We start from the raw sequence: 124,783 nt of genomic DNA on the forward strand, positions 1-124,783 counted from the left end.
GTCCCAGTCCTAAAATCTCTACTCTAGAAAATTGCTATTGACTTCATTGAGAGTGTTCCTAAGGACAGAGTGAAAACTGAGTAGAGATCTTGGAATTTAGCTGCTCTCAGGTCCTAAACCCTTGCTCATACATTGTTCAGACATACATCAGTGATGATAGCTGCACATCATTCTGCCCATCGTTGGCCACATGTATCTCTGGGCAGCCTGAAGCTGATTACATTTCTTCACAGCCCACGGCAGCAAGAACCCTTTGTGACGGCTGGATCACAGAAACCCCCTTGGGAGCTGCCAACCAGTGTGCCAAGACTACTTCTATCCTTGTTTTCTCTGCCAGCTCAGGACTCCAGCACCCTGTCTTGCTGAGCCAGACACTCCAGTCTGCTCCAACAAAAACTCAGGGTCTGAATTACTTGCCCCAAAGCTGCAGGTTTACCTGAAAACAGCTCACAGCAGTGTGTTTGTCTTTAGCACTAAGATGCCCAACTCCCAATGGGGTCTAAACCCAAATAAATCTGTTTTACCCTGTATAAAGCTTATGCAGAGTAAACTCATAAATTGTTGGCCCTCTATAACACTGATAGAGAGATATGCACAGTTGTTCGCTCCCCCAGGTATTAATACATACTCTGAGTTAATTAATAAGTAAAAAGTGATTTTATTAAATACAGAAAGTAGGATTTAAGTGGTTCCAAGTAGTAACAGACAGAACAAAGTAAGTCACCAAGCAAAATAAAATAAAACACGTAAATCTATGTCTAATCAAACTGAATACAGATAATCTCACCCTCAGAGATGCTTCAGTAAGTTTTTTCCTCAGACTGGACACCTTCTAGGCCTGGGTACAATTCTTTCCCCTGGTACAGCTCTTGTTCCAGCTCAGGTGGTAGCTAGGGGATTCTTCATGATGGCTCTTCTCCCTCCTTTGTTCTCTTCCACCCCTTTATATATCTTTTGCATAAGGCGGGAATCCTTTTGTCCCTCTCTGAGTTCCCACTCCCTCCTTCTCAATGGAAAGACACCAGGTTAAAGATGGATTCCAGTTCAGGTGACATGATCACATGTCACTGCAAGACTTCATTACCCACTTGCCAGCACACACGTATACAGGAAGACTTACAGGTAAAACACACCCATCTGCAGACAATGGTCCTAGTTAATGGAAGTCATCAAGATTCCAAAGCACCATTAATGGCCCACACTTTACATAATTACAATAGGCCCTCAGAGTGATACTTCATATTTCTAGTCCCAGATACAAGAGTGGTATATTTATACAAGTAGGATGATTACACTCAGTAGATTACAAGCTTTGTAATGATACCTTACAAGATACCTTTTGTATGAAGCATATCTCAGTTACATATATTCACTTATTTTTTTATAAAACCATATAGACTGCACAATGTCACACCCTTCTTCAAGGGGGCTTCTTGGGACAGCCACTGTTTGCCGATGTGGGGAGGAGGACAGGAATTCAGAGACGCTGATCAGAGGTGCATTTGTAAAAATTTTAAAACAAAAAATATTGAAAAAATGTTAATGAAATTTTTGAGATTTTTTTTCTAAATGTTAAGTACAAAGGAAAAAAGTTTCGAGAAAATATTTGTAACTTTTTTTCTATTCTTCCTAATCATCTCAAGTTGTTGCTCTAAAAACACAAGAGAACTTAACTGAAGCCATGGCTACACTGGCGCTTTACAGCGCTGCAACTTTCACGCTCAGGGGTGTGAAAAAAACACCCCCCCTGAGCGCTGCAAGATACAGCGCTGTAAAGCCTCAGTGTAAACAGTGCTCCAGCGCTGGTGCAAGCTACACCCGTAGAGGATATGGAGTACGTGCAGTGCTGGGAGAGCTCTCTCCCAGCGCTGGCGCTGCGACCACACTCGAAACTTCAAAGCGCTGCTGCGGCAGTGCTTTGAAGTGCAAGTGTAGCCATACCCTGACTCATGTGAAGGGCAACATTTGTTATAAGTTTACAACAAAAGCAGCTGCACGGTTATAGCTTAGGGTATGGCTACACTTGCAGCTGTGCAGCGCTGGGAGTTAAACCTGTCTTCATACAGCTGAGTAGGGAAAGCGCTGCAATCTGGCCACACGGACAGCTGCTAGCGCACTGTCATGGCCACATTTGCAGCAACTGCAGCGGCATTGAGAGCGGTGCATTATGGGCGGCTATCCCAGCGTTCAAGTGGCTGCAACGTGCTTTTCAAAAGGAGGGGGTGGGGTGGTGTGTGACAGGGAGCGTGCGGGGGAGAGAGAGTGGATTTTTGGAGCCGACACTCCGTCAGCAGCTGCAAGTTCCGACCCTCTCTCCTACCCCTCTCTCACTCACTGAAAGCAAACAACAGCTGATTGTTTTTTTCCTCACAGACCAGACTGGCAGCCTCCCTGAAACGGATCCCCCCCACCCTCCCTCCTGCCGTGCTGCTTTTCTCCTCAAGCCCCCTCTCATCAAGCAAACACTAGCTGTGGGCGTTCCAAAGGGAGCTCATTCTCAGCAAACAGTAGCTGTGTTTGTTTTTTCGATAAGCAGCTTCGGGAGCCCGGAGTTCACAACAAAACAAAAAGCGTAATCTTTACTTTAAAGCATTATGGGAAGCTTCCGGAAGTCAGTCACAGCGTAGTAAGATTATTCCCTGTTTACACTGGCACCCCAGCGCTGCAGCAGCAGCTATACTCTTTATTCCTCTCGTGGAGGTGGAGTACAAGCACTGCTGTAGCCAGGGAGATACAGCGCTGTATGTGCCTTGCCAGTGTGGACAGGGAGTTAGTTACAGCGCTGTAAAGCCACCACCAGCACTATAACTCTCAAGTGTAGCCAAGGCCTGAATCTCTGAGACATCCTCTGTTCGGAGGCCATATCCAGGTTCGATAGGATGACGAACCAGTCTTTTTTCAGCTCAGATCTCTATGAAGCTCCTGTGCTGATGGGTTAAATGATTGCAAAAGAGACATTCCATATTTTTTCCTCTGTATTTTGCTGCCAAGTGAATGGCTGGGTTCTAAAACGAGTTTTGGTATAATTCTGCAGTTAGTTATGGAATCATGAAAGTTACAGACAACAGAGGTTGTTGCTTTTCTACTAAAAATAAAATTACGCTCCTGCTTTGTATTTTTCTTTTACTAGCATCTGTGTTTATTTTTCAAGTCTGTTTATTAGGAAAGAGCTGTAGTAGAGGATTTATAGTGCTGTCTGGGTTATGTGGCTGCAGTTTATCCTCCTGAAAGGACAGATGCCCTCTGAGAGTTTCCTTTCCTCCCCTCCCCCCTTCTTCTTTTTTTTTAAGCACTGGTTCTCCAATACAGAAAACAAATGGATGCACTTTATCTTAATGTCCAAGATAGTGCGTGTGGCAGAGAGATGGAGAGAACTGGAGAAGAAGGAGGATGGGTGTAACAAGATAAGAAGCATCTCTACCACTGCTTAACATTCCTTTCCTCAGGCAGCAGGGGGGAGTCTCATAACCCATTCTTAGGGCCAGATTCTACACAGGTGTAAATCAGTGTAACCCCAGATTTCAACAGAGCTGCTCTGCTTTACACCAGCCTGTTAAACAACATGGGCCTTGGGGTCCCATTTTTTAAATAAGTGCTAATACAGTACTCCCAAATTCTGCAGGTGAGGTGCAACTCAGAGTAAATCATACAGCTCTTCATAATATAATTGTCCCCCTTGTTTTGCGTGCTTTGATCTTTAGGAAAATAGTTAACAATGGTTATCATTAAATCACCACTGTCTGACCTAACTCTGAGATGCACAGGAACACCCACTGTTTCTGTCTGGCAGCTGCAGGCACAGGCAGACATCACTACCTTGGTTTACATTTGATTCACTCTTTGAATGTTATAGTCACAATCATGCAGGCTGGGCTGCTGCAGTTTATGCCAGGGACCAGGCTGATTATACAAGCTGGCTCCAGAATCCAGGGCCATCCATGTTGCATTAAGCCCCCACAGCCATAATAGGATTGATACTTCTCTGGAGAAGGGTGTTCAGAAGTGCTGAGTTACTATCATCATCAGACGATCACACAAATATATACAATCATGAAGCATTATAGCCATTGTTCTATATTATGGATGAAGGCAACTGAAGCCACCAGATTCAGAGAGAGGCCTATAAAATGTGTACCTTGAATATCACAAACTGATTGATCTAGGTCAGGGGTTCTCAAACTGGGGGTCGGGATCCCTCCAGGGGTCACAAGGTTATTACATGGGGGGTCACGAGCTGTCAGCTTCCACCCTAAACCCCACATTGCCTCCAGCATTTATAATAGTCTGAAATATATTAAAAAGTGTTTTTAATTTATAAGGAGGGGCTCGCACTCAGAGGCTTGCTATTTGAAATGAGGCCACCAGTACAAAAGTTTGAGAACGACTGATCTAGGTCATGCATGACGAATCAGCATTGTTTTCCTGCTAGTGCATCTTTGATCAAAATAATTCAACTGAATACGCTTCCCCAGACTCTGATTTTGTTCTCTTTGGCCTTGTATTTTGTGGGTATTTTAGAACACAATTCTTTATCAGGGCCTGTTCCTCTTCTTCAGCTCTATCCAAAAAAGCATGTAAGACCCAAAATCTAATGCAAATAACCTACCTGATCAACAGGGCCAGCCCACAACATTTTGGCACCTGAGGAGGGGAGCTCAAATGACACCCTCATGCCCCCTCACTTGGGCCAAAACTTTGAAAGGTCCCAATTCTGCCTTCTTTCTGTTCTACTCCTCTCATGATACTGCTCTGCTACCTACCCCAATAGAGGAGAACTCACAACTTCAAATGACTTGTTCAAAAATTTTAAGTAACACTTAACTTTCAAATGCCTGAACAGCAAATGTAACTTGTCTTGTCTGCATAGTAAACACTGGCATTTTTATCTGTTTGAATAATCAAAGTGGTGTTTTCCGTGCCTTCTTGGCTGCAAAGATTTGAACTGCTTCCTGAAGGTCCACAGTCTGGGCCAGCTCATGCTCTGTTGAGATGGTTACAAGGCCGACCAGCCTCTCCTGTATCATTGTGGAGCATAGATGTGTTTTTATTAACTTCAGCTTGGAGGAGCTGTATTCTCCACTGGCAACTGTTACAGGAAGTGTTAGAAGTATGTGCAGAGCAACGAAAGCATTTGGAAAGGGAGTGGTCATCTTATTTGTGCACATATATTCCAGAACCACCTTTGGAGTTGATCCTGAAATGTATCTTGAAAGGGCTTTCAGTTCATCACCTAAATAACTTGCATCAATATTGTGCAAGTCATCATGTGTCAACACTGTCTCTAGTGCCCTGCATTGCTGGTGTATGTCTTCCTCAAGTATAGTGAGGAGTTCTGGAATATCAAACATCCCAAATATACTGCTGTGTTCCTTGAGCTGCATGAAATATTCTTCAACTGACTGTATTGCACAATCTAGCACCTGGTTAAAGAATTCAACTTTGAGTTGTTGTTTGAGGTATCTTATGGGATTATCCTGTGTCTCGTAATCAAAATGTCTTCTTCTTTGGTGACTCTTGTATTCTTTAATGGGTAGGAAAATAGCTTCAGTGTGAAGTTCCTCTGCCAACTTCTGTGCACTCTTCAGAACATTTTGAAATCTCGCATCTGACCGGTAAGACTGTAGGTATGACTTTGCTTTGTCCAGTTGTTCCATTGCTCCAGATATATCAAGGTCAACACCTTGGAGTCTCATGCTGACAACATTTATTTCAAACAGTGTGTCATGCCACAACTCTAAGCCACACAGAAATTTGAAGTTATGTATGTTTCTGGTGATTCCATTTCCCTCTGCTACTGTTCTCCCACGAACAGTTCCTGTCACAGCATTATCCTCCATAATGGCAACTATGGCATCATCTATCTTCCCAATTTGGTGTTTGATAAGCTTTATCCCCTCCACTAGACTTTCCCATTGTGTGGCACTCAGTGGTTTCAGTGTCAGAGAGGATGTTCCCAGATGTTGCTTCAAAATTTGCCATCGATGAGTTGATGCAGAGAAAAATATATAGATGCTTTGAATTACATTAAAAAATTCAGCAGCCTCACTAGAAACTGATACTGCATCACTGGCCACCAAGTTCAATGAATGAGAACTGCATGGGACAAAAAAAGCTCGAGGGTTTAACTCTCGGATCCATGTCTGCACTCCTCTGTTCTTTCCTCTCATGTTGGCACCATTGTCATAGCCCTGACCTCTCATGTCAGCTATCACAATTCTCGTATCTTCCAGTTTTTAAAGCACATTTGTCACACCAGCTATTGTAGTATCATCAATGTCAATAAATTCTAGAAAATGCTCTCTGACAGTCACTATTGCAGGGATATTTTCACTAGGTTCTGTTATTGTTATAAAACTCACCATTAATGTATGGCTGATGTCAGGTGTGCAATCCAGAAAAACAGAGTAATAACTTGCTGACTTCAGATCTGCCACAATCTTCTGTTTGACTTTTGTTGCCAGTAAGGGTATGATCTCATTTTGAATTGTTTTTCCAAGGTAATGGTGTGTGTACATTTCTTGGGTGGTGACTCTTCTTAGATGCTCCTGCAGTACAGCATCAAACTCAGCCATCAGCTCCACAATTTTAAGGAAGTTTCCATTGTTTGGCACATACAGCTGATCTGAAGTGCCACACAGTACTAGGTTTTGGGTAGCAAGCACAATGGCAATGAGCCTTTTCAGAATATTTTGCCAGTAAAGAGACTCTGATGCAATCTTCTCTTGATGCTGATCCTCTGTGGTGGCCTTTAACCTTAGACTCATCTCAAGCTCTTGCCACCTATGAAATGGTCTCTGGCGATTTGTTACCTTCTCATGGCATGCCAGATTTCTAGTCAGATTTTTCCAGTCCTTTCTTCCTGTAGAACCCAATGTGGCTTCAACATTAGGCTGGAAGAGTTTGCAACAAAAACAGTATGCAGCATTCTGGGTTTTTGAGTACATAAGTCATGGCCTCTCCACTTTTCACCATTGGGGATTTCACGCCAGTAATGTGTTGGATGGAAACTTCTATTTTCATTGTCTTTGGGGAACCTGAGGTTTTTCACTTGCTGTGGCCCATGCAGTACAAGAAAGTCCCTCAGGCTACTGCTCAAGTGGGTCCACAGTCCTGGATCATCTAGACTTAAGGAACTAAACTCAACAGCAGCTGTTTCTTGCGCCTCCACCACACTCTTCTCTGATCTACACTTTTCTTCAGGAATGTGCATGGTTACATCCATTTGAGATGGAGATATGGATGCTGCAGTAGCTGCCAGGTCACCTGCACTCTGACTAACTGGAAGATCAGGCATCTCCTCACCACTCACGTCCTCACTAGGGTCGGAAGGCTCACCGTGAACATTTGTGTCTATGTATCTCAGGAGAGCTCCTTCCTGCTTAGAAAGAAAAGCTTCCTTTGCTTGCTTTCTTTTTCTGAATGCTGCCCCAGAGGGGCGTTTTCTTCTTTCACTGGCTGCTGTTCTCTGCCAGCTATAGTGGCTCTCAACACTGAATTGAAGGGGACAAATAAGCAGGCTGGTAGCTGGGCCTGAGTGAGGGAAGATATCAGGGTCTTAAGAGCATAACTGGCTCCTACTACTTCAGTTGACTGCCTGTTCTCCTCGAGCGGGTTCAGGGAAGCAGCAGGAACAGGAAGCTCCCTGAGACGCTCCTGTTAATCAGTCCAGGCTCCTTGGGGTGATGAGATACGTAAGAGGCTCCTCCTCCTCTCTCTCTCTGCAGCTCCTGCTGCTTTCTGTTATTCCCTCTCACCTTTTCTCCTGCCTGCCTGTTATGTCTCTTGTGCCCTCCTTCCTCCAGCACAGCACTCCACCAGCTCTGTGCATCTAGAGCAGAAAGAATAAATATGCACCAGCAGCAGACATAATTTTCTACATTCTCGGTCCTGGTGGTGCCCTCCCACCCCCCACAGAGTCTGGCACCTGAGGCGACTGCCTCAGTTTGCCTCATGGGAAGGCCAGCCCTGCTTACCAATACACATTGTCAAACTGGTGTTGCAAATAAAAAGCAACAAAAAAACCTTGTGGCTTTGCCCATTCAAAAAAATTAAAATGTCACTTATTATCTAAGCCTTTACTTGCAGATACCAATCCCATGTCTATTAACATTCACATAGATTAAAATCTGCCACTTCCCCCTGCTTTGATCCCTTTCATTTCACAAGAGTGTGTCAATCTCATCCATACTGGTATATACTGTATCCCCTATTCCTGCTCTGTAACTACCAGAGGCCCTCATAATGTCAATGTTGGCCCTGTCTGAATCTGTTTATTTGGGAATTTTAAAACACAACTCAAAAAGGAAGCAGTTAGCAATAACAAATGGAAAACTCTAAACCAGACAGCCAAACTCTGTGTTTAATCACCAAGGCGACCAGGCAGCCTTTGGAGCAAGGGGTACACCATGTGGCCAGACCGGGGAAGTGCAATCTCTTTATTTATTCTCTTTTTCTTTAGCTCATTCTTGTCCTCTCCCTTCAGCTGAGGAGTTGAATGGTGAAAAACTGGAGTTTTCCTGCCACTAATTTTTGGTTCTTTTTATTGGGCTTCTGGTTTCTGTGCTTCTAGGGTGCACTTTGGATAAAAAGCTTGAAAACATTACCACCAGGAAGGCTAGAATTTTTTTTTTAAAGGCCAAAAAACAACAAAAAAAGCTGAGATTCCTGCCAATCACTTGACTGTAGGAGCTGGGGGTTTAAGAAAGACACCAAATTGCCATGAGACTCATGATAATCACAAGAACTGGCAACCTTGTCAGTGGGCTAATGCCCACCTGCTTGATGTTTACATCCAGTCCATGCAACATATTGGGATTATGCAGAATTTAAGATTTCATTTGTAAATTCCATTTCTAGATCCTGTGGTTGCAAAGATAGACTTATGAATGTGAACTGATGTAGTACTGTGTTTTTGAAGCTGCTGACAGATGAACTAAAACAATGGCTCTGAGGGATGTGTGAACTGCTCCCTTTTGTCCACATGGGACTGTTAACTCTGAGGCCTATCAATGATAATTCCAATGGTAAATTATTTCCTGATCAGTTCAGCAGAAGTATCAGGCTGTTAGCGTTAGTGATGATATGGTGATGGAGAAGCTCTCTCTCTCTCTCTCAGATATTTCTTCTAGGGCTCCCATTACTGATGGATGGTGGTAGATCTTGGGGTCATGATGGTCACCCATCATATCCATTTATAAATGTAAGCCATTATAGGTGTTGGAAGCCTGAAGTTCTCTTTTCTCTGACCCCTCAGTGCCTAAGCCAACCTGCTGACTAGAACTGTCAGTGAGAGCCGCGATCGGCCAGACCTGTGGACAGGGCAGGTAAACAAACCGGCCTGGCCCACCAGGGGCTTTCCCTACACAAGCGGCGACCCTAGTTTGAGAAACACTGAGGTAGAGAAAAGACTGGCTAGTGGAGGAGAAGTAGAGCTCAGGAACAAGTTTGCTGAGCTGGAAAATGAAGAAGGGTCACAGCAGGCAGTAACTGAATGTGGGAGGGCAAGGAAGAAGAGAAGAGCAGCTAGTCCTGTATGAAGAGGAGAAGAGCCAATGGAGATACCCAGAGTTCAGAACCCCAGGATGATACAGGATGACACTCAAAAGACTGGAAGAGAGAATAAAAGCCAAAAGGACTTGCAGCCAGAAAGAACAGGAGGAAGGCCAGGAAATCACACTATCATCAGGAAAAGGCAGGTCTATGTGCTTTGTGACTCCCTACTCAGAAGAACAGACAGGCCTGTCACCAGAGCTGATCCGGAAAACAGAGGGCGTGCTGGGACAGGGACAGGTCGCCTCTTCCAGGGAGCTCCCCAAGGTGAGTGCCGCCTGGATGTGGCACCCCAAAACCACTCCTACACCCCAACCCCCTGCCTGAGCCCCCTCCTGCATCCAAACTCCCTCCCAGACCCCGCACCCTGCACCCCCTCGTGCACTCCAACCCCCCCCCCCCACTCCAAACTCTTTATGGCCGTTCTTCCACCTACGAGCAGCAGGGATATGTCGCCACTTCCAGGGAGCCACGTGGAGCCAGGTAGGGAGCCTGCCGGCCTTGCACCAACTGGACTTTCTATGAAGATTAGAAATGCCGGTTGGTAGAGCTTTCTGTTGGTACAGGGCTGGATAATACAACTTTTACTGTACAAATAATGAAGAATAAAAGTCAGAAATGGTCACAGGAAAAATAAATATAAAGAGCAACTAATGCCTAACTTAACAAACTATGTTAGATTCAAAGCCAAGTTTCTCCCACCAGGGCCGGCTTTAGGAAGTGCGGGGCCCAATTCAAACATTTTCGGCGGGGCCCTGGCAGGGATGACTAAAAAAAAAAAAAAAGTGTAAAAAAAAGCCTTTCATTTCTTCCATGTATTATTTACTTTCCATAACTATATAAATAATACAATTATATATTATGTACATTGCATCATATATGCTGTTGATTGCTTATTAATGACCGCCATTTCACATGTGTGGGTCCCTGCCACTCCCTGCGGGTGTGCACATGTGTGGGTCCCAGCTGCTCCCTGCCCCCCTCATTGAAGCAGGTGTGCAGGGTTCCTGCCCTGGGAACTGCAGGGCAGCAGTGGACATGGGGCTGGTTGGAGGCAGGGCAGGGGCTGACTGGAGGTAGGGACTAGCTGCAGGCAGGGAAAGGGGTGCAGGGCTGGTTGGAGACAGGGGGGTGTGGGTGGGCTGGCTTCAGGCAGGGCTGCAGGGGGATGCAGCAGGGGTTGAGAGGGCTGGAGACAGAGGAGTGCAGAACTGGCTGGCTTCACACAGGGGAGTGCAGCGGGGTTTGCTGGAGACAGGGCAGGGGGTTTGGGGCTGGTGTGGGCAGGGTGTGCAGGGCTGGTGTGGGCAGCGGTGTGTGGGGGCTGGCTGGCTTTGGGCAGGGCCACGGGTGTGTGGCAGGGAGTGGCTGGAGACAGGGCAGGGGGTTTGGCAGGGGCTGGCTGTGGACACGGAGTGCAGAGCTGGCTGGGGGCAGAGCTGGCTGGAGGCACGGCAGGGGGTGCAGCAAAGGCAGTTGGAGCCCCGGCCCTTTAAATAGCCCCCAAGCCTCCCGCTATCCCAGGGCTCTGGGGGTTATTTAAAGGGCCCGGGGCTCCTTTGCTTCTACCCCACCCCAGACCTTTTAAATAGCGGCGAGAGCTCTGGAGAATACATGGGGGCGGCGGGGCTCCGGCAGCTATTTAAAGGACGGGGTGGCAGAGGCAGCTGGAACCCCGGCCCTTTAAATAGCCCCCGGAGCCCCCCGCTATCCCAGGGTATGGGGGCTATTTAAAGGGCCCGGAGCTCCAGCAGGGAGAGTGGGGCTGCGGGGCAGCTTGCCCCGCTCCGGCCACGGCTCCAGCCGGGAGAGCGGGGCTGCAGGGCGGCTTGCTGCGCTCCGGCCGGGGCTCCAGCTGGGAGAGCGGGGCTGCAGGGCGGCTTGCCGCTCTCAGGCCGGGGCTCCAGCCGGGAGAGCGGGGCTGCAGGGTGGTTTGCCGCGCTCCGGCTGGGGTTCCGGCTCTCAGCGCGGGGCCCTCCTAGGCATGGGGCCCGATTCCTGGGAATCGGCTGAATCGGCCTAAAGCCTGCCCTGTCTCCCACCATATGCTCACAACAGTCTTACTGGCCAAACTTCTTAGGCCTGGATCCCGGCTTCTGTTTAATGGCTGCTTGCTTTGTCCCTTCTCATGCAGTGAATCAATGGCGAGAGACAGGGAGGAGGAGGGGTGCCTTGGGGTGTGTGCCCCTTCTTTTTATAGTCCTGTGCCCCCTTTGAGAAGCATTTCCAGCTGGGAAGGGAATTCCATGCTGCTTCTTTGCTAAGATGTAGGTTGTTTTGCCCCTGCTCCTTTTCCTGCCAAAAAATGGCCCAGCAGCCTTGTTTACACCTGGCTGAGGCATCTGCTTGCCCTTTGTCTGCAAGGAACTGGTTTGGCCACTCCCCAGACTTCTCTGGAAAACATGCTTTTAGTCATGATCTCAGCTTATGTTTATAACTTCATGTATGTGCTTTTTGTCATGATATTATTAATCAGCAAATGATGAGTTTTGAAATGCTCTCTCACAAGGTGTACTTTACAATACAACAGTATGTAGGGTGAGGACATGGTACATTCTGTCACAATTACCCTTTGCCAATCCTTGGAGACCTTACATTCAGGCAGGGCTTGAAGGTGCACCTGCGCTCACTATATCAGAATCCTAAGTGTTAGGACAGTGATTCTCAACCAGGGGTATGGGTACCCTTGGGAGTACACAGAGGTCTTCAAGGGGGTACAGCAACTCATCTAGATATTTGCCTAGTTTTACAATAGGCTACCTAAGAAAGCACTAGCAAAGTCAGTACAAACTTTAAAATTTCAGAGAGACAATGCCTCATTTATACTGCTCTATATACTATATACTGAAATGCAAGTACAATATTTATATTCCAATTGATTTATTTTATAAATCTATGGTAAAAATGAGAAAGGAAGCAATTTTTCAGTAATAGTCTGGCTGTAACACTTTGATATTTTTGTGTCTGATTCTGTAAGCAGGTAGTTTTTAAGTGAGGTGAAACTTGGGGGTACACAAGACAAGTCAGACTCCTGGACGGGGTACAATAGTCTGGGAAGGTTGAGAAACTCTGTTTTAGGGCAACATATTGGGCAGCTGAACTCTCTGAAGAGGCAATTTAAACAATTTAAAATTTTCAGCAGCACTTTTGGCAAATAAAAAGGGTCAGTTCTAGCTGGTGTAAGTCCACTGAAGTCAATATACCAGCTGAAGATCTGGCCCAGCTTATTTTGCCTACCATTGGGTTCCTCTCAGCACAAGATCAATTCTGATGCAAGGCTGATGAGATATGAAAGAGTTAACAGAGTTAGAACAATCCTTGAGGACAGCCTAGCGTTTGGTTGACCAGAGGAGGATCAGGATGCAAACCTTCCTGATAGAGGTCACATGACAAAGGAACACGAGAACTCAGCTCAGAAAACTAGGACTGGCAATCCCACAAATAGCTTTCAACAGTTTTAGATACGTTTCGGTATGATTAATTACATGACCACGTTTGCACCAACCTTTGAACTTGTCGGAAATCAACACAGTTGCCAAAGCAAGACAATGGATTTCCTGGAGGATAAGCAACAAACTATTGATTTCCAGAATTTCAAGGATTTGTTCACAATGGAAACAGCTCCAGGATTTGCCAGCTTTGATCCTGATATAAAACTGATTCTAAAAGCACGCATCAGAGATTAGACATGGTGCTGTGCAGCTCCAGTAAGACTAACCACTATATCTTGCATCAAACGAAATCATAGCAACATAAGAATATTATAAAAAATAGAAGAGGAACAACGTGCAATTTTGTTTGACTGTAAATTCTTCCAAGAGCGTGTGTCTGGCTGCAGTGTAACAGCTGACCCACTTGAAGCACTCCTGAAGACCTGCTCACACTATGGAGGGTAATTGTCTAGTTACTGAGATGTAGTGTCAGATCTTCAATGGATGTAAACTGATCTGGTCCATTGAGGTCAATGAAACAATACCAGTTTACACCGGCTGAGAATCTGGCATACAATATCCCCATTGACATTATGCCAGAAGAGATGTAGCAGGTACTGATAACACTGGTGAAGAAATGGACACACATTGCACGCTAGTATCTTCCAGCGAGCAATCACAAAACAACAGAAATTAGAGACAACCAAAAAGGATGAACTAAAGAAAGTCTTAAATGAGTTATAGTGCCTGGATGGCCAGACATTAGAAAGACATGTCATTGCAGGACATTGGAATCCTACTAACCAACTCCCACTCTTGGAAATAGTTATTTCACAGGAAGACAGACATGCTATGGTACCAGACATGTATAAACACATCGTGTTATCCACAAAGCAATGCTCCTGCTAAGAAGATACCCCAAAGGAGCTGCTAGCTGAAGCTGTTGGCAAAGCCCTCTATTTCATTTGGTTGGAATATTGGAACCTATTTGCTGTTACACAATTTACTCTCCACAATGGACAGGGGGAGAGGTAACTTTAATTTTTCAGTGTAATTCATCTTGTATGTGTTGTAATCTGGAAGGCACTCACATACCACAGCATTAGGTGTGGGCTAAGAGCCTAGAAAAGAATCTCCTCAGAAACTAGGCAGGTTGAGCATATGGATGGGTTAAGGAGGAGGTTGAAGACAGATGGAAGAATGTGGCAGCTAGGAAAAATAAATATGAAAAAGCAGAAAGGAAATACCTTAATGCTAGAACAAACTAAGGCAAGGAATACAAGGCTACGTAATTGCTGATTCTCTGGACCTCTTCCCGTGACTATCCAAAGGAGAGAGAGACAGTTTAGTGTCTGCTAATTACAAAGGAGGAGGAATTGTCACATCTTTAAGATATATGCATGTCAAACATTTGGTCCAATAAATTGCTCCCTGCTGTGTTTGACTGAATTCTGGTTATTGTTATTTGTTAAACATTCCTCAACCCAGAAAGCCAGCAGCCATGTGGCTAAAGGGCTACCCTGAGCCTAACCCTAGAGAGCTGTGGTGCTGCAAACTTTTTAGTACGAGCCCAAGGACTCTCGAGTGTCTCTTGCCTTACTCAGGGAAAGGATGTTAAGAGTGGCTGCTTGGGAGAATTCCCTTGGAAAGGTAGGGAGTGCCACGCCCACATGTCGTAAGGCTGGCATGATCCTCAGGGCTTGTCTACACTTTAAATGCTCCAGTGGCACAGCGGTAGCGCTTCAGTATAGACACTACCCACACTGACAGGAGGGGTTCCCCTGTCAATATAGGTAACCCACCTTCCCAAGAGACCTAGTGCTGTTTACACTGGGGATTAGATTGGTTTAACTATGTCACTCAGTGCAGTATGGATTTTTCACAGGTCTGAGTGACATAGCTGAGTCAACCTAATTTTTTAGCGTAGACCAGGCCTCAGACTGGAGAGTTACTCTGTTTAACTTATTCTACTTTCTTGTAATAAACACAATGCCTTGAGAAGACGACTTTGCTGACTGTAAAAGATTTATTTTTCCTTGCTGGTTCATTCCTCTAACTTCTAAAGTTTTGTGTAGAGGCTGGGCTGGGGGGTCAGGGGTATGTCAGAGATGGCGTTAGTCCAACAAAATTTGTCAGATAAAATACAGGGAGTCCCTGTATACATTGGGTTTGCATTCTTGAAAAGGGTGATGGATACTGAAACGACATATACCAGGGAATTTTTCCCCATAAGAAATAATGGAATAAGGGGGCGGGGGGAGGAGGGGAATGCATTTACTATTTCACCACACTCACCTATGACAATGTTCTTTTCAGCTAAAACTGTGTACCTTTTTACAATGACAGGTCATACAGTACACATTTTACACATAAAACATTGAATAAAATAATGTAGACCCCTACTAACACCATTCCAACACATAGAACATTTTGATGCAGTAAATACAGTACAATACTACAGTATAAAACAGTGTTACGCTAAACTTAGGTAAAGGTGGCGGCTGGATTTTCTTGGGCTGGCTTTTCCGTGGCTGGCTTTTTGGTTGCAGAAGTCTTTTAAAAAGGATTTTATCAACATCTGCTCTCCGGCATGAATCTTTGAATGACAGATCTCCCTGTAGCAAGCTACTGCATCATTGAGAGTCCTGGAGACTTTGGCAGACTGTTCACAGAAAGAATCACCGCTCTGTATGATTTCCACCATCTCATCCAACAATCCAAAGAAAGGGGAGAGATTCTTTGTCATCAGACTCCTGGCTTCCTGCTCAACCTCATCGTTATCGTCGTCCTTGATTTCTTCAGATATCTGTGGTTGGTCCAGCTCAATTAGTTCCTCATTTGTTAGTAGCTCAACGTGAGACTCCAACAACTTCTGTTCATCCTCCTCCTCCACCTCCTCGAAGCCGACATCCTTTGCCAACTTGACAATTTCTTGCTCGAGAGCAGGAACAGCATCAAATCTCACGAATCTGTGGAAAGCATCTGGCCATGCACGGTGACAAATGCCGTTCATACATTGCAAAGTGACTTCTTCCCACAACGCGTCAGTGTTTTCCATGTTATTCAAGATATTGTAGGACTCCCAAAACTCCTTTACACTGGGCTTTCCTTCACCTGCTATCTGCTCAATCAGCATGGAGAATATCCTCCATAGGTAATAAGCCTTGAACATGGCCGACAGATGCAAGCATAGCACAGTACTGTACAATAGGGGAATGTGTTACAATTCACGTCGGTCCCGATCCATGCAAACAATGGCTATTCGGATTAGGACTAATATAAATTGGAACACGTTCCCCTAATGATGAGCGACAGATATCTGAAACAATGGATAAGGGGGAGATGAATACCGGGGACCCCCTATAGCAAAACTGTAGGCAATTACAATGTTTTACCTTGTGGATTGGATGAATGGCCCAGTCCCATTACAGAGGAGGTTAAATATCACCAAGTCATGAAGGTCTATTACAGGAAAACAAGCTTTTAATTTTTGGACTTGGCAGTTGACTATTTCACATGGTATGTGCTGCTCAAACTGAGATGTCTAAAAAAAATTCACTCCTCAGCTAAGTGACCTTGCAGGCTAGATTTCAGTCCTCAGAGAAACATATGCCCACTGGCTAAGATATAAAAATCCATGCCAAAAATACAGCTGCTAGAATTTTAATTTCCTGGGAAGAAAATCTTATTTCTTCATCAGATATTAACACATGGCTAGTTGTCCATATTTAATGGCAACCAGAATCTTCTAATCTGTCACGCAGTATCATTAGTGGTATCCCAGATTTAGTCCCACAATTACCATTTTCCCATGCACACAGTGAATCATCTGTATCAGAAATACTGAACCATGAGGCTATAGAAAATATTTATGCTAAGCACAATTCTGTGAGCTCTCAATGAAGTTGAATCAGTGAGATTTGTTAAGCCTGGACTTAATTGGGTTCACAGCTCTGTGGTCCGTGTACATCTTTCCTCCCACACCCTAGACCAGAGGTGGGAAAACTATAGCCTGTGGGCCGGATGTGGCCCACAGGACCCTCCTGCCCAGCCCCTGAACTCCGGGCCCAGGAGGCTAGCCCCTGGTCCCCGCTGTTCCCCCACCCCCCCAGCAGGCTCAGCTCATTGAGCCACCAGAGCAATGCTCTGAGGTGGGGCTGTGAGCTCTTGGGGCAGAACAGCTGCAGAGCCGCAGCCTGACCCACTGCTCTGTGCTGCCTGGTGGCGTGGCTTGCTCCATCCGGGCAGCGCAGCTGCCTGTCCTGGTGCTCTGGGCAGCACTGCTGTAGTGCTGCCGGCCACTGGTGCTCCAGGCAGTGCAGTAAGGGGGCAGGGAGCAGGGGAGGAGGGTTGGATAGAGGGCAAGGGATTTCGGGGTGGTGATCAGGGGGTGGGGGTGTGGATAGGGGTCAGGGCGGTCAGAGGGCAGGGAACATGGGGGCAGGGACCTGTGGGGCAGTAAGGAAGGAGAGGAGGGGTTGGATAGGGCGGTAGGGGGCAGTCAGGGAGAAGGGGTGGTTGGGTGGGGCAGAGGTCCTGGGGGGCAGTCAGGAATGAGAGGAGGGGCTGGATGGTGCAGCAGGGGGTAGTCAGGGGTGGAGGGTCTGGAGGTGGTCAGGGGACAGGGAGTGGGGGGTGGTGGATGGGGCAGGAGTCCTGAGGGGCCATCAGGGGGCAAGAAGCAAGGGGGAGGGGGGTCAGATAGGGGGCGGGGCCTGGGCCAGGCCTGGCTGTTGAGGGAGGCACAGCCTCCCCTAACCCGCCCTCCATACAATTTTGGAAGCCTGATGTGGCCCTCAGGCCAAAAAGTTAGCCCTAGACATTTCACAAACTAATCAATTAAAAAAGTTAATCAGCAAGGCATTTACATGTACAAGTAACTGCTCATTTGTGGTATGCAAATGTGTGTTTTTCATGTGCAATTAGTCATCTGCTTGCACGTGCACCTGCCCATTTTGCTGGCACAGCTCAAGAACAGCCCTTGGGAAATGTAAAACTTCTACAGCCGGGAAATTTCCGAGCACCCCGTAGTTTGGGAACGGATGGGTGTGGGAGGGAGGGAGGGAGTTAGATGAGCCACCTCACACATGCCAATTTCAACAGTAATAAGAAGGAGGAGTTCTTGTGGCACCTTAATGACTAACAAATTTCTTTAAGCAGAAGCTGTGGGGTTTAGCCTATTAAAGCTTATGCTCAAATACATTTGTTAATCTCTAAAGTGCCACAAGGCCTCCTGGTTCTTTTTGCAGCTCCAGACTAACAGGGCTACCCCCCTGAAATGTCAACAGTGTAAATTCACCCTGCAACGCGGAGGCCGCAGTAACCCTGAGAAAAGGCCCCTGATCTGCCCCTTCCCAGAGTCCAGGCGTGTTCGGCTCGGGATGGGGCTAGGCCAGCACGTTACAGGGCTGCCCCGATCAGACCCAGCTCTGAACAGCGTCCGCGGCTTTCGCAGCTGCGCTTTGTGCTTCAGGCTCGTCTCTGGTTACAACTTCTCCGTGCGGCTGCGGCCAGCAAAGAACTCCCCGCCCAGCAACCCCACGCACCCGCGGCGTCGCTGCCATACGGCGAACCCAAGGGGGGCGCTCCCGCCCCTGGGCCCTGCGCAGCCAGTCACTCCGCCCGCTCCCATTGCGAGGGGCTGCGCGGGGCAGGGCGGCTCCCATTGGCCGGAGCGGGCGGGGGGCGGATTGGCAGCGGCGAAGGGAGGTTTCTTTGTAGGGGCGGGGGAAGCGTAGCCGCGGCGGCGGCTGATGGAGCCGGGGGGAGCCCGTGGCCGTGGCCGTGGCCGCTGTCCCTCCGCCTGGCAGGTAGGAGCCAGTCTCCCCGGTGCGGTGTGTAAGGGGAGCTCTCCGAGAGAGCCCTGGGTGTGGGCTGGATCCTGCTCTGCATTCCAACAGGCGCCAATCCGGAGTGACTCCAGTGGAGTCACACCAGCCTGAAACTGGCCTGCTGCGAGGGAGCGCAGAATCAATGCCAGCCTCTCTGGGTGTGGGTTGAGCTTCAGGCTCTACTGAGGCTAGGATTGGGGGGGGGATAAATCAGTGGTTTCAGTGGCAAGCCCTAGGAGCTTGCAAAAATGGTATCCAGCCTTGGCGCTCTTTTTTTGTGATAAAAGTTAAGCACCAGAACTGTTGCCTTTGCTGGCTGAGCAGCGATCCATTCTCCTCCATTGCCAAATGGCAAAAGTATTTTGGGATTGACCAGATGTTTAGACGAGGGGGAGGATCATAATCTTTCTGTGGTTATTAAATCTGCTGCTGCCTGTTACCAATGTGGTGTTTAGCAGTACTATTATTATTGACCTCACCAGTCACTCACCGCATGCGAGGCACTTAGAGAATATTAAATGCAAATGTGCATTGGCTTCTCATTTTGGTTGGTTATTCTTAAGGCAGCCTTGTTGCTATATATGGTGCTCTATAGTGGATTCAGCTCAGTGACTGAGAAGTTAAATCCTTGCCTGGTGGAGCTCACGGCCTGATTTTTAATGTTAATTTTAAAGTTGTTTAGAGTCTTTATTGGGTGTCAGGACGTGCCAGTGCCCAGTAACGGTGTTTAAAGTCTAGAGTGAGCCAATTGCACTTAGTTGAAGCTAGGACACAGTTTGTTTAGATAAAGTCGTTTTTCTCTAATTCTATCCAGATGTAAGTCAAAAAGAAACTGCTTGTCAAATAGGGTTTTTTAACACCATTCAGTGGCAAATGTTGAGTGTGGGGGCCACTTCCTGAGAGATGCTGAGGTCCCACAACTTCCATTGGACCTGCCCCTGCTCCCAAGTGGTGGGGAAATTTCCATTGTTTCTGCTAGCCTTTTCCTAAATCCACTTCAGCTCTACCACTGGGAGCAATGTCAGGGGTGCCCTATCAGATTTTTTGGGGAGGGGGAGGACAGGGCTTTAACCATGATTCCTGGGGCTACTTAGGCACTTGAAAACTCTTATTTTTTTTTTTTTTTTGGCAGATACTTTAGCAATTTAGTTGACAGGAGCCCTATATCTAATTCTTTTATAGAAGAAAGAAAATTAAATAAATATTAGACCCACTCAGCTCTAATAACAAGATGTTATGATATCTTGTGGCAAGTCACTTAAGGGACACTGGTTAGGTTTAAAATTTTAATGTATATTCTTACTCTGTTACTAACTCTGTGGAAAGAGAGACCCTGTCAAGACTCCTGGGTTCTATCCCAGCTCTGGGAGGAGAGCGGGGTCTAGTGGGTTACAGCAGGGAGCAGATACATCTGGATTCTATATAAGAACGTCAGAACAGCCATACTGGGTCAGACCAATGGTCCATCTAGCCCAGTATCCTGTCTTCCAACAGTGCCCAATGCCAAGTGCTTCTGAGGGAATGAACAGAACAGGTAATTATCAGGTTGCCCTGTTGCCCACTCCGAGCTTCTGGCAAACAGAGGCAAGGGACATGCAGAACATGATGTTGCATCCCTGTCCACCTGGGCTAATAGCCTTTGCTGGTCCTATCCTCCATGAACTTATCTAGTTCTTATAGTTTTGGCCTTCACAACATACCCCGGCAGAGTTTGACATGTTGACTGGCAAGAAATACTTTTTTTTTTGTTTTGTTTTAAATCTGCTGCCTATTAATTTCATTTGGTGACCCCTAATTCTTGTGTTATGTGAAGGAGTAAATAACATTTCCTTATTCAAGTTTTCCACGCCATTTATGATTTTATAGACCTTTATCATATCCCCCCTTAGTCTTCCCTTTTCCAAGCTGAAGAGTCCATCTTTTTAATGTCTCCTCATACATTTCTGTTGCCCTTCTCTGTACCTTTTCCAAATCCAGTATATCTTTTTTGAGATGGGGTGACCAAATCTGGATGTACTAGTCAATATGTTGACGTACCATGGATTTATATAGAGGCAATATGATATTTTTCTCTTATTATCTATCCCGTTCCTAATGATTCCCGGTATTCTGTTAGCTTTTTTAATTGCCACTGCATATTGAGCAGATGTTTTCAGAGAACTATCCACATATGACTCCAAGATCTCTTTGGGTTCAGCTAATTTAGATTTCATAATTTTGTATGTATAGTTGGGATTATATTTTGCCAAGTGGGTTACTTTGCATTTATCAACACTGAATTTCTTCTGCCATTGTATTGCCCAGTCACCCAGTTTTGCAACTCCTCGCAGTCTGTTTTGGATTTAACAATCTTGAGTAATTTTGCATCATCTGCAAATGTTATCACCTCACTGCTACCCCTTTTTCCAGATCATTTATGAATATGTTGAATAGGACTGGTCCCAGTACAGACCCCTGGGGGACACCACTATTTACCTCTCTCATTGTCACCTTTTATTCCTACCCTTTGTTTCCTATCTTTTAACTGAAGTGCCTGGCAGTGCTTTCAGGATCATCTAATGATCCTTAATTTACTTTAACGATAAGCCTTTTGTTATCTTAATCACCCTGCCTCTGTTTATAAACAAACTCGCTGCTGCAAAGGCTGTGCTGCTCCCAGCTTCCGAACACTCAGGGCTTGTCTACATCACAAAGTTGCAGCGCTGGTGAGGGGGTTACAGCGCTGCAACTTAGGAGGTGTACACATCTGCAGGGCATCACCAGCGCTGCAACTCCCTGTTTGCAGCGCTGGCCGTACTCCCGTTTTGTCTCGGGTGTAGAGGATCCAGCGCTGGTGATCCAGCGCTGGTAATCAAGTGTAGACACTTACCAGCGCTTTTCTTGACCTCCGTGGAATAAGCAGGTATCCCAGCATACCTGAGGAAGCCTCTGGTAATCAAGCAGGTCTCCTTCCCCGGTTTGCTCTCGCGTTCCCCGAGCAAGCAGGTCTCCTTCCCTGCGGTTTGCAGGGGGGTTCGGGGAACGCGAGAGCAAACCGCGGCTAAGCTGGTCTCCTTCCCCGGTTTGCTCTTGCGTTCCCCGAATCCCCGAGCAAGCAGGTCTCCTTCCCTGCGGTTTGCAGGGGGGTTCGGGGAACGCGAGAGCAAACCGCGGCGAAGCTGGTCTCCTTCCCCGGTTTGCTCTCGCGTTCCCCGAACCCCCCTTGAAGCCGCCCAACAGCGCTGCAGTGTGGCCACATCTTACACCACTTGCAGCGCTGGTTGCTGTAAGTGTGGCCACTCTGCAGCGCTGGCCCTATACAGCTGTACTAATACAGCTGTAACAACCAGCGCTGCAAAATTGTAGATGTAGACATGCCCTCAGTTAATAGCTCCGGCTGGGGCTGGGTGAGTAGACCTCCCTTATAAAACTCGGGGAGAGGGGACTAAAGTCCTGCCCTGCCCCCCACCAATGGCACCCCATGCAATATTAAGAACACTAGTGTAGACAAAACTCCTGAGCCCACTGACTTTTTATGGAATTATCCAGTGCTAATAGAAGATCTAGACAACAGTGGCTGAAGTGCCAGTTGATACTAGTGTTCCTGCTGTAGGTACCTCTGGTGGATGCAACAGTGGGAAATTTTGGAGAACAAAAATTGTATGTAAACAAGGATAAAGGGCTTAAATTGTTGATTTTAATCATGAGTTAAATCAGCAAGCAGGAAACCTGGATTTAAATCATTGATTTTAATCTTAAAAACAAGGAGTCTGGTGCTGGTGGCTCCTTAAAGACTAACAGATTTATTTGGGCATAAGCTTTCGTGGGTAAAAAACCTCACTTTTTCAAATGCATGGAGTGGAAGTTACAGAAAGTTGCCTGCATCTGTAACTTTCATTAAATGCATCTGAAGAAGTGAGGTTTTTTTACTCATGAAAGCTTATGCCCAAATAAATCTGTTAGGCCTTGGCTACACTGGCACTTTACAGCTCTGCAACTTTCGTGCTCAGGGGTGTGAAAAAACATCCCCCTGAGCGCAGCAAGTTACAGTGCTGTAAAGCGCTAGTGTAAACAGTGCCCCAGCGCTGGGAACGGGGCTCCCAGTGCTGTAAGCTAATCCCTACGGGGAGGTGGAGTACCTGCAGAGCTGGGAGAGCTCTCTCCCAGCGCTGGCGCCGCGACCACGCTCACACTTCAAAGCGCTGGTGCAGGAGTGCTCCGGTGGCAGCACTGTACAGCTGCAAGTGTAGCCATACCCTTAGGCCTTGGCTACACTGGTGCTTTACAGCGCTGCAACTTTCTTGCTCAGGGGTGTGAAAAAAACACCTCCCTGAGCGCAGCAAGTTACAGCGCTGTAAAGCGCCAGTGTAAACAGTACTGCAGCGCTGGGAGCGCGGCTCCCAGCGCTGCAAGCTAATCCCCATGGGGAGGTGGAGTACGTACCGTGCTGGGAGAGCTCTCTTCTAGCACTGGCGCTGCGACAGCAGTGCTCCCGTGGCAGCGCTTTGAAGTTTCGAGTGTAGCCAAGCCCATAGTCTTTAAGGTGCCACTGAACTCCTTGTTGTTTTTGTGGATACAGACTGTTAGGGGGCTTATTCCTTCACCCTCTTACTTCCCTGGTCCTTCTCGCATGAACAGAGAGCAACAATACCCGAAGTCCAAAGGCGCAAACAATTCAATGTTTATTGGGGTGAACTTCCAGCAAGCATGATTCCAGTTTCTTTCCTTAGTGTCCCCCTTCCCATCTCTGACACCACAGAGCCTTGCTTGTGTCCCTTTTCCTGTTCCCATCCCCTGTTCCCATTCCCCCTTTAGCAAAACATGATCCCAATTCCCCCATCCCCAGTCCCTGTTCCCATTTCCCCCCCCCTTTCTGATTGACTGCAGACTATATAGTAAAATCTGCGTTTTGCTTAGCTATTTCTTAACCAATCATTTTACTGAAATTTAACTAACGAATCCTAACATAACTGTAACACGGTTATTTAACCAGTTATATTCCACCACCTTCATTGGTTTACACCTAACAAAATTAATTATACAGCATACAGAAACAATCACAAAACCAGACAGAGACTATGCAAATAAACATACAAAACAATACAGAAGTGAGTATTTTACAACTACATCTATACAGACAAAAGCGTTTTCCAGCTGTGTCTGGCTACGTCTTCACTACCCGCCGTATCGGCGGGTAGCAATCGATTTCTCGGGGATCGATATATCGCGTCTCATCTAGACACGGTATATTGATCCCTGAACGTGCTCCTGTTGACTCCGGAACTCCACTGGAGCGAGCGGCGGTAGCGGAGTCGACAGGGGGAGCCGCGGACGTCAATCCCGCGCCGTGAGGACGGTAGGTAATTCGATATAAGATACTTCAACTTCAGCTAGGTTATTCACGTAGCTGAAGTTGCGTATCTTAGATTGATGCCCCCCCTAGTGTAGACCAGCCCTCTATTGATAAGTGAGTTCTTGCCAGACAGGATGCTATTAAACTAAGTTTCCTTTTACATCTTCTAGGCTCTTCCCTTTCTCTGGAGGTAATAGGAATATCAGGACAGGATTGTATTCCTAATAGCACCTTATTTCAATGTGACTAGTTTGGAATGTGAGGATGTGACCATACACTTCCCAGCTTATGGCTGCCTAACTACATCTTAGCTGAAGGCCTTAGCCTGTCACAGAAAGAGAAGGCCATTACACAGAGAGGCCATGTCTACATCTAAAATTTTACAGCGCTGGTTGTTACAGCTGTATTAGTACAGCTGTATAGGGCCAGCGCTGCAGAGTGGCCACACTTACAGCAACCAGCGCTGCAAGTGGTGTTAGATGTGGCCACACTGCAGCGCTGTTGGGCGGCTTCAAGGGAGGTTCGGGGAACGCGAGAGCAAACCGCGGCGAAGCTGGTCTCCTTCTCCGGTTTGCTCTCTCGTTCCCCGAACCCCCGAGCAAGCAGGTCTCCTTCCCCGCGGTTTGCAGGGTGGTTCGGGGAACGCGAGAGCAAACCGCGGCGAAGCTGGTCTCCTTTCCCGGTTTGCTCTCGCGTTCCGGAACCACCCTGCAAACCGCAGGGAAGGAGACCTGCTTGCTCGGGGTTCGGGGAACGCGAGAGCAAACCGGGAAAGGAGACCCGCTTCGCCGCGGTTTGCTCTCTCGTTCCCGGAGCCACCCAGCAAACCGCAGGGAAGGAGACCTGCTTGCTCTGGGCTCCGGGAACGAGAGAGCAAACCGGGAAAGGAGACCCGCTTCGCCGCGGTTTGCTCTCGCGTTCCCGGAGCCACCCAGCAAACCGCAGGGAAGGAGATCTGCTTGCTCTGGGCTCCGGGAACGAGAGAGCAAACCGGGAAAGGAGACCCGCTTCGCCGCGGTTTGCTCTCGCGTTCCCGGAGCCACCCAGCAAACCGCAGGGAAGGAGATCTGCTTGCTCTGGGCTCCGGGAACGAGAGAGCAAACCGGGAAAGGAGACCCGCTTCGCCGCGGTTTGCTCTCGCGTTCCCGGAGCCACCCAGCAAACCGCAGGGAAGGAGATCTGCTTGCTCTGGGCTCTGGGAACGCGAGAGCAAACCGGGAAAGGAGACCCGCTTCGCCGCGGTTTGCTCTCTCGTTCCCGGAGCCACCCAGCAAACCGCAGGGAAGGAGACCAGCTTGATTACCAGAGGCTTCCTCCTTCCACGGAGGTCAAGAAAAGCGCTGGTAAGTGTCTACATTGGATTACCAGCGCTGGATCACCAGCGCTGGATCCTCTACACCCGAGACAAAACGGGAGTACGGCCAGCGCTGCAAACAGGGAGTTGCAGCGCTGGTGGTGCCCTGCAGATGTGTACACCTTCAAAGTTGCAGCGCTGTAACTCCCTCACCAGCGCTGCAACTTTCTGATGTAGACAAGCCCAGAGTGATTTAGGGCTGGTCCACACTACGGGGGGGAAATCGATCTTAGATACGCAACTTCAGCTACGTGAATAACATAGCTGAAGTCGAATATCTAAGATCGGATTACTCACCCGTCCACACCGCGCGGGATCAATGTTTGCGGCTCTCCCTGTTGATTCCGGAACTCCGTTGGGGTTGATGGAGTTCTGGAATCGATATAAGCGCGCTCGGGGATCGATATATCGCGTCTAGATTAGACGCGATATATCGATCCCCGAGCAATCGATTTTAACCCGCCGATACGGCGGGTAGTCTGGATGTAGGCTAAGATTCTTTCTTTTATACCTCTATAACTAGCTAAGTGATAAGAATACACCTAAAGTCTTAAAGTATAGGCCTTTGCAGACAGGCCTGAATATCTATAGACTAACACGGCTACCCCCTGATACTTGACTTTAATCTTGTTTTGCATTTGTACTTTAGTTGTTTCCCTAAAGAAACCTTCTCTCTGGTTAGTATAAGCATTCAGACATGCTGATTATCAAAATGTAAAGACTATATTTGGTTGTAACTTTTTGTTACCAGGAGAATACGCTGTATCTATACACACTTATTTACACAGTTATACAGCTAAACATACATTTAATCAGATTCTTCATTTTTCTGTTTTTTATGTTAAGAAATACAACACTCACCATTTTTGGCTTAGATTATTTCTACTTGTGATTTCTGTCAAGCTGCATTTGGATGGAAATTGGAATTCAATTAAAAATGTGTCAAAAGAGCCTTCGAAAGTTGTTTATCTGTTAACTAAAATGACCTTAAAATGTGTTGTATACAAAAGAAAAGTTTATCAAACACGTTTTAATTTAAAACTAACTGATATATTAAACAAAGGAAGTATTAAATATAGTTAGTGAACTGACGATCTGGTCATCATGGATCAGATTTTTAGTGATATTTAGACTTCTGAAAGTCTCACTAGGCACCTATCTGCATCTTGAAGTGCCTTGAAAATCTGGCCCCATGACCTTCCAAGTTTTCAGAAACTGATCTCATCAGGAAAACAAGCTTTCCTGTTTTTTCAGCTTCCAATTGTTTTCTCAGCTTTGAATGAAGTGGTCCAAAGAATATTCTCTTCATTTCCCTCTTCGCCTTGTAGCTAAACTGAAACTATATACGTTAAGACCAAAACTTCTCTGAACAGCAGAAACTGAGAAGTACTTACATTACAATGGCGTGACTGCTGGTATTTGCACTTCTAAAGACTGAAACTAATATAGATATTTACCCAGTGTAATACTTGCTTGTGACATGTTTGTAAGTATGAGTCAACCTCAGAAGTTAAAGATGTTTCCCCTGCAATACCGTATATAATTAAAAAGCATCACCTTTTAACTTGCTAATATGGAGAGGGCTCACTGATGCACTATATTTTTATTTATTGGTTTTTAAAAGATGAGTCAGTTTGGGCCTTTATAGGGGTCATCGTGATTTTAAAGTTAATTATAAACAGGTTTATCTTTTAAAAAGTGAATTAAAAAAATCTGATTTAAATTTAAAAATGTTTAAAAATAATTGCTTTTTCTTCATTCTGATGGGACCTGGATCAGGCCCATTGAGTTCAGTGGGAGTTGTGGAGGGGATCATCATCTCTTAGGATTTGCACAGTGACAGCCCCCCTCACCCTCCCCCAAAAAGAAGCTTATATTGAAGTTAGTGGTGATAATGTTTTAAATTGAAGAGTTCAAAGCCTGTGGTTAAAGAAATGCAAGAACTATCCAACAGCAAAAATAGTCATAGACAGTTATTCTGTATCCTGAACTACAGCATCCAGAAGTGTCAGTGCTTGTGGAATAGACAGTAATAGTAACTTGTTCATACACTAGAATGAAAGGATAAAGTGTGTGTGTTTCAGGCATGCTAAGACTCAAGGAAGGAGCTGGCTTAAATTTCAAGCACTGGAGATTCAAGCTGTTCCTTGCATAGATTACAGCTAAATGGATACCTTCCCCTTAGTTCTCCTACTATTAACAGCCCCCTTTTCTGTTTAGCTTTGACATGGGGCTGCCTGTGCAATGAGATCATGTTATGGACCAGGGAGATAACACACAGCTGGAATAATGCACATTCAATGTTAGGGCACCTTAGTATCAGAAAGATGTTGACAAATCAGAAGGAATTCAAGAAAGCATGATAAAAATTATTAAGGAGGCTAGACAGATACTAGCAGGTGCAACTAGTGGAGTTGCATTGTTTACAGCAGGTCTGAATCAGACCTTCTGTATACACCTTTATATAAGCGACAGTCAAGGGAAGGGGCTATAGTACTGGAAGTGTGAAAACAACAAGAGAGAGAATGGAATTGTCTAGTAGATGCCAGTTTAGTATCTTTGTTATATTTTGGGATCCGTCGTTAAATCCTGAAGGATTTTGTCACTGAAGGAGTTAACAAAATATATGGATGAACTGCACAATTCAGGGAGAGGTGTGTGCACAGAGATGGCTTAAAGCCCACATTTGACACCCTGATTTTGCTGCATCTGCGTGCAGCACTGCTCCCCCTTGCACTGAATTAAAGCAGCCCGGAGGTTGCTGTAACTTACAATGGTGCCAACCAGCAATTGGCATGGAATAGAGATATCCCAGTCATTCTGCTTGTGGCTTCACCTCTTTTCTTTTGTTAGTCAGTAGCTGGGAAGAAGAGTTACAGGAGAGCCTCCCTGTTAGCTCTCCTCTTGGATGGGGTGATCCTCCTAATGCAACAATAGTATTTATTTTGGTCAGAGTTAAGGTTATGAATTAAAGGAAAAATAAAGCAATCAGTCTGACCTTAAGCAAAAACATCTTGATTGGGTAGAGTGAAGAGAATATGTGGGATATAGAATTGCTTTGCCCATGATCTCACTTACATGTATTCACTAACGTGGGATCTTTGTCTGGAAAAGGCTGAGAATTGCTGCTGTGACATCACTGCAATCATAGTATGGCCAAGGCCCTAGGATATCTTGTATTTAGGGAGCACGGATGCCAGGATTCTGTATGCAGCACTGTGGAGTGTGTGTTTGGGGAAGGACTCTGCACTTTTGCCCACGACGCACTTGCCATTAGAACAGAGGCAGAGCCAGACCCAGAATCTGACTCTTGAAAAAACACACACGTACGTACGTACGTACGTGCTGGCAGGAGGTGCATAGTTAGAAGATAAATAGTTAAAACTTGGATGTCCAGCAAAGGGAGGGTGACCATAGCTGGGACGGAGTTTTCCAAGGAAAAATTGTTCCTGAGGAAAGTCAGTTGCAACTAATCCTCCCAATTTTGGGGGTGAAGTTTGAAATTTGTTAGTTTATAGTAAAACTTAAAAAGGTCAAAATTTAAAATAAAATGTTTTGATTTACCAGATCTTACTTTTAAAAATATATTATTTATTATTATTAGTTTGTGAAAAATTTCAAGATTGATGATTCATCCCATCCCTGCAACTCCTTATGAACTTACAGAGCAAAGCGATCAGATACCAGTTGACTTTTTTAAGGATGTTTGGTAAATTTATGAAATGTTGCAAAGAATTTCTCTCATCTGATGAATGTTCCATGGCTGAATGTTGATTTGGTCATGCCCGATTTGTCCCACAGGGACAGGTCATAATTGTGGTTGCTGCAGACAGAACCAGCTAGGACAGGGTTTCTCAAACTTCATTGTATCGAGACTCCCTTCTGACAACAACTATTACTACACGGCCCCGGGCAGGGGAACTGAAGCCTGAGCCCTGCCACCCCGGGCAGGGGGGCCAAACCCAAAGTCTGAGACCCGCCGCCCAGGGCTGAAGCCTTCAGGTTTCGGCTTCAGATGTGAGTGGTGGGGCTCTGACTTCGGCTTTAGCCCCGGGCCCCACCAAGTCTAATGCTAGCCCTGGTGACCCTATTAAAACAGGCTCGCGACCCACTTTGGGGTCCCTACCCACAGTTTGAGAACCGCTGAGCTAGGAGGTTGTTAATTAAAAAGTTTCAAAAGGCTCTTAATTTTGTTCCACCTTTTGAATTTGCTATTGATTTGCCTCGGATGGTCTCCTTTCATGCATTACTATTTTAGCTTGAGCTAACTGACTAGCAAAAAAGCCATTCCACTAATATTTAGCTAATGCTGGGGCATCATATCAATTTGACCTAGCTGAAGTGGTTTCATGTTCGTGAAGCTTTGAGACTGGTGAGCACTTGTATTTGTCACAGTAAGATGTGCACTATTCACCAGAATACTGGCAACCTCAGTTTGTTAGCTCAAATACCAACATTTGGTATTTCAAAAACTCCAAAAAAAAAATGCCATTTGCAATATTCTATAAATATTTTTAACTACCTAATAAATTAGCAAATAACAGCACTGGTTTGTGAATGGTTGGTAGAGCCAACATTAGCCAGATTTTAATTTGGTGAACATTATTTGACCCATTCTAATTATAACAGGCTTCTCTCGGAAACCAGGTGCAATAACCTGAGCACAACATTGTTGATTTCCTGATCTCATGTATATAAAAATAATTATTTCCATGTGTTCTTTTAAAAAAAAGTAAAAAAATCCTTCAGTTATTGGTTGAAAAATTCTACGAGTGTTTGTTCCCCACAGTGGTGATCTTCCTGGATCAGCTCAGATCCAGCTAAACTAATTAGTAGCTGTTTAAAACCTTCCACATACTCGTTAACTTAAATTAGCCGTGTCATCTGCAAGCCTTTGTTATGACTTTCTATTTGGGGGATTATAGAGAATTGCTGCCATGGATGCCCAAGGATCTATTTAGTAACATACTTGTGGACAAGATAGATAATGTGATCTTTTTATTGGATTTTCAAGTACACAGGATCTTGAGCGAAAATGTTTGTCACCAGGTGTGTTCTTTGACATGTTAAATGAAACAGAATGACAGTAATGGCTGACATTATTTTACCACGCTGGTTGTTACTGGATTAGTGTTTGCGCAGTTGGGGTGCACCTATACAGACTATGTTGTCATTGAACAGTGTTTTTCTGAGAGATCAGAAGTTCAGTTTAAAGCTCTATGTAAACATTTTTGCTAACAGGGATCTGTAATTTGTTTGCAAGACTTTTTGGGCTATCACAAAGTGACACTTTCTATAACTGTCTGAAATGTATCCAAATCACGTAGCTGCTTTTGGGTCCGAACCTTCGAGTGGAATAGGATAAAACAGGGATCAGCAACTTTTGACACGTGGCCTGCTAGGGTAAGCACCCTGGCACGCCGGGCCTGTTTGTTTACCTGCTACATCTGCAGGTTTGGCCAATCACAACTCCCACTGGCTGTGGTTCGCTGCTCCAGGCCAATGGGGGCTGCGGGAAGCGGTGGCCCGCATCCCTCGGCCCACGCCGCTTCCTGCAGCCCCCATTGGCCTGGAGCGGTGAACCGTGGCCAGTGGGAGCTGCGATTGGCCGAACCTGCAGATGCAGCAGGTAAACAAACCGTCTCGGCCCGCCAGGGGCCATATGCCAAAGGTTGCCGATCCCTGGTGTAAAAATAACTGGCATTGCGAATTGTACTGTCAGGTTGTATTGGTACAGTCTTTTCTTTCTAAGAATGATTGAATTTAATGGTGCATGCATAGGATTTTGTGGCAAGACCCTATAGACGTATAAAAGGCAACTTGGGTAGAGCAGGGAAGATCCTTAACTGTGTCCCACTGGTGTGAAGGAGGAGCATCTCCTCAAGAGTGAGTGGAATCTTACTCAGGGACTGCGCAAACTTATTCCCTTTGGGCTCAAATCATGGAGTTTCCACAAGCCCTGAGTAACAGGCAGCATGTAGGTGCAATGCCTCAGGAGCAAATCAGGAAGTGAATTATCAGGCTATGTCTATGCTACAATGGCTCAGGTACGGCGCTGCAGCTGTTCCACTGTAGCACTATAGCATAGATGCTTCCTGGAGCGACGAAAGGGTTTTTTCCATCACTGTAATGAATAGATTTCTCAAAGGTGGTAACTGGGTCAACTGAAGAATGCTTCCATCAACCTTGCGGCATCTGCACTGGAGGTTGGGTTGGCTTAATTGTTCAGGGGTGGTGGATTTTCTACATCCATGAGTGGTGTACCTAGGCTGACCTAAAATGTTAAGTTAGATCAGTCTTCAATCACAATTCACTCCTTGCCCAGGGTGGAAGTAATCTATGCCACCCTGTCACTGCAACTGATCTTTGTTTCTAAACTAGCAAAGCTGGGATGACTGGCGCACCCACTGCCTGACCCTCCTATCAATGAGCAATTAGTCATGAGTAATCAATCACTCATCAAGGTAGAATTTGCACAATCAGGCCTTGAGATGATTGTTTTATATCTGTTTCTTAACGTCTCCGTTTCAGAGAAGTCGACCTGCAGAGAGACCCTCATGTATCCCTATAAAGAAATTACCTGTCCCAGAAGTTCTTTAGGGCTTGATTCTCTAGCCACTCTAGATACACAGCTGCTGTTGAAATGAGTGGCTGTTCATTTGGGCCCAGTAACTTTATTCATGTGCAAAAGTGCTCTCAGGATCATGGTCCTTAGTTAGCAACCACAGAGCTGTCAGAGCAGGTACAAAACCTGCATTTGGTCCCAATGTACCACTAGAGTAAAAGTGACTCTCCAAAGAGCAAAACTATGATTTTAGCATACTAACTTGTAATGTGAAGTCAGAAAAGTGCTGGCAAAGAATGAAAGCAAACGTGCCATTATTTTGTGTGGTTGAAGATGCACAAAGATGATGTGATCTAATGATTTTTGCTCAGGACAGCCTAAAGTGTTTTTCCTTACTTAGACGCAGGGTAAAGCAAATCCATGTTGTTTTAGTTGTGTGGAAATGGGGAAAGAGGGTCACTTTGTTGTTTCTTTCAGAGAGTTCAAGACTACGAGCACATGGTCTGTGAAGGGAAGGAGTTCTGCATGAATGGCCTTGGATGTGGGAAAATCAGGTTCTGAAGCCTCACTGAATGTTAAGTCCTATGGTAGGTGGAACTACGCAGAACTAGAGACCGACAGCCCTGAGCTAGTTAGCAGTGTGCATCGGCTTTTAGAAGCAAAGCAAGTGAAGTCATCCCCAAAAGGAACTGAGGATGTGGCAATGGATGGAACAGGCCACAGAGTAACTGGTGTCTCCCAGAGAAAGCCCAGCTGTTATAAAGTGTCTTTAACACCTTCTTCCAGGTTTTCCAGAGCAAAAGCAAAAACAACGTACGTGGAGAGGCAGCCATTAACTAATTGCTACCATGAATGGTTCTATTTACCCCGTCGCTTTAGCAGAACTCTTTCCCATCCCGGAGGGCAGCAGGTGAGAAGATTTCACTTATTATTTTATTTATTACATTTTCAGCAAAAGACCCCCCAGATGAGATTGGAGATCTGTTATGCTAGGCTTGATTTTTCACTTGTGCCAAGCCCCATCTCGCTTATTTAGGAGCCTGACTTTGGGCCCCCAAGTTTGTAAATGTTGGCCTTTGAGGTAGACTTGTTGGTTATGAAGTTCAGTGCAGACATCCTCCTCTGTTAGCCCTCAGCCTGGCTGTTGGAAAGATTTTAACAAAGCATTTCAGAGTAATTTGTTTTTTGGTAAATCCTTCTGTGCCTGGTAAGCGTCTCGGCGCATGATTCTGGAGCCTTCCTCCAGATCATTGCAAGTAGTCTCTTTCACTTGACCTGGCCAGTGATGTGCATCTAAACGCTGTATTAGATAAGTGTTCGAATGGACTCATCACTTGCCCTCTTGGGGCTGGGCCGGGGATAGCAGGTTCTTCTCCTCTAGCACCCCCTGTAAGTAGCTCCTCCAGCCTTGTGATGGTTTGCCTCTTCTCGTGGATCAGCCCCGCAGCCAGATCACATTTAGTCCTACCTCTTCTGGAGTAAATGGAGTCCAAAAAATTAAACTCAGATAAACGTAACTCATTGCCTCTACCCAGGCTCACTCCTCCACGGATTCTTCATCCCTTCCCAGGTTTTGTGAGGTTGGCCTCTCACTCTTGGACAGGTGGATGCCTCCCCAGGGTTTTCTCCCTAGAGGCCCATTTCCAAACTCCATTGTCCTTTTTCCCTTTGCGTTAAGGTGTGTCTGCATCATCTTTTCCAGTGGCTGGTCAGGAAACCCAGGTCCTCCCTCTCCTTGCATTCCAGTCCTGGCACCCCGTGGCAAGCAGCTAGAGTCTTCTCCGTCAGACTTCTCTCTGCCTGCCTGGACTCTTCTTCCTTCCTTCATGTTCTTTTCCACAGCCACTTCCGGGACTTACCGTATGTTTGCTTCTCTCAAATCTTTTCCTCCAGTTTCTAGCAGCCAACAAGGGACTGCAGTGTCCTTCCCCACTCTCCCTGCAGCCATCTTCTCAAGGGCTTCCTCCCTCTATGCTCTCCACCCAGCACCTCCCCTAGCTGGGTTTCATCATCAGTTAGGTCTGGCCCAGCCTCCAGGTGCAACGCTGTGTACTAGTTGTTCTCTGTTTCCAGTTAACTCCTTTGTCAACTGTGTGGGGCACATACTCTATCACAAGCCGATGCAGCCTAGTGTGCTGCACATTGGGAGCACATCTGACCAGTGCTTGGTGATCTGTGCTGGCTTCCCATAAGCTTCTGGGTGGAATTCAAAATGTTGGCTTTAACCTGTGAAAGCCACAAACAGTGAGAGACTTGGTTACCTGCGAGATTACCTCTCCCTGCCACACACTGCCGCTGTTCAGATCGGCAGAGATGCTTGAGCTCCCTCAATAAAAACGAGAGGGAGCAGCTGGTGGTATGTTCTGAGGGACCTTCAGTTGTGGACTCCTTTTGTCCACAAAAACCCAAACTTGGTAACATTGTGGGCATGCTGCAAAGCCCATCCTTTCTCCTCCTTGTTAAAGCAGGTGAGGATTGGCTACTCTCTGCGCGGGCCTTTGTTTTTGTTGTGATGACGGTAAGTTTATAGGAGAGAGGCTCAGAGCACTGGATGGGCGTGTGTTGTATTTAAACACTCTAAATAAATAAATGTAGTGTGATGACACTTCACATCCCTTTCCCCCACAACACATCCTTTATAATGATGTCTCTGGCTGACTTTATAATGGTGTCTCGTGTCATACAGCCTTTAAGTACCTAGCCTGCCTCGCCGCAGATACGGCGACATTACCAGCTCATTTCAGTCCTGGTGTAAATGGGTACAACTCCCCTGAAGGCAATGGATTTGACATGTGAGCACTTGATTACACTAGGCCTGGATTAGGCCCCGAATCTCATATTCCTGCCCTGCTGACAACACAATGGGGCTTTTATCTGCACTTCTCCTATTTGTTTTGCTCAAAGAATTCCTTACGAGTTAGACCTCTGTTTTCTTGTTTCTGTTTGCAGGGATTCTCCCCATTGGCGAAACGCATTTTTAATGTTGTCAAAGCCATACACGAACTACGCAGGCCTTTAATGTGTGAACTACGATTGCTTCATTCTCTGTTTTTTTTCCGCCCCCCCCTCCAGTGTTTTGAGCAGATGAAAATGGTGGAATGTCCTGGCTGTAAGGAGCACCTTCCGAATGCTCCTGAGCATCAACCAACGCTTCAGAGCTCAGCAATGGACGCCAACGTTTACATCTCCAGTTCTGAGTCCCTTCCTGTCCTAAATGCTGACCGTGGGAGCCAGGCCTCACTTTCCCTTTCTTCAACCACTTCGAAGGCTTTGCCTAACAGAACACTCCCCAGTTTTGATACTGTAATCCCAACGTTTTCCAGATCGAGCCTTTCCACGCCACCTTCAGAAGACGATGAGTTTGAACAGCAGGAGATAAGATCAAGAAGCTTACCAGCTCGAAGGGTTTTTCCTTCATCTGAAGTCTTCCCCTCCCGGTATCTGCCCAGTCGCTCTACTCCAGTAGGAGATCCCATGCACAGCACACGCAGGCCGTTAAATCCTCTCTTTGATGACTGCGTAGCTGTGGAACAAGGAAAAAAGGGGTCGTCCTTTCAGGCTGATTACTGGGCATGCGCAATACCTGATTCTTTACCCCCGTCTCCGGACCGGCAGTCTCCACACTGGAACCCTCATAAAGAATACGAGGACTTGCTTGATTACACTTACCCTTTGAAGCCAAAATACAAGCTTGCGAAGAACATCAAGTCTGTGATGCCTGATCCCTTCTTCCATGACTCTGGTATAGACCTTGACAGCTTTTCTGTTTCACCTGAGAGCACTTTGAAGGGTATCAGTGCACCTGGTCAAAATCAACATGTTTCAGGGAGCAACGTAAGCCAGAGTAAGGAGTGTGGAATCTCGGCAGAAAGATTTTCAACTCCCTTCTCTAAGAAGCCAGGGTATTTAGGAGCAGTTCCTTATTATGGATCTTCACCTATCACAAAAGTGTCCTTTGCAGAATGTGTTGCTACTGCCACCAAAGCAGATCCCGTTAGAGGGTTTGCAAACAGTTTCCTTTCTTCTAAGTGTTCTGGACTAAGTTCATGTGATCCAACTCACGTAGATGGAGGAGGCTGGGGGAGTAGAGGAGATGAAGACTTTTCAAAGTGTCAGGTAAAGAAAAACGGTGCCAGTCATTTTGTACCCACTACGCAAATACTGCCACCGAAAAAAGCATGGGAGAATGATGAAGAATTTCTTTCCCTGCCTCCCAGAATCAAGGAGTTAGACGGTTTGGCTCGATATTTGTCTGATCTTTCGCTGACTAAAGGGAGACCTGGGCATGACCAGGTGCAACAAGACCTTCCATGCTACATTGGCAGCAGAAGTCACCTTTTATCTGACTTGGTTGAAGATCAAGGCAGCATAAAGAACAAATATGGAATTCAGGGCAGTGAGGATTGTGTTCTGTGCCATGCATGCAGCTCTCAGAAGCCCTCTACAGAAAATATTAACCTAAGTAGCCAGGACCACAGGGAATCTGTAAGCAGATTGGGAATGCCCTCCATCAGGGACATGCTAGATGGGAGATACCTAGGTGCACTGGAGAGTGAAGGGCAGGATCTAACAAAAGGGAAGGACCAACAGAAAGAGTCACTTGCGCAGTGTATTAAGGTGGGTTGAAACCAGAAATTAATGGAAGATGTCTGTGTATTTTTGTTTTCCTCCCAATTCCTTTTGCATGATGTTTAAATTTCCTGCAGCTGCTACTAATTTATACGTTCCGTTTCACTGGAGCAGACTGGTTCTGATTGCGGGAGGGTATCTCTGCCAGGTTGAGGTTCCAGAATGCCACACAACTCTTGCTGTCTGTGGCACCCAGGCTAAAGTGCAGAGCCTAGCCTGCAACAGAAGTTTTTTCCTGCAGTTTCGTGAAGCACTATGGTTTCGTGTCTGCTGAGTTCACATTGAATTTCAGGTTTGAACATACTGAAAAGCTCAAAAGCTGTGTCTGCACTGGACTTTCACCTACAAAATTTCCCACTAGTGCAGCTCCATCAGTAGGAGCTCTAGTATAGACAAGGCACTGGCATTTTTAACACCATTTTTCATAGGCCTTCTCTGAGCAGGGTTAGATATGGATGGTGGAAACACTGGTGGTTCTGGTGACTTGTCTACACAAGCGCTCTTGCCTGTGTTGCCACTAAAGTGAAGCTGCCCTAGTGGGAAATCTTAAGGGAAACAGTCTAGGGTAGACACAGCAAGAGTGACACTGTGAAATTGTCTGCTTTTCTTCCCCCAAACTACAATGGGGCTTTAAGCTCAACCCCAGTTTGCTGGAAAGTTAGTGAGCCTGTCAATGAGTTGTTTCCTGTTTAAGTGCGTAATGAAATCAGGTAGATATTTGTCAGAAAAGTTTAGGGAGTCTCTTTTTTTCTTAATATGCTGTAAATCAGAATTTTCATTGTAACTCCTAGGACTGATCAACATTTTATCCAGCTTTGAAATGTGATGGTGGGAAGGGGAAAGGAAAAACACTTTTGGTACTTTCCCACCCCTCACACAGTTTTTTGACTTGCCGTTGAGCTGGTTGCATTTCTCTGCATTTTGATGACATTTCAGAAAGGGGGGCAGGGGTTAGGGGTTGTTGTTTTTTTTTCTTTTTTTTTCTGTTGGACTTTTGCTCCCTTTATTTTCAGCTGGGTCTAGATCTTCCTAAGTAGTGCCTTTGTCCCCAGCGTCACACTGCGTTGGTTTGGTCATACGGTTGTCAGTATTCCAAATAAGTGACTGTGTTGCTAATGGCTAATGCCAGTTACAGAGACAGGTAGGGAGGAATTGCTGTTCTTAGGCGCAGGACTAACTCACTGCTCTACGGGAGATCAGAATTAGGCCCACAGATCCCAGCCTCAGCATTTCGAACAGGGAGTTTCATCTCTGTGTGTGTTTGGTTGTACTTTGCACCACATAAGTTCTTATTAGGCCTGGTCTAAACCTGAAAGTGGTAACAGTATAAGTGTTTCAGGCAGGGGAGTGGGTTTGGTTTTTTTATTGACATAGTTATACCAGTACAAGCCATAGTGTGGATGCAGATATTGGTACAAAGGTGCCTTTTACCAGAATAGCTTATTCCCCTTCCTGTACAAGGCTAGTTATACCAGTATAAAGCTCCTTTATACCAATATAACTGCATCCTTTTGGTGGGGAGGAGGGGGTGGTTGTACTGCTTTAACATTACTGGTATGGTTAAAGTGCTACAACTTTCTAGTGTAGACAAGGGTTAGGTGAATTAGGGGCAGATCTTTATCTTCAAAGCAGTGGAAGATGCTTAGCTCGTACAGAGGGTCCTCAGCACCCTGCAGAAATACGGCCTTATTGTGGCTTTGAAAATGCCCCCCCCACACACACACACACTAAGGCCTAGGCTACACTAGCGGGGGGAGGAGGGGTGTTTCTAAGATACTTCGACTTAACTGGCCGTCCTCATGGTGGTGAGTTGACTGCCGCGGCTCCCCCACCAACTCTGCTTACTCCTCCTGCCGAGGTGGAATACAGGTGTTGATTAGCGGATCGATTTATCGTGTCCAGACGAGGCGCGATAAATCGATTCCCGATACATTGAACACTACCCGCCGATCCGGCGGGTAGTATATAGACGTACCCTTTATTTAAAAATAGACCTTTAGGAAGATTCATGGCAAAACCATTCAATAACTCTGGTGCTCTAAAAAGTGGGGCCCCGCTCCTGCAGAGAGACACGAGCAAGCAAACCCTCATGCCTGTGCAGAACTCTGTGTTGACTAAAAGGCCTTTTGTAATAGCCATTTGAAAGTCAAGTCAATAACACTAGTAACATGTTAGCCATGTTGAATACATTTTGGGGCATGCTGGTAATTTTTCATCTTTCTCTGCCTTCCCTCCTCATTTGTGCCCTGAGATGCATCCTATGCTCTTGCAAGCTAACTCGCAATATTAATTTTGTTCAGTGGGCTTTTAGACACTAATTTTCATTTCAAGAGTGTTAAACCCAAATAAATTAATAGCTTTCTTGGGTTATTTTGTGTGGTGGAAGGGAGCGGGAGAGAAGAGAAGGAAGAGATCAGCATTCAAACAAGGATCTTCAAGGGCAGTGATTCTAAGCCAGCATGGAATAAACATTCTATGAAGCATCCTTTGGCCACATATTAATGTCATTATATCTTTGTTACAGAAAAATAGATACGTAATGCCTTTTATTGTGATTCATCTAAGTAGATATTTTGCTGTCAGCTAGAAGAGCTAATTCATTGGCTGTATAAAGTAGCAGAAGTTACAGACAACTGGATTCCACCCGAACCAGATGTTGGAAGTGTGAAGACCTCCTTACATCGTTACCTGGTAACTATATTTGCTGATCTTTTTCTTTTCACCGCAGACATGTATATTTAGTAGGAAATATTGCATAAAACTCTTTTTTTATACTTAAGGAGGGTGGTTTTGTTTTGTTTTTTTTCCCTCAAAAAGACTCAGTGTTGGCCTTGGGTCAGTTGTTGGGTGTTAGTCTGGGAGACCTGTATCCAATTTGTGCTCTGTCACAGACTTCCTGGGTGACCTTGAGCAAGTCACTCAGCCTTTTTGTACCTCAGTTCCTCATCTATCAGGTAAGGATACTACCACTGCCCCACCTCACAGGGCCGTTCTGAGGATAAATAGATAAAAGTTTGTGAGATGCTCAGGTACTACAATAATGGAGGCTAGGTAAGTACCTAAGATAGATGGCTGTTCCTATTGAGTTCAGTAGGAGAAGAGTCAGGCCAGTGCTGGGAGCGTTTTTGAAAATCTTTCTCCGCATACTTCAGTAGAGCGTGTTCTGAACAAGGGCGGGAGGTTATCTTGGTCAGCGTGATAGTGTCATGTAGTTCTAATTGTTTTTATTTAGACTTTCTCTATGTGGTTGGGGGAAGGAACCTTATATTCCGTTGTTGTATTTTATTAACATCCTCTAGTACTTCTCCTTGATATGTTCTTTAGTTACCTGCTGTATCTTCCTGCACAAAGGGGTGGGCCCTGCCCATTTGAGGACAGTATCTGCACTACCATTCTGTTTTCCTCTCAGAGATGTGCTGGACTCAGAGCCCTGGAATATCCACCCCGGGTGTGGGGTCAGCCCCACAGCTCACCTAGAGTCCATGTGAAGGTGTTAAGTGATGCGTAGGCCATTTTATCCCTTCTGAATAAGACAAGTGTCAGATTAGACTCGGCACTGGCGAGCTCCCCCATGGCTGGGTGTGGCATCTCAGGCTCGTCTCTTCTAGCACCTCCTGATGACAGCTGAGCCCCTCCAGCGCCCAAGTGCTCTGCCTCTCCTCAGGATATGCCCCTCCAGCCCGGTCATGTTTAGTTCCCTCCCCGCCCCTTCCAGGGTAAACAAAGCCTCCAATAAACTCAGCTCAAATAAACATAACTCTCCGTATTCCGCTGCAGGCGCTTCACCCCTTTCTGGGCTCTGCAGGATTGTTGTCCTCCTAACATGCAGAGTGATGCCTCCCAGGGCTTTCTCCCGGTTCCACACTCAGTAGTCGTCCTCCCCCTTGTGTGAGGGTGTTTCAATCCCACCCATCCCTGTGGCTGGTCAGGGAACAAGGCATCTCTCTTGGTTCCTCTGCTGCCTCAGACTGTTCACTGCCTTCCTGGACTTCTGCCTTCCCGCAGCCCCGCCCTGGGCTTATTGTACCTCTGCTTCTCAAGGCTTTTCCTCCACTCTCTAACAACCAGACAGGCACTGCGGCGTTCTCTTCCTGCAGCCACCTTCTCAGCAGAGGCTTCCTCCCTTTGTGCTCTCCGCTCAGCTCTTCCCCAGCTGGGCTTCATCCTCTGCTTGGCCTGGCCCACTAACTGCCCTCTGTCTCCAGGTGTCTCTTTCCTTACCTGTGTGGGGCACAGGTGATCAAGGTATTCGACGAGTTAGACGTTAGTATAACTTTTCTTTGTATCTCTTTAGGGCAGTGAGCAATATTCCACTTGTGTTGGCATGTGATGAGAAATCAGAGCGTTAGAATGAATGGACCGTTACTAGTTGTAATCTTTTTAGTTACCTTTGGTTACCTGTGGAGGGACTGGTTCATTTTCTCCTCCCCAGGGAAGGTGCCCAGGACTCTGTGAGGCTGTGTGCTCCCAGGTTTAGCGCGTAGCTCTCAGGGTGGTGGCAGAACTCGAGTCTAGTTCTGTTCTGCAAGAGTCGCTGCATGGCCTAGGGGCACATCACCTGAGCTCCGTCTATTCTTCCCTCTGTAAAGTGGGGAGGATAATACTTACCCATCTACCTCCCAAGGGTGACTGTGAAGATTACGGTGGGGCCTAAAGTGCTTGGAACGTGTAAGGTACCCTGTAGCTCAGCAAGAGTGATGTACGTGTACCCTTTGCAATGGAAACTGTGAGAGCAGATTTCCTGGGATGAGTAGGTCCAAGTCAGAGCCTTCTGTGAGGCTACTTTATCTGATCCGGAGTCAGACCATAGGATCCAAGCACCCTCAAAACTAAGGGAAAATTCATATCCAGGGGACACCTTTGGGCCCACCTCTACCCAAAATACCAAGCATATCACACCTTCAAAATGGCTGCTTCCCATAGGCCAGGGGATCAGGAATGTTGAGGTCCTTTCAATCGTAGGTCTCCCTCTAGGCAGCATGATGCAAGCAGCTAGTGGTACATTTCTATCCTGGTATAAGGTCCCCAAAACACTTGTAAAATCAAAACCTGTTTTCTTCACAGCAATTCAAGAAGGATGTAGCTGATCACCAGACTCTGACAGAGAGCGTGTTACGAAGGGGCGAAACCCTCCTGAAATGCATGGCATCGAATTCACCAGGTAAGGGGACTTTCTTTTGGACAGGATGTGGAGAACGTCTCTTTCTGTGAGACAACAAAACCTGCAAGAGGTCAACATCCAGCTGCAGCCAGACTCTGAGATTCATGTCCTGAGCTGCGCTTTGTGTGAGGGAGAGATTCGGCAACCTTGTCAAAATTAGTGGGAGCTTTAAAGGGAAGTGGCTGATGATAACTTGAAACAAGGCTGTTTATCAGCAAGCTCTAGGGGGAGGGTAATAGCTTTTTACTTATAGCCTGCCCTTGAAGATGCAGGTGTAAGGTGAAGGTGTGAGTCTTGTGAAATCCATGGCAAGTCAGTCTGAGAGCAGCGTTTGGCCCCTCAACTGAAGTTCAAACTCCAATTGATGGAAGACTATTCTAGTTATTTGTCTCCATTTAAGCCATCACTTACAGGCTAGCTTAGAGCTGACAGTTTTTTAAACTAGTGTCAAAACCTCCCCAAGCCACCTCTGCTCCACCTCAAATCAGAAGGCTTTTGTCAGGTACTTCTCAGATGTTTAATGGGAGAGCCACATATTTATGCTTCTCTCCTGTACCTCTGTATAGTTGTCTCTCAAACATGCTACTTGCCAACTTTGCCTCCAGCCGTTACTCAGCTGGAGATGTTACCGCACAGCAACGCCCCTTCCTGTCATGTAACAGACCGTAGCAGAGCTTGATTTCTTCTGTAATGATAAGGTCACAGGGTTGGTCGCTCTCTTTTCCCTTTTCTAGACTGCTCCTGCATCTTCCTCTCCTCTAACAGCACTGGCAGGTAGTGCAGCCGAGCTGCTCCAGGCATGGAGTGGTCTTTGCCCTTCCCCAATACATGGTAGCAGCAGCAGGAGACATCATAGTTTTGGTTCTGCCTCCGTTTCCATGTCAATGCTTCGGTTTTTGTATTAAGGATTTGATAACCCTGACGTGGCAAACTCCCTGTGGACTGGAGTGTAAATCTTGTGCCGGGAAGGGGCCATTTAACAGGAGCAGGAGGAGCAGAGATGGCTTTAAGCCTCCATTGCACCCTTCGAATTCTAGACGTGGCCCCTGGTGCACCTTAGAGCTGCAGCACCCGAGCCTGTGCTACATAAGGACTTGTTTAAATAGACACCTGTGGGCCACTCCAGCAGCTCAGAATAGCTGGAGCGCGCCCCTAGGGGCTGCGCACGAGGACAGCCTAGTGCCTGTGCGGGCGGGAGAACACCCCTGTGTCAGGTATATTTCCCTGGTGGAGCTGTCAGGGGCCAGATCAGGACCCTGGTTTTTTGATTGCACATTGATTAGATATACAGAGAGAGAGACTAGTTGGTTTTTAAAGTCAGCTTGTGTTGGAGCTATCTTGGCTCCAGACAAAGGCTTGGGGTGGGTGTGGGGGAGAAGGGGGCTACTTGGTTGCTATAAGGAGGATCTAGTAGCTGCTGCATCATCCACTTTCCTGTGGAATAGAAGTCAGGGCATGTAAGCCTTCAGGAGCTTTGGTTTTGGATTCTATTTTCTATTGGTTTGTTTTTGTAAAACTTTGCACTTTTAAAATTTTAATATGTTTGGGGAGTGAAATGAGTAGAGAGCTAACAGCTATGCCCACAGACATGTATGTGAATAGATCTTTGAAAAATCCTCCACTGTCAGGGGGAATGAAATCTAGCTGGAACTTTTGTTTAAAGAGATTTAAGTTTTTAAAATGATCTGACTGCATGCAGTTAGTGTGTGTGTGTGTGTGTGTGTGTGTGTGTGTGTGTGTGTGTGTGTGTGTGTGTGTGTGTGTGTGTGTGTGTGTGTGTGTGTGTGTGTGTGTGTGTGTGTGTGTGAGAGAGAGAGTGTCTCAACTTGGGGGTCCCCAAACTTTTTTCTATCATAACATTGCATTGTGGCATTGAAAAGGCGGCCACTGCACCTGGAGGCAGGATTTCTAGAGATGCATGCTTAGATTTGTATTACAAATAAATCTGATAAAATGTAGATGGAACACTCCCATCTGCTTTCTGTGCTGGCTTCACTATGTAGAAGTTCCATGGTAATAAAAATGATACTTTTGTTAGTTTTAAAGGACGCCCTTGGATTGATTGCAAAACAATCAGAAGAACTTGAAAGCCATGCAGAACGTTTGTACGAATCGGTTTTGGCAGCTACGGATACCATTGGGGGTGACAGCCTGATAAAGGACAGTGACACACAGCAAACGATTGCCCAGGCAAAAGAAGCCAAGTGGGTAAGCAAAGAACTAAAATGTGAAAGAATATCCCTTCTTGCATTGGTTCTTGTGACATGGTAATACTCAGGATAAACATTTGAACTAGCCCATTCTGGAAATTAGACTTATCAGTATGATTAAAGACCACATTATTTTGGAAATTCCAAAACCTTAGACCCAGCCCCAAAGGGGATTCTGAAGTGTGAAATCACAAAGGGTCCTGCACCCTTTTGCTGAAGGGAATGCAGCAAATGAGAGGGGAATGGTGGAAAAACTTGCCAATGACACAAGATCGAGATTTAACAAGTAGGTGAGTGGGCAGCAGAATGCCGCAGATGAAGTTCACTGCTGACAAATGAAAGGTGATGCATGCTAGAAGGAGTAATGTCAGCTATCTGTATGCTGCAGGCTAAGCTAATGAAACCACTTAGGAAAAACACTTGGACATCATCTCAATGAAACCTCTGCTTGATGTGTAATGACAGTTAAAAAAGTAAACAGTGGCAGTATGTGTAACGTATGGTATAGAAAATATTATTATCATGCCATTCTATAAATTAGTGGTCCACCCTAAACCAGAATACTGTGTTTCTCAAACAACATACTGGCAGCAGACATAGAAGTAGTTCAGAGGCAAATGACAATATTGATTACAAGCATCGAGAGACTTCTATGGGAGAAGAGATGGAAAAGATTTGGGATTATTTTTGTTTAGAGAAGGGACCAGTAAAAGTGGATATGTTAGAGAGGCACAAAAATGAGGATTGGCTTAGAGAAATAAATCAGACGCTCTTGTGTGCCCTTCCTCATAAGACAATTAAATGTTCTCTTGTTCTTAACTTGAAAAACGACAGGTTTCAAACTGATAAAAGCAAATAGTGTTCCACACAACACATTACCAACCTGTGGAACCCATTGCCACAAGAATATCATAGAGGCCAATTATAGTCTTCAGAAAATCATTAGACATTTGTGTGGGTAAAGAGAATATCGATACTTACATTAGATCAGACACCCAACATTTTAAGGCATAATTCCAAAACTAACAGATTGGAGCTAGGAACCTGTGGGTAGGTTGCCCTATGATTGTCGGCTGCAAGGTTTCTTGCACCTTTCTCTGAAGCACCAGATAGTGGTCGTTGCCAGAGGCATGACATAGGACAGAATGGGTTGCTGGTCTGAGCAGGAAGGGCAATTTCTATGTTTCTACATGTGGCCTTCATGAGTGGGGGCCACATGGCATCGTCCCTGGGGCTACCATGTGTTTAGTTTTGGGTGGTGAGGGAAAGCCACTGCTAGGTACAGCATGCTCCTTCCCAAGCCTGGCCAAAAATCTGCTGGGAAAGGCAGCAGAAGTTAATGCTATTCACAGGATCATTATCTCTCCCTTCCCAACATCTACACCCCTTGGAGTTTGGGGAGGGAAGGCTCAGACACGACAGGGGTAGACATTCGGGGCACAGCCCATAGTAAGTTGTGTTCCTTGTGGGGAAGGTGCAGAGGGGCCTGTGAGCTGCTTTGTCCTTGCGAATTACCCAACTTCTACAGGCTTAAAGCCTGACTTCACCATGGGTTTTGGACTGTGCCGAGTTAGAGCAGCTGCTACAGCCCTCATCGGTGGAGGGGAGAATGTGTTGGATTCTCAAGGGATTTCAAACTACTGTTTCCTATTGGGATGGCAAAGTAAAGCTTCACCAGCAGCAAGCAGCTTATGCTCTGAAACATTGAGGGCTTTTGCTGTGGGTGGTATTGCCAAAAGATCAGCGCTGGACAATCAAGAAGTATTTTGTTTAGTTTACAGGGATTTGGATTCATTCATATATACACTTTTCTCTCTGTAAGACTTGTGAGCTATCCTTGTTCTGTAGGACTTGGTGTTTAAACAAGCACTATCCGTGACAATTGTGGGTAGAACGCTGAAATTTAAACTCATGAGACTTTTACCTAACAAACATTAAAAACGTGTGAGACGACTTATAGGCATTGACCTTCAGAGTCTCCACAAAGGCTTTAGCGTGCAGATACGCTCTGGAACAGCTAGAGAACGTGGTCTCTTCTCCCAGTCATCTCCCTGGTAGTTATGAAATTCTTTGCCTCTTCCAGTATAGAGTCCAACAGATCGTTTTCTTTATAGAATTAACCCTGTCAAGGGTGCAGGGAGGTTGAGGTCTTAGCAGCGTGCGAGAGATGCTGGTCAGTGGCTCCTTGTCCTGGGAAGTATCCTGTTTTTCCCTCTGGAAGATGCATTTTTTTCATGAGTCAGGCAGGATGGGTCAGTTTATAGGCTGCTGGCCCAGGATTCAGGAAAGCTTGGTTCCATTCCCAGCTCTGATGACGACGTGCTGTGTGACCTTGGGCAAATCACTGTGCCTGAGTTAGCTCTTTGGAATAAGGACTGGCTTCACGAGGTGTTTGTACGTTGCCTAGCACAACATGCCCTGATCTTGACTTGTACAATGTGTTACTGTAATACAGCATGACAAGAGTGTCCAAGATTTCAGAGAACTATTTATTAAGCTGGTCCAATCTTGCAGCCAAGAGTTGCACAGAGCTGTGCCTGAGTCAGGCTGCAGGATTTGATCCAGAGTGAATGAGAGGATTAAGCCACTTCACTGTTACAATAACGCGGGCTGCCAAAGGTGTGAACCAGAGGGAGCTGCCCATCGCTTCTGCCTAGGAGGCTGTAACCCAAAGCCAGCATAAATGACATGCCTTTTAAAAATGAAGCATTAGCGGCTAGCATAGGGGGATTTGAAGAATAGATAATAGGCTCTCCAGCTTGGCAGCAGTACACAACTTTCTCTAGGGGACTCTTCCTTTCCCTACATCCTTTGTGTTTTCTTCTCCATCACCACTTTATGCTAACAGAATGGGATAAACATTCACAGCAGCATATGGGATGTAGCTTTGTGACTCCTGATGTTGTGTGGCCAGAACTGTGTTAAACACCCCATCCCAAGAGCCATTCAGTTCATTTGTTTAACAACATCCACGCAGCCTGGTGGGATTGTCTCCTCATTATTGGTCCTGGTTGTTAACAGGACTAGTGGGTCTGAGCAGAATTCCTGCTATTTTTTGTGGCCTTCTACTGTTCTTGTGTGAGGATGTGCCATCTCCTCAGGAATAAGAAGGGAGGAGCATAAAAGGAGTGGAGAATATTTACCGGCTGGGAGAAAGGGAGATGCAGCAATTTAAAGGGTCGCACTAGGAGAAAAGTTACTGTGGCCTTGATTCAGGAGACCATTCCTCTTGACTTCATTGGCACTTAAATGCTGTCCTGAATCAGCCTGTAAGAGGGTAACCCTGCAGTGGGTGGAGCTGGTAGGAATCAAGCATTCCCCAAAACAGTGTGGTGTCTCCCACCACTACATCACACCATGCTAATTTCTGCTTTAGTTCATGTGATATTTCCACAAACTAAGTTCTATGGCTACGAGAGAGTTTAACCCTATTTTGCCCCCTCTGTGGTGTTTGGGAAAATGTATGTGTGTGAGGGTGGTAATTATTGTACCCTTCCCTAAAACTTGACACGTGTCCTTTTTAACAGCCTTGAAACATTAGAAGAGAGGCTTGCTGCATGTTGCGTAACAAACACTTTGTGTGCTGGTGGAGTTATTGCCTGCAGTGCTCACACTAGAAGTCCTAAAATTATATATTATTCAATCGACTAGGGATTTAATATTAAATCCTTCCCTGGTGACTTTCAGTAAATGCTTGGAATCCAGCATTTCAGTGTCTGTTGGTGCTAGGACTCTGAGGTAAAAAGTGATGACAGCAAACACAGCTCTTCTCCGAGGATACATGGACAATTGAATTTTCAGTCAGGTTTTAAGAGGTGTTCACGAACACAGTTGTCCATTCTAGAGCTGGAAGGACACACACATATTTGTTGCTAGTCCAGTTTAACCATGCTGCAGCGTAGGGGAACAAACCTTTGTGTCTTATCTAATCTAGAATTTACATTGTTTAAGCATGACTGAGGATTGAGATGCGGGTTTTCTCTTGGGGCAGTGTTTACTTTGTGAGGTGAACAGCAGCCCTGTGCTGGAAGCAAAGGGCTGGCAGAAGTGAGGTGTCGGGAAGAAACTTTCCTCCACTTGGTTTTCTGATCCTGAGCACGCTTCCTTGTTCGGTGTTTTTCAGCAGCCTGCTCCCTCCTGCCCTGGGAGGATGATGGCAGTCCTGGGTCAGAGGGCTCGGGTGAGGAGGGCTTGCTCTCCAGTACTCACACTTCCCCAGGTGTCTGGACTGCCTTGGCCCTGGTGCATCCCATGTGGAACAGGCCTCCTAGCTGGGCGGAGAGGAGCCTGTCGTCTGGGTGCACAAGGTAGCAGAAGACAAGCTGAGCGAAGGCGGCTTGGAAAGAGCTCTGGTGGATGCCAGAAGCCTAGCCCAGCCAGCTGTATGCACCAGTGTGGATAACCGGACTCTGTTTTGGGATATACCCTGATGTTCTGGAAACTCTCCAGCTCCTGGAAAACTTGGTTCTTTAGATAGTTCTTGTAGCCAGACAGCTGATATTGCTTAGGCCATGTCTGCACTAGGAGCTCTTTGCCAATATAGCTGCATTTACCCTTCGGGTCCTTTGCTAGCACAGTTATCAATCAGGGATCCCTTCTTCACACCCCTGACTGACACATCTATACCAGCAGATGTTTGTAGGGTAGACATGGATGTAGGTGGAAGAACAGGTTGCCTCTAGAAGCATGACGCATGGACTTGGCTGATCTAGCAGCTAAAGAGTGAGTAATGTTTTGGTGAAGAGGGACCTCAGACCAACATGAAAAGATTTGGTCTAACTTTTCTAGAAATCTTTGATAACTCCATAGTGGGCAGAAACTGAGATGTTGCTCTCCTTTCGCCTCGCTGCTCCTTTTCTCTCCTTTGTTTTCCTATCCTCCTGCCACACACTTTTTTTTTTTTTTTAACCTTTACTTCATTAGCTCTCTTGGTGCTTTTATGTCTATCGAAACATTTGACCTGTGGATATGCCACTGACCTAAAATTACGATCAGTTTTTTGAACAAGAGGATTGAATCTACACAGCGAACTGAAGGAAATAAGTTTCATAGACCTACTGAGCGACTCTGTGACGCAGAAGTGGCGATGCTGAAATACACTGTAGGCGTATATGCTTATAATGCAAATTGATTACTGGACTGGGGATGTTTTGGCAATCTGTCAATACTGTTCTCTTTTTCTTCTTTGCTGTTCTTCCTTTAATAGGGAGCAGCATCTCAGATTCCTGAGCAGGGGGGTCAGGAGGTCTTCTTGCAAAAGGCACAGAAATGAGACTGAGATGAATGGATGTTGAGGCTGCTCTTATTGGCAGAACGCTGTTGTTCCAAATGACTCAGAATAAATTTGGCTCCAATTCTGAGGCTCCAAACGTGGTAGGTTCTTTTTGTGGGTGTAGGTACCTGTGTAAAACAATCTTAGCCTCTTCAGTACATCGACATCTCAGCCTTAAACTGTAGAGGATAGAGTCAGCTTGATCTTGGGGTTAAGGCACTAGCCTGAGACTTCTTGTAGGATCTTGGGCAAGTCACACTTGCCCTGTGCCACAGTTCCCCATCTGTAAAGGAGGGTTCTCTATTTGCCTACTCTTTGGGGCAGAGACTGTTCCATGCCATGTGTTTTTGCAGCGCCTAGCACAGCGGAGCCTCAGCTTCAGTTGGGACTACTTGGGGTATCTCTATGCTGCACACTAAGCCTGATCTCCAACTCCAGTTTGAGACCAAGCCCCCTTCCATCTACACACACATCAGTCTGACTCGGGTCAGCAAGAACTCAGGAGCTGGGTCCTAGGACCCTACTAAGGGAGGGTATGTCACGGCCTGAGTCCCACGGAGATTTGGGTCCAAGCCCTTTCACTTAAGCGTTTCGCATAGCTCAAGCTGCAGACCCGAGTCAGAAGGTTGGTGTGGACAGTATGGACTTGTTAGCGCAATTGTAAAACCTAGGTTTACAATGCAGTGTGGATGCTCAAGTGCTGGCTTGGGAACCACAAGCCCAGGTCCCGGATCTGGGCTGACAATGTATTTTAGACCTACGCTCGGTGCTGCTCTGATGCACATACTACTACTGTAGTGTTCAGTTGATGCCTGAATTTCACACACACGGCTCTGAATCATTTGCCTTCAGTGACATGCTTCAAGCTGTTTTTTTTGCAGCACAGTATGGTGACATTCATGCTAAGAGATGCATTTCTTTAGCTAGTGACAACTCAGCTTTTAATCTATAAGAAGATAGCTAGCTAACCTAACCTACTTTTGCTGTTTCCTTTTCAACTTTAGTTGCAAACAGGAACTTGCTTCCTTGAAAGCTGTTAGGGAATGAGAACCACACCCGTGACTTAGCAAGGAAGAAGTGATAAAAGTTATACCATTTTACTCCTCAAAGCTGTACTCGAGATTACTAAGCAATACAAACATGGCTTTTCTTTATCTGGACTGCAGCCAGCTAGTGGTAACTAGCTCTCTTTATATTTCAGGTAATACCTCTAGCAGAGCTGGAATTTGTCAGCCAATCTTTGGAGGCATGAAGGATGAGATGCAGCAAGGCACTCTAAGCAATAACATTTTCAACTTTTATAGAAATGTCGAAGTGAAACTGATCACTGAGTACACTGCGACTTGGCAATACTGGGATGCCTTTCATCAGTTTGTGAAGAAAGAGCTGTTACTGTGTTTTTATTTAAACTAGTCCTGCAGTTCAAGTTGTTGTTGTAGCAGGTATACAGATCAGTGCTTGGTTGAAGAGCATATTTTCAGTTGCTTTTCCCTTTTAGAAGTTGCTTGTTCCATGTAACAGTGTGTAATTGTCAGGAACCACCACCTTTTGAAATGAGTATTCCAAACACAGAACCCACATAACTTGTGATACTTAATTTCAAGTAAAGCTGTGTGGTTTATTTTATTATTGCATTTTTTTTTTACTTTAATATTTGGCACTGGGATCTAGTGGTAGTAGGACCCTCTTCAACTCTCCTGTTTCTCATGATCATACTAAAATACTCTAGTTCCTATTTCTCTCATCAACCACTGAAGCAAATGTAGTTTAAGTGCGTTATGTCTAAAGTCAAAAGCCCTTTGCTAAGTGACACATAGTTAAATATGCCAAAAGTTTTGAGTAGTTCTTCTGGATCTGCTAATCTTAATGCAAATTGATGTTTATAAAACACCATGACAGTGAGGGCTAGTGTCACAGCTGTTAATTAATTAACCAACCATTGCACTAATTTCCATTCAGCAATTTGATACTTCTCTCCTTTTCTTTGAACATGGCAATGGTTGATGGTAGTTAATTGAAGTAAATAAAGTTGACTCCACTGTAACTGGCTGCTGAGAACCAAGCTACCTGTGAATGTATATTCAAAAACAATGTTTTTCTAAGGCTGCTTAGGTGCACTGTACCATGAAAGAATCTGTTTATCAACTTTACTGAGCTAACATGGAATTGACAAGAAGCAGGTGCAGCTATCAAGACTGAGTAATCCTTATGCTACTCTTGACAGTGGCATGAAGTAAAGAGGATGGCATGAAGTGACCACCTTGAATGATATTACAGATCTTTTCACTTACCCTATAAGAGGAGAATGGTTTTCTTTCATATTTTTAAAGTAATGTAATGAAGAGATCACTAAACATCAAAGGGTAGATTTTGTACTATGCCCCCTAAGCAGCAAGGAGGGTGGATACTGGTGAATTTAAGATGCTTTTGCTTTACCTGGATTCTAGGCTAGGGTACCTCAGCACCAGTTAAAGCATCCTTAGGGTCTGTTCAAACTCTGTCTCCCTATAGCTGCCCCTGATAAACAGCCAGTACAGTATGTAGCGGTAGGTATAGAAGCACCCCACAAGAATGCATTGATTTTGTGAAGGTTTCATAATCTCAGTTGGAAAACTTCATGCTATGAATGGTAAAAAGGGCAAGGTAAAGTTAGTCCCACAAGCTGAAGGTCTGTAACTCCAGCTCAGAAAGAAAAGGCTTTTATAGCCCTGAAGCCCAAAAAAGATGTAATCTTGTATAACAATCTTCAGTGCCTTAATGATCTGCAAAATTAGCAAAGGTACCCAAAGAGCTTCATCACAAAGCATCTTGGACCTTTTGTGAAGAGCACATTAATTCCCTTAGCTTGATCAAGTACTTTGATGAGCTCTATTTTGAGACAAAGGTGAGCAGCAAAGAACACAATGTTATGAAAAAGGGTGTAAAACTAACAGGTAAATTAGTCCTGAAAGGGACTCTCCCTTCTTTCCCCACAAAGGTGGTGGCTTTTTTCCTTCTTGTAGTCTTGGAAATATCAATTTTTTTCTTTTGCACAAACCTTTTGTTAACAGGTGCAGCAAGATGTCCAGAAGGATTTCAACTATTGATACTGTTCCAAAACAGGTTTTTTAAGTCAGTGGTTCTAAGCAGGCTGCAACCACTTACACACTGACATTGTTATTCAACTGCCTTTAAAACAAATGGCCTGCTGTTATATAACCATCCTCAGAACTACTCTGCTTTAGTTCCCCATCCTCCATTCTTGTGAAGATACTATGCAGAATGGAAGTTTTTTTTATGTGGCTCATACATTAGTAGTAGGGAAAACTACTCTGTGTACTTGAAAACATCTAAGAATTTCTTGTTTCCTAAACAGCAGCACTGTGTTTAAATAGTGAAAATGTTAAGGCAGAGGATGTTTGTACAATCTGTGCTTACCCTGGGCCAGGCAAATACAGCATTTAGTGAATATTAAATAAATGGGTTCATATATATTTATGCTCCAGAGGTTACAGTAAGCTCTTCCAAACTAAGAACTGGGGCAGAGCTCCTGATTAGAGCACCCTCAGGAAAAAACTTTTTAGTAAAAAGTTGGCTGGTAACTGGCCTGGCTTTGAAGGAAGAAGAAAAGTCACATGTTGTTCAGTTTAATCTTTATTAAGCCATGAATATGTTCCTCATCAAGCAAATATCTAGAGAGTAAGAATTTCATAAATAGATGAAATTGAGGCAGTGCAATGGACAAGAGGACTGTTGACCAACAGATATATTGTTTATGGTCTCTGAAGCAGCCTAAGGAGGTGGCTACCACACAACTGGAATAGCAGTTTAATCAGTAGAGTTGCTTTTTCCTCAATTTATGCTGAGGAAGGAGTGTGGCTGTTGAGGTGTAGGGGTAATCACTCAGAGGATGATAGAGAAACAAGCTATACAAGTAGCACCAAAGCTCAGAATGGAAATGGAACAAGAAAAGGATACTTACAACTGCTGAACATTTAAACTTAGTCACTTGCAGGCCAATTTCTACAGTTAAAGTGCAGAAGGTGGGGCATCAAGATGCAGAGCAGCTTCTAGTAGGAAGAGGGAAACTTCTCTGCAAAAGAGACAGGCACAAGGGGGCAAATCCTCTACCTACAAATATAGACACCACCAAATTGTCTCACCATGGGCCTCTAATGTATGATTTGGAAAGACTTTTTGAATTAGTTCCTGTTCAAAGTTATCTACAGCCTTAAAAAAAAAAAAAATCTGCCTGCCCTTTGAAAAGCACTTGGTTGCTGACAAGGCCAGTCTATTTTATTTTCAGATTTGCTATGACAGTAGCTACAGGCCTGAAGAGAGTCCCAGTGTATGGGACAGCTTAACTCTCCAAGGAGCAAGGAAGAACCTGTGTCAGATGTCTGCTAGACAGGAGCAGAAAAGAAGGGCTGCCTATGACACATTAAGGGTGGGGAAACTAGAAGGAATTTGATCTCTGCAACCTCAGCTCTTGTTCCTATCTCAAATCATTTCCCAGAAAGTCAGTGGAACAATTGTTGCAATGTTTGCTAAGACTTGGGCCTAATCATTTCCTCCCACAATGTGGAGAGTGGTCAAACTCATTTGGAATGTTCCATCCCCAAACACCTCACAAAAGCAGTGTGAACATGAGGAGGGCCTTAGCCAGCATGGTGTGGAGCCAACACTTAGCCAGTGTCCCTCATTTCCTGTCAATCCTCCATGGTACACGAGTTTCCCTGTTCCTTGTGGATCATTGCAGTGAGACTACCTGCCTCCAAAACTTCAATTTAGGAGTCAGGTGGTCAGAAGACAGCAGATACATTATACCTCCTGCTAAAAGCCTACAAAAATAATCAAATTCAACAGTCCAACAGCTAGGAATCTCTGTTTATCCTTAGGCAGCTTCTCCTACCAAAACTATATCCCATATTAATAAGGACTTTCAAGTTTCTTGTGCTATTTGTCTAGCTAGGAAACCAATTCAGCTGGATCTGGTAGTGGTGGGATTAGAATTCCATCCCTTCCAGCATTTGAAGAGGGAAGCAGTACAAGATCATAAAATTTACATGCTGTTAGAATCATGTTAACCACACATTTCAGAAAACAGATCAGTGGGGCAGGCCTGGGATGTACTGGTAGTTTTAACTTTGGTTTTGAGGAAGCTTGCTGTCAAGCAATGGCTGACTCCTACAATTTGAACTGATTGAGTGAAGAACAGTAGACTCACTGTTCTCCCTGCCCCAGACAGCTCCACAGTCAGACCTTTCCTTAAACTGTAGCATGCACAGATGCACCACCCCATGAAGACAAAGTTCACTGCAGCATGATTTAGCAAAACACCAAAAGACAACTTAATGGTGTAGCCCAAGTTGGTTTTGCAAGAGACTTTATTACTATATATGAACAGTTGGGTTTTGGATTGCATTTAGCAGGCAGCTTGACATTTAGAAATAAATGAATTCACTTGTGTGGCAAACTCATTTGAAAGTCCCCCCTCCTTCAGTGAGCACCCTCTTTCAGAATATACTGCCCATTTTCTGATTTCATTAGCAGTTATCAATACCCAAATACCACCACTCCTGCTTATAAAAGAGCAGGTCACCTTACATTAGCCTAAATTGATCCAACAAGCATGTATCTATAATACAAGGTATACCACTTTGACAGTTTCTCAGATGGAAAGTTCAACTCATTTCAGTGATATGACAGTACTATTAACACTTGTTTTAGTACCATGTATTATGATTGCCTGTTAAATGGACACAAATAAAAAAGTTTGTAATAAGTTTTTTGTAAAGAGCTGTCGCCCCAGAATTTGTTTCCCATATTCAAAAAGCAGATCTGCACCAATTTGTTTTATAGTTTGCATCTCACAACATACCCAAGTTACACATGTGATTGCAAAATGTATTTTTACCCAGAAGGGAATGAATGTCTGGATGGTCATTTTAAACATGAGATATTTACAAAGTAAACTGAAAATTGCAGTTCTAGATAAACCTGAACAATTTTACCTTTACAGGAAGCACTACAGGCTAGCTTCCTGCCTCAGGCACTAATTTGATTAATTCTTCTGTACAAAGATCAGATCACATGGGCATTTGGTTTTAATTGACTCAGCTACTTTGCTGCTACTGCATTTTGAAGTCTTTTTAATCAGTTCCTTTAATTTTAAGGTACAATTTTTTGGTGGATTCTTACTGACCTTTCAACTGTTTTAGTATCACTTCACAGTCTCATCCTACTGATGCCTTGTGCAGAATTGAATAATAACTACGTTGTTGCACTAAGTTTATTAAATAAGTCAAAACAGTATTTGATTAAAAGAATATGGAAGTAACAGTATATAGAAAGACATGACATACTGGCAGAGTTACATCACCTTGAGTTGTTAGTTTTAAGTCATTCACATGTTAGGAAAAATGTTTTCCACCTCTAATACAGAGCAAAGTAGACAAGAATTTCTAAAGGAAGTCCTTCAGAAATAAATTAAAGTTCATAGACTACGATGGGGAAAAAATACTGTACATTCAGAATGCATTATGCTTCTATGAACATGTCTCTTAAATTGTCTTTCAAGTACAGTATATGTGCCTGAAGGACTATGACAACTTAGTCTTCTAGGCCATACTTCCTAGTTACATGTTTTGGGAAGGGTGTTTGGTCTACTAGAGGGTCTAGAGTGCCATTACTGCACATGATACATTTTGGGCACAATGCAAGCCTAATTTCCCCCTTAGCCATAAGAATTAAGACAATATTTATCACCATACAGTTTGATATTACTTCCAATAAGTACAATATTTATTAAACATTTCTTCGGTTGTTAGTTACATATTGTGCAACAAATTACAATATTCTGCAGCCACAAATTATATGCAGAGTATGAAGAAACTATTAATCAGATAGTGTAATCTTTCCATTTATAACTACAAGAAAGAACTAGCAAATCAGATCTTACATATAACATCTTACTAAACTTTATGCATGGAAAGTGACAGACACTGTTGTGCTGTTTGATACAAAATGGCTGAACTTCATCTTCAGAAGACTAAACCCAACATCAACACATGCCAATATAAACATCAAAACAAAAAATATATTCTAACCAACCACGGGAAACAGTCTGGTATCAGGAAAAGCAACAAGGATTACACACATTTATAAACCAGCGCACACAGGTTTAAAATAGTTCTGAAAATGAAGTCAGCTGTCTTGAGTCAAGGGAATAAAAAAAGTCAGTATTGACCATTTACAATCTCTGACCTTTGTGGAGACGGTAAGAATCTGTTGTAGTGCAGCTACATACAGTACAATTCAGGCAATTTTTTTCACTTGGGTTCAGATTGCAAAATTCATTGTTGTGAGACAAAAGGGGGAGGCAAATTTTAGCAGCAACCTCCACTAGACTGCTTGACTGGAGTGCTCTGAATTTTAACATTGGACTTTTCTGCACCACCAGCTGTAGCTCCAGGACCCATTCGTTTTTTAATCTCTGCAGCCATGGTCATGAAAGACTGTTCTACATTTGTTGCATTCTTTGCACTGGTTTCCAAAAATGGAATTCCAAGGGAATCTGCAAATTCCTGTGAATTGAGAAATAGCAAAGAGTAATAAGCCTTAATACTTGCTACTAGAAAGTTCAGGATTCACCTGAGTTACTTTAAATTAAAAATAGATTTATGAGTGTTCAAGAAAACTACTACTGGCTCAAACCACCATCCCTCCCTCCCCAGCACAACCCCTAAATTTGATCATGTGCACTTCATAAGACATATGGGGACACACCAGGATTTGCATTTTCTAGCACCAGCACATTTGAGGACTAATAGAAGTGAGTTGTTTACTTAAGTAGGATGCATTCAAGTGGGTTCAGGTTTTAGTAACACATTTATGTGATTGGACCATTAATAAGCCAGTTGACATACCTTTGCTGTTGTATAGTCTACTACTTTCTTTGTGGTCAGGTCACATTTATTCCCTACCAACAACTTGTTAACATTTTCACTGGCATAACGGTCTATTTCTTGCAGCCACTGTTTTACATTATTGAAGGACTCCTAGAAGATAAGAGATTACTTTAAGTATTCCTCTCCAAGACACCAGTGCCATTCATTGTTTTCAGAAACTGAGACAGCCTTAGCAAGTGCACTATTATAAAATGCATCATCTGCATATCCGGTGATAGTTTGTATTTCAGATGCTTTTCAGGTATCTTGCTCCTTGATGTTAAGCAAAAATGAGGGTGTTTCTGAGGCAGGTCTGGCCTTTGCACTGCCAGGGTTGGGTGCAGCCTCACTGCTGAATAAGTGTCCCTGGGGTGGGGGGGAGGCTGCAGGGTGATCTCCCATCTGTGCAGCCAGTGGCCTGTGTTCCCCACTGCCATGCTGGAGCCTCCACATTTATTGAAAAATAAAGTTCACAGAATTTAATTTTTTGGTGCAAAATTTCCTCACGACTATCCTTGTTCTCCCAAGCCCGCACTAGTGTATGCTGGTTCCTCTGGCCTGGCCCTCGTGCTTCCCTCAGCCCTAAAACGACCTGGGGATTCCGACCTTCTATCCCAAGCATTATGGAAGCCTCTAGTACACCCATCCGCAAATGTTTCCTCCAGGTTATGTATTGGACCAATGAGAGCTTCCTGCCCCAGGTCCTCCACTGGCTCTGCAGAGGAGCCTGGACTCCAAGTAGCATGTTTGAGCTGTCAAAGCAGTACACAAAAGTGAAACTGGCCATATGCCAAGTACCATCTGATACAAGTGGAAGCTAAAGGAAAGGATGCTTTTTCACCTTTGTAAAACAGGCAGACACTGGACTACTAAAGAGTCAAACACTGACAAGTGAGTTTTGAGTTGTTCCTTTAGGGCAAGCTTCAGAGAATGCTGGTTTGTACTTGGTACTTAAGAGTGGTTAGCCAATCGTACGCTGTTCAGTTAACAGGGCCCCAGGGGCCCCATCATCTTCAGCTGCCTTCCCAGCAAAAAGCCATGCCACTGGAACCACCCATTCTGCAAAAACCAGCCGTGAGCAGTAACTTGAATTCAAAGGAGAGTTAAGTGAATAGGAGGGCAACAAGCACATTACAGAAGTTTGTTTTCATAGTGTTAGATGCCCTCATTAAATCTACAAGACAAGCAGCCTACAGGAAAGCCTATTATAAGAGTTTGCCAAGATAATACATGCATGTGTGATGGAAGTAAATTTGCTGACGTTAAGATGTTTCCTATTCATTTAGGAGATGGAAATAAATCCCATGTCACTGATGATTTTCAACTAGCTTTTATTTCCAAAGGAACATAAAACAGTATGACAGCTCTCACCCTGGGAGTATCAGATAGTAGTAAATCCTACTACAGCAATTCTGACTCTAACCACACAAAGCTCGAGTACATATGGAAGAAAGCAGAAGCATTTGCCCTTGGAAAGCAGGAGTTTTCCTTCAGTTAACTTAAAGTATAAGTAGTTTTAACCCTTTCATGCTGGTGTTTGTTCCTGCTGCCAATACCAATACATTTTGATGCATTCGTGTCTCAGATGCCTGTCAAGTTTTGTTGAAAGTTTTCCCCATTTTCACCTGGTGCCATTCCCCCAACTTGAAGCCCAGAGGAATCAGCCATAAGACTAAGTCTGGCAGAACTAAGACGTTTGAAGCTGTGTCTAACTTCAGTTTTCTTCAGACTTGCACCAGTATTACACAAACTTATCAGTTAAAGATATTCAGCAAGTGTGACCAGATTATTTTTAGCATTTAGAAATGCCAATTCATAGCTTAAGGTGTCTGAGCATAATTCGAGAGCCAAATAAATCTACAACATCTGAAAGAACTGACTTGGTATTTATATTGGCCTAAGTTGTTTCTCAAGGTGTAAAACACTACACGAGTATCTAATTTAGACCTTACCTGGTCTGTAACATCATACACAACTATGATGCCATGGGCTCCTCTGTAGTAACTGGAGGTGATCGTTCGAAATCTCTCTTGGCCTGCTGTGTCCCACTGCAAAGTGTGAGAATTAAGATGTTAGAGGTCTAAACAAAAAGGTGCAACTGTACCAGAGAGACTAAAGTTGGATTTTAATAATCCAGTTAAGACTATCTAATGGCCATAACATCTGACGCTCCCCAATTATACACAATCAGTTGAGAGTATAAACATCTCTTAACACCCTTAGATAAGACAAGTCAGTCATCTGACCACCGCTTTACAATAACTGTTCAGTGAACACTAGTCTAGTCACATGTTTTAGAACTTCAGTGCGATGAAGCAGCCTCCCCAATACAAGAAAGATTACTGCAGCGGAACAAGACTCTAAAACGATCCTTGCAAGTCCATGAGAAGTACTACTGCAAGTAGACAGAAAAAAACTTGCACCTTCCTACAGTTTGATGATGCTAACCAGGCATCCTCTTTCCTCCTAAGAAACCGAATGAAAGTAGGATAGCCAAAGAAACTCACCACCCACAGCCAACACAATGTTGTTAAGACTACTGAGGCAATCACCTTCAACTGGTATCCAGTGTTTAGGTCACAGATCAGTTGCAGCAGTAATGACACCTATCCTAGCCCACTCAAAAAATAGCTGTCAAGCCTTTTGCTTCCCAGATGTAAGATACAAGTGTTAAAACTGATTGCCTTTGAGGCACAGGCAAGGCTGGAAAGCAGGTGGAAACTAGTTTAAAGCCAAATTTCTATCATAATAGGTCAAGGGCATACCACTGAAGGCAGCTGAAGTCATGTTAAGCTACTTCACTAAATCCTTGTCTACATTAGCAAAGAACCATTGTCAACTGTTTCAGCAGAAGTGCAGCTGAACTGCAGATGTACCCCCCCAAAAAAGCTATGTTTAGCATCATTTTGGAAGCAGTTGTCAAAATGTATGATTCAAACTCTCTCAACTGTTACTGACACCCCTTGGGCTAGATTTACTGTTCTGCTACAATGCTCAAGTGTCAGCTAGGCTGGTAAAGAGCAGCCCCCCCTAGACAGCCATAACTTCCCTGGTAATAGCCTTGATTCAGGAGGCTCACCCACCTAGGGCAGACCCAGCGCCACCACCACTCCTGGGAAGGGGGGAGGAGACTCAGGCCAGGAGAAGGAGGGACAGGACCAAGACAATCCTGCATCTCAATAAGGCAAGACCTGACCTAAACTGCACAGAAGGATGCATCAGCCTGCAAGAAAGGGAAGTGTAAACCCTCACACCCCTCAGTGCAGGGATAAGAACAGTTCCTTTTCAGCAACAGTTTTACTAGTATAGATGAGGCCTTAACAATTGTACCTTTTGGTTTTCAAGGGTTTTCATAGAAGCAAATCCATTTGTCTAAGTGTATTAGTCATTAACTTTAGCAAACCATCTACAAATACCTTTGTACATTTAGCATGGGAAAATTAAATTATGAAACCACCACCTACAATAGTTCTATTTCCAACTATGCCTGAAGTGTTCTAGACAACTTCTGACTGTAAGTGGCTAGAGTGAGTTTCCAAAAGGCTCCTGTTCTCACTGGAAGAGCTGCTTCCAGATTTAAGCCTTTTCCTCAATTTTTTCAGTACTAATGGAATACTTCAGTTCAAAGATTAAGATCAATATTAGGAGTGCCCATGTCATGGTAGTACTATCTCCGTTACTGCAGAGTAGCATAGCTCAATGCACTTACTTCCCAATCTGAATTGATGTCACTGTCCCCTGTCTACTGGCACTCTAAGAGCAGAGACTGTAGTGCAAGGAAGGTATGCTGTAGATAGTCCAGAGCGTGAAATGCATGGACTATTGCTAATGCTTGCTTTAGGCCTACTCCAAACTCAACTGTTTTAGTTTAACTATTTTTGGCTCCTATCCCCACAGAATCTGGGCACTTTACATTACACAGAATACTTAAGTTATCCCAAATAAATTAGTTACCACCATTTATTAGCCCTACCTATGCATGCCATGTTATGGTAGCCATTAAATACCTTGCTAGACAGGCCATCCTTGACCTGTCCTAAAGTGGACAAGAGAACAAATTTTGTAGGCAAGAGCTTCCTATTGAAAACTGGGTCTATTCCAGAAACCAAAGGAGCTTGTAAGTGTCGCAAAAAACACAAGAGAAAGTCATGTTTCCTGGTAAGCAGCTGAAGGCTATTCAGGGATTTAAAGATGATGTTCTATATGCCAATAGGGGGAAAATGCAATTGAGACAGGCTGCTGCATCTGCACCCAGATGTCCTTGAGGAACATCCAGAACCTTCAGTTCTAAGCAGAGTAATATGGTTTCACCTTAGCTAGATTACTGTAACTATGGCAAAGTCCAAGTCAGAGTGGAGAAGCTGCAGTTTGGTAGAAACAAGTGTAATTTACACACATTGCTTGATATAAAGGCAGGGTTTTAAGAGTGTTTAATACCTCCTCACACACAGACTAAGCCTATGAGTCCAGGTTTAAAAAAAAAATACCTGTACCCCTTTGTATATACAATTCACACTGTTACACCTTCTCTTCTACACTCTGCCAAAACTTCTGTTCCCACCCCTTCTTTATGCAGCTCATATACAGAGGATGCCCTCAGGCACCCAGCAAATGCTGGTCCTTGAGCTGCCAACTCCTCCCTCTGCATCTGTCTTTCTACAGAGCTACAGCTCGCAGGCCACTTTGCTTTCCTTCCCCTCTTCTCCTGCAGGATCAGTAATATCTGAGCCATTCTTCTCCTTGCCTTTCCCACTCGGAGAGGTGGATAGCTGTTCCCTCAATCTACTCTGCAGTTTCTACTCTTCCTAAACAAGTTGTTTTTTCAAAGAGAGGCCATTTTTGCTCTTAGTGCCAAGTAAAGAATGCTTCCCCCCCCCCCCCCCCACAAAGTGTGTTTGGTCTGCTACTGCTATAGCAGTGATCATTGTATTTTGGTAGACATCCATTGGCAACAGAAGGTACTGAGGTCTACCTACTTATTACTTGACTTTGGCAAATTAAACATTAACTCTACTATACCAACATGGGTAACCTGTGTTGGTTTTCCAGTGCTTTGAGATCGAAAGGTAAAGCCTGTAAAGGCTAAGTGTTAATACTACATCCCCAAGTCTGTGTTTCAGCAAACCCAAGGTGTAAGGTTAATCTGAACATTCTTGCTAGCAGAAAAAATTTAGTATGAAGAATTTTAGCAATACAGGTTAAGAGTGTTTACCTTCCTCAAGTGTTCAGGTTGAACCTTCCAGTTCACATCTTGCAGTATGAGGCCTAGTTGTACACTAGAGACCAATGATCAGTTTCCCAAACACCAACCAAGTTGAGGTTGCTGCATTTAAGAGTACCAGCAAAGAATGTATGTATTGGGCAATTTATATTCAATAGTTTCAAGTTACTGCCATTTGCACAGAGAGCAAAGATACTTACTATAAAGCAGTCCCTTACAACGTAAGGTAGATTTTCAGGCTATTTGTGTCTTAAAAGATCTGTACCTGAACCTGCATTTGTTAAATGACATGTCCTCCACTATTCTTTAACCATCTTGATATTAGATTTAGCTCAAGTGTTTTCCTTATGCTTCATTTTTGTTCATAATCTAAGCAATTTGCAACTCTGAGATGCTGTTTAACCTTTCAACTTAGACAAAGGCACCTCTGTGCATCCTATAAAATTGTCTACAAGCTATTGTAATAAGTGCAGGTGTACAATCCTACCTAGAGCTAAGCAAGATATTCGCGTGAGAAATCTTAAGATTTAGAGTCAAAAGCATGCGCTTGCTTACAACGTACCAATAACTATGCAACTTGGTTTTCAAAAAAAATATAGTTCATACTTGCTTATTGAAACATTTGTCAAATCTTCCCAATATTTTATTAAACATACAGAAATGTGTAACTTTATTGATCTGGCACAGTACACATTAATCAGAATTTACATGATTACTATTAATAGCCTCTGAATATTATCCAAGAGTTAAGACATACTTACTATTTGAAGTTTGATTGTTTTCCCATCTAACTCTATAGTCCTGATTTTAAAATCCACACCAATTGTGCTGATGTAACTTTCTGTGTACGTGTCATCCTAGAACCAGAGAAGAGAATTAATTTAATGATAAGCCAATGAAATCTTAACTCTCTCCTGTAGGAATCTCAGATACCTATGGTGAAGAAACAATCAAGCCCTTATTTCGCTTCATAAAATGCCCCCATTCTACTACTCCATTATGTTAATGGAGTCTTTGTACAATGGGGTCCATGAACAAGGCCCCTTCAACACTACCAGCATATAAACAGGAGCTTTTGAAAATTTTCCATACAGGTACTCAATTCCATTTTTGGAACTGACTTAAGTCCCACTGACATATTTGGGAGCCTAGATGTCATTAAAAGTCAAAAGGACTTGGGTACCCAAGTCACTTTTGAAAGTTTTCCCTGGTCTCATTAAGAAATGGGGAATTCTAAAAACAGTTTAACGCCATTCTATTAGGATCCCTGTCTGAATAGTGAAGTTTGTTTTTAACATCTCCTGTTTAGGAGTCACTTCTTCCGGTTACTCAGAAGAAAGACTCATTTTCTAAACATGTTTAGATGAAGGGCCAGGATAGGATGTCTCTGGCCTGGCTGGTGCTGCAGCGTGCCAGCCCCAGAGCTGGGCTGCTTCAGAGGCTGGGGGAAGAGCACCATGGCCAGATGCAGAGAGACTCTGGCCCCGCCTTTTCCCTTCTGGGTGTGTTCTGTTGGGGGGAGGGGCTGTGTCCCATCTCTCCCTCTCTATACCCGTTCATAAGCCGACCCCCTTCTCTGGTGCTTCCTTTTTTTTTCAAAACTAAAAAAATTCAGCTTATGAACAAGTATATATGGTATAGTATTCCATTGTGAAGTTAATATACATTGAATAGAAGTTAAGAATCCAAGATAAATATCATGTGGAAACTTACAGTAAGAGAAGCTAGACAGATTACTCCAAGAGGAATTTGTTGCACCTTAGCTTCATTTGCTGCTGTGGCTCAGTATTTCATTATGTATTTTGCCTGAATAGGCCTCCTTACCCTGAACTCTAGCTTTATGCACATAAATTGACTTAAGCTATGCAACTCTGGAGAATTACTAATTTGTCAGTGACTTGGAACCCTTACAGATAGGCTTTTGCACACTTCAATTAGACAGTGACAGGCTCTAAATGTCAAATGTTTTGGCATGAACACTAGTACAAATGAAGTGGGTCTGGGCTTAAGGCAAGAATATGGTGAAGAAACACAGCCCCTGTCTTTAGTGGTCTGTGACTATTCTACTTCTTTGACATTGTGGCAGTTGCCACATTCTTCCAGAGAGCAAAGACGACTTCTTGCATCAGGAAGTCCCTCAGCTTTCCCAATGCTAACCAAATACATCTCATACTGTGACTTTGAGCTATCATCCCAAGGCAGAGCTTCTGTGTGGTGGTTTTAACCTTGTGTGTGTGTGTGTGTACCGAAACACCAAAAAGAGATTTCAGTTTTCACTAACAGCGTGGAGGAGCAATGCAGTTAGTGTCCTTTCCTTAAGGAAATGGAGTGCTGTAGAGTGAGCACCAGAAGATCACAATTATGTGTTTTAGGTTCAATGAACACTGAACCTAGCTCAATATTCAATGAATATTGGCTAAATGGCTTAACCAACTCTTATAAGACACCAAGTCAGTCAACACCCAGAAGATTTACCCAACTGTGGTAGTGCTTGAAGTGCCCTGCTATAGCTTGTAGCTAGAATGATAGTTTGTCTTGTCTATCGTAAGCCAGATTCCCAGCAGGTTCAAGGCCACCTTTTGCCAAGGGTGTGTACAAGCCCAGTTACATAGTAACTGCAAAGATGGGTATCCAGTCTTTTTTGGCCTGTGGATAGTTCAATATTCCACAGCTCTGCTATATATCCAACAGGTTCTAAAGCAGTAGTTCTCAAACTTTTGTACTGGTGACCCCTTTCACAAAGCAAGCCTCTGAGTGCAACTTGCTTTATACATTAAATTAAAAGCACTTTAATATAGTTATTATAAATGCTGGAGGCTGACAGCTCACAACGCCCCTGTAATAACCTTGTGACCCCAAGAGGGGATTAGACAAAGCAGAAAGCTTACAGGGAGTGGAAGAAAGGCAGGATCAGTAAGGAAAGCTACCTTGGTGAGGTCAGAACATGTAGGGATAAAGTGAGGAAGGCTAAAAGCCGCATTGAACTGGACCTTGCAAAGGGAATCAAAACCAATAGTAAAAGGTTCTACAGCCACATAAATAAGAAGAAAACAAAGAAAGAAGAAGTGGGGCCACTATACACTGAGGATGGAATGGAGGTTAAGGACAACCTAGGCATGGCCCAACATCTAAACAAGTACTTTGCTTCAGTTTTTAATAAGACTAGTGAGGACCCTTGCGATGGAGGGATGATAAACGGGAATGTGGATATGGAAGTGGATATTACCGCAACTGAGGTAGAGGCCGTACTTGAACAGCTCGATGGGACGAAGTCGGAGGGCCCGGATAATCTCCATCCGAGGATATTAAAGGAACTGGCGCGTGAAATTGCGAGCCCGTTAGCGAGAATTTTTAAGCAATCGATAAACTCGGGGGTTGTGCCGTATGACTGGAGGATTGCTAATGTAGTTCCTATTTTTAAGAAAGGGAATAAAAGTGATCGGGGTAATTATAGGCCTGTTAGCTTGACGTCTGTAGTATGCAAGGTCTTGGAAAAAATTTTAAGGGAGAAAGTAGTTAAGGACATAGAGGTCAATGGTAATTGGGACGAATTGCAACACGGATTTACTAAAGGTAGATCGTGTCAAACCAATCTGATCTCCTTCTTTGAGAAGGTGACGGATTACTTCGATAAAGGAAATGCGGTAGATATAATTTACCTAGATTTCAGTAAGGCGTTCGACACGGTTCCGCACGGGGAACTGTTAGTCAAATTGGAAAAGATGGGAATGAATATGAAAGTTGTAAGGTGGATAAGGAACTGGTTAAAGGGGAGCCTCCAGAGGGTCGTATTGAAAGGTGAACTGTCAGGCTGAAAGGAGGTCACTAGTGGAGTCCCTCAAGGATCGGTTTTGGGACCGATCTTATTTAACCTTTTTATTACTGACCTTGGCACAAAGAGCGGGAATGTGCTAATAAAGTTTGCGGATGACACGAAGCTGGGGGGTATTGCTAACACGGAGAAGGACAGGGATACTATTCAGGAAGATCTGAACCACCTTGTAAACTGGAGTAATAGAAATAGGATGAAATACAATAGTGAAAAGTGCAAGGTTATGCATTTAGGAATTAATAATAAGAGTTTTGGATATACGTTGGGGCGCATCAGTTGGAAGCGACGGAGGAGGAGAAGGACCTTGGGGTACTGGTTGATAGCAGGATGACTATGAGTCGCCAATGTGATACGGCTGTTAAAAAAGCAAATGCGATTTTGGGATGCATCAGGCGGGGTATTTCCTGCAAGGATAAGGAGGTGTTAGTACCGTTATATAAGGCGTTGGTGAGACCCCATCTGGAATACTGTGTGCAGTTCTGGTGTCCCATGTTCAAGAAGGATGAATTCAAACTGGAACAGGTTCAGAGACGGGCTACAAGGATGATCCGAGGAATGGAAAAACTGCCTTATGAAAGGAGACTCAAAGAGCTTGGCTTGTTTAACCTGGCCAAAAGAAGGCTGCGGGGCGATATGCTTGCTCTATATAAATATATCAGAGGGGTTAACGTTAGGGAGGGAGAGGAATTATTTAAGTTTAGTACTAATGTAAGCACGAGGACGAATGGGTATAAACTGGATATTAGGAAGTTTAGACTTGAAATTAGACGAAGGTTTCTAACCATTAGGGGAGTGAAGTTCTGGAACAGCCTTCCGAGGGAAGTAGTAGGGGCAAAAGACTTTCCTGGCTTTAAGACAAAGCTTGATAAGTATATGGAGGGGATGTTATGATAGGATCATTAATTTGGGCAATTGATCTTGGATTACCACCAGATAGGTCTGCTCAATGGTCTGCGGGGAGATGTTGGATGGGATGGGAACTGAGTTACTGCAGAGAATTCCTTCTTGGGTGCTGGCTGGTGACTCTTGCCCACATGCTCAGGGTTTAGCTGATCGCCATATTTGGGGTCGGGAAGGAATTTTCCTCCAGAGCGGATTGGCAGGGGCCCTGGAGGTTTTTCGCCTTCCCCTGTAGCGTGGGGCACGGGTCGCTTGCTGGTGGTTTCTCTGCAGCTTGAGGTCTTCAAACCAATTTTGAGGATTTCAATAACTCGGTCCTGGGATAGGGGTTGTTATAAAATTGGATGGGAGGGGTTCTGTGGCCTGCCTTGTGCAGGAGGTCAGACTAGATGATCAGATTGGTCCCTTCTGACCTATGAGTCTATGAGGTCCCCAACCCTCAGTTTGAGAACCTCTGTTCTAAAGTCTGCTAGCACTTTCTTCTGGGGACAAAGATACAACTATGTTGAGTTTTAAAGGTATTAGTAACAGACTTGAAAGAACATTTTGCAACACAGTCTTCCCAAAGCATACAGTTTAGATTAATTGGATGTGTTTGTAGGTGGCTATACGTTGGACATGAAAAGTAATCTAACAGGTAAGTGTTCAAATGTATTTGTACTACCATACAAATACTAAGATGTGACCTTAGATTGCTGTGATACTATTGCCTTTACTGGCATGTTCCTTGATTTCTAATAATTGTTGATTTCCTTTGTGAATGCAACCTTAACATAAGAACTGTGTCTGACAGACCAAATACCTTGTTTTCTAAAGTGAAAAGTAGACTAGATCAAGCAGTTATTTCCATAACTTATAGTTGCCATTTTGATTTATTCAGTTCTTACCCATTCATAAGTCATTGTGACAGAACAATCCAATTAGCTGTTATCAGTAAAATATGGGAAGAAAAGAATAAGCCAAGTACCCTCTTGGACCCACCCATCTTCCCTTGGCACACCAACTCCCAGAAAGTCAAGTATCAGTCTCGTCAAATGGAAACATCTCCTCACTTACAAGCTGCATTCAAGCAATTGTATCATTGACAAAATAGCTTTGAAAGCATAACTGAACTTACTGCAAACCTAAGTAGAAGGCAAGACTTCCCAACACCAGAGTCTCCAATCAGAAGTAGCTTGAATAAATAGTCACTGCAAAGAGAAATATATGTTAGTATTTATATACCACTGAAATTTAATCTGATATTTCAAGAACTTGAATTACACCAAACTACATGGTTTGAGTAATACAATTTCAAAGAAATAGCCATTTGCTACTGTGACTATCAGGAAATTTGAGTACTTTTTCCTCCCTCACGAGGATTACTATTCTTTACAGTTTTGTACAGTATACTTTATTTAAATAGAAATAAAAACTGACATGTTAGAATGGAAGATTCAGTGTCTGAAGTATGTTCTTCATACATGCAGTACTCATGTAAAGTTGTCATGCACCAGAAACACGATTTGTTTTAAACTAGACCTTATTCTCTTTTGTGTACTCAAGTCAAATACATTAGTCACAATTGTCAGTCAGTATACTCATGTTTCTAAATAGCATAAATTCTCAGATGGAAGGATTTATTATCCTACTACCAACTATACTAAGGATGAGTCAACTAGCAAAAAGATTATTAACACCTGCTGCTAAGATCTAAGAACCAACTCAAGCCTGTACACCAAAATACCTGGTCACAGAAGAATGAAAAGCTGGGAACTGACAGTTTTTTAAAATTTAGACAGGGTAAAGTTTGATTCCACCTCCTTTTCTGGAATCAGTAAAATGTACCTACTCAGTACCAAAACTGGATTTATGCCTTCTGAATTACAGCCTTGTTGCTAAAAAATTGAACATTGTCAGATATCTTAATGGATTTTTTTTAAACTGGCTGAAGTTTGTCTTTAAGCCTCAGAAGGAAGGCTAACAGTGTAGGGTGCAACTCAAAAAATTTGCTATAGCCATCACTGAAATGTAAGTGATCGTATTATCAGTGTCTTAATGAATACAAGAGTATTTGATAGTCTTGACTGAGTAAGAGCTAGAGAGGACAGAAAATTATCCATTTCATTCCACTCACGTTGCCTTCTAGTTTAGACAGAAAAAACATTTGCTACTGGCAAACCAGAACAGAGATTTTCATGCTTCACAAAGGTGTCCCATGTGACATTAGTTCTAGGCAGCTCCACAGAGTAATCAAATATTAACTCTTTACTCTGCCCCTTGTTAGCGAAGTGTATTAGGTCAGAACTGACTATTAGCTAAAGACCCCAGCCACCAAAATGACAAATATGGAATGTGGAATTAATACTGCTCTATGGTATTTGTACTTTTGAAACCAGCAATGTTAAGGCTTCAAACCTGAGAAATGAAGTTAACTACAACTTGTACATTTTTCAAAAAAAAAAAAAAAAAAAAAGTATTGATGCCAATATTACTATACTGAAGATTGGTTGTAAGTGGCAGCTGTCTGGTATTCAACTAAAAGTTAAAGCCTTGAGTTCTGAGATTCCTCCCTTTGGCAAAGAATGTAAGATACCATTATTTGTTTAAATAAGCTTCAACTTAAAGAGAAATGAAGATTCTGTTTCATTAGAACTATCAGCCTAAGTCTGTTGAACCAAATATAAGTCAGTCATAACTCAAGACAAATAGGACAGCGTAATGCTAAGATTAAAGCTTCTTTAGGAGACATGCATTGTACTGAAGAGTAGCATTTTGTTCTCTCCTGAACAGTCTAGACCAGAGGTCAACAACCTTTCAGAAGTGATGTGCCAAGTCGTTATTTATTCACTCTGATTTAAGGTTTTGCATGCCAGTAATACATTTTAACCTTTTTAGAAGGTCTTTCTATAAGTCTATAATACATAACTAAACTATTGTTGTATGTAAAGTAAATAAGGTTTTTTAAATGCAGCTTCTTAAACATTTTAAATTAAACTAAAATGCAGGGACCCCTGGACCGGTGGCCAGGACCCAGGCAGTGTGAGTACCACTGAAAAATCAGCTCGTGTGCCACCTTCAGCACCTGTGCCATAGGTTGCCTACCCCTGGTCTACACTGATAATGCCCTATTTTAAGCCTACAGTCACGAAAATTATAGGGCAGTGGCATTAAGCCACCCCTGAAGTATAGAACTATATTTTGGGACACAGTTGTCAGTGATTTTCAAATATCTATTTATGTGATGAAATGTTTGATAGCATAGGAGGACATCCTGCTCGTCTCTGGTACATCTGGAGCTGTATATTGGTCATTCCTATACTCTGGCAGGGAGAGACTTTAAAATACTCTTTTTAAAGGATGGAGGTGCCATTTGAGACTTTTTGCAAGTCATTTGACTACTTTTAAATGAGACTAAGTGTAGGGAAATATAATTATGTGAGACCTTATGACAATTATACTCTAACATCTTTATCATCTGCTAACATTAAAATTTCTCAGCTATACAGATCTGATGCTGGTGTAAGGAAATGTGTACTAAAGTTAATCACTACAGCAAACATAATTTGAAGTTAAAATCTGGAACACCTACTTATGAGAACTGTTCAACATCAAGATATTAAACTTAAGTGATACATGGTTTGCTTGATATTGCCATGATGTATTATAGCAGCCTAAACTAATGGCTCTCAACCTTTCCAGACTACTGTACCCCTTTCAGGAGACTGATTTCTCTTGTGGATGGCCAAGTTATGACTCATTTAAAAACGACTTGCTTTACAAAGTCAGACAAAAATACAGAAGTGTCACAACACATTACTGAAAAATTGCTTACTTTCATTTACCATATAATTATAAAATCATTTAGAATATTGTCCCTGCATTTCAGTGTGTAGTATATAGAGCAGTTAACATCATTGTGTGTATGAAATGTTAATTTGTACTGACTTCACTAGTGCTTTTTATGTAGCTTGTTGTAAAAGTAGACAAGTCTTCCTGAGTTGATGTACCCCATGGAAGACCTCTATACTGCCAGAGGTACCCTGGTTGAGAACCACTAGCCTAAACTACAGTTAATAACTTGCAACGAACCAGGCAGTATTTATACTGCAATACTTTAAGCTGAATGGACATTTAGCTTAGTCATACTCTTCACACCACTGTTTGAACAATCCGCTTGCCCAGAAGATATTCCGGACCACTGAGGGTGAAATGACATCAATTTCAGTAGAATCTAAGCATTCATTTAAAAAGGTTACAGCCTTCCAAATATCAGTTATGCTTAAACAGATGCACCACTTTCTGCCGGCTTCTCTCATCTGTCTACCTTCCCTCTGCATTTCTTTCCTTGCAGTATCCCCAGATCCTCCATCTTTATGGGCTGTATTGCCACCTCACCTCCATTTCATCTGCTGAATGGATAAGCAGGAAGAAAATGCTTAATGTTTAAAATGTCATTATACTTTGAAGTTAGTATTCCAGCCTGATCAGTGGGAGACAAAAATAAAATAAAATCAGACCCCCTTGCGAAACACAAAAAGGTATTCTCTTACCACCTCCACCACGGTTTAGTGGATAGGGCATGGATGGATACTCAGGAGACCTGGGTTCTATTCCAAGATCAGATACTTGACCTCCCACCGATTAGATAGTAATCAATCATCTTTTCCCAAAAAGCTTACAAGTCTGTAAAGCTTCGAACACAATGGGACCCTAATCTCAGGGCTGAGCAACAAGTAAAGAATCACATGAGATGAATTCCTTCAGTATTTACAAGTGAATCAAATAGCCCTCTAACTGAAACTGCCTATTAGATTACCAACAAATGACGGTAGACTAACTACTCTAGAATGATCCTGCAGTATAGAGTAAGCCTGTTCTAGACAAAAAAGTGAGTACTGAGTTATGTTCACCACAGCCTAGTAAGGTTAGACAGAGCTCTTACCTTTAGAGCCATCAACTTGAGAGGACACATTACTCTAGCATAGCCTCTTGTACATAGCTAAGTTGTAAGTTAAGCTGCTGGAGACAGGAAGACAGACTTGAAGTTGACCACTCATTTACTTAGCCACAGGAGTTTCACAATATAGAAATGACATCTGAAATCTTCTCAAGTGGACAAGTCAAGGACAGTCTTAACTTTATTAGCTTGACTGCTACTACCTATATGAATTTTTAGTACTGCTCATCAGCTGGACACCAGCTAGCTGGAGGAAGTTTAAACATTCCCTCCATCTCCACAACATCTGGAAAAAGCTGTAGGTAAAATCCAGATATTAAGATCTCCAGCACTTTGCTGTCCCTGTGTGTTGCTTAGGACAGTGGTCTCCAAACTTTTTTGATCACACCCCATCAGTAAATTTGATCACACACCTCCTGCCACGCCAGCTCTACCATTTCTGCCAAAGCAAAGTCGCTTGGACTCCCACCTGAACAGCTGATGTGAAAAAACCCCTTCCTCCTCCTGTGCACTGCCAAGGACCCTCTTGTGCACCCCACTTTGGAGACCACTGGCTTAGGAAACTCCACTTTGGCCCTAGCAGGGATTAGCAAGTGTATGATAGCTAGGTGAAGGCTTCATATCTCTTTTTTTTTATGAACTAAATATGAAAAGGCTAGTCATTCCAAAGCCAAGTTAGAAGTACAAGGTGGTGTAGTTTTCCCTTTTAAGGCTTAGCACATATATAAATTTGGGAGAATCTAGGGATTTGTTTTTAAAATCAAGATTACAAATATGGAAATTTAAGATTTTTAATAAAAGTTTCTAGGTCAGGAAAGAGAAGCAGGAGTTTACAGTTCAAGGGTTCTCAGCATTTTCTATGTCATCCACCAAGTCACGTGTTCATAGTAGCTAGAGATAAGTAAGTACCTGCTTACAGAAGTGTTGCCCCAAATTTTTTTTTTTTTTTTTTTTTTTTTTAATAAAAATCCCTACCAATTTGGAAGTGGAGACAAGTAAACCAAGCAGACGCCATAATTAAGGTTTTACAGACTGAAACTTGTAACAAGTTCTAAATCTGACTTCTCTAAAGACTGGATTACTGGAAATGTGACTATTAGCTACAGTATCCTGCTTAGGGCTAGCATGCTGACCATAAAATGGTCAGAGTAGCTTTAAATTCTGTTCCTTGACCAGGACTTAGATCAAGGGTTCTCAAACTGGGGGTTGGGACCCCTTAAGGGGTTACAAGTTTATTACATGGGGGGGGTCATGAGTTGTCAGCCTCTGCCCAAAATCCTGCTTCGCATCCAGCATTTATAACGGTGTTATCAATTAAAAACACTTAATATATTTAAGGGGGGGAGGGTCACACTCAGAGGCTTGCTATGTGAAAGGGATTACCAGCACAAAAGTTTGAGAACTACTGACAGACATTTTAAAGAGAAAGTCATACTGGTTCAGGAGTTTGTTTCAATGTTTACTTATATCAATCCTGTTCTGAGCCTCTGCCTCTCCCTCCAGCCTTCCTAACAATTCTGCCTCATGCTCCATCAAAACAAGAGGAACATGCAAAAAGATTAGGCAGGCAGGCAGCCACCTGAAGGCAGCTGTTCTGAGAGAAGTACTGCTACTAGCAATAGGTTTGGAGCAGCAGAAAGGCAGGCAGTTTCAGTGAGGAGTGGAGGACAAAGTACATGACAAGTGGCCCACTATTTGTCCTCTGACCATGAGGGTCAGGCCTTCAGGCCCTTAAGGTCAAAGAGCCTTGCTGTAAGCCAAGAGAAACAGCAACTATAAATGAAATTTGAGACTGACTCAACAGCTCTACTGAGAAACTTTGGAATAATTCTGCTCATTTCTAATTTAGACTGAACAGTAAAGTGAGCCATGCAGTAGTTCGAGTGATTGCTCATATCCATTCCAGTTAGGTGTGCGCGCGCCACGTGCACGTTCGTCGGAAGACTTTTTACCCCAGCAACACTCGGTGGGTTGGCTGGGTGCCCTCTGGAGTGGCACCGCTATGGCACTGGATATATACCCCAGCTGACCCAGCCACCCTTCAGTTCCTTCTTACTGCCCGTGTCTGTCATTGGAACAGTGCAGTGAGGCTTAGCTGACCTCCACTTCCCTAGCTAACGAACGAGAACTACGAGTATTGTGTATATAGTTATAATCCTTTATATTATATAGTTATGTTTCTTTACTAGTATAGTTAGTTTTGTAATAGTTAGTGGGGTTCAGGGACTAGCTCCTTCCCTGCACCTGGTGCCGGAGCCCATGCCCGGCTCACCGGGTTTCAAACCGTGCTTAGCCTGCCACAAGCTGATGCCGACAGGAGATCCGCACGACTCCTGTTTGAAGTGCCACGGGGAAATCGCACTTGACAGCTAAGTGCCCCATTTGCAAGGCTTTCAAGCCGAGAACAAAAAAGGAGCGGGACATCATGCTTAAGCAGCTCCTCATGGAGGTGGCCCTCACTCCTCCACTTTCGGCACTGAGCGCTGGTCAGTCGGTGAGCAGAAGCGCCTCCGCGGCACCAGTACACCCAAGGACTCACGGCACTCAAGTCGGCTCAACGACACTCCCTCTACCCGAGGTTGAGAAAGGCCAAGACTCCTGTTGCTTTGGCACCAACTGCACAGTAGCCAGAGAGTACGCCTAAGTCGGACTGCCCGACACCGACACCCGCCGCAGCACTGACTAAAATTGGCACCGTCGATTCCGGTCCCACAAGGGCTGTTGAGTCCGGTGCCTGTTAGCTCCCCAGCGTGTGCCGCGGTAGAGCTCACTATGCCGTCCACGCCGGAGGCGTTCTCAGTGGCGAGGGACCTGATTGCCCTGACAGACTCGGCACTGCCTCTACCCCTGGCGAGGGTAATCCAATCCATAGGCAAGCCAACCTTGATTAGGCCACCCTCTGTCGGTGCAGCTGACCGGCACCACTCACGATCGCGGTCCTGCAGATGCTCCAGGTCCAGATGGGCTCTTAGGTCTACTGGAGGTGGCCCCGAGGAGGAAGTCCCTGCCACTGCCTCATCTGGAGAGGAAGAAGATGAAACGCCGGAGACAAGCGGGTCTTGTATGGCCTCTTGCCATACAAGACCCGCTTGTCTCCGGCGTTTCATCTTCTTCCTCTCCAGATGAGGCAGTGGCAGGGACTTCCTCCTCGGGGCCACCTCCAGTAGACCTAAGAGCCCATCTGGACCTCCTCAGGAGAGAGTGGCGCTCAACATGAGCCTCCAGGTGGAGGAGGTCCTGGAGGTCGAGGACCCTGTAGTGAGCATCCTGTCGGCAGATGCCCCCACTAGGGTGGCTTTGCCCTTTATCAGGACCATCCAGGCTAATGCAGACACCTTATAGCAGTCCCCAGCCTCCATCCCCCCTACAGCAAAGGGGGTCGAGCACAAATACGTGGTACCCTCTCGGGGGTACGAGTATCTATATGTCCACCCTCCTCCCTGGTTGTCCAATCGGTCAACGAGAGGGAGCGCCATGGCCAACAGGCGCCAGCCCCAAAGTCAAAGGAGGCTAGGCAAATGGACCTACTTGGCCGCAAGGTGTATTTGGCAGGTACCCAACAGCTCCAAGTGGCAAATCAGCAGGCTCTACTGAGCCGTTATAGCTACAACACCTGGGCAGAAGTGGGTAGCTATACAGAGCTACTCCCCCCCAGATTCCCGACAGGAATTCGCTGCATTCCAACTGCCTCTCCTACTTCCTCCCGTTGTGGTCCCAATTGACCTCAGACCTATGGGTCCTACACACTGTGAAACAAGCGTACCACCTCCAATTTGTTTCATCCCCACCTTCCCACCCGGTCCCTCTTCAGGGACCCCTCTCACGAGCAGTTCCTCCTACAAGAGGTGCAGACGCTCCTTGCCATAGGAGCAATAGAAGAGGTGCCGCAAAACGAGAAGGGCAAAGGGTTTTACTCCCAGTACTTTCTGATCCCCAAGTCGAAAGGAGGCCTCAGGCCCATCCTAGACGTGCGAGGCCTCAAGAAGTTCATGATAAAGTTGAAGTTCTGCATGGTCTCCCTAGGGACCATTATCCCATCCTTGGATCCTGGAGACTGGTATGCTGCCCTCAATATGAAGGACGCATACTTTCACGTCGCCATTTTTCCTCCACACAGGAGGTACCTTCACTTTGTAACCAACCACCAGCACGTCCAGTTCACGGTCCACCCCTTTGACCTCTCCATGGCCCCAAGGGTGTTTACAAAGTGCATGGCCGTAGTCACCACACACCTCCGCTGACGTCGGATAACAAGTATTCCCGTATCTGGACAACTGGCTCAGAGGGACCTCCGAGACACAGGTCAGACAGCATATAGACATTGTCAGGGACCTATTCACACGCTTAGGCCTGATGCTCAATGTGGAGAAATCCACACTGGTCCCCACACAAAGGCTAGACTTCATAGGAGCTACCCTGGACTCCAATCTAGCCGAGGCCTACCTACCCCAGCCACGATTCCAGGCAATGGCAACGATCATTCAAGGTCTGCAGAACTTCCCAATGACCTCGGCTCGCACCTGTCTCGGTCTCCTAGGTCACATGGCTGCCTGTACTTGTGACCATATGCCAGGCTCTGCCTACGATCCCTCCAAACATGGCTCAACTCAGTCTACTGTCCAGGCAGGGACCCGATAGACACAATAGTCACCATTCCCCCAAGCACCCTATGCTCCCTCGACAGGTGGCTAACACCCTCCCTGGTATGTGCAAGGCTACCGTTCCATCCGCCACAACCCTCACTGTCCCTGATGACGGACGAGTCATCTCTCGGATGGGGGGGCTCACCTTGGACACTTTTGTACCCAGGGCCTTTGGTCACCACAGGAGCTGACACTTCACATAAATGTCCGAGAGCTGAGAGCGGTCCACCTGGCGTGCCAGACATTCCAGCAGCATCTACACGGCCGTTGTGTTGTCTGTAAACACTGAGACACAACAGCCATGTACGTCAACAAACAGAAAGGGACTCGATCTTCCCCCCTCTGTCAGGAGACCATCTGACTCTGGGACTTCTGCATAGCCCATTCGATAGACCTGATAGCCTCCTTTCTCCCAGAGGTTCAGAACACTCTAGTGGATCAGCTGAGCAGATCCTTCCTCTGCCACGAATGGTTGATAAGACCAGATGTTATTCATTCAGTCTTCCAGAATTGGGGCTTTCCCAACGTAGACCTGTTCCGAACAGGAAATGCCAAGCGTTCTGCTCCTTCCAGGGTCTTTCACCGGGATCAATCTCAGACGCATTCTCATGTCGTGGACGCACCGGCTGCTCTATGCCTTCCCTCCGTTCCCGCTGGTTCACAAGGTCCTGATAAAACTCCGCAGGGACAGAGCGCACCTAATCATGATTGCGCCAGCGTGTCCCAGACAGCGCTGGTGCATCACACTGCTCAACCTGTCCATAGCCAGCCCAATTACCCTGCCTCTCCACCCGGACCTCATAACACAGGACTGCGGCAATCTTCGCCACCTGGACCTGCAGGCCCTCCACCTCACGGCGTGGCTCCTGTGTGGCTAAACAGGTCAGAGTTACGCTGCTCCGGTCCGGTACAACATATACTCCTGAGTAGCAGAAAGCCTTCCACTCGGTCAACATATCTGGCCAAGTGGAAATGTTTCTCCTGCTGGTGTGAAATGCAGAATACTACTCCCTCTCAGGTCTCGATCCCCACTATCTCAGACTACCTCTGGTCCCTTAAGCAGCAGGGCCTGGCGATATCATCTCTGAGGGTGCACTTGGCGGCCATCTCCACATTCCATCCAGGGGAGAGTGGACACTCTGTTTTCCCATCCTTTAGTTACTAGATTTCTCAAGGGCCTGGAGCGCCTCTACCCCAGGTAGACTGCCGTGCCCCTACCTGGGACCTCAATCTAGTCCTAAGCAGGCTTATGCTTTCATCATTCAAGCCGTTGGCAACTTGCTCGCTGCTATACCTGTCCTGGAAGACAGTTTTCTTAGTAGCCATTACATCGGCCAGACGAGTCTGAGCGCTAATGGTGGACCCACCGTATACTGTCTTTCACAAGGACAAGGTACAGTTGCGACCACATCCGGCGTTCCTCCCTAAGGTGGTGTCGGCCTTCCATACCAATCAGGACATCTTCCTTCCGGTCTTCTTCCCAAAGCCTCACTCATCTCAGTGGGAACAGCAGTTACACTCCTTAGATGTCCACAGGGCGCTCGCTTTTTATATCGATCGGACGAAGCCCTTCCAGAAATCACCCCAACTCTTCGTTGCTGTGGCTGACCGGATGAAAGGCCTACCTGTCTCCTCCCAGAGGATCTCCTCTTGGGTGACAGCGTGCATCTGCATGTGCTATGACCTGGCTCATGTTCCCTCGGGCCATCTCACTGCACATTCTACCAGAGCTCAGGCTTCATCAGCTGCCTTCCTGGCCCATGTACCAATCCAGGAGATTGGTCGTGCAGCTCCCTGGTCCTCGGTCCACACCTTTGCTTTGCACTATGCTCTGGTCTAACAATCTAGAGATGATGCAGCCTTTAGCTCAGTGGTTTTGCACTTTGCCACATCTCACTCCAACCCCACCACCTAGGTAAGGCTTGGGAATCACCTAACTGGAATGGATATGAGCAATCACTCGAAGAAGAAAAGACTGTTACTCACCTTTGTAACTGTTGTTCTTCGAGATGTGTTGCTCATATCCATTCCAAACCCACCCTCCTTCCCCACTATCAGAGTAGCCGGCAAGAAGGAACTGAAGAGTTGCTGGGGTATATATCCGGTGCCATAGCAGCGCCACTCCAGGGGGCGCCCAGCTGACCCACCAAATGTTGCTAGGGTAAAAAGTCTTCCGACGAACGTGCACACGGTACGCGCACACTTAACTGGAATGGATATAAGCAACACATCTCGAAGAACAACAGTTACAAAGGTGAGTAACTGTCTTCTCTCCTCTATAAAGCCAGCAAGGTACTTCTAGCAATACACAAGCTAACTGTTAGCTAACAAGTTAAAAGCCAAGACACAACAAGACAGCTGTAAAATTAATGTGTTAGCAGGCATAGGTAAATTAAGCTCTAGTGTATACCTCAACCTGCTAGCTGCCTGGTCATCACTAGGATCGTTCCTCATGTTAGTCACCATACATTAAGATGGCCAGAATAGGCTGCACACAGTACCAAAAGCTCCTTTAAAAGTGCCTCCGTTTCATATGCTGGCATTCATGATCAGCCATGGAGCCCTATAATTTTTTTTTAGGTAATAGTAGCATTGTGATCAGCAAAAAGCTATCAAATTTGACCTGGCAACCACTCCTCCCCCGTAATGGGGTGGGCCACGCCAAACCTGAGTGGTGCTGTGACCCTGCATGTGAGGTCTCAACTTCCAGGGTAGGGTGCCAAGCTGCAGGTGAGTTTATCATGTTTTCTAAGTTGTGTTTTATTTTGTATTTGGGAACAACATAGGGCTGTAATCATCAGGAATTGGAAAGATTTAAGGTTCTTTGGGAAACTTTCGCTGTGCATTTCCATGTTTTGTAGTGCCTGGAAGCTGACCTTTCCTTTTGTCAGGCCAGCTTCTATTTTAGGTGTTTTCCCTCTTTAGTTTATATTAACTGAGTCAGGGCTGGTGTTGGTTTTTGCCTAGTAGAGAAAGAAGTCTTAAGGGAAGCACACTGAGGCCTTAAGGCATTACTTCAATTAAAAAAAAAAGAAAGTGAAAGTGTGTATTCCATCCCCACCCCCCCACTACACTTTGAAGGAATTAATGTCACTGTGAAAGAGTGACAATGTTACTAACACCAAGAGTTTCCTTAGGGATAAGTTGTCCAGGTTTGGATATTTACATCAAACTATCAAAAGAAAGATGCATTTTGATGCAACTCATATGGAAGGAATTTGGTGTGATATAAACTTGAGGTCTGCCCCTGTGCTCTAAAGGGGAGCATCAGGGCACCTGAAGAGCCGCCTCTTTGTATGCAAGGAAGTGCACAGATATCCTCAAGTGACTTCTGTATCTATAGCTATGATGGACACACAGCCATAAACAGAATTGAAGCCTGTTTCTCTATATGAATGAATCTGGATTAAAAGTAAGAGCCTAACATGATTGTTATGACAAATACATGGCTAACGGGAGAGTTTCCATTAACACTTAGAGCACCTGGGTGTAAAAATACAGCCCCGGAAGAACAGCTGGAGTTTATCATTTTCAATCCACTTTTTCTGAATTCTGGAGGAAGATCAGCAACAAAATCCTAGCAAGCTACAGTAAAATACTTGGTTGCCAGATCTGTTTGATTTTTGGCTAACACATCAGGCTGGAGTATCTTTAACATCATTACAGGTGAATTTCTGTCTTTAGATGGGTTATGTGGGACTCCATAGCTTAACCTGTGCATAATGCTTTCATGTAGCTACAGACAGCCCTATGACTGCCCCATATGCAATTGCTGGATAATTGTGTTCTGTAATGGAAGCTTTTTTTGAAAGTTAAGTCTAGCCCTTATGGTTGAAAAGAACCTTCATGAAGTGTACCAAATGTAAGTGGATGAAATGATGTCAGCAGACATTCTGAAGCAGCTGGGAAGCGTGAACTTCTCCCAGTCATCATGATGGGGAGTTAATGCTAAATCCAAGTTCACTGTTAACTATTTCAGTGCTGGACCTTAAATAAACAAACTAGTGTAACTGTCCATTGTGGGAAATAGCAAGTTGTAGGGGGAGGTGTAGCACGGCAGCTCCAAGCCATAAAGCAGTTCTTAAACTTTTTAGACTACTGTACCCTTTGAGGAGTTTGATTTGTTTTGCATACCCCCAATTTACACCGGACTTAAGCTACATGCTTACAAAATCAGGAATAAAAAATTTAAAACAAAGTGTCACACAATTATGAAATTGCTTTCTCTCTCATTTTTACCATGTAATTATACAATAAATCAGTTGGAATATAAATACACTGAAATGTAAGTACATAACAGTATAAACAAGTCATTGTCCATATGAAATTTTAGTTTGTACTTACTTTGCTTGTGCTTTTTATGTAGCCTGTTGTAAAACTAGGCAAATATTTTCCTGAGTTGATGTACCCCCAGGAGACCTCTGCATACCCCCAACAGTACAGGTACCCCTGCCAAAGGATTACTAGGCTGAAGGGAACAAAGGCTTTTGAATCCACCTTACTTTAAAGGTAAGTTTATGGCCAATCTCCTCCTGCCACGAAGTTGAGGGGAAGGAGATGCTTACCCTCTCCGTGTCCAAAAACCTCAGTTTCCTCCTCAGTAGCAAAGGTATCAAGGCTGCCTCTCAAAAAGCATCCCTATCCAATTTCTGACCCTACTTTCAATGTCATTATATATTTACATTACAAAAACCCAACACAAAAAGTTTGGGTATGTAACTGCATCTAAAAAATACAATACTATGCTGACATTATGCATTTTCATATTTGATTCATTAAAAGCCTGCCACCAGATTTCTAGTTTGCCATAGTGTTGTAGAAATCAGAGAGTTTAGCCAGACATAAGGAACACAGCACCCTACTCAGATGCCCTTCAGGAGCTAATTCAAGAGTTTTATGCACTTCAATAGCAACAAATGGAGTAAAAGAGTGGACCACAGACTTCCAATCAGCCAGCATCTGTTTTCATCCAGCATACGCGCATCAAAAATGCGTGTAAGTAGGATTCTTTGGTCCTTCCATGCTTAAACTGACAGACCAAGGCAGTTGGGAAGGAGGGCTTGGGGTTACTGATGCATAAGACATGGTTTGTCTAGATCAGTTTTGCAACACAACAAGAGTATTCCTGACCACACAAGTTAAAGGCACACTGGTTATATAACAATTAATGCAGACAGAACATGGGACTACGTGATCCCTTATGTTAAGACCAAAATTGATAACTTAGTGGAAATCTGTGTCCTGATTTAAAGTGTTCTTTAGGATTTTTGTTATAAAAAGAATAGATGTGTTCTTGGTGATATACACCTACTGCAATCCCAAAACTCTTTATTCTGCTATCAGCCTTTGGCTAGGAGAGGATCTTGGTTGGTTTTCTTTTACAGTATCATTAAGCTCTGATTTTACTTATCAGATAATGTGAAAGTTACTCTGAAAGATGAGGTACCTATTAGTTCTACCATGGCAGCAAGAGAAGAGTTGCACTGTTTAGAAGTACAATAAAGTAAAAAGATGAAAATCTCATTTCAAGGAAGATTAAAAACAGAGCTAAATCAACTTATGATTGATTACAGTTATTTATTGCACTCCAACAGTAAGTGGAAAAACCCACAATATTTACACTTTAAACAGGAACTTGCCCTACACTGGAGAAAGCAGCATTTTTCTAACTTGCAAGAATACCTGCTTATGCAGACCTGAAATTCAGTAACAGAAAGAACTTGTTTAAGGACTAAGAAATTTTAGGATGGACCATTTTAATAAGCTTATAAAAGAAAATAAAGGCAGTTTAAGTTTTAAAAGTATCAGAAGTTTCATAGGAGAAAAGTAATGAGTAAGCAATTTCTAAGCCACGGATTAGTGAAGTCTCCAGAATATACTCTTTGGTAGAAGTCCAGAAAGGAACTTAACACTCATGATTCAAGTTGTATTTCCTGTAAGGGATGTGTTTTACTCTTCCTCTTTAATCTTTTCCATTCAGAGATGGTTACTTTCTAATTTAAGAGTGGCATGGTTTGGTCACTTTGGAAGTCAATGAAAATCCTTTATTCGCCAAAGAGTAGTATACAGCAACCTCCAACCCTGCCACAGAGTGAAGAGTGCTATATCTGGTTAACTAATTTCTATGATAAAATAAAACTACGGATTGCTGTTAATGGACTCTTGCATCTGTCTTCATTTTAGACAAGCTTTGAATAGTACAAAGAGAGCCAGTTTATCTAATCTAAACTGTCCATTTGTACAAGTTTTTTCCATATTGAAGCTAGCTAATTCTAATATTAAATGCCAGTTTCTCAAACTGAAGTATGCAAGATCTCATTTTGGGTATGTCTACACTACCCACCAGATTGCTGGATAGTGATTGATCTATCGGGGAATCGATGTATCGCCTCTAGATGAGACACAATACATTGATCCCTGAACGCGCTTCCTATCGATGCTGGAACTCCACCAGTACAAGAAGCAGAAGCGGAGTCGACGGGGGAGCGATGGCCGTTGATTCCGCACCACGAGGATGTGAAGTACAGGAGAGTCATCTTACGTGGTGGTTCCATTCTGCAGTTAGCGCGTAAAGCAAAAACCGTGTATAGTAAAAATTACATTGAGTTGAATGGCAGGCGGAATCGCCTGCACTACAGGTACAGTATTAAAATTGTCTCTTTTTTGCTGACCACGTAAAGCTGAAATCATGCATGTTACAGGTCTGTAGCATCTTGTGTGCATTTAAGTCGCTCTAAGATACACAACTTCAGCTATGAGAACAGTGTAGCTGAAGTTGACGTATCTTAGATTGATTCTTTCCCCCCACCCCCCAGTATAGACCAGGGATTTGTCAGACATGCTATTCTTCTGAAAAGGTAGATTTACATCCACATTGATACATACAGGTCTGCCAACAACTGCTCCCACAAGCAGAACAAAACCAGAATGAAAGTTAATACATCTAACACCTCATAATTCCCTGCAAGAAACACTGACTCTGTTATTAAATGTTTGAGTAGAGATTTTGTATTATATAGTTTCTGCCCACTGGTCTCAGTAATGCAGAGCATTCATTCCAAGAAATCTCTTATAATTAAAATTAGGATTAAAGCTGTAATGTTACCTCCTTGTTTTGTTTACTTACTAAATTTTACAAGTTGGCAAGTAATTCTCAGTGAGACCCTTAGTCACTGGAAAACTAGTTATATTAAGATCAAATATTTGTGTGTAAATTGTTTTATTTGAAAAGCCAGTCTGTGCAAGTACTTCCCATCCTTCCAGAAGTATCAACATACAGTAACAAAAAAACCCTGTCTTCCCCCCACACACACTCAATGTTACGTTTTAGTCAAATGTTTCTGAAATTCTCCAATAGTTGGAATCACTAACAAGCTTTCATTATAGCATTTGCTCTAGCCTATTTTTTTTAAGATCTTGTAGGCAGTTGTCCAGATTATTGAATATTTCAGAAAGTCAAATGATTGCAAAAATGTTTTGATAATATGCAAGTCTTTATACTCAATGATGGTACTTAAATCACTACCTTGTTTGAGAAGTGTTTTTTGCTGAAGCCACTCTAAAACTTGTTACATAATCCTATCAAGAAGCAAAGCTAGTCAGCTTCACAGAAACAAACCAAACATCCTGGTTTGTCTTGAAGTCCAAGATTAAACCTGACCCAGAACCAATCTAATCTTGAATTTGGGGGTTAAATTAATTCTTTCAACAATTAATTACCCTTCAAAGGATTTTTACCATTTATCAAGAGATTTCTGAAGTGCTTCTCATTTCAAGGCTGCTTCTAATTAGCCAGCACAAAAAACACAAGGTTGTGATCATATGTCAAGTAAGGAATTCAAAAGCCACTATCACAGGGCTGGTCTACACCCGGGGGGGGGGGAGGGGGGAGAGGGGAAATCGATTTAAGATAAGCAGAGTATCTTAGATAGAGTTACCTACCATCCTCACAGCTTCCCCTGTCAACTCCGCTACCGCCATTGGCATTGGTGGAGTTCCAGAGTCGACAGGCATGTGTTCGGGGATTGATATCACGTCTAGATGAGACGTGATATATCAGTCCTCGAGAAATCGATTGCTACCCGCTGATACGGCCAGTAGTGAAGACATACCCACAGAGCAGCACTCGCTATATAAAAGCAAACCTTTAGAACAATAAAAGATTTGTTTCTGGATTTACTGATATTTAACTTTACTAAGAAATATCTAGACACAGCCAATAGACTAAGTCCACAACTGAATCACCCTTGCTTTCCAATATCCAAAACATTGCAGTTTTGTGATAATGGAAAGCAAGGTAAGTTAGCATCATTATCCCAATCTGAAATGCAAAAAAATGCCAGAAGAAACTAAAGGCTTTTTAAAATTCACTTCAGTATCTACAGTATTAGCAACAAGTAACAGAGCTTGTTTTCACATTTTCACTGATTCTGTTCTCTTGTACACTGGCAAGATTAGAGAGAGAAAAAAAAGGATTTATTGTCTGACTTTTTAGAAGTGGCAAAGTCACACTACTCTTAACAATCAGGTAGCCTGCTGGCAACAGTAACTAGGGACCTCAGTCAGCTCTACTCCCAAAGTAGTGACTGCTAAAATAAACACACAAAAACCACCAACTTCAGTTGATCAAATAAACTCTCACTTAGTTAATAATAGTACCATTATAACCTAATATACAATCTTTTCATCCATAAATGCCTCTATTTCCAGTTCAAGGCATCACCTGTAGCAGTGGTTCTCAACCAGGGGTCCACAAGCAAGTTTCAAGGGGGCCACCATGCAGGGCCAGCATTAGACTCATTGGGGCCCAGAGCAGAAAGTTGAAGCCCCACTGCATGGGGCTGAAGCCCTGCTACCCGAGCCCTGCTACCCAGGGCTGAAGCCGAAGCCTAAGCAGTGTAACTTTGTGGGGGGCCTGATGCCAAACCTGGCTTTTATATGCAGAAAACCATTTATTGTTGCACAGGTGGGCTGTGGAATTTTTATAGCATATTGGAGGGGCCTCAGCAAGAAAAAGGTTGAGATCCCCTGACCTATAGGAATATTTCACTATCAAGCCACAGTATTGCAAAATCTACATAAGCAAGAATGTGTTTTGCAAGAGCCATGTGACACACACACGACTTGCAGCTAAAATGAAGGGTGGACTTCTGAATGTTAAAGTTGCCAACAGAAAGAGCCACTTTCACAAGAACTGATTTTTTCCAGGTTTTTAAACCTTGGTCCTCTTCCTCTCCAAGAGAAGCTTAATATTCTAGGGACCAAACAAGCCTTAGCAGAGTCTTAAGTATACAATGGTAGTGAGATTTGCTTGAAAATCAAATTAAAATTCTTCCTTCTCCTGCAATGGTTACCTGGATCAAAGTTAAAAACAAAGTTTACTATGAATGTCTGGTCTACTGCTCCTCAGGTCAGTGGAGAAAATTCCATTAACTTTTCATAACAAGTCACGAAATCTCCTCACTCCCATCTGTGAGGAATGCCATGTGTAACCCAAACTCTCCAGAGAGCATAAAAGTCCATAATGGCCTCTCTTTGCATTCCTCTAAGTTGTGTGTTCAGTGACATTTTGTATGGAGCAAAATCCACTTGAAAGATTGACAGGAAGAGGTGATCACTTGCTTTACAGCCTGTTAATAACCAATCAAGACGGATCTGAGTTTGCCAGGGCTGTACACAAATCACTCCTGGGGTCTGACAGGTTACAGCGACCCAGAGCTCAGCCCGGTGACCTCCGGCTCCCCTCTCATCCAAACCCCTGTGACGTACACGCTCTCTTAAGGCCCAGGAGACGCTGCCCTGCCCCTCGCAGGCAGACAGGTGATGTTTACTACAAAAAGCTGTAGCCAAGCCCGCAGGCCAATGAGGTGCCCGGGGACACTCACCCCAGCGGGAGGGAGGATGCCGCCACCTGGCTCTTGCACAGCGCTTCCCACGGCAGCTCTCGCAGCCGGAGGTACCAGCCCCTCGGACGCACGTCGCCTCCTCATACCCCTTGGCCAGCCCCACCCTCCTCCTCCCGCTGCCCCCAGACAGCCCTCCCCACCCCCACCGCTCCCAGCCCCACCACATCCCTGCCCCTCGCCGGAGGCGGACACAATGAGGCCCGCCGCCCCTCGCACCGGGCGAGCGCCCCCCGCAGCGCAGCGCAGCACCGCCCCCCCGGCCGGACTCACTATTCGGGATTCATGCTGGACATATCAGTGGGGGCCCCCCGGCCTCTGGAGAACGAGCTCGCTCTGAGGAGCAGCGGCGGCGGCCAGACCCCCGCAGCGGGAGCTCCGCAGATGCAGGCGTCCGACGGGGCAGCGGAGGCAGCAGCTTCTCCCCCGTCCCCTCGCAGGCGGCAGCCTCCGCTCTGAGCTCCGCAACCCAAAATGGCTGCCAGCCCCGAACCAGGAAACAGGGAAACCTCTCCCCAAGGAGGGTTTACATGGTGGGAGGGCAGCGGCGGGGGACGCTGGGAAAGCGAGTTCCCAGCCCGGGAGCGCCCCCTACATCCTGCCGCAGACTTAGAGGGGTAGGAACTCGCCTTCCCGGCAACACCCGCGCCTCACGCAGCGCATGCGCAATCTGGAGCCTTTCTTTTCTCTCCCCGGTTGACTCGGCTTTGCTGTCCAGGCAGTGGATTGGCTGAGAGCGAGCCGGCCGGGTAACGTCAGCCGTGAGACGTGGCAGCTCGGGCGACTCACTAACCGGACGGAAAGAAGAGGGCGTGGCCGCGGGGTGCGGAGAGGGGAGGGGCGTGGCAGCAGTGGGTAGGGGGAGCAAGGGCAGGGCAGCAGGGGGGTGCAGTGTATTGGAGGGAGCAGGGGTAGGAGGGCAGGGCAGCAGTGGGTAGAGGGGGCAGGAGGTCAGGGCAGCAGTGAGTTGGAGGGAGCAGAGGCAGGATGGTGAGGCAGCAGGAGGTCAGGGCAGCAGTGGGTTGGAGGGAGCAGAGGCAGGATGGTGAGGCAGCAGGAGTGCAGGGCAGCAGTGGGTTGAGGGGGCAGGCCAGCAGAGGGAGGGGGGGAAAGCAGGAGTAGGAAGGCCTGGCAGTAAAGGAGCTGCAGTGGACAGAGGAGAGAGGAGCAGGGTAGGGAGTGTGGGATTGGGGCAGCAAGAGAAGAGTAGGAATAGGGTCAGCATTTGGGAACAGAGTGGGAGATCGGCAGTGTGGGACACACCTGCATGCAGCAATGCACCTAGCAGTGCCCAGGCAGTTACACACCCGTTTGGACGGGTGTGGTTTTGAGCAAGGCCAACTACCACAGTTCTCCTCTGTGCCAAACTTAACCAGCATGTGGTCATGTGGGATGGGAACCACTAGGGAAATACTAAATACTGCTGTGCCATAATGCACTGGTCATTGGTTATGTCACCTGTCTCCTTTGGTTTCTGACCAACATTGAGATGCCAGAGCCACTTACCTGTACACATAGCATTGAACACACCATGATACTTATTTTGCCAACATCAGGGTCTTCAACATGGGTCTCCTTGGTTCTATTCTGATCGTTAGCTTGTCTCAGAAGATGTTATCGATGAGCATGCTGTGAGGTGATCAGAAGCTGTGTGGGAGCACTGGTCACTGCCTAGGGTAGTAACGAAATCCAGATCAAGCGGAACTGAACCATTTGCAACATACTGGCCTATGAATGGGGTTCCATGTGTCTAGCTGAGATAAGCAACACTCAGACTGACAAGAAGGGCCATGAAATAGTTAAGAGACTTGCAATCCAGTACATTAGAATGGAGACAGTTATAGTAGTTATAGTACTTAGCGTAAGGAAGAAAACATTTTCTGTGTGTCTGTGCATAAGTTGCTACACACCTCACTGCTTCCTTGTTCCACTGTATATTGAAGATGTCACTTTTACTTACAGATTTATTATAAAAAATGCAACATACCCGTATTGTAACTGCTACTTTAGTCACTGAACTTTCATCTCACCTTGCTTTCGGTCTCCCAACAGCAGAATTTTTTTTTTTTTTTGGTTTGTGGAATCTGTGAGTGTTTTCATGAGCAAAAATGGGTCTAAGGCAGGGTCATCCAGAATTATAGTGGGAATAGACACACCATTAAGGCCAGTGTTGATCTGTGGGAAGACAGTTCTTTGAACACTAGAAAAATTTAGGATTTTTTAAAATTCTAGTGTGACGTGCTTTTCTTTGTTGACAGTGAGAAGCCTATTGTGACGATCCACTGAGGCTTGCATCACCACTTAGTCCCCCTTTCCGTTCATGTACTCCTGAGCCTGGCGGTGGCACAGAATAGTGACATCAATATCTGCAGCAGAATTTTGGAACAGCAATTGTTTAAATCCTTCCGTGGTTGCTACCACATTGGCCACCTGTCAATGCAGCACCATTAAGATCTCCATGACAACAGAACTCACCATGGTCTTCCCAAACCCAAACTGGTGCTCAACTATCCATTAACTCTCTGGAGTAGCTAGCTCCCAAGAATCAATCTCCATTCTCCTTTCTGTGGAAAGTAGAGCTCTCCTCCTCATAGTTTTGTTCTGCAATGTTGAGGCTATTTCAACAGAGATGTACAGGAAAGTCTCTTCATTTTATTCCTTCTGGTGTTTATTCCCACTGGTGTTTTTCCTAGATCTTGAGAACAACTGTCTTTTCAGTCTGATTCAGACCCAGTGCTCCACCCACAGTGAACATCCTGCTCAAGTTCCACACAGATGTACATATTCCCAAAGCAATGTGAGTTATGAGATTGTTTCAAAAATAACTCTGTGAACTGCTGCCCTTGATTTCTGACTCTCCACAGGTTCTCGGACTAAAACATGGAACACTGCAGCAACCTCATAACTGCTTTTCAAAAGTCCCAGTAGACTTTCTGACCAAGAAGCAAGGCCTGAGTGCCCCACCTGGCCTCCATTTTGAGAACAGGACTTGAAAATATCACCAGTTCCTGGGAATGTATGGGCGATTCTGAGAGATTGATGAGAGTTTGACCACTACTCTGACACTTCCTCTGGGCTCTTAGAAGGGCCTTTCAAAGTCTCCCACAAATCACTGCTTCAGGAAGCTGTGCTGAGAAATGGGAAGAACGTATCCAGGAAGAAGTGAATAGTGTGATGGTGTAGTACATATGTGGACGAGGGGCAAAACTGCACCCAAAACTACGTCAAGTGTGAATACGCTGTATTGCTAGTTCTAACACCAGTGCTTTTCTGGCCGTTCTGTTTTTTGGCTGCTTGAGAAACTTTAAAGCAGTGGTGCCCAATCTTTTTCTGTTGCACCCCATTACCAGTAATGGAATCTTTCCGCACCCCCCTCCATTACTGCACAGTTGGATCAGCAGAGGAGCTTGGGCTGAAGGTGGAGCTGGGGGCAGAACTGGGGATGAGGGAGGAGCTGGGGCTACAGGTGGAGCTGGCCTGGCTAGAGGGGAAATGAGAGCAGAGTTGTGACTGAGGGCGGAGAGAGGCTGGATGATGCTCCATCCCCGCTTCCATGGGGGCCAACGCAGACCCCACCACGCCTCCCCTGTAGACCCTCCTAGGGGAACGTTCCAGTTTGGGGACCACTGCTTTAAGAAGATCCTGTTCTCAAACAGTGCTGAGCAGCCACCTTTAAGATGACTCAAATGAGCACCAAAAAAGTAGAAGCACATAGAATCATTAGTCACTTTTTAAAAAATTGGCCATGAATATTTTATGAGTGCCCATGCTCAGGTTATGGTGCACTGAGAGTTGTTACATTTCATCTTTGAAAGCAAAGACATATCTGCAAACATTTAAAAGTTATTAATAGTAGCATTGGAGGTGGGGGGAATAAGACATCCTATTTAACTCCGATTGAAATGCACTGGAATGCAAAATGGAAAAATATTTTGCTACAAACTAGGGATGATGTGGATGGTTGGCTACATTACAGTCTCTAAGGCAATGGTTCTCAAACTTTTGTACTGGTGACCCCTTTCACATAGCAAGCTCTGAGTGCGGCCCCCTTATAAATTAAAAACACTTTTTAATATATTTAACACCATTATAAATGCTGGCTGCAAAGCGAGGTTTGAGGTGGAGGCTAACAGCTCGCAACCCTCCATGTAATAACCTCCCAACTCCCTGAGGGATCCCGACCCCCCGTTTGAGAACCCGTGCTCTAAAGTATGTTTGATAACACAGTATAGCTGTAGAAGTCGGGACCTCTTTCTTATAATATTAATAATAATTTGCACTATCATAGCACATTTTATCAAAGGACCTCAAAACACTTTAGAAGTATTAATTAGTTAAGCTTCACAATCTCCTTTGTGGTAGGGGACATTTCATTACACTCATTTTACATTTGGGAAAATGGACACATGGAGAGGTTAAGCAATATGGTTCAGGTTGCAGAGTAAGTCAGTGGCACAACTGGATTAACTCAGGATTCCTGAATCCCAGTCCCCTACTCTGACTCTTAAAACAAATCCCAAGTCAGTTACATGTCTGACCCTGTAGGTACCTATCTTTTTTTTTCTTTTTGAATGAGGCATTAGTTTGTATAAAATTATCCATCGGAACACACCATTTAAAAAGTGCCATAAGTATCATTACTAGGACATTTTTAAACTTTGCAAGTCTTAACAGCTCCTTTTAATCAGCTCAGGAATTTAAATCCCCACCAAACACATATTATCTTATGTTATTTCATTACAAAGGGCATACTATAATGAGCTGACCAAAGTTTGTCTTGCAACTTGCCCTAAGAAGGGGGAGATTAATCCACAGGTTGATTGCAAGATCACTGAAACTTGCCATGTAGAAAAACATAAGCAGTAATGTTTCCATCTTCAGACCACAAACTAACCGTGTGACCACAGCAGTTATAACATAGCTGTTAACAAGTGATACAGGCAATTTCACAACCCTGAAAACCATTATTTATGTAAGTAGACATACTGACTACTGTGGGACTACCCAAGGCCTGCTGTTGATGTCAAAGGAAGTTTTTCTATTGACAGCAATGAAAACAGGAGTGAGTCTCGAGTGAGAACTGCAACTGCACCCTGCCCTATAGCTTTTTGTTTCAGTAAATTAGTGAAGGTCACACATCTGACACCTCTCTGTTTACTTTTGTTTTTATATGCCTGGCCGGGGAGGGGGGGGGGAAGGGGCCTAGAAAATCAGTAAAAAGGAAGTGTAAAAAGTACTATTAATAATTAAAAATATTGAACATTAGTTTAAAAGGGTTTGGATTTGTTTACATTTCTTACAAGATCTTCCCTGTATTACTAGTCAGGGAGTTTAATATAGATATATACGAAATAATAAAAGGGAAGTACAGTCCTCTTGTTTAATGATTATTATAAAACCCTGTAAATCCTTGAATTCTCATAGACTTTAAGGCGAGAAAGGACCATCATGATCATCTAATCTGACCTCATGCACATTGCAGGCCACAGAACCTCACCCACACACTCCTGTAATAGCCCCATAACCTCTTGGAACAAATGTTGATATATTATGTATGTATATGGCCCTTGAGACATATACGGTATAGCAGGTGATGAGATGTGCAGGAGTGTCCCACAATGCAATTCTTGTTTAGCAGACAGTGATTTGTGTTGTCAGCCAGAAAAAGATGTAATGTTTTTGTGCTAAATTCATCTCTGCTGGACTGAGAGTGATTTTGAGGGTGGAATTTTTAACATTTAGAAACAAGGTTGTGCTCCCATTTTTTTCATTGCTCCACTGAAATTAAAGGCTCTATCTCGTATCCTGATTGTTGTTGTTATAATTATTATCCTTTAATGTTTATATTGCAGTAGTGTGCTTACCGACCTGTTAGTGGTAGGAAGAGACTGTTTTCAAATGTAAACTAGGGCTATGGGCTACAGACCACAATCCTCTTCGGCCCTATTTTGCTAGGTGTGGTACAAAGTTGTAATACATTCTGCCCTGATAGCTTACAGTAGGCACACACACAAACCAACAATAGCAGAGAATCATTATATAGAAGTTACTAAATGCAAGACAAATTAAATTTACACCTGAGGTAGGAGATAGGCTGGGGGAAATAGGGAGGGTGTTTCATCTCAGACAAATTATGTCTTTAGAATTTGAAAGGTTTTTATTTGAACTGACCAAACAAAAATAATTAAAAATAAATAATAATAATAATAATGATAGTATGAATAGTAATCTTTCTCTCCTGGCTGATGAAACTAATTAACTCAACAGTCAGTTTATTACTAGTGTGTCCCTGTCTGTGTATAAATTCAAACAGATGAACCAACTCATGACACCTGCCTGTGTCCTAAACTGGAACTGAGCGGGAATTGATGTGCAATATACCCTGCTATGACCCCTGGAGCTGTGGGTTCATAGCTTGTGTCTGACACTAAGCAGCACTGGATGGTTTGAGAGGCCTTGTCTATCTCTTATTCATATGACTCTGTCACAAAAAGGAAGGAGCCATACATTATTTTGGATTCAGTTATGCTGATTAGGAAATATTATTTGTAAACCTTTGAAGGCTGAATTCTGCTCTGACTTTGGGTCTGAGTCTACCCCTATTGTAAAGTTCCCATTGATATGAGTGGTACAGGCTCCAATGCTTACACTCCGTGCAACCCCACTGCACTCAGTGCGGCTGCCAGGGAGTAAATTAGAGGAGAATTTCGCCTGACAGAAACAGTAATCTGCACTGGAGTTACCCACCTCTTTTCTTAAAACAGCATAGATGTTTTCTTAGCAATACAAAAGGACTCGTGCTGTCATGGATGTAGTGACTGGAAGGCTTGCACGCACTGATGCTCTCTAATCTTCTTCTTCGTTAACACATTCTAAATTATTACTTGAAGTATTTTTTTCTATGCTGAGTAGCAGTTTTTGACTAAAAAAAAGGAAGAAGAATCACAATTGTTCCTCATAAGAAAACCAAAACCAAACCAGCGTGCATATGACAAAGGCAGTGCCTAATTATAAACAGCCCACATTAATGCTGCAATGGGAAGATGTGATTATACCCCAAAACGTCAACATGTTCTCTCCTCCCTGCACTTTAGATAAAAACAGAGTAGCTGAAAATAGTTATTTTTTTCCTGCATATAATCCACCAATGGGGAAGGTCACAAATTTACTTCTGGATACATAAAAACTAGTTGAAATACTGTAATAAATTTGATTGATACCAGAAAAAATGTTGATTTTGGTGCATCACTAATATAGTGCCACTATTGAAGTGCTCAGAGTTCTCCCATGCTACTTAATACAAATATAGGACTTCTAATCTTTCAAGGGCTTTGAGACAGTCATTGCAATTTCTTGCAATACCTTTGGGAGATCTTACTATATTAACTTTACGTATCATTGTGGGCCAGGGACTGTAGGTAATTCTATATAGGAGGGTGATCACAGCTCTCCAGAGACTAGAAACAGCAGGTCATGCATTCATAACAAATATTTATTCCTTTCCAAGGACCTGGACCTGTAGGGTTCTATCATGTCACCCCTCCTGTTCAATATCCACTTGTGGCCACTGAGAGATAGTGAAACATTCTGACCTGCAGTGTCACCAATGTGTGGATGACACTCAGATCTACATTTTCTTTTTGTCCAGTCCTGATACAGCAGATTCTGCGCTTTCCCAGTGCATGCTGGGGTGTATGGGTAGGGGAAGTGGATAGACTCCAAACTGGCTTTGACTCAGTCCTGATCTTAGGCAGAACTAATGATGATTGGCATAGGCACTGACTTCTATTGGCATTGGTGGGTGCTTGACGCCCCTCCGCCCTGGCCCCACCCTGACTCCACCCCTGCCCCACCCCCTCCTGCCACCATTTCAACCCATTCCCCAAAGTCCCCATTCCAACTCTGCCCCCATTCCTACTCCTTCCCTAAATCCCCGCCCCTGCCCTGCCTCTTCCCCTGAGTGCTCCTCCCTCTCGGAGCTTGCTACAGCTGTTTGGAAGCAGCAAGCACCGAGAGGTAGGCGGAGGAGTGGGGAGGCAGTGCGCTCAGGGGAAGAGGCGAGGAGGTGAGGTGGGATGGGGCGGGAAACTTGGCTCCCGGTGGGTGCAGAGCACCCACTACTTTTTCCCCACGGGTGCTCCAGCCCCAGAGCACCCATGGAGTCAGGGTCTATGATGATAGATGCCGTGAATCATTTTGGGGAACGAGCAAGGGTGATTAGTGCATTTTCCTTTGGGACTGTATGTCTCATTTTTGCCAAGAGATTGGGGCCATCTCAGTTCTTAAGTTCTCAGGTAGCAGCTCTAGGACACAGAGAAGGCTCCATGTATTCTGTAGCAACTTGGACCCTAATTTTGCAGCAAGGTCCCTAGATTGTATGGCTTTGTAGAATAGCAGATTGGAAATTCTGTGGCAGCTTCAGTTTACATTTGAAAATGAAAGATTTTCTTGAAATAAAGATAAAAGCAAACAATACAACCAGTACAGTACTTAGTGTGTTATTTGGTTTGATATTCAGTTCAGTTAACAATGCTGATGTTTAAGCTATCTTTAGGTTTTCAGAGTTGCTACCCGCTACAGATGAGTTCACACTTCTATGAGCTTTTCTTTCAGGCGATCATCTGCAGATTCAGGCAGACATCACTGCATTGGTTACACTTGGGTCACATTTTCAATGTTATTTTCACAGCCATGAGAACAAAGAGGATATTGAGCTGGATCTTCAGCTGGCATAAGTTATCATAGTGCCCGTGTTTCAGTGCCCCTATGGCAATTCACATCAGCTGAGGACCTAGCTGGTTTGGTTTTTTAAATGAAAGCTTAAGTTCTGAAGCATGATTTTGCAGCATAGGTTAGATTATATGGATGCAGAGTCATGGAGTTTATAGGGTCCTGGACACAGTGTCTGTTTCAACCTAACATCAGTCCAGAGGTTGTGCCTCTTTCTTTACGATGCAGACCCTGGCATAGTGACTCAGACCTTTGTGAACTGTAACGTAGATTACTGTACCACAGTGCACTTGGAGCTACCTTTGAAAAATGCCTCTTAAGTGGGGGGTCAAGATACCATTTCAGCACATAACACTAAGGCCAAATTCTGCCCGGACTCACATTTTCTGCAACCCCACTAAAGTCCACAGGGTTGCACACGGTACGAGTCAGGACAGCACATTACTCTCCAGCTATCTATTTGCATCAAGTGCAATTTTGAGAGGTTAGTTATCATCTACAAAGCCCTAAATGCTCTAGCATAGTTATCCAAGAGGACTGCTTCTAGCTACAGGGCACAGGCTTTTACTTAGTTTGCTCAATCCACTGAAATTAGTTTTGCTTTCACATAATACTAAGACTTGGGGTTTTTTATGTTGTTGCTCTGGAATGGGGATATGTGTGGTTAGTCCTTAAGACAAGAGGCTGGTATTTTCTAATGATTTTTATAAACATATAGTATTTGCCAAAGGGTACGAAAATACATTTATAAATAAACAAAACACAGGACTACTGCCAGGAGGAGCAAAAATGAAATTCACCAAACTAACGCATGCAGCTGTTTTCTTGTATTGTCCCTTCTACTGCTTCATCCCTTTATTTTTATTTTTCCATCTCCGGGCCATTTCCCCCTTTTTGACATTATTTTCTTACTTGCTTCTTTACTTGTAAAAGCAGTACCCTTTCCTCTCATTTTCTCCCTTTTATATTCACACTCTTTGTTGTCCTCTCATTTGTCAGTCTCATATCCCCTTGGTTTCTTTTCTGTGCTAATATCTGTCCTCTTTGCCAAGAGTGATATGCCTAGCTCACTGATATGCCTAGCTCACTGAACCTAATCGTTGTGCTGGTGAAGCTCCACCATATGATGGAATGGCAGATGGGCATCCCTTTCCACTATAGCCTGGCAAAACGGTTGCCTTTTTTTCCCCATCTACTTTGTTTCCTGGCTCCCCCTCTCAGTCAGCCCCAGGAAGCAGAAGGCAAGAGCCTGCTTGGAGTGGAGCAACATGAAGCTCACATATCCTCATACAGCTAAGTTAAGTGTAAGGGGAGTAAAAGAGAGGTTTGCATCTTGGGGATACACCTGTGCCTGTAATTCTGTAAATATAGCTTTCTTCTGTAACAGGTGTAAAAGCAGCAAAGAGTCCTGTGGCACCTTTTAGGCTAACAGACGTATTGGAGCATGAGCTTTCGTGGGTGAATACCCACTTCGTCACATGCATCCGACGAAGTGGGTATTCACCCACGAAAGCTCATGCTCCAATACGTCTGTTAGTCTATAAGGTGCCACAGGACTCTTTGCTGCTTTTACAGATCCAGACTAACATGGCTACCCCTCTGATACTTGTAACAGGTGTACATTCAGTTCTATAGAAGCGGGGTGGAAGGTAGGTGGCTTTCAAGGAATCACTTATTGCTTTACTCATTTACTGAAGTGCATCTGTATTGAGGAAGGACACAGTTGAAGTCATGCAACTTTTACCACCTCGGTTATTGCTTTCCTGTGCCCTACACTGGATTAGTCTGAGCCCTGGCAAGGCACCCACCTGTAGGATGAAAAACACTGCTCTAGTTCAGAGATACAGCTAGTTCCTATCCCCTTTACTTCCCCCATTCTGATCTTTCAGTCTCCACTATGCTTATCTCTATATTATATTGTTACTCCTTGGTCCTCCCAAGATCTCTGTCCTTAAAATCTCTCTCTCAACCCTGTGTTTCTTGCTCACTCTCTCTCCCTGAGCTCCCCAGGCCTGTTTCTGTCTCGGGGATGAAATTAATCCTGTGTAGAAAACCAGCACAAGGCCTATTTAGCATGTCCCACTTAAGCCCTAAATGTAGGGCCTAAGTGGTGCATAGGCCTACTACTGGACCTCTGCACATGGATGACCTTCATCTCAACAGTTTTGCTTGAATATTGTAGGATCTGGAACTTTTCTAAGATTTAGTGAGATCTGAAAAGAAGGTTGTATAACTAGTTTATCTTATCAACAATTATAATTGGGTAGCTTCCTTAGCTGATAGACTAAACCTTGGCCAAAGTCATATACTACATTAAACTAACAGAAAACCAGATGCTTTTTTTTAAATTATGATTTTTTGTTAAGCACGAGATTGTCTGGTCAATACAACAAAAGCCCAAAACAACTCAGCCTTAGGATAATCTGTTAGAAGAGTGTAATGCTATTATCTTTATTCTACCCTTGATTTGTTGATACTAGGCAGCTATAACTTATAGACCTGTAGTCGATAACTATATTTTAAATCCTTGAGCAATCAATTCAGAGAAAGGGTTATACATTATTCAGTATGCATCTCGGTTAAATCAAACAGTCTCTGGGTTCATATTGCATCTTTCTCTTGCATCTTGATTGGTTTAAACAAATCTTCACAGACCTAGCAAAAATGGTTTCGGACCAAGCCTTGAAAAATTGTTGGTGTACACTTTTTTTTTTTTTAATACTTGTACCACTTAACAGATTTTGAGAATCAAGATGAATAAAGGGTAAATTTCCACTGAAGATCCAAAATACATTATTCAACAAATTTCAATGGTGTAGCTTCAGCAAGCAATAGGAATAATTTAGTTGAGAAGTGAGAACTTCACAAACATTCTTGAGTCTATATGGTATATTTCAATAATGAAATGAACCTAGCATTAATTTGTTGTACAACATATACTAAGAGACACTCAACGAATAAAGCTCAAATTCTATTTTAATCAATTAATAACTTGTGAACTTTGAAGTTATAGCTGCAAGATTTCTAAAGGGTGAGTATAAATGTAAATCCTTTATCACTGTTATACAGAAATTAAACAAACAACTCAACCCTGAGTTTATTTCTGTGTAATTCACATCTTCAGTGATTGTGTAAATTTTTCTTTAATTAAAAAATAAAAAAAGATTTCACTATACCAGTTAAATGCAGGATTTTGGTAGATGGTCATATTCTTATATACACAACAAAAATGAAACATGCAATTCATAAAGCCAAAAGAAATATTTCATTTTACAGCTAAAAGATAACAGTGTTAATAACGAAGGGTCAAATTCCGCCACCCTTACTCATTGAGACTATTAATGGAGTAAGATACAGTATTACTCAACAGAAGGAAAGGTGGCAGAATTAGGCCCCAAATTGGCACTATGTGATGACTGTCAGAAAATGAAGAATAATCAGAGGTCCAACAGCTAATGAGATGCAGGACACACATTCCTGAATTGCGGCTATAAAAGCATGATTCAGGACTAAAATATTCCAGTCAAGATTTTAAAAAGGGGGAGGAGGGGAAGTGTTACATAAAGTTAACTCCAAAATCCTTATTTAGGGCTACCTAAATGAATGAATTTTCAGGAGTCTCAATGGGACTAATTGTAGTGCTCACCATTGCGAGTAAGGGGTTCATAATCTGCCCAGTATGACACAGAAGAATTATCTTTTAATGTATTTTTTCATCTCTAGTAGGGTTGTTGCACTAATTCTTCTATTGAGTCCTTTCCCTGAGACCACACGCAGTATAAAATGGTACTGATTAAGCAGCTCCGGCTTCTCCCTAGGACAGAAAACAAAAGGAATAAAAATAGACACCTAATCTCAGCAGTTATAAATTCATCACTAATTAAAGACTAACTGCGGAGTTTTCACTGGCTAGTGTGGTGAAAAATCAGCAAGATAATTTACTAAAAATTTATTTATTCTTTTAGTTTTCAAAAATCTATTTAAAGATCAAGTAATACACAGTTCAGTTTAATAGGACACCATCACTATATAATTTATGCATTGCCTACATTCATTAACTAATGAGATTATTTTTATACCACATCAAAAGGTCATATTTTGAACGCATGAGATTAGTTTAAAATATAATCCAGCCAATTGGTAGTACTATATTCCACAATGTAAGAACCGTCTTATGCCACATTTTAAGTACTTTTGAAATTAAAATTTAAAAAATATACTAATATAAATCTAAAATAAGCGAGTCATTAAGTGGCAATGGAATAAAAAACACTTAAACTTGATACTGGTGACACAAGATTTCACTTGAGATGAAACAATGATATATTCAAGAGGACAGCATGACAAGACTTATGTGGTCATCCACATGCCTTTATTACTCCTAGGGAAATTATGTCCCACTGCACATGTGCAGAATTCATGTGTCCCATTTCTCTACAGAAAATACATTCTGCTGGAGAGGCTTTGCAGTTAAACCTTTTGACCACCATGGGTTGCTGTGGCATCAGAACAGAGAGAGGGGGCTCATCACTCACCTGCCATAGCAATCAGCAGCTGATAGGGAGAGAGCAGAGGCTGAATTTCTCACAGCTCCCTGCCTGTGGGGCCAGGTGAGGAAGCATGAGATACAGGAGAGAACAGACAGAGCGGATACATGGGGCTGCTGGGGTGTGCGTGTGTCACATAGATGGGTTCAGAAGGACTAGTGGGGGGGATAGACAGGCCTGGGGGCTGAATGGGAGTGAGGGGTGCAGGGCCACATGGGGATGGGGGCAGCTGAGTGGGAGTGCAGAGACTCTGGTGGGTAGGAGGGGCAGGGACACATGGGGATGGGGGAGGGGTGGATGAGTGGGGGTGCAGGGATACATGGGAACAGGGGCAGGGGGAGCAGGGACATATGGGGACCTGAGATGTGCAGGGACACATGGGAATGGGGGATGGGGTGCATGGATATCGGCACGGTGCGTGCAGGAACACATGGGCAGGGAGCAGGGGGTGGCTGAGTGCGGGTGCAGAGACACATGGGGACAGGGGGAAAAGGGTGCCTGGGGATGGGCGTGGGGGTGCCGGAATACATGGGGATAGGGGGAAGGGTGGCTGAGTGGGATGCTGGGACACATGGATGGGAGGCACAGGGAGCAGGGACTCAAGGGATGGGGTAGATGTGCCTGACTGATTGGGAGAGGCCAGGGGTCAGCCAGGGTCTACACACCAACTTCCCAACAATCCCTCTCCACTTCACCCCTCCCCCAAATGTTCCATACTTCTCTCATCCACACCCAACAACCCTCCAGGTTCACTTCCAGGCTCCTTCCTAGCAACTACATCCCTCTCCCTCAGCTCTTCCATGACCCTGTACTCACCCAAGCCTTTGAACAGCTTCTGAAGGGCATGGGAAATGCGTTTCTGTATTGGAGTTTAAATGAATTATTACTCAAAGTTCTCCATTAATATGCCTAGTAAGGAATCTATTTGTAAAAAAAAACATTCCCTGAATCTGTTTTGTTGTCTGTATTGTTACAGACATACTTGTTGCAAGGAATTTTGAAATAAATGACCAAAATAATTGAAACTGGTGTGACTATATTGTGTTGTTTTGACAAAATATGCAGAATTTTAAACTATTGTGCACAGATTTTTTGGGGGGGGGCACAAAATTCCCGCAGGAATACTTTATGGAAGAGATATAATTTGAAACTATTACTTAGGTAGTACATACCTTGGGAACAAGGACTAAATCTTCCTGTGGGTTTCTTACAAGACTGATCTCACCATAGATGCTAGAGTGTCCAGGCCAAATTTAACCCTAGTATAAACTGATATAATTCCACCCAAGTCAGTAAAATTGCATCTGTTTACACCAGTTCTCAATTTGACCCTTAATCCAGAATTTGCACTCTCATACATCTGTTGACCAGTTTCAAATCAAGACTGCCCTCCACTGGTTGCTTCTTTTCACTAAAACAATATTCTCTTCTAGAAGCACTGGTTCCATCACTCCATTCACAGAAAGGTGTGTGATCTTCTCGTGTATGATTTTGTGCTTGAGAATGTTGGAAGATCCGAAGGACTGCAGATTCAAGGGTGTTCTGGAGGCAGTTACAGGGGACAGAAGAGTAGAAGCTTGTCTCTTGCATTGTCTCTTACATACTTTCCCTTTGAAAAAAGTCACTTGCTACCTGTTGTTGGCCAACCACTGATCACTAAAGCTTGTAGACTCTTTTTTGGAGGACTTGGTAGCTGGAAGAGACTCCTCCCTCACTTTATCCTAGATTTTCTGGAATACATAACTCCAGAGAAACTTGGCAAAGCTGAGGAGCTGTCTTGCTCACTTGTCACCTTTTCAAACTCTGACCCAGAAATGCCTTCTTATTTAGAATCTTCTCATTGAAATACCTTCTCAATTAAAAACCATATACCTGATGAAAATCTCTTGGAATCGACGAATGTATCTGAATATAGGAAGCTGCAGTGGAGAGCTTTTGCATTACTATCCTTACTTTTTGTTCTTGATAGTCACCATTCCTGGTAAGAGAGGCTCATGGAAAGACTTTCTGATGTGGAGTCAGTTTCTTTTTAAAATTCACAAGCTATTGAGAGCCTCCTGAACCAGAGCTATTTGACTTACAAATACCCCACAAATGTGTCTGCAGAGTTTCTGTGTTCCTTGAAGACAAGCTATATCTTGCACAGATTAGAAGCTCTGATGACTGACAGAAGATCTTGTAAATTCTGCAAGACTAATGAAGAACTGTGCCATCCATCAAGAGCTAACCAGCTTTATCAGCGGATCACTTCAATAACTCAATATTCCACCTAATCTTATCATTATGCACTAGTTCCCTTTGAGCACTATTGAATAAATCACATTTAGACTTTCTAGATAGATCAAGCCTTTTTTTTAAAAAAAAAAAAGATCTAACTTTACAAAATGTAAGGGCTTGTTTCTCCACTGCCTTGCACCTAATGTCAACATTTACGCCTGTGCAAAATGGGTGTAATACACTACCTGCTCAGAATGATAGTGTTTTACATTCACTCTGCACAGGTCTAAATGACTACGCAAGGTAGAAGGCAGTGGAGAACCAGGCCACTTTTCCCAAAAGGCTTACTTAAAAAACCCTCTCTCTTTCTCAAAACCCCCTTGTCTGATTAATCTCATATATTATCATTACACTGGTTAATTGCATTATGTGTCTTCAAACAAACAAGCTTTCTTAAAGTACATTTTACAGGGAAACATGTTTTCTTCTAATTCACTGCATCTTGAAAACTATTATAATATTTTTCACACTTGTGAACAGTAGGTAAACACTGTAGACTTGTATTTTAAAAACCATAAGTGATGCTTCTTTACTCCCTTTTCTTTCTCTTGCCAGGTGATATTTCTATGGTAGTGATAACTACGCATGATTAAAAACACTATTTCAACTGTAAACATATTGGGCCTAATCCAGCCTTCCTCTGCAGCGTGGGGCATGGATCACTTGCTGGAAGATTCTCTGCACCTTGAAGTCTTTAAACTATGATTTTAGGACTTCAATGGCTCAGACACAGGTTTGATACAGGAGTGGGTGGGTGAGATTCTGTGGCTTCCATTGTGCAGGAGGTCAGACTAGATGATCATAATGGTCCCTTCTGACCTTAAAGTCTATGATTCTATGAAAATCTAAAAGAGGAAACCAAACTCTATTACCTACATATATAAAGACCTGTCATTCTGCCACTGGTATCAGAATGGAAAAGAATTGATCTATTGCAGAATAGCATAACTATCAGGGGCAGATGGTATCGGAACACATTTTTCAATGACTGCCCTGCCAAGGTCATAAAGTCATAGAGTTTAAGGTTGGAAGGGTCTACAGATAATCTAGTCTGACCTCCTGTATCTCACAGACCACTAAAAACTCTACCCAGCCACCTTTACACCTTCACACCAAGCCCAAAGACCAGAATTAAACCACAGTATTACAGTCCTCAGGAGACTATTGCATGCCACTGGCAGAGAACAGGAGGGATTGAGCAGTATCAGTTCACCAAAGGTTACAATACAGAAAGTAAAAGTGTTTTCAAAGAACCACTCAGGTCCTGTCAACTCATATACAGATCCTGGAAGGACTTAATTCCATGTAGGCATCCAAAATGTTTTGAACAATGTCTCTTCATTTAGGTGAGGTGTCATATATATATAATTTTGATTGCAGACATGCAGTACAATATACATGTAAATATGTACCAGTATATGGCATATGGTGAAGTATCAGGAGAATTCAAATAAAAAAGATGAGATATACTGTCTTCAAACAGATCAATCTTTTTATACTGTCAGGGCTTCCATACAAAAAAGTGCCTGTTTCCCCTACAGCCACACCACTCTTTCACTTTCCATTCCCTTAGCCTCTCAAATCACACCCACCTGCATCAGATATGGGGATGAGGGGGAAGCCATGGCAATACTGCACAAGGCTACATGTCACTGAGCCAGACAACAGCACATATGGAATAAGAATAAATGAGGCCTCACTCATCTCTGAAACATAGTGTTAGTCAACCTGAAGAAATAATAGGAGTAATAAAAGATTAAAAAGGGGAGTAAAAGAATATTTCTAGGAGTGGCAGGTATAACAGGAGAATCCAGCTAAGGCTTCTCTATGTGAGGGTGGATTAAAGAAAGAAGAGTTCAAATCAAATTACATTTGTTTTCTATGCCATTCCCTTAAATAATCTCTACCCAAGCTGAAGAATGGCAGAATTACTTCCTTCTCTGCATAATTTTGTGTTTACAAGTGTTGAATGTATTTTAATAGTTTCCATAAAGACAGTTTGTTAGACATGCTCGTCAGCTATTTCAGAGATCTCTTTGATGAGGAAAGCAGCTCTGTAAAATGACATCATGGAGTTCCATAGTTATAGTCCCATTCATTTTCATATCCAATTTATTCATTTTACAAATATATATATGGGCTTTCTATCTGTCAGCCCTTATTTTCATTCTGCGTTCAGAAAGTCAAGGTATGTTCTTTTCTACTGTGCTCTATGAACCCCCTGCTGGAGTGGCTGGGAAGGGCATGCACAGTGGCCTTCTACAACAGTGAGGACCTCATGCTAGGGCAGGGGTGGCCAATGTGTGGCTCTGGAGCTACATGCAGCTCTTCAGAAGTTAATACAGTGAAACCCCGCTATAACATGATGATCGGGGTCCAAAAAATTGGATCACGCTAAATTCAGGGTCGCAGTATAGCGGGGTTTACCATTTCAAGCTGGTCAGTTTCAAGCCAGTCCATTTCCCTTGGGCAGAAAACTACTTTCATTTGTGAACTGCCCATAGCAGTAACTGAAAGGGTGCAGCTCCAGCAGCGGGAGCTCTCAGCCATGCAGCGGGAGAGGGAAACACTTGGGAGAGCAGGGGAGACGTGCAGAGGAAGAGCGAGGAGCAGCTGGGGAAGAGAATGGCTCTTCTCACCAAAAGGGTAAGCAGGGGTAAGTGGGAAGAGACAGTGGGGAAGGCACATTCCATTTTTTGTTTTTTTCTTCGAGGGGCGCTCCAGCCTCTTTTTTTTCTTTTTTGCGCTTCCGCGGCGCTCCGGCTGCTTTATTTATTTTTTTGGCGCTTCTGTGGCGCTCCGGACACTTGTTTTTTGTGCTTCGGTGGCGCTCTGGCGGTTTTTCTTTTTTCCTTTTGCGCTTCCATGGCGCTCCGGCAGCCTTTTTTTTTTTTGGCCTGGGGCGGTCAGAGCCACCTTACAATCGCATTATAGCCAAATTTGCGTTATTGCAGGGCGCATTATAGCGGGGTTTCCCTGTAGTTAATATGTGGCTCCTTGTATAGGCACCTTTTATTTACTACAGTAAAGAGCTTCTGGTATTGCCCCCTTCAGGACTCATATGAAAGTGGCAGTGTGTGGGGAAAAAAAAGAGTTCCCTACCTTCTTGTAACTGTTGTTCAAGATGTGTTGCTCATGTCCATTCCAAGTAGGTGTGCGCATGTGCCACATGCAATAGTTGGAAGGTTTTTCCCCTAGCAGTACCTGTCGGGTGGGCTGTGGAGATGCATGGAGTCGTGCCGACCTGCTCCCTCTTCAGTTCCTTCTTGCCGAATACTTCGACAGAGGGGAAGGCAGGTGGGTCTTGGAATGGACACGAGCAACACATCTTAAAGAACAACAATTACGAGAAGGTAGCTAACTGTTTTTTCTTCTTTGAGTGCTTGCTCATGTTGATTCCAAGTAGGTGACAGTGACGTTCCCCTCTGGTGTTATCCTGACCGATGATCTGTTAGGTTACTCCAATCCTTGATTCTGGGAGCCAGCCTTACCCTGCTGTGCTGTGAGAACCCCCACTCCTGGGCTGTTCACACACAGCCTCTGGCTTGTAAACTGCTCCTTGGATTGTGCAATTGAATGACACTAGCCAATATCTCTGGTCCCAGACACAACCCTAGGTACTTCCGTCTTGCAGTACCCAGTTATGCCCGCTGGATGCTGCTAGTTTATATGAGTTCAACAATTTAACAAAGAAATTGATATGTATCAGGCTTGCTATCCCAAGGGGAGACTCTGACACACTTCAAACCAAATGCACTGCTTCAGGTAGAAAAAATAAACAGATTAACTAACTATAAAGATAGATTTTAAGTGATTACAAGCCAAAGCATAACAAGTCAGATTTGGTCAAATGAAATAAAAGCAAAATGGATTCTAAGCTGATCTTAACACTTTCAATGCCCTTACAAACTTAGATGCTTCTCATCACAGGCTGGCTGGTTGCTCTTCAGCCAGGCTCTCCCCTTTGATCAGCACTTCGCTTGGGGTGGTGTCTGTAGGTGTAGGTGGAAGAGCAGGGCAAATGTCTCTCCCTTTTATCATATCCTTTCTTCCCTCTTGGCTTTGGCCTCCCACCTTCGGAGTCAGATGATATTACCTCATCACAGTCCCCATACTGACCAAGGGGGGTGACTCACTTGAACAGATCCTTTTGTTGCTGTGAGGCTGGGCTGAGTTTGTCTCATACCTGCCCTGATGAGGTGTGAACTGCCTCTCTGCTCTTGGAGAGTTTTTGCCTGGGCTTATTTTAAGCCATGAAGATACATTTTCAGCCTCATAACTATATACGTGAAATTATAACCTATATCATTACTATATTGTATTACATTACAATTATAACCTATAACAATTACTATAACAATAATGCTCAGTGCATCATGAGCCTTTTGAAGACACCCAACATAACAAACTTTGCATTGGATACCACACAATAATTTTACAAGGATGAATATGGGGGTCCTCTATGATGGCTCCCCGATCAGAAAACGGGATTCTGGAAGGAATACTTTGGTTTGACCTGAGTCTGGGAGAGCTCTGATGAACTCTATCTTCTGAGCAAAGGTAGAGATGATTTTGGCACATTAAGTATTAGTCTAAGTGCATCAAAAGTTGATCTTGTCAGGTTCATGTGCTGCTCCACCCGTGCTTTGGTACGGCCCCTGATAAGACAGCCATCTAGGTATGGGAATACTTGTACCTGTTGCCGCCTCAAGAAGGTGGCTACAACTGACATGCACTTGGTATACACCCGAGGGGTCACCAACAGCCTGAAGGGGAGAACCATAAACTGATAATGGGCGTTGTTGACCATGAAGCAGAGGAACCGCCCGTGGGACAGTATTATTGACATGTGGAAGTATGCATCTTTGAAGTTAAGGGTGTAGCAGTCCCCTGGATTGAGGGAAGGAATAATGGAAGCTAGGGAGACCATGTGGAATGTCAGCTCTTTCATGAATCTGTTGAGGTTCCGCAGGCCTAAAATCGGCCTTAGCCCACATTTGGCTTTTGGGATTAGGTATATCGGGAATAGAATCCCTTGCCCCTGAATTCCTGAAGGACCTACTCTACCGCTCTGGCTTCTAGGAGCGCATGCACTTCCTGTATGAGAAGTTACTTGTGAGAAGAGTCCCTGAAGAAGGAAGGGGGTGGGAGGGAGGAAGGGAAGAGAATTGGAGAGAATATCCCAATTCTACCATGTGTAAGACTCACTGGTCCAAAGTAATCTGGGCCCAGGCAAGGCAGAAATGGAATAGCTAATTCACAAAGTAGGGAGCAAGAGCCAGGATTCTGCCTGGTGCATAGCCCCCGGGCACACCTCCAGAAGTTTTGCTTGAGGGCTGAAGACTGCCTTGCCCAGCTCTGGCCCAGGTTGTAAGAGGGCTATGAAGGCTTTCACCTATTACTCCTGCCCCACTTCCTGTTGTAATCTTGTCTGGGCTGAGCTGGGTAGAAGCGTGGTGGAGGCTGAGACTTGAAATGCTTCCTTTGTGGGGTTGGTGTATGGAGCCCCAAGGATTTCAGTCTTGCTCGCGAGTCCTTGAGACTTTGGAGCTTAGAGTCTGTTTGTTCCGAGAACAGACCTGATCCATCAAAGGGCAAGTCTTGAATTGTTTGTTGGACCTCATGTGGGAGGCCTGAAACCTGCAGCCATGAGCTCCTTCGCATGGCTATTGCAGTGAACATTGTGTGGTTTGCCGAGTCTGCTGAGTCCGGTGCAGCTTGCAAGGAGGTCCTTGTGATAACCTGACCCTCTTTGAGGATGGCTCCAAAGTTGGACTGAGAATCATCTGGGAGCATCTCTTTGAACTTGGGCAGAATGTTTCAAGAGTTAAAATTATAACGGCTGAGAACCGCTTGTTGGTTGGCAACCCAAAGTTGGAGCTCTCTGGTGGAGTAGACCTTACGGCCGAGGAGGTCCAGATTCTTTGCCTCCTTAGATTTGTGCGTCGGTCCCTGCTGACCTTGCCTCTCTTTCTCATTTGCAGCTCCCATGACCAGTGTGCCCTGCTGAGAGTGGGAAAATAGGTATTCATACTCCTTTGAGGGTACAAAGTACTTTCTTTTCACCCCTTTGAACATGGAGGGGAAGAGAAGCGGGAGTTTGCCCTAGGGTCTTGGTGGTGTTTTGGATGATCTTAATCAGGGGTAAGGCCATCCTTGAAGGACCCTCAGAAGTCTGAGTGTCCACCAACAGGATCAGTTTCTTTTGACATATTCTCTCCTTGGAGGCCCAAGTTTTGTGCCACCCTTCTAAGTCGCTCCTGGTGGGCTCTGTTGTCTATAGCCGGCAATGTGGCAGACAAGCCTGCTACTGCCTTGTCAAGGAGGGATGAGGATGACGCCCTTGGTAGTACTGGGTCCTCATGACACTCCGACTCGCAGGGATCCTCCCGCACTGACGCTTTCAGTGTGGTGTTGGGGGTGGCACCAGCCCTGGTCTCGATACTGGCTTCGGCGTTGGCTTGGGCACTTGTCTCTGAGCCTCACAGAGATTCCCACAGCATGAAGGATGACACGAGAGCCCGCCTTTCTGAGGCAATTGACAGCAATCTGGAGCCTGGCCCCTGGGCTTGGTGATATGCCCTCGGGGTCCAGAAAGGCCACTGTGTTGACACCTGCCATTGTGGTGGCCAGGACATCATGGGAAATTGCTGCTCCTGCCTCGAATGGTGACGAGAGTGATACTGGCTCTGCCTTGAGACATATGACTCCGGCTCCAACCCCAAAGACGAGTCCGACCTCGGTGACCATGATGGTGCCAAACGGGATGATGCTGGAAAGCACTGCCAAGGTGAGGGAGACCACTGCTGCATCATGGCCGGTTTGTTCTTGAAAGGCACGGGGCCTGTACTGGTGCTGCCGGTACCAGGGACTGCGGAGCTGTCATCACAATGAGGTCCCTGGCTGACTCAAATGTGTCTAGGGTGAACGGAAGATCCAGCTCCTCCATCTGGCTCTCCTGCACAGGGGAGTCCACTAGAACCGAACTCGATGGACCTCTCTGCGAAGCTGGAGTCAATGGTGCCAATTTTGCTGGAGCAGGGGCTGAATGTTCCAGCATGGGACGCACTCCAAGAACACTTTCGTGCTCCTCTGCTCCAACTGTGGGTGAATGCCCCCCCTTGGCTCTCTTCTGCTTCTTGTGCGGCACCAGCAAGTGCGAGCAGTGCTGGGTAGCCGCAAAGCCATCTTCGGTGCTGGAGAGTGGCAGTGCCGTGGGTCTCTAGACCCCAAGTCCTTTATCGGCACCGCATCCTCTCTCACTGAGGCTGGTGCGCTCTGCATCAAAGTGCTGGGTTTCGGGCCCAACATGGGCTGTGCTGGCTGGGGATAGAGAACTGACTCCATGAGGAGAAGTTTTAACCTAACGTCCCTCTCCTTTTTGGTTCTTGGGCAGAAGCCTTTGCAGATCTTACACCTGGTGGACCTCCCCCAAGCACTTTAAGCAGGTGTCATGAGGGTCTGTCTTGGGCATAGGCTTCTAGCAGGACTCGCACAGTTTGACCCCTTGAGACTGAGGCATGCCCTGGTCCCTGGGAGGGGAAGAACATGGTGGGAGGCAACCCCAACAGAAACTATAAAAACTACTTAAAACACTAACTGTCAGTAAAACTGTTTATAGGTACAATAGGAAAGTCCATTAGGGGATCGCTTGCCATAGCAAGAGAGAAGAAAGCAGCTCCAACGACTGTCATGGGCAGTAAGAAGGAACCAAAGAAGCAACAGGTTGGCAGGGACCTATATACATCGCCATGAAGGTGTGACTCCAGGAGGCTTCACAGTCGACCCGATGGGTCCCGCTAGGGAAAATCCTTCTGATGACTATGCACACAATGTGCACACACACCTACTTGGAACTGACATGAGCAAGCACTCAAAGAAGAACACTCATTTAAAGATTATCTGCAAAGGGAAAAAATTAGCTTTAGTCTTTTTAGGATGCATAAAGGCGGCTTAAAATGTTTTCTAATATTTTCCCATGCTTGTATTTGACGTTAGAAATCTGAGTCCTTTCTAGCCTAGACTCACAGACTTTAAGGCCAGATGGGACCATCATGATCATTTAATCTGACCTCCTGCACATTGCAGGCCAAAGAATCTCACGCACCCATCCCTGTAGTAGGCCCATAACCTCTGGCTGAGTTACACCAAAACCATGGACTCTAGATGCATTCCAAAAGTCTGCTGAAAGGCAATAGTCATGGCCATACTCAAACCGAGCAAGCCAACCAATGACCTGGGAAGTTATAAGCCAATATCACTCCTGTGCATTACCTACAAACTCCTGGAACATATCATTCTCCAAAGTATTAGTCCTGTCATCAAGTCAGTGATCCCCAAAGAACAGGCAGGATTTTGGCCTAAACACAGTTGTTGTGACCAAGTTTTGGCCCTTGTAACGCATCTTGAGGCCGGATTCCAGAGGAAATTTAAGACCAGTGCAGCCTTTGTAGACCTGTCATTGGCCTGCAATACAATCTGGATTAAAGGCCTGATGCTGAAGATTGCAAAGATCATCCCCTGCTGCAAAACACTATGCCTGCTATGGACAATGCTGAGCAATAGGTGGCTGGGTGTCCACTTCAGCAACGAAGACAGTCCTCCCCAGTTCCTCAACAATGGACTGCCACAAGACTCAGTAATTGCATTGATGCTTTTCAATGTTTACTTGAGTGACATGCCTTCAACAACGTCACTGAAATTTGCATATGCGGATGACCTTGCCCAGGCAACACAAGCAGCCACCTTTAGTGACATCAAATCCACCTTGAACAGGGACCTAAACACCATGGAGCAATATTTCCAGAAATGGAGGCTCAAGCCAAATCCTCACAAAACAAGTCACTGCATTCCATCTTGATAACAGGAATGCTAAGTGCATCCTGAAAGTGACTTCTGCAGCAACAGTGTGCAACAGGACCCCACTACGACCTATCTCGGAGCGAACCTGGATCGCACGTTAACCTTCCGTGACCATCTGAACAAAGTAGCTGCCAAGATGAAGACAAGGGTTAACCTGGTCCAAAATTGGCAAGCAGAAGCTGGGGAGCATCAGCGTTACAGACATAAGTGATGGCCCTTCTGTACTCTGTAACTGAGTACTGTGCATCGGTATGGACCAGAAGTAGCCATACTGGACTGGTTGATGTCCAACTAAAAGCTGCAAGGCAGTGCATCACTGGAACCCTCAAGTCTACCAAACCATGTTGCCTGCCAGTGCTGTTGCACATTGCTCCCCCATCCATTCACCACAATGCTGCAACCCTTTGGGAATTCCAGAAGATCGTGGAAAATGAACATCTTCCCATCCATCAGGACCTTAACAACGTCCCTCACCACTGACCGTAGTTGCATAAGCCCTTTTGGACCCACACATTTAACTTTCAACAATGCAACTTCAACCCTGATGAAGCTTGGAAAGCTGAATGGAATTTATAAGTCACAAATAAACACCCCATGAAAGACACAGTGCAGAATATCCATGCCTTTGATCTCTCACAAAGCTCACGGGCAACCCTAAACTGCATTTGCAAAATCATGGCAGATGCGGATTCTTGCTGCACAAATGGAAAATTAAATGCCGTGTGCAACTGTGGTCACCCAGAACAGACTTTGGAATATATAACAACTCAATGCCTTAATCACAAATATGAAGGAGGCATCACAGCAATACACTCTGCTACTCCAGATGCTATTATCTGGCTTAATTATCCAAATATAAAATTATAGCTGTTGCTCTACATTCTAATTAGAAGTAGAATTTGACAGAGCATTGATACGAGATGCAGAAATCATTCTGCCTCACAATACATACCTATTAAAATATATCTAGATCATTGGTTCTCAACCTGTGGGCTGTTTGCAGGATGTTCATCACACAGTTGTGGCCAATGTGACATCCTCAGGGCCATACACGTAGTACACCTCTACCGTAATATAATGTGATTCTATATAACATGAATTAGGATATAATGTGGTAAAGCAGTGCTCTGAGAGGGGCAGGGCTGTGCACTCCAGCGGATCAAAGCAAGTTCGATATAACACAGTTTCACCTATAACATGGTAAGATTTTTGGCTTCCGAGGACAGCATTATATCGAGGAAGAGGTGTATATGTATTGTGTGGATGCAGCCCACATAACAGAGAGAGAGAGATCTGTAAATGCGACCCACAACAGTATATAGGTTGAGAACCACTGATCTAAATGAATGATTTTGGAGGTTTTATATATTTTAATGGTAAACCATTTGAGATTATGCTGAACTGAGAAGTAAAACGTGTATTCATACATGAATTTAGACCCAGATCTAGAACTCTTACTACACTCATGTTCATTTTATAAATCATCAAGCTTCGAGAAGCACCAGAAATTACATTTGCAACCTTGCCCCTGACCTCTATAAAACAGCATTAAAAGCTTATGGATAGGACGCAGAAGATAAAGATTCGTCTACACAACAGGGAGAAAAAAGAGAAAAAAATAAAAAGACTCCCAGCAGCAAGTGTCAGAGCCCAGATCAACAGACTCAAGCTTGTGGGACTAAAAATAGCAGTGTAGATATACTGGCTTGGACTGGAGCCTGGACTCTGAGACCCTCCCCCTTGCTGGGCTTCAGAGCCAAGGCTCCAGCCCAAGTGTGAACATCTACACTGCTATTTTTAGCTCACAATGCAAGCCCAAGTCAATTAACCCAGGCTCTGAGACTCACTGCCATGTTATTTTTGTTTTTTTGATGTGTAGATGTACCCCCAGTTTCTGTGACATATCTCACCTTTGCTGGCAAGTACATACATACTGGAGATCACCTTGCCAGAACTGGAAATCATTATGACTTGGGCTAAGTTTCATGCAGGACAGTGCCCTTCCTCTCTCATGCTGTTTTGCACTTTCTGTTGGGTACTCTACCACACAAGAGTTAAGCGCCTACTTGTTATGCTCCCTCAGCAGTTTTGAGATGTTAGTTTACAAACAATTTCTGATCCTGCAATCAGATCTGTACAGGTAGACCCATATGCCCACATGGAGTAGGTAATCTGACACTCTCACAATACAATTGAAGGATTGAGACCACAGGAGTACAATGAAACAAATACTGTATTTTATACTTAACAACTAAGGGAGAAAGTCTTACTTAGTGAAATATGTTTTCACTAGTGTTGGATCAAGGCTCATACCTCCAGTTTACACATGGGTAGATGTTCTTGGTAGGGCACAGTCATAACGACTCTATTCGGAGGGAGAGCTTCTAAGTAGATGAGTTCTTTTATTGTGGATCAATACTGCTTACACTTTGCCTGAAAAAGTAATCCTTTTCAACTGGCCTGCCTGCTCAGATAAGATGGAACCAAGTATGCTGGGATCTGTAGTCTCTGCAGGGCACAAATCTGTATTTAAGACAGTAATTGTCAATTCCAAATATCATGAGTGAAGCCCTCCCAAAACTACAAATGGATTAAAAATGAATGAGATTTTTTTTTTAAAAAGTTAAGTTTTTAAAAATTTGTTTTCTGAGTTTTGAGCCTTTCAGTCACATTGGGTATGTCTACATAGCCTGCAGCAGCAAGCCTCCCACCCTACATACCTGCTTGTATCACGTTTTCAAGTTTTCTCCACAACCACAGGGACTAGAAATTTTTTTTTAAAATGGAAGTGGAGATTCTCTCCTAATCACATGTATTCAAGACCTGGGGCTTTAAGACAAACAAAGAATACCACAATATTCGGGATAAAAAAATCACAAGGGTGGGCAATGCTATAAAGATTAGGTGGAAATAAACCACACTGTAGAAATTAGTCAGCTATACTTTGGTTACCCCAATGAATGGTAATGCCAAAACTCTTCAAAAGAATTAAGAGCAAGATTTTGCATGGACCTACTTGGTAATGTTCTATCTTTTCAGCCGCCCCCTCCCTCCGCCCCTCCCAGTTAAGCTTTATCATAGAAATCAGAGATGGGGGAAAAATGTTATCATGTAGCCCAGTGGTTCTCAGCCTGGGGTAGGTGTACCCGTGGGAGTACGCAGAGGTCTTCCAGGGGGTATTCAACTCATCTAGATTGGTGTTTCTCAACCTCGGGTTGTGATCCCTCACAGGGGTCACAGGACAGGTTTAGGGAGGTTGTGCAGGGCCAGTGTTAGGGGGTGGTAAGCAGGGCAATTCTCCATGGCCCCATGCCACAAGGGGCCTTGTAAAGCTAAGTTATGTACTTCAGCTCCAGGGAATGGGGCTTGGGCTTCAGACAGGGCTCACAAGTGAAAAACAGGCTCAAGTATCACATTAAGTACCATATTTATATCCAATTGGCTTATGATTATATGGTAAAAATGAGAAAGCAAGCAATTTTTCAGTAACAGCGTGCTGTGACACTTTTGTATTTTATGTCTGATTTTGTAAGCAAGTATTTTTAAGTGAGGTGAAACTTGGGGAACGCAAGACAAATCAGACTCCTGAAACGGGTACAGTAGTCTGGGAAGGTTAAGAACCAGATTCTAGTCCACCTCTCTGCCAGTGCAGGACTATTGCATGTGACGTTGGTTAGACAATTTCAGTCAGTGACATTTTTAGTAAAACTTGGTGTATTTACCATTACTTTGTATGGTATAGTTCATGGAAAACTGTTAAGTACCTGCACATAGTCACCCATCCTTCCAGGATATTTAAAGGGAACTCCAGAGGTATGGACACCTATTAATAGTAGTAACAAATATAATTTTATTAGAAGTAGTTCCTTTCCCCTATTTGATGTTTACTTCTGAGAAAAAAAAATATAGAATCACTAACAATGGAAAGAGAACAGATGTCGTAGCTGGTATAGTTCTGTTTGTTATCCGAGTTACAATTTTTTTTTCCTAAGAGAGACAAGGTGGGTGAAATAATATCTTTTATTGGATCAACTTATATTGGTGATAGAGACAAGCTTTTGAGTCACATAGAGCTCTTCTTCAGGTCTGGGAAAGGTACTCCCAGCATCAGAGCAAAGCACAAGGTGGAATAGATTGTTTAGCATAAGTAGTTAGCACATATTGTAAGGGGCCATTCAAGGTAGAATGGCCTGCTAATACAAACAGAAGTTGGTCCAATAAAAGAAACAAGTTGGGTGAAGTAGTCTCTGATATCCTGGGACTGACATGGCTACAATTACACTACAGGCTATTCTTCCCCCTACACATACAAAATAAGAAAACTAAACAGAACTCTTCATCTTCACTGTTAGTTTTGCTGTATTCGTGGATTTTTAAAATCAGAGTATTTTTCCAAAAGTGAAAAAAGTTACAGCAAGGTAGTCCCGTCAGGGCTGGTGTAACCACTAGGTGTCCGCCTAGGGTGTCAAGATTTGGGGACGCCAAAAAGCAGTGCCCTCCAATTTTTTTTTACACTACAGTGGAGTTACATCTTATGCGGGGGTTATGTTGTAAGGTCAGCGCATAAGAGGAAAATTGCATATAGTGAAAATTACCATAAGGTACAGTACACACAGTATACACTAGAACAGAGGTCCTCAACCTACAGCACGCGTGCCAAAGGTGGCACATGAGCCAATTTTTTTTTAATGGCAGGCTGTGGGTCCTGGCCGCTGCTCAGCCTGCTGCCGGTCTGGGGTTCTGTCCGCTGGCTCCTGCCAGCCAGGGTCGCATCCGCTGGCCCCACGCAGTGAATGGAACCCCAGGCCGGCAGCAGGCTGAGCAGCGGCCGGGACCCACAGCCTGCCATTAAAAAAAAATTGGCTTATGTGCCACCTTTGGCACATGTGCCGTAGGTTGAGGACCTCTGTTCTAGTATATACAGTGTATACTGTGGACACTGTACTTTACGGTAATTTTCGCTATATGCAATTTTCCTCTTACGCGCTGACCGTAGAAACTAATCCCTGCATAAGACGTGATTCCACTGTATTCATTTTTGAAAGTTTATAATAAGCGATGCTTGGAGGGGAAGGGGGTAGCAAGCTGGACGTTTAGCCTAGGGCGCAAAATATCCTTGCATCAGCCCTGGCTCCCATGTCTAGTATCTAAGATGCCTATCACTCTGGTGTTTAAGTGCCATAATACAACTAAAAGTAACAATAAGCTGTTGCTCAGAGCTGCCACCTCCTGTCCATACTCCCTACTCTCATATCCTGACCAATTTGTAGTCAGCACCAGCCAAAATGTTCCCTTTCCCCGTTCATCTCCAGAATTAACTGCACACAGGAAGCATCTTCCCATAAAAATAAGCAGACACAAATATTCAGGTGGCAAAAATAAGAATGAAATATGAAATAAGTGTGAAATTAAACAGTTTACAATATATTTTTTCTCTTACCAACAGTTATATTTCCATGAATATCCCAGGAAATTAGACCCAATGAATATACCAAAAGAGCAGATTTACTTCTCAAGAAATAGTATATTACGCAGATTAGTTAGTCTCAAGGTAATGATACACTTCCGATATCTGAAGCACAGTGCAGAATTTATAAAATATTAATTAAAAGGAAAACTTGAAAAAAACATTTCTCTGGAGATTTTGTACCAACTTTAGTTATAAGTAGCACCTAATATTGCTATAACTGAAAAGTTAAGAGAAATGTCTCTTGCTATTTTTTCCACTTTGTGTATTTGACCACCCTCTGTGCTTTTCACAGCCAGTTTAATTGTTCCCCCATGCATAGTCAGTTAGATCAAGATGCTGTACGCATTTGTTCATGTGTGTAAGGTTACTCTCATGAGTAGTCCTATTCAAGTCAGAGTGAAGTTATGCACGTGTGTGTTTGCAGGATAAGAGCCTTAGTTTCCTCCTTGCAAGGAAGCAGAAAAACACTTATAAAAATGTTTTGATTAAAAAAATAAAAAAGACTTTATGTAAAGGATGATCTACTATAAATTGGATTTTGTAAAAAAAATACTCAAATTTAAAAAAAATGCAAACTGTCCTTTTAGATATGATCATTTTATAGGAACTTCTCAAAGAACTTCACATATGTAAACAAGAATGTATTTTGCAGAAAAATACATTTTAGCCATGTCTGGATTTGCACTGTAAATAACAAGTAGCTAAATGGCTAGAACTTCACCAAGAGACCCAAAGAAATTAATTTGGTGTTCCTTGATTACTCGGCAGATGGTAGCACAAATAATCAGTATATTGATTCATAAAACTCGAACATTAAACTGCCACAGTGAATTACCATTTTAATTAAAGAAGATCAATCCATTTAGATTAAACCATGGAAGCCAAAATACAGGGTAGGATGTATACATGATTTGTAGGCAGAAAACTTCTGTCACGAAGGGTTTGATCTTGCACCAATAAAGTCAATGGAAATTTTGTCATTGACATCAAAAGAAGTAGGATCAAGTCCTAATGTAATTAGTATTTCATATGCGATGAGCACTAAGCTCTCCTTTCTTGCTCCTTTCTCAGACACTAATATTAACTCTATTTTGTTAAAGCAGTTAATGAAAATTCTGCTCTACCAGATTTAAGATTAAGGAATTCTTGATTTAGAGGAACAAAATATTTTACAGATGAACAAATAATCCCATAAAACTATGATCAAGTGTTACCTTTGGAAATCTTGCTGCAAAGAGTATAGCTGATTTACTTGCTGAATGAGAATTTATTAATCCATTTAGAAGAATGTGCAGCACATGTAGTTAAAATGCAAGAGAGGCTTGAAGATTAATAAACCAAACAAAGGAACTCAATAGATAAGGCAAGAAATAGCTATTGTTTCTGCAGGAATTCTTGCTAGGTGTGATCCTGCAGTCCTTATTCAGGCAAAACTCCTGGGTGCCCAATGAATCTAGATTGGGGGGAGATTCAGAAACTAGAACACTATTTACTAGAGCTAGGCAAGATTCAAGACACAATTATGTCTCAGTTAGAACTTTTGGACAAAATCCTACAGTCCTTAATTACGGCTGGCCTACACACAAAGTTTGTATTTGTTTTTACACTACTGGTCAGAAATAAACTATGCTGGTATAACCGTGTTCACCCTAGGGGATTGCACCAATTTAACTATATTGGGTTTTAATATAATTAAATCAGTGTAAAAACTACATACAAATGCTTAAATAAAACTCCCACTGGACTAGGTGAACGATGAGTCTGATTCAATATGGTAATACCTAATGGTTCCAAATTTCAACAGGAGATTTGCCTGAGAAAGGACTGCTAGAACAGACATTATTAATCAGTTGTTACCCTAATGGGCATAAAGTAATTGCTGGAATTTCTGCTTAACAGAATTGTGTATTTAAAACATTTATGAATAAGTGAATCATTAGCCACCTAAAAAGTGAATATTCTAAATATTAGAGAAAAGCATGTTTAAAGGGATACATCTGCTAGCTGGCAAAGACATTACACATTAATTCAAATCAAATTTTAACATGCAAAGTGTCTGAATTTTCATACTAATGTAGACATTTATAATTTTTAAATAAAATAATTTTCTGTTACTTTATACCTGGCATAACTGTTAGCAGATGGAAAAAGGGTGGGTGAAAAGAATGTTTTTCCTTCAAGATATATGCATAACTTCCATGCTCATTTTGCCTTCCAGGTAACGTTTATGTTTAACACATGAAAGCTCTGTTTGAAACTACTACAACTGGCACCAGTTCATTTTATTTTTGGCGTACGTTACTCCAAACTCAAACCAACAATCTCTTAAAATAAGTGGCTACTATATTCCATGTCAATAGCAAGCATAACGTGTTCAGGAATCTATGTTTTTACTCACCATGGTATCTAAGCACTTCAAGCATCATTAAGACACTGGTGTTTAATTTGTGGCATACAATATGCAGCCTATGAAAGGCCTAATGTGTGTCTATAGGCAGTAATCTCCTTAAACAAAATTCCCTGTAAAATTATAATTGTCTTGTATTTCAAAGGAAATATACAACACATATCTATATCTCAGCTTGTAACGTGAGGTTCCAGGAATTATTTAGCACTCTCTTTCCAAGATAGGAACATATGCCAAGAGGCTCTCATTACTTCAAGTAAGTGACACATTCCTTTATTCTGGGCCACCATTTCCCTCTTCTAAGTCTCACCTATGGTATGCTTTCGGCTTTATTGAGTCATAGTATCATCCAAAGGTCACTTGAAGAGTGAATGCATTATTTTTGTTGTGCCTCAGCAGTCTGAGCAAAAAAATAAATAAAAAAATAAAATCTTACTGCAGTTTTCTGGAAAAGATAGAACATCTTCTTTTATTGAAGATTAAACTATGATTAATAATATTTCATGTTTTGTTATATAACAGCTCTCATTTTAGTTACATGGGGCACAACCTGCCCAGATCACATGGAGCCTCCCAAAGACAATAGAACCAGAAGAGTTCTACTGTGCAAAGAAATTAGGGACCTGCAGGACTGCCTGCTGTGGACCCCCACAAAAAGGAGGTAGACCCCACATATAGATGGATCCACCAACAAAAACCCACATGTAGAGGCTTATAACCCTTCTGCAACCTGCTCCCAGGCTGAGGGAGGAGACAGGATTCTTTCCTTCCCAAACGCTTCCATGCAGCCAATTTACTATGTATCTGCAAGTCAACCTATCACAATTTTGGTGACATTGCCTACGTGCTCTACTTTCTTGAATCAATGTGTTCTGAAATCCTTGTCCATATCTTCATCTTCTCTTGTTCTGATTATTGAGACTTCCACTTTGCAGACTCCAATATGCACAGAATGTCTTTCTTCTCCCATGTACACAAATACATAACATATCTCAGCCTTAAAGCCTTCCAACATTTCCACCATCCCCAACCCTTCTCTGTGCATGACTCCATGTGGTGCATGCAACATGTCCTTGACCAGTAGGACCATACCAATTTTACTGTCAAGGGCCATCTGCACTTGCAATTGTAAGGGCAGAATTTTTCCTTGATTGTCTTCACTAAAATTTATACCAGCTCTTGTATCATGTCTCTCTGGGAAGTGTTTCGGGATGCTAGTCAGCATACAATTATCACTTCACCAAAATATCCTTGCTGCTGCTGATAGGAACTTTTATCTTCCAACATCACATCTGTTTATGTACATATGTAAGCCAGTTTGATTCTTAATGACTTCTAATTCCAGTACTTACCACATTTTTAATACAGAATAATCAAATAATTCATTAAAATTACTATTATTTAAGATAGTGTCCTCTGAAATTTTTTCTAAATATTCCAACAATTTTTTTAAATAAAATAAAGGAGTCTCAAAATCAGAGATCTTATAACAATGTTTTTTCTCCTGAATCAGAGTATTTCACATAGTTACATTTTTAGTGAGGTAAAGTGTTCACAAAAATTGAATTTTAAAGTTATTCTTACATGCTGAAAAGTGAAGCAGGGTAACAGAAGGAATGGAGCTGTTAAATGCAATGTCTATTCCTCTCAGTGGATTTCACAGTAGCACAGTAAATAGATTTTAAAAACCAAAACCCCTTTTTTTGATTTGAGGAGAGAATGTAGTTAGGTTACTAGGACTCAATTATCAGTGAATCACATTAAAATGTTATTCTTTATATGGTGTGGATGAATTTGAAACCATTCATATTTGAAAGATATCTGCTGTTATCTGGAGATGAAGGTTGGTCTTGTGGTTAAACCACAGGACTGGGGAGTCAGATTCCTAGCTCTGCTGCAGACTCCCCCTATGACTGTAGTCACTTGGTACTACTTTTTCAAAATTAGTATCTTATTTTGGGTACCTCAGTTTTTGGTTGCCAAACTTTAGACATTTAGGACCTGATTTTCAGAGAATATGAATACCCAGATATTCCACTGACTTCATATCAGACCTGAGGCTGCCTCATTCTCCACTCCTGGGAGCTCATGTAGTTTACCCCTGTAAAAAGTGAGTGTAAAATGCTACCACTGGCAAAAGCGAGTGGAGAAATCTAATTTGGTAGAACTTTGCACAGGTCTCAATAACCACACAGTGTGCAAAGCAGTGGAGAGTCAACTCCTGAGGGCTAGAAAAGAAAGTTTTCCCCACTTGTAACAGGGCATAGCAGGGCCCCCTTTGCTCCTGCCTCTGCTCCAAAAACCACTCAGAGACCTTCTGGCTCAGCAATCACTGGAGCAGTTTATTTACAGTGTGAAATCCCACCTCCTTCTCACCATACACAGCATGGGGGTTTCAGTCTAAAGGACTTCTCAGCCTCTGCAACCACAAGAGACAAGCTTCCACTCTCTGGCTTCCCCCTTTGGCATCCTTCCTCTGAGGCCTTTATGCAGCCCCAGGCTAACCACCTGGCAGCTGTTTCCCCTTTGCCAATCAGGCACAACTTTCTCCAGCCAGCTCCAATTTCCCTCCCTAATGACAGAGGGCTGGCTCAGCAGTTCGTGTCCAGAACCCTGTCATACCACCCCACAAAGAAATGTTAAAGATGTTTTCCCCCTCCACATATAAATATGTATTTTATTAGATGTCAAAATCTCTATCTCTAGAATCATATAGTTGGATCTACAAAAGAACATTGCCATTTCCACAAAAAGGTTTTGTGTAGTTAAGCTTCTTCCAGCAGAATTAGTTAAGCTCATCCAACCAGAATTAGTGTAACTGAGAAAGAAAAATCAGTTAGATTTAGAATTCTGATCAAAGTCCTTCTCTTTATTTTTCTCATAATAGTTATAGGTAATTTCAGTAAAAAGAAAACACATTCATCTACAACAGAAATGGCATGTGGCAAGCAAACCTGAAACTATATTGGCAAAATACAATAAAGATATACCCCAATATTACAATAGTCTCACAAGATATTCAGAAACTTCAGCAAAAACAGGATTTCATAACTTTTGGTTTCCACACAATTTTTGGGCCACAAACAAGTGGTTGTTAACATGGCAATTTGGATTTTTGACATTTGAGGAACTCAGAGATGTTTTATTGTAATGAGGTGGTCATAATCTGCTAGGGCAGGAGGAGCCACCCCTTCTGTCAAATGGCTTATAAAAATTGTAAGTAGTCGCACTTGCTGAACATTTCAGACTTGTTTTATATACTATTTTACAGTCCACCAAATCCTATGTAATGAATAGTCAATTTTAGGGGTAGTTTTGTGTGGACTACAAAATGTATTGTTTAGTGAAGTTTAGATTAATGAGGTTCTTTTGTATTAATATGTTAATCTTGGCAGCAGAATAATACAACACAGTGGAAAAAAAAAGATCAAAGCAATGAAGACTAGTTTGATACGGAAACATTTCCTGTTAACACTTCAAGTGCTGATTCTCTCCCCCAACTCTGCTCAAAGTGGGTAGAAAATAGCCTCAACTCCAGAGCAGGCAAAGAGCAAGTGTATGCAGCTTCCATGCACCCCTGCACCCTCAGCTGTAAAGGACATGGTGAGGAGTGGGGACAAGGATTGGAATAGGGATGGTAGTGGTGCAGCTGCAGGGTACTGTGCTTCATTAACTCCAAGCTTACAGACAGTCTCTTAGTAACCATTACCAAATGGCAGCATTTACAACAACTTGCACACTGTTCTGAACTAGATTGGGGCTGATAAAAATATTAAGGGAGCTGTCTGCACCCCCTTTTCATTTAGTACAGCGAAGAACTCTGGGACAGCAGAGTATCTGTCTTTTAGAGTTTATTCTCCTGTTTATGTGTGCAGGTTACTCCCATTCACATTAGAATAGTTTCTGTGTGTATGTATGCATATCAAGATAGCTCAGAGAGACCTCTTAATATGAAAGTCCATGAAAATCCATTCATATCAATACAGGTCAGCTGTAGTACATTATCTGATAAGCTTCAGCACTCTGCTTAGTCATTAGGTTTTTATTATCTTCTATTGTGAAGTCTTGTTCTCTTGCAAAAGCCACAGTACCCTTTCTAACCAGCATACAGTAGGTAGTTGCCTCCATGACTTTATCAGTTAGAGCAAGTGGTGTTCCGTTTCTTTTTCAGAATGAAAGTTACATTTTTACACAATTTTTATGCAATGGTTATTTTCTAAATCAGCGCAACAACAAAAACAAGGGCTAAAATACTTAAAATTAAAACAAAGATATATACAAATATTAGGTTCCAAGATTAGGAAGGATTTTTTTTTTAAATCTTTTGATTTTTTTTATATGACCTCCAAAGCAACTAGACACTAGAGCTTCTATCTTGGCCTAAACATAACAAACACAGACTAGATACAGACCAAATTTACACTGCACGCTTAATATTTTGCCCTAACTTTATATATTCCTAGGTTTTCTCCTGCCAGATTTTTCTGCCCTAGACCCTTTGACCTCAAAAAAGGTATTCTGCACTATAAAGTAATATTGAAAATACACAGCTCTGATAAGATAAATCTTGAGTTTGGTCTTGGTGTTGTATTTTGAACCACACTACCTTATGGGTAAATGAGTTGAGTGGTGTCAGCCTCAGTTGCTAGTTAATATTTCAGGATTGATAGGCGTTAGGTTTCCATTAAAAAAAAAGCTCTAGATCAGTTCCGCAAGTAGAGCTGGGTGAAATTTTTCAGACAAAACTTTTTTCACCAAAAAATGCACATTTGGGTCAGCCAAAACATTTTTTAAATTCATGTCAAATTCCCCCAACTGTTTTGGTCAACCCTTCTCCACTAAACCCTCCAAAAAAAATTTCCCCCAAATTGCATGTTTTGACATATTCTAAAAGAAATGTTTCAAGTTTGTTTCAAAACTAAGTTTACCTCAGTTTCATTTTTAAAAAGTTAAAAAAATCAAACATTTCATTTCAAGTCAAAAACAATTTTTTTTAAACTTTGTCAGTTCACCAAAAAGTACTAATGCTTTCATTTCAAGTCAACCTGAAACTTTTTTTTTAAACAAATTTCAGCTCAGCTAGCTAGCAAACCAAAAAATTAGTTATTTGCACAGTTCTAACTTTAAGGCCTTCACTTTTATCTCAAGACTTCATACATTTTTTTAAAAGTATACATTAATATACATATATATAAATTTATAAATAAATGTACGGTCATGCCCAGTCAAAGTTGCTGCTGCTCCAAAATGACCAGGATGCGGCCCTTCCATTATAGCTGTATCACACTGAATTATTCCATCTTTGCTTGGGTAGCCTCCTCATTCTACTACATAACTCCCTGTCTTTTCATCATTCTCAAAATCTGCACATAATTAGTTTAAAAACCTGTTAAGTATTAGACCTAAATTCTGATTTTTTAAAAAATCTGAATGTTCCCCAAGATTGCACTTAAAAATTTAGTATTTTAAAGGCATCAATGAACAACACAATGGCCACTATTTATTTAGGACCCTCCCAAACCCACCCCCAAATTGTGCTTATGTGCCTTTCACTATGTTTAACTAGAAAACACTATCTCCAATGTTGGCCTGACATTTCCAGTGATACAAGAGAAAAAATGAGGATCTGATACCACATTCCTTATCCCTCCAAAAATTTCATTGAAGTCAAGGGGAATTTGGGGTGTGCAGGAAAAGCAGATGTTAAGAAGCAAAGTAAGAAAACATGTTCATTTCATTCTTTATTTGGAACCCACTGAAAAATGCAAAATGTTTGCCAAGCAGAAAAGCA

The 124,783-nt window shown here is 43.8% G+C and overlaps 2 protein-coding genes across 4 annotated transcripts; one reads left to right on the forward strand and one right to left on the reverse strand.

Annotated features, from left to right (window-relative positions):
• The first annotated feature begins 18,751 nt into the window (after nucleotides 1–18,751).
• On the forward strand, nucleotides 18,752–50,960 carry CEP68 (centrosomal protein 68). 3 transcript variants are annotated; one of them, XM_050952065.1, is made up of 8 exons: nucleotides 18,752–18,790; nucleotides 29,102–29,206; nucleotides 32,540–32,972; nucleotides 35,135–36,679; nucleotides 39,260–39,382; nucleotides 41,756–41,852; nucleotides 43,891–44,060; nucleotides 50,536–50,960. In XM_050952065.1, exons 3-8 carry the CDS (start codon nucleotides 32,592–32,594, stop codon nucleotides 50,584–50,586), a joined length of 2,367 nt encoding a protein of 788 aa, XP_050808022.1. In that variant the 5' UTR covers nucleotides 18,752–18,790; nucleotides 29,102–29,206; nucleotides 32,540–32,591; the 3' UTR covers nucleotides 50,587–50,960. The 3 variants fall into 3 exon arrangements, with proteins under 3 accessions (XP_050808022.1, XP_050808023.1, XP_050808024.1); XM_050952066.1 differs by lacking the exon at nucleotides 29,102–29,206; XM_050952067.1 differs by lacking the exons at nucleotides 18,752–18,790; nucleotides 29,102–29,206 and having other exon boundaries at nucleotides 32,563–32,649; nucleotides 32,849–32,972.
• Nucleotides 50,961–55,591: 4,631 nt separating this feature from the next.
• On the reverse strand, nucleotides 55,592–87,198 carry RAB1A (RAB1A, member RAS oncogene family). The gene is made up of 6 exons (XM_050952247.1): nucleotides 86,973–87,198; nucleotides 68,333–68,405; nucleotides 63,245–63,340; nucleotides 59,215–59,310; nucleotides 57,242–57,373; nucleotides 55,592–56,899 (listed from the first exon to the last, which is right to left on the reverse strand). The coding sequence occupies exons 1-6, from the start codon at nucleotides 86,993–86,995 to the stop codon at nucleotides 56,702–56,704; spliced, it is 618 nt and encodes a 205-aa protein (XP_050808204.1). The 5' UTR covers nucleotides 86,996–87,198; the 3' UTR covers nucleotides 55,592–56,701.
• Nucleotides 87,199–124,783: the final 37,585 nt, after the last annotated feature.

The sequence above is a fragment of the Gopherus flavomarginatus genome, chromosome 4 (assembly GCF_025201925.1).
Source record: "Gopherus flavomarginatus isolate rGopFla2 chromosome 4, rGopFla2.mat.asm, whole genome shotgun sequence".
Classification (NCBI taxonomy): Eukaryota; Metazoa; Chordata; order Testudines; family Testudinidae; genus Gopherus; species Gopherus flavomarginatus.

What these genes read in the sequence shown, in the direction of transcription:
- CEP68 (XM_050952065.1), top strand. Translation starts at nt 32,592, where the DNA reads ATGGCCTTGGATGTGGGAAAATCAGGTTCTGAAGCCTCACTGAATGTT. An exon ending in CACTTGCGCAGTGTATTAAG is followed by an intron (nt 36,680 to 39,259) that starts GTGGGTTGAAAC and finishes TCATCTAAGTAG; the next exon opens with ATATTTTGCTGTCAGCTAGA. An exon ending in CCTCCTTACATCGTTACCTG is followed by an intron (nt 39,383 to 41,755) that starts GTAACTATATTT and finishes TTTTCTTCACAG; the next exon opens with CAATTCAAGAAGGATGTAGC.
- RAB1A (XM_050952247.1), bottom strand. Translation starts at nt 86,995, where the DNA reads ATGTCCAGCATGAATCCCGAATA. An exon ending in TCCAGCATGAATCCCGAATA is followed by an intron (nt 68,406 to 86,972) that starts GTGAGTCCGGCC and finishes TTCTCTTTGCAG; the next exon opens with TGACTATTTATTCAAGCTAC. An exon ending in GCCTTCTACTTAGGTTTGCA is followed by an intron (nt 63,341 to 68,332) that starts GTAAGTTCAGTT and finishes CTCTGGTTCTAG; the next exon opens with GATGACACGTACACAGAAAG.